This window comes from Balaenoptera physalus, assembly GCF_965194825.1.
Source record: "Balaenoptera physalus genome assembly, chromosome: Y".
In the NCBI taxonomy this organism is placed as follows: Eukaryota; Metazoa; Chordata; class Mammalia; order Artiodactyla; family Balaenopteridae; genus Balaenoptera; species Balaenoptera physalus.
The window spans coordinates 24,478,926-24,623,104 of NC_138904.1; the positions used below are offsets into that span (position 1 = coordinate 24,478,926).

A 144,179-nucleotide genomic window follows, 5' to 3' on the forward strand; every position below is an offset into this window, starting at 1 on the left:
TGGTTGGCACTGATCCTCTGTGTGGGAATCTCTCTGCTTTGTCCTCCACACCCCTGTTGCTGCGTTCTCCTCCGTGGCTCTGAAGTTTCCCCCTACCACCCCCGTCTCCACCCACGAAGGGACTTCCTAGTGTTTGGAAACATCTCCTCCTTCACAGCTCCCTCCAATTTGTGCAGGTCCCTCTAATTTCTTTTGTCTCTGTTTTTTCTTTTTTGTTTTGCCTTACCCAGGTATGTGGGAAGTTTCTTGCCTTTTGGGAGGTCTGAGATCTTCTGCCAGCATTCAGTAAATGTTCTGTAGGAGCTATTCCACATGTAGACGAATTTGTGATGTATTTGTAGGGAGGAAGGTGATCTCTGCATCTTACTCTTCCGCCATCTTGAAGCTCTTTCCTGACTGGCTCCCTGCCGTCCACCTGCCACACCAATATAGACTTTTAAAATGATCCACATCAAAACAAAATATTTTTAAAAAGGTATGCACTTAAGAAAATCTTTTTGTGTTTCCTTTTCAAGCTACAATCATTAAAACATGCACAGCTTAATGAACTTGCCTCTTCCCAACACAAGGGGTCTCCAGAGAGTCCCACACAACTGTACATCTGAAAGTGAGTTCTCTGGAATACAAAGAGGAAGCAGAATCGAGGGAACATAGAAGCTGATGCTTACAAAACCAGAACTCTGAATAGTGTATCTGAGGCCATAGGTTTAGAGAATCCAGTAGCAGCAAAATCAATGGTACACACAGCTCCAGCCTGGCAAAAGCACCAACCCATTCCACCAGTGATAACAGAGAAGCAGCACCAGTGGAGACTAGGATTCCATGCCTTAATCACTGTAGACACTCATGACCCTGCTCTTCTAAACACATTTCAGAGTGGGGAGACCACAAACCTTACAACCCTGGACAGAGTAGACAACCTGCATGATCCACAACTATCCCCCTTACCCTGCCCACAAGGTGGAGACTGTGTCTCAGGGGATCAGAGATACAAGGAAATTTCCCCTATCCCAGAGACAACAGATATTTTGGCAGAGGCAAGGAAGCAACTATCAAAATTCCCAAGAATTGACAAAGAAGCATTTATACTCAATTAAAAATTAACATCAAATAAAATTTTAGAAAAAGAATAAGAGAAACCCTAAAGAATAAATAATGAAAGAGAGATAACCAGTCTACTAGACACTGAGTTCAAAAAGGGGGTAATCAAAATGTTATTTCAATTAAGAAAGCTTATCAGTAAAATCCCAGTAATTGTTTTCATTGCGTTTTTTTTTTTCTTTTTTCATATTGAGCTGCATGAGCTGTTTTTATATTTTGGAGATTAATTACTTGGCAGTTGCTTCATTTGGAAATATTTTCTAACGTTCTGACGGTTGTCTTTTCGTCTTGTTTTTTGTTTTCTCTGCTGTGAAAAAGCATTTATGTTTAATTAGGTCCCATCTGTTTATTTTTATTTTATTTTCATTACTCTAAGAGGTGGGTCAAAAATGACCTTTCTGTGGTTTATGTCAAAGGATTGTTCCTAAGTTTTCCTCTAAGGGTTTTATAGTGTCTGGACTTATATTTAGTTTTTTTAACCCACTTTGAGTTTATTTTTGTGTATGATGTTGGGGAGTGTTATAATTTTATTCTGGTAAATGTACCTGTTCAGTTTTCCAGGCAACATGTATGAAAAAGCCTCTCTTTTCTCCATTGTGTATTCTGTCCTCCTTTGTCATAGATTAGATGGCCATAGGTGCGTGGGTTTATCTCTGGGCTTTCTATCGTGTTCCATTGGTCTATATTTGGTTTTGTGACAATACCATACTGTCTTTATTACTGTAGCTTTGTTATATAGTCTGAAGTCAGGGAGCCTGATTCCTCAAGCTCCGTTTTTCTTTCTCTAGATTGCCCTGGTTAGTTCGGTTCTTTTGTGTTTCCATGAAGATTGTAAAATATTTTGTTCTAGTTCTGTGAAACCTGTCGCTGGTAATTTGATAGGGATTGCATTGAATCTGTAGACTGCTTCCAGTAGTATAGTCATTTTCAAAATATTGACTCTTCCAATCCAAGATCATGGTAAATCTCTCTATCTGTTTGTGTCATATTTGATTACTTTCATCAGTATCTTATCGTTTTCTGCATATAGATCTTTTGCCTTCTTAGGTAGGTTTATCCTAGGCATTTTACTCTTTTTGATGTGATATAAAATGGTACTGTTTCCTTAATATATCCTTTTGGTCTTTTGTTGTTACCGCATAGGAATGCAAGAGCTTTATGTGTATTAATTTTTTATCCTTCATTTTTAACGAATTCATTGAGCTCTTGTAGTTTCCTGGTGGCATCTTTAGGGTTTTCTTTGTATAGTATCATGTTTTCTACAAAAAGTAATACTTTTACATCTTCTTTTCCATTTTGAATTCTTTATTTTCTTTCTCCTCCCTGATTGCCATGGCCAGGACTTCTAAAACTATGTCAAATAATAGTGGTGAGATTGAACCTTTTATTTTGTTCCTGATCTTAGAGGAAATGCTTTCAGTTTTTCACCATTCAGAATGATGTTTCTTGTGGTTTTGTCATATATGGCCTTTATTATGTTGAGGTAGGTTCCCTCTATGCCCACTTTCTGGCTAATTTTTATCATAAATTCTTGTAGAAGATTGTCAAAAATTTTTCTTCATCAATGAGAGGATGATATGATTTTAGTCTTCAATTTTTTTATAAGCTGTATCACACTGATTGATTTGTCTGTATTGAAGAATCCGTGCATCCCTGGAAAAAATCCCATTTGTTCATGGTGTATGATCTTTTTAATGTATTGTTGGATTTGGATTTCTAGTATTTTTTGAGAAGTTTTGCTGGTATGTTCATCAGAGATATTGGTCTTAATTTTCTTTTTCTGTCATATCTTTATCTGGTTTTAGTATCAGGGTGTTGGTGACCTCATAGAATGGGCTTAAGAGTGTTCCTACCTCTGCAATTATTTGGAAGAGTTTGAGAAGGATTGGTGTTAACTTTTCTATAAATGTTTGTTACAATTCACCTGTGAAGCCATCTGGTCCTGGTCTTTAGTTTGTTGGAAGATTTTTAATCACAGTTTAAACTTCATTACTTCTGATTTGTCTCTTCATATTTTCGGTTTATTCCTTGCTCAATTTGGAAGGTTGTACCTTTCTAAGAGTTTGTACATTTGTTCCAGGTTGTCCATTTTATTGGCATATAGATACTTGCAATAGTCTCTTATGATCATTTGTATTTGTGCAGTGTTCATTATAACTTCTCCTTTTTAATTCCCAACTTCATTGATTTGACTCCTTTCCCTTATTTTGTGGATAAATCTGATGAAAGGTTTATTAATTTTCTTTATCTTCTCAAAGAACCAGTTTTTAGTTTTATCGATCTTTGCTATTTCTTTCTTCATTTCTATTTCATTTAATTGTGCTCTGTTTTTTATGTTTTATTTCTTTCTACTAACTTCAGGTTTTGTTTGTTCTTCTTTCTCTAGGTCATTCAGGTGTAATGTTAAGTTGTTTATTTGAGATTTTTCCTGTTTCTTCAGGTAAGATTTTATGGAAATAAACTTTCCTCTTAAAACTGCTTTTGCTGTATAGGCTTTCGGTCTTCGTGGTTTTTTGATTTCCTCTTTGATTTCTTCAGTGATCCATTGGCTGTATAGTAGCATATTGTTTAGCTTCCCACTTTTGTGTTTTTCACATTTTTTTGTTTTCCTGTAATTGACTTCTAATCTCATAGAATTGTGGTCAGAAGATACTTAATACAATTTCAATTTTCTTAAATTTGCCAAGGATTGGTTTGTTACCAAACATGTGATCTATCTTGGAGAATGTACCATGTGCACTTGAAAGGAAAGAGTATTCAGCTGCATTCAAATGTAATGTTCTGTAAATATCAATTATGTCCATTGTGTCAAATGTTTCACTTAAGGTTTTGTGTTTCCTTATTAATATTCTGTCTGGATGATATGTCCATTGATGGAAGTGGGGTGTTAAAGTCTCCTACTATTATTGTGTAACTGTTGATTTGCCTTTTATGACTGTTAGCATTTGCCTTATATATTGAGGTGCTCCTATGTTGGGTGCATAATATTTACAATTTTTATATATTCTTCTTGGATTGATACCTTGATTATTATGTAGTGTGCATCCTTGTCTCTTATGACTGTCTTTATTTTAAAATCTATATTTTTCTGATATGAGTACTGCTACTTCACTTTTCTTTTCATTTCTCTTCGCATGGAATAACTTTTTCCATCTCTTCACTTTCATTCTGTGTGTCTCTATGTCTGACATGGATCTGTTGTAGACAACATATATACAGATCTGTTTTTGTATCCATCAGCCACTGTGTGTTTTTTGGTTGGAGCATTTAATCCATTTACATTTAAAGGAATTATGGATATGTATGCTTCTTTTACCATTTTATTAATAGTTTTGGGTTTGTTTTTGTATGTAATTTTCTCTCACTTCCAGCCTAGAGAAATTGTTTTATCATTTGTTGTACATCTGGTTTGCTGGGGCTGAATTCTATTACCTTTGCTTGTCTGTATAGTTTTCAATTCTCTGTCAAATCTGAAAGAAATTCTTACTGGGTAGAGTAATCTTGGTTGTAGGTTTTTTGCTTTCATCATTTTAAATATATCATGTCACTCCCTTCAGGCTTGCAGAGTCTCTGTTGAAAAATTATCTGATAGACTTATGGATATCCCCTTGTATGTTATTTGTTGCTTTTAATATTTATTCTTTTTATTTAATAGTTGTTAATTTGATTAATATGTGTCTTGCTATGTTTCTCTTTGGGTTTAACCTGTATGGGACTCTCTGTGCTTCCTGGACATGAGTGACTATTTCCTTTCCCATATTAAGGAAATTTTCAACCAAAAATCTCTTCATATATTTTCTCAGATCCTTGTTCTTTCTCTTCTTCTTTGGGGCCCCTATAAGTTGAATGTTGGTATAGTTAATGTTGTTTCAGAAGTCTCTGAGACTGTCTTCATTTCTTTTCATTTTCTTTATTCTGTTCCACAGCAGTTATTTCTACCATGTGTCTTCCAAATCACCTATCCGTTTTTCTTCCTCAGTTTTTCTTTTCTATTGATGACTTCTAATGTATTTTTTATTTCAATTTTTGTGTTTCATCACCCTTTCTTTTTTATTTTTTCTAGGTTTTTGTTAAACATTTCTTGTATCTTCTTGATCTGTGCCTCTATTCATTTTCTGAGTTCTCTGTACATGTTTACTATCATCGTTCTGAATTCTTTTTCAGGTAGATTGCCTATTACCTCTTCATTTATTTGGTCTTATGGGTTTGTACCTTGCTCTTTTGTCTGAAATATATTTCGTTGTCATTTCATTTTGTTTAATTGCTGTGTTTGTACTCTCCTTTTCACAGGCTCCAGGATCATAGTTCTACTTGCTTTTGTCTTCTGCCCCCTCTTGGGTGAAATTTGTCCAGGGGTTTGTGTAGACTTCTTGGTGGGAGTGACTGGTACCTTTGCTCTCTTGGCTAGAGCTGTGTCTTGCCCCTCTGTTGGGCAGGATTGCATTGAGTGGTTGTTTTGGGGTGTCTCTGAGCTTAGTACATCTTGAGACAGCCTGTCTACTGATGCATTTGTCTGCATGCCTGTGTTGCCGGTTTTCTGGCCTGAGTCATCCAGAATTGGAGTCTGCAGGCAATTGGGTGGAACCAGGTATTGATGTTGAGATGGAGACTTCCAGGAGAGCACACAATGGTTAATATTCCCTGGGTCGAGGAATTCTCTGGCTGTCCAGCATCCTGAATTCAGTGCTCCCACACTGGGATCTCAGATCCAACACCTGTTTGGGGAACCAAGACCCCACAAGCCACAGCCACAGGCAAAAAAAAACAAAAACAAAAACAAAAAACAAAAAAAAGAAACAAGCAAACCCCAAGACAAGTAGCAATAACAAAGGGAAACAACATGAATAAAAGAAAGTATTAAAAAAAGAAGAAAACATTATTAAAGAAACAAAAACAAACAAAAAAAGACAAAAAAGAAAACAGTGAAACAACAAAAGTACCCTCAAAAGGAAACAAACAATAAAAACAAACCAACAAAATCTAAAAACAAAAACAACAAGCAAAGTAAAAAATGCAAAGAAAACATAAAAGAAACTCAAAAAAGTTGATAAAAGAAAAAGGATAAAACATACTAAACAATAAAAAAACACAAACAACAAAATAGAAAAATAAACACTGAAAAATAAAAACTATATTTTAAATGTTAGTAAAATAAAATAAAAATAAATGAATAAAATTATTAAAGAAATAAAAAAAAACTACAGAACAAAATGAAACAATGATAATTTTTCTTGGAGCCTCTGCTGTCAGTGTCCTTTCCCTTATACTGAGCCACAGCCAAATTTTGCCTCCCCAGTAGTCCTTCCAATACCTCTAGGTAGATCTCTGGGCCTGCTCTGGGCACTGTGGTCACAGATCAGACTCTGACCTGGCCCCACTGCCACATGTACCTGCCCACAAATTACACAGCTGCTAAAGCTAGACTGGTTTCCATTGCTGGAACATTTATGGTCCATTCAGATATCCCACAGATGTAGGGTTTACCAAGCCAGTGACCAGGATATAATCCATAGATGATTCAGGTGTATAGACAGACTTCTCTTCCTTTTCCTTAGTTGCACAGCCCTTGTAGCTCAGCTTTGGTTTTGGCCCCACCCCTGCATGTGAACCACTCTCAGTCATCTGTTCCCCACCCAGGTGAGAGGGGGCAAAACCAGTGGCTGACTGGGGCACACGTGCTTGATTGGGCTGAGGAGGGTTAAGGTGGCCACAACTCTGGTGCACATGCTCAGTCCATTGGGATCCCCCTTTATTGCCTGATTTTTCATTGGGAGTACTTCCTCTGCCTTTTAAAGTCACTTAAAGATTTATGTGTCTGTAAATTTAAGAGATAGTTATCTACTGTGGTCCTTTTGTAAAATATAAATATAGTTGATGTACAATATTATATGTTACAGTTGTACAACATAGAGATTAACAATTTTTAAAGATTATACTCCATGTATAGTTATTAGAAAATATTGACTATATTCCCTGAGTTGTACAATATATTTTTATAACTTATTTATTTGAAACATAATAGTTTGTACCTCTTAATCCCCTACTCTTATCTTGCCCCTTCTCTCCTTCCTCTCTTCACTGGTAACCATTTATTTGTTTTCTTTCTCTGTGACTCTGTTTCTTTTTTCTCATATTCACTAGTTTGTTTATGTAGTTTGGTCTTAAAAGTGTGTTTTTAATATGAGGGCATGTGTGTGTAGATTGTGTGTGTTCAGGGTCTTTAGTGTAAGTGTTGGTTTTGATATGGATGTCACCATATCTTTCCTTGGGGCATATTGGCTGACATCATCATTCTAGGGAATATGGTTCATGCTGGATTATCTAAATACTGTGCAGGATGTGATGCAGGACCTTTTCTATTTTCCATGGATGTTTTCACCCTGTCAGGGTGTGGTCTGCTGTGCAGCTGTTGGAGTAGAATCCCTGAGAGTGGAGCTCTATCAAATTCTGTTCCCCCTGAGTGTGTGCCCTGCCCCAAAGGAGAGGAATGTTGAAGTAAGGTGAGGGTCATGTGTTCCCAGAGCTGTGATGTGCTGCCTGGGTAGGCATCTGAAGCTTGGCTAAGACACAGCTTATGGTTGCTCCTTTCCCTTTTTGTGGTCATCCCAGATCTAGCACACAGCTGTGGCATGGAATGGTAGAGTTGGAATATTAACTAGGATGGATTTGGAAGTCAAGGCATTGTGGTTTCACGTATTGAGACAGCTGCACTGCCAACAGTGATTTGGGCTGCCTCTGTGGCAGTTTTCTCCCAGGACCTGTCTGCCCCAGAACAATAACAAGTCATGGTGTGGAGTGCAGTTGAGGGTGGATATGGTGTGGGGGGGGGGCGAGCACTCACTGGGCTGGGACACAAGCTACAGCACTTCTGTGACACTGCCCAGGTAAGCACCATCATTGGCCACTATTGTCTCACCTGGACTACACCTCAGACCCTTTGGCCATCTCTGCATCCCAAAATCAAGTCTTCTCCCAGGACTTTCTGCTGCAGATACAACACCCACCTGTGGTGTTGAGAGGGTGGGGCCAGAGCATTATACTTTGGTGGGAGTAGGGAATGAAGCATTTTGGTTCTCCATGCCAGTTGAGTAAGTGCTGACAATGGACACTGCCACCCCACTTGGACAAAAGCCCATGTCCCTAGGTTCTTTCTGTGTATCTAGACTGAACCTTTTACCATGGCCAAGCTGGACAAGATCCTACACCAAGCTCTGATGAAGAATGTGAAAGGCTGTGATATTTACCATTTGAATTGGGGAGTGTAGCTAGGTAGCAGACACCAGGGCAAAGCTCTCTTTTCACTGATTCTTGGCAGGCCAGCATCCACATACCCTACCTGAGTACAGTTTAGGATTTTCCAGCCATTCAAGCTGTCACAGAAGTTCTGCCAGAAGCCAAGGGAGCTTGACTCCTCCATGGTGGACCCCAGGATTGGGACACCCAGTGTGTGTCTCTACCCATTCCACTCCCCAGGGCAAGGCTCCACCCATGTGGACCATCCCTTCCTTTCAGAATCCTCCCAAGAGTGGAGGTCTGGACCCTATGCATTTTTTTCTGTCCTTCCTAGTTACATGGAAATCTTTTTGCAGCTTTGGTTGTATAACAGTTCTTCTGTGAGTTTCTAGTTAGTTTTCCATGATAATTTTTCCATACCTAGTTGTTTTTTCACTTTGTTTGGTGGGTAGGTTAGCTCCACGTCCTCTTACCACACTGTCTATTCTGACCCCATCCATGACATCATTTTATAGAAACCCAGAGAAAATACAAAATTATAAACATAGAGCAGAGACACAAAACATTAAAAAAGAGAAGATTGAGTAACACTTTTTCAAGATATAGTGTTACCATTTCAGTCTTATTAGCTGACCTCAGACACAGGATTGTGATCAGAAGCCTAAGTCCCCCTGGCATGACCAGCAGTGTTTACAGCATTCCAGAGTATTTACACTCTTACAATGCTGCACATTTCAACATAACTCAGTGGAATATGATCAAAGTATTCATGAATATTACATATTTCTAATCTAATACATATTTTCTCATATTTCACATATCACATATTTAGTATTGTACATTGGACAAATTTTTTATTCTATCACCCTCACCTTCTTCAAGTCCCCACATTTAAGTAATTTGGTTACTAAATACAACTGTCTCAAGTGAGGGGTTACTTCCTGGTTATAGGTTGTAAGTGATATAAGTTATGTGGTGTATATAAATCTATTTTGACAATTTAAGATTCACACTGACATTTCTGGACAAAGTTCTGAGTGTAAGTAGAAAGATACTTGGAAAATAATGAAGTTATAAGTTATAGGAGTAAGAATCATTGATTTCATATGGGGGGTAGGTGATGAAGAGACAGTTAACAAGTCCAGCATATGAGAAAAGAATACCTTAGATGTCTGGAAGTATGGGTTAAGGGTAAATAATTAATACTTTGTTTCCTAGACCTAGCACCACTGTCTGAGTCAGGAGAAATTAGCCCATAAGCTATGAAAACAGATTCTGCCTGGTGAAGAGTAAAGACCAGAAAGTAATAGCTTAAAAACCATGGGAGTTTTGTTGTTGTTGTTTTTTTTTCTTTTGGCAAATAGATTTTGCTTAGTTAAGTCAACATTTATTTATTTTTCATTAAATACTGAAAATATGTCATTTAGCAGGCATTCTGTTAAATCTCTGCTGATATCCAAGAAGGACAAGTAAAAGGGGGTAGAGTGAAAATATTTGGAAGAGGTAATATCTGTGCTGGGATTGATAAAGCAGCTGTCTAAGTAAGCAAAGAGAGGACATTCTAATCCTAAGAAAGAGCTGAGTCAAAACTTGTGAGATGGAAGTTGACAGGGCTGAAAATAGGTTTTCTGAATGTAGCTCCAGATACAGTGAAACAGAAAAATATGGTAAGGCAAATATATGCCAGATCTTTAAGGGACTGGTTAAACTATGCTGAGGTTCTACAATTAGAATCTAAAAGGTATTAAATGCCTGCCTAAGAAATTAAGCTTGTCTTTGGCTGGAACAAAAAAACAACATAAAGAAAGCAAACATAAAAGTGTACATTAGAAAATATAAAGGGTAGACTCATGAGGGGAGGCAATAAAGGCACATACTGAAATATTTTGAGGACAAAAGATCAAAAAGACCCCTTAATAAGCCATTTGTAAACTTCTACTGCATGCTTACATGTCATATATGTCTATACCATGTGAACTTTATTAATGTGATGATATAATAGAGACCATTGTTACTGATCAGATCTTTGTATCTCCTGCTGCACCCTGTCCTAATTTAACACATTTGATTTTTCTTAGACTGATTCATAAATCACTGATTACCTTTCCTTATTTCCATTTTTCTCTTTTTCCAATTGCTTCTATTTTCACTTCTTCCTTTTAAAAAAGTACATAAACTTACTCGCGAATGGTTACATAAAATGTTCCTGTCAATCAACTTTATTTTAAAAAAATGTAAGGTAGGCTCCTATTTTACTCTTAAATCAATTTTTGAAAATAAAGACAATAAGGTACACATCTATCTTTATTGTTCAAATTAGAGAATTGCAGGTATTTTGTTATTTGCCAATTTCAGTTTTACTTTGTTATCCTACATAATCTGATTGTCCTTTGGTAGATCAGTTGTAATTAGGGTAATTAGAATAATGTTCATGTTATGCAGATGGCTGATGAGTATACTTAGGAAGAGAGGCAGCAAGTGGATTAGCTATAATGGGCATTGGGAACAATAGGGTGCCTGCTGTTTGCACATTAGAAAAACGAAGCTCACTGGCTGATAAATCAGTGTATCTAGTTGGAAGAGTAGAAGGTTCCACCATCAGTCCAAAATTACTGCTCTGTAAGAGAGATCCAATGCGGTACTGAGAAGTAGAAGTTGTTGTTGTAACAAAATTCACAATGCAGCCATTTGCTTGCATGTAGCTGTTATGTGACTGTGTATGAAAAGTGGTCCACTGATTTAAAATAGCATGTGGATCCGTTAAAATTTGTTCTGGTGGCCTAAGTGACATTGATGATACAGAAGAAAAATCACTTCTAATTGGTATACTCGTATGAAAAATTATCTGACTGGTAGAAAGCTTACTTATTAAAGGCACATTTAAATTTGTGGAGGGTGAAAATACAATTTCTCCACTAGTTTAAGCAACAATACCAGAATTATGATTATCCACATTACCTCTTTCTTTCAAGTGTTTCTTGAAATATTGAACTAATGAAGATACTGGAGAAGCATTTTTAATCCTGGCTTTTCTTTTAATCCTTACTAAAAGTTGAGGACAGCCTCACTTAAAATTTGGATTATGGTAGAACTGTAACTAAAACCAAAGGATATGTTGGTTACAGGAACTGTAACTAAAACCAAACTAAAAGTTATTTAGTAACATTTTAAACCAAGTTATGAGACTACAATAAGGTTAACCTGTAAAATCTCAGATTTCAATTTTGTGCAAAGATAATGTCATAAATGTACGTACATTGCTCACTACTTTTTAATTACTTATTGTAAAATAGACATTTAAATATTATTGTCCTCAAGTTTAAAATTATACATACAACAAGTGAATATTACTTCTAAAGTGGTTTCAGTGCCTTTATTTAGAGTTCTGATAAGATTCAAATTTGCTAGCAAAATTTCTCACAACCTTGAATGTTTAATATCCAAATTGTCCTCATTATTTTGAAAAAAATAAATAATTTTAGCCTTAGTAGTTGCATTTATTTTCAAAATCTAGTTTTACATATATTACTATATATTCCTGATATACAAAATAAAATTATATATATATACATATATAAATAAACATTCATAAGTTGTAATTTTTTAAATACCTTACTTAATATGGAGAATTCTTTTTCTCCTGTAAGAAAGTCAGCCAAAGAAGCAGATCTCTGAAAATTCTTTTGCACTTTACTAAACCCATAAAGGCTAAACTGTCAAAGTAAACTTTTCATACTTCCAGTATCGAATATTCTGAAAGGGGCCTTTCTATACAAAACTTCTTTCTTGAAGTGTTCTTCATTATCACTATAGAAGTTCCATGTTTATCCCACCAAATGGACTTAAATTGATCACTTCCAACTATTTTCCAAAGTTTTCTGGGGAAGGTTAGAGAAAGAAAATCATTATCTTCATTGGGTTAAGACACACAAAATATGTAATGTGGTCTTTTAATCAAGGATCCTTCAGACAGAGCCTGAAAATCATTTTCTTCAATCATAGATCTCAAGACCAAGTCCCCAGTGAATGTATGATGACACAATGGATATCTAATGGAGGTTTCTGAACCAGTTGGTACATCTCTAGGAGACACATCTTGAATTTCTGAAGAAATATGTGCCACCTCAAATAAAATTTTCTTCAGCTACTTTTCTCACCTTCATTGTTTTCAACCCTGCAGGTTTAAATGATGTTTTGCAGGCCTACACAGGAAAACTGTCTAGACCATCACAATCGTTATCAACCTGAGTAGCTGTGACATCACAAGACGACAGGTCTCCTAGCAATTAAAGTGTAGCATTCAGCCAGGGTTTACTTCTCATTTATTCATGTACAATATAAAGACTGCTTATTTTTTATGGTGAAATATGCACAAGATCATTCTACAAAATCTTTTAAATAAAATAATTTCTTGAGTCCAGGAAATAAAAATTATTTCCTCCCTTTTACACAGAGATTTATAACAAATTGGTGAACATAGAATAATACCTGGCAAGTAATGCACAAAATTTTTCAAAAACATGTCATTTTTAAAATTTTGGAACTTGAAACTAAAATTTGTATAAAACCTGTACAAAAAAGGCTTAGGTCTGTCATTATTATTTATGAATAAAATAAAGCATAATTAGATCTTAAAATAAATATGTTTATCTGTGCATTTTATATAAGTAGCTCTGCATTCAAAATATTTTTACAGTCATATTTGAGTGGAATAATATTATTTTATTTAGTATTTTTGTAAATAAATGGTAAATAGTGATAAAGTAAAATTTGATGTTAGAAGAAAGCAGATCTACTTTAAGGAAATCCCAAAGAGTGGGAAATTTTAAAATAACATTTATATTATGTTTTTATAAATAAAATAATGTCTTAATGTCCTACTTTAAATTTACACAAATAGAATATCTTCATTATATATTTATAACTAGATTTTTTGATCTTCCTTTTAATTATAGATACGTCATTCTGAAGGAGGAATAAATTTGTTAGTCATTTTTATAATCCAGATTCTTGAGGTGTTTGTTATGTGTTTCAAGGCTGTGTTGATAAATACTAAATTTTAGGAGGAAAACTCTCTTTCATTCCTAGAAATGAGTGACATTGTAAGTACAGTGTTTTTCTTTTTAACTTTGTAGTTTGTGCATAAACAGCAAATAATAGACATGCTCTGTATTAGTAAACTATAGGAAATAGAATTCTACCTAAAGCATCTTTTTTTATTGAATGAAAGATGCTTTAAATTTTATAGTTGTTTATAATTTTCAAAAGTTTTACACACATGATTTCATTCAATCACATAATAACCAGTTTTCCCACTATGTCTGCATACCCTCCTCCCTCTTCATCTCCTCAGTGGTAATCCCTGGTTTGTTCTCTATATCAGTGAGTCTGGTTTTTGTTTGATACATTCACTTGTTTTTTGTATTGTTTAGATTCTACAAATAAGTGATGTCAATGTTTGTCTTTCTCTGTCTACCTTATATCATTTAGCATAACGCCTTCCAATTCTACCCATGTTGCTGCAAATGGCATTTCATCCTTTTTTATGCATGAGTAATATACAGTTTTATATATACATATATACCACATCTTTTATATCAATTAATGTATTGACGAGCAATTAGTTTGCTTTCATACCTTGGCAATTGTAACAAGTGCTGCTATAAACATTGGGGTGCATGTATCTTTTCAAATTAGTGGTTTTGTTTTTTGTTTTTTAGATATATACCAAAGAATACAATGGCTGGGCCATATGGTAGTTCTATTTTTAGATTTTTATAAACCTCCATACTGTTTTCCATAGTGGTTTCAAAATTTACATTCCCACCAAGAGTGTACTAGGGTTCCCATTTCTCCACATCCTCTCTAATACTTATCTGTATACTTTTGATAATAGCCATTTTGATTGGTATGAAGTGAAATCTCATTTGTAGTTTTGATGTGCATTTCCCTAATTATTAGTGATGTTGATTATCTTTTCATGTGCCTGTTGGCCATCTGCACGTTGTCTTTGGAAAAGTTTCTTCAGTTCTTCTGCCCATTTTTAATTTAGATTATTTGTTTATGCTGAGTTCTATGAGCTATTTATAGACGTTGGATATTAACCATCTGCACATATGGTATCAAAACCACCATATACAGATCTGAAGCAGACCTTGGTCCCAGGGCCAGACTATAGAGCAAGGTCCTGAATTGACCAATGTGCACACATGCCCAAGGCACTGGTAACAGGTCTGCCAGCAAACCTCACTGCAGAGCCAGCAGCAGCCAGCCCTTTTAGACTGCAATCCCAGCAGTAAAACCATTAGCCCAGGGACCCACAGGAGGTCCTTACCTCCAAAGTCAGACAATAAAAACTGAAAGAGGTGTCTGTTCCTTCAAATCCACCAACACCAACACAAGGTTACATGGATCATGAGGAGTCAGGCAGCCATGACACCAACAAAGAAAACTAACAAAACTCCATTAAACAATCCCAAAGGAATGAAGATCTATGAACTAACTGACAATGTAATCAAAAGAAACTTGATGAGGTGGGAAAGAACACAGATAACTAAATGAATCCAGGAAAACAATGCATGAAGAAAAATGAAAATTTAATAAAGAAATGTATACCATACAAAATCAAACTTAAATCATGAAGTCACAACGTCATGGAGGCATAACACACCCCTCCCTAATTATCCTCCTCTTAACAACTAAATTTCAACATCCATTCATGAACAAAAATACTGTTCTGGGAGTTCAAAGATCCAGCACCATACACCAGAGAACCTAGAAGAAGTTTCACACACCTATGCATCTTCAAATAAGGATACAGGCATCAGTAAGAGCTGGGAAACCATCAGGGTCTTGCCAATTAGATTGTGTCCCTCTTGGTCATGATCTGAGAAAACTGACCTCGACAGACACCCAGGAATGAAAGAGCCTTTGTAGAAGTCCTGGTTTCAAAAACAACTTCACCACTCCCATGCAGCAAGGAAAAAAAAGAAAAGCTGACAATGAATTCAATAAAGTGGACTTCACTGGCATCACCCCTACACCCCAGGGTCCAGCTAAGAGGTTGATGCAGCCAACAAAATGTATCATGGGGGAAAGCTAGACTGGTGAGTGAGTGCCCAGCTTCATGGGTCTCTACTAAAGAAAACCATTTCTCTCCTACAGCACCCAAGGTATTAAATCATTACCACCATGGTAGGAGAGGAATGAGATCAGAAAAGAGGCAGATAAGAATACCATAAGGCATTAAAAAGACTTGTTTCACAGCTGACTGCATTGTGGTCTCCCACTGGATGACCATCCACAAGGTGCTAGGAAAACCTTACACACAGAAATAATCCCAAGTGGACTATGGACACCCCCAATGTCCTGAATTCCAAACTTACACATTCCCAGATTCTTCTGCATGCTTCTGAGCACAGAGGTAAAAAAGACTGGGTACAAAGTCAACATGTGGAGACAATAAGCCACTTCTGTGGGAAAGGGGCAAAGAACAATCTTCACCTATATTGACACCTTTGGAAAAATATAAATTGGGTTTCAGGCAGGTGGCTTGGTGCATTGTAAGATGGAGAAAAGATATACGATTTTAAGAAATCTTCCACAAGAAGAGGCAAAAATCATGGGTACGTGTATTTAAAAGGGACAAAAAAAGCATCAGAATATACAGCACAACCACAGAAATGTATCTCTCAACTGAAGGTCACTGGAAAAGATTGGAGGAGGTGACTCTTACTTCAAATGTGGAACTGCAATATAAAACTCCAAAGAGCATGAAGAACCAAGGAAACATGACATCACCAGAGATCAAGATAATCCCTCAGGAACCAAATACAAAGATAGAGAACATCTGTGATGTTTCAGATAAAGACAAAAAACTGATAGAGAAACACAAGGAGCTACAAGAAAACACAAGACAAATTCAACAAAACCAGGAATATAATAAATGATCAAATTGAGAAAATTTTAAACAGGTAAAAATCATTGAAATACACCAGAACTAAAAATTAAATGAATGAAATGAAGACTACAATAGATAACATCAACAACAAAATAGAGCAGACAGAAGATAGAATCAGTGAATTTGAGGGCAAAACCTTTGCCAAAAGCCAGTCCAAGGAAAAAACAAAAGAAAACAAAAAACAGAAGAAAAAAGAACCAATAACAAAAAGAAAAAGAGAGAAAGAGGCCTACTTAATCCATGGCATGCCATAAAAAGAAAAAAATATCAGAACCATGAGAGTACAGAGTGGAAGATATGGCAGAAAAAATTGTTTTAAAAATAATTTCTAAAAAATTCCCAAACCTTGGAAGTGGTAAACAAAAACAATCCTCTAAAAGAAACAGTAGGAGTGACTGTCAAAAATCAATGGCAAAGATAGAATCCCAAAAGCATCAAGAGAAATAAAGATAGAAACTTACACTGGAAACCTTATTAGGCTCTTAGCAGATCTGTCAGGTGAAATCTTACAGGCAAGAGGAGTGTGGAATGATATATTCAAATTTCTGGAGAAACCTGAAACCTTCTGACCAAGTTGCCCTTCACAAAAATGAAGAGAAATTTCCCAAACAAATAAAAGAGAAGGATTTAATCACCATTGAGACTTGCATTACAAGAAATCCTGAAAGAAGTTCTCAAAGCTGAATTTCAATTACTACCATGAAAACATAAAAAATATACAACACACTGGTAAAGGTAAATACACAGGCAGACTGAAAAAGTGCTAAGTTTGTAATATCTTGTTGTCTTAAAATCTTGAACATAGTACAATCATTAAAGGGAAAGAATGTGAAAACTAACTATAGATACTATAATTTGACAATGAATATACAATGAGTAGGTAACTTGTGACAAAAAAATAAAACAGAGTTGGAGGGCAGAGTTTCAGCATGCAATCCACCTTAAGTTACTATCAATGTAAAATGCACTATTACTTCTATAACATGCTATCTGTAAGTCTCACAGGGACCACAAAGCAAAATCCTATACCAGAATTACAAAAGAAAAAGATAAGAGCATCAGAGTATATCAACATGGAAAACCACAAAGCCAAGAAAACAGACAAGAAGAGAGGAAGGTAACAATGGAACTACAGAAGAGTCAGAAGCAAAAAATATATAAACAATAAATGCTGGAGAGGATGTGGAGAAAAGGGAACCCTCTTGTCCTGTTGATGGGAATTTAAACTGATACAGCCATTATGGAGAACAGTATGGAAATTTGTTAAAAAACTAAAAATAGAATTACCATATGACCCAGCAATCCCACCACTTGGCATATACCCTGAGAAAACCATAATACAAAAGGAGTCATGTACCACAATGTTCATTACAGCTTTATTTACAATAACCAGGACATGGAAACAACCTAAGTGTCCATGGACAGATGAGTGGATAAGAAATCGTGGCTCATATATACAATGGAATATTAGCCATAAATGAAAAGAAATTGAGTTATATGTAGTGATGTGGATGGACCTAGAGACTGTCATAGAGAATGAAGTCAGTCAGAAAGGAAAAATAAATACTGTATGCTAACACACATATATGGAATCTAAAAAAAAGGTTATGAAGAACCTAGGCATGTGACAGGAATAAAGACACAGACGTAGAGAATGGACTTGAGGACAAAGGGAGGGGGAAGGGTAAGCTGGCACAAAGTGAGAGAGTGGCATGGACATATATCCACTACCAAATGTAAAATAGATAGCTAGTGGGAAGCTGCCACATAGCACAAGGAGATCAGCTCGGTGCTTTGTGACCACCTAGAGAGGAGGGATAGGGACGATGGGAGGGAGACACAAGATGAAGGGTGTATGGTGATATATGTATACTTATAGCTGATTCACCCTGTTATAAAGCAGAAACTAACACACCATTGTAATGCAATTATACTCCAATAAAGATGTTAAAAAAATTAAAAAGAAATCAATTACAGGAAAAAAACTGCAAAAATCACAAACACATAGAGGCTAAATAATATGCTACTAAGTGCTCAATGGATCACTGAAGGAATAAAGAGGAAATCAAAAAACACCTAGAAACAAATGGCAATGAAAACGAGACGACCCAAATCCTATGGCAAACAGAAAAAGCAGTTCTAATAGGGAAATTTATAGCAATATTCTTCTTAAAGAAACCAGAAATAACTCAAAAAACAACCTAACCTTATACATAAAGCAACTAGAGAATGAAGAACTAACAAAACCCAAATTTAGTGGAAGGAAAGAAATCATGAAGATCAGAACAGAAATAAATAAAATAGAAACAAAAAAACAATAGCACAGATCAATAAAACTAAAAGCTATTTCTTGAGAAGACAGAAAAAATAATTGATAAACCTTTAGCCGGACTCTTCATAAAGAAAGGGAGAGGAGTCATCTCAATAAAATTGGAAATGGAAAAGGAGAAGTTACAAAAAACACTGCAGAAATACAATGAATCATAAGAGTCTACTAAAGTAGCTCTGTGCCAAACAAAAAAAAACAAAAAAACAACAACAAAGGACAACGTGGAAGAAATGGACAAACTCTTTGGAAGGTAAAACTTTCCAAGAATGAACCAGGAAGAAATAGGAAATAAGAACAGACTAATCACAAGTACTGAAAATGAAAATGTGATTAAAACTCTCCCCAAAACAAAAGTCCAGACCAGATAGCTTCACAGGTGAATTCTATAAAACATTTAAAGAAGAGTTTACATCTACCCTTCAGAAATTCTTCCAAAAAATTGGGAGGAAGAATACTCCCAAGCTCATTCTAGGAGGAGCTCATCACCCTGACAAAGACAGGACACCATAAAAAAAGAAAAAAAGAAAAATAAAATTACAGGCCAATATCAATGCTGAACACAGAAGGAAAAATCCTGGACAAAATACTAGCAGAGAGAATCCAACAACACATTGAAATTATCATACATCATGATCAAGTGTCATTTATTCCAGGGATGAACGGATTCTTCAATATCTGCAAATCAATCAGTGTTATACACCATATCAATAAATTGAAAAATCAATACCATATGATCATTTCAACAGATGCAGAAAAAGTTTATGACATAATTTGAAATGGATTTATGATAAAAACTCTCCAGAAAGTAGGCACAGAGAGAACCTACCTCAACATAATGAAGGCCATGTATGACCCACAGTGAACATCATTCTCAATGGTGAAAAAAATGAAAACATTTTCTCTGAGATCAAGAAGAAGACAAGGATGTCCAAACTCACCACTATTATTCAACATAGAATTGGAAGTCCTAGCCAAGGCAATCAGAGAAGAAATAAAAGGAATACAAATTGGAAAAGAAGAAACAAACACTGTAACTGTTTGCAGATGACGTGATACTATGCACAGAAAATCCTAAAGATGCCATGAGAAAATTAGAACTAATCAGTGAATTTGGTAAAGTTGCAGGATACAAAATTGATACACAGAAATCTCTTGCATTCCTATACATTAACAATGGAAGATCAGAAAGAAATTAAGGAAAGAATCCCATTTACCATTACAACAAAAACAATAAAATACCTAGGAATAAACCTACCAAATTGGGCAAAAGTCTGTACTCAGAAAACTGTAAGATACTAATGAAAGAAATCAAAGATGACAAAAACAGATGGAGAGATATACCATGTTCTTGAAATGAAAGAATCAATGCTGTGAAAATGACTATATGACCCAAAACAATCTACAGATTCAATACAATCCCTATCAAATAAACAATGGCATTTTTCAGAAAATTGGAACGAAAAATTTTTCAATTTTTGTGGAAACACAAAAGACCACCAGTAGCCAAAGCAATCTTGAGAAAGAGAAACGGAGCTGGAAGAATCATGCCCTCTAACTTCAGACTATACTACAAAGCTACAGTAAAGAAGACAGTATGGTACTTGCACAAAACCAAAATATAGATCAGTGGACAGGATAGAAAATGCAGAGACAAATCCATGCACCTAAAGCAACTTAGTCTATGACAAATGAGGCAAGAATATATTGATACAATGCAGAAAAGACGGTCTGTTTAAAAAATGGTTTTGGTAAAACTGGACAGCTACATGAAAAAGAATGAAATTAGAACACACCTGAACACCATACCCCAAGATAAACTCAAAATAAATGACCTAAATGTCAGGTCACACACTATAAAACTCTTAGAGGAAAACACAGGCAGAACACACTTTGACATAAATTCCAGCAAGATCATTTTTGACCCACATCCTAGAGTAATGAAAATAGAAACAAAAATAAACAAATGAGACCTAATGAAACTTAAAAGCTTTTTCACAGCCAAGGAAACCATAAACAAAACTAAAAGACAACCCACAAAATGGAAGAAAATATTTGCAAAGGAAGCATTTGACAAAGGATTAATCTCCAAAACATACAAACAGCTCAGGTAGCCCAATATAAACAAAACAAAAACAAAAACAAAAACAAACCTAATAAAAAAATGAGTGTAAGACCTCTATAGACATTTCTCCAAATACATACAGATGGCCAACAAACACATGAAAAGATGCTCAACATCACTAATTATTAGGGAAATGCAAATCAAACCTACAATGAGGTGTCACCTCACACTGATCATAAGGGCCATAATAAAAAAATCTACAAACAGTGCTGAATAGGGTGTGGAGAAATGTGAAAACCCTTACATTATTGGTGGGAATGTAAATTGATACAGCCACTATGGAGAACAGTATGGAGTTTCCTTTAAAAAATAAAAATGCAACTACCATATGACCCAACAATTCCACTCCTGGGCATGTATCCAGAGAAAATTGTAATTCAAAAATACATTTACCCCAAAGTTAATTGTAGCAGTATTTACAATAGCCAGGACATAGGAGCAACCTATACACAATGAATATTACCTAGCCATAAGAAGGAATGAAATTGGATCATTTGCAGAGATGTAGATGGAACCACAGACTGTTACAGAGTGAATTAAGTCAGATAGAGAAAAATATTGTATATTAATGAATATATGTGGAATCTAGAAAAATGGTACAGATGAACTTATTTTCAAAGCAGAAATAAAGACACATAGGTAAAGAACAAATATATGGATACTAAGGGGGATGGGGGGTGGGATGAACTGGGAGATTGGGATTGACATATATACACTGCTATGTATAAAGTAGATAGCTAGTGAGGACCTACTGTATAGCACAGGGAACTCCACTCAATGCTCTGTGGTGACCTAAATGGGAAGGAAATACAAAAGAGAGTGGATATATTTATATGAATAACTGATCCACTTTTCTGTACACCAGAAACTAACACAATATTGTAAACCAACTATACTCTTATAAAAATTAAACAATTAAAAAAATAAACTTTTGTTCTGTTAAAAATACTGTATGTAGATAGATTGACTTCTACTATCAAAAGTCAGAGACCTGAAAAATGGATTGAAAAAGCAGATTAAAGAAAACAAGACCAACTGTATGAAATTTAATTTAACTAATGGACATGGGTGGAAAGTGAAGGAAAGATGAGATAATCTATGTACTAGAAACATAAAGAAAGAGGAGGTAACTATATTTGTATCAGACAAATAAACTAAGCAAAAATGGTAACAAAATTCAAAGGTCATTATAATATAATGACTAGTCAGCCTATCAAGAAGATATGACAATGGTAAGTATATAAGCACACAAGAATTTATCAGATTACCTATGTTTACTAATAGATCAAAGAAAGAAATGGATAACAATGGCATGATAGTAGGGAATTCAATACCACCTCTAGAAATAGAAAAATACATGCAGACAGAAAATTAACAAGGAAATGTTGAACTTGAACCACAGTCAGATTAAATGGACCTAACGCACACACACATACACCAGTATATGTGTGCATATATATGTCACATTATGTAAAATATATATGTTAAATGACATGTTATGTATTTTATGGAAATAAACACATATACATATTAAAACATATTACATATATTACATATATTTAATCCGTAGCAGGATATTACACAGTTCTTTCAAATACATGTAGAATATATTTTTCAACATGATATGATAGACCACAAAACAAGCCTTAGCAAATTTAATATGACTGAAATCACAAGAATCTTTCTGACCACAATGACATAGAACAAGATATCAATAACAGGAGATAAGCTAAAAAATTTAAGAATATGTGGAAATTAACTAAACTCTACTGAAAAACAAATGGGTCAAAGAGGAAATCAAAGGGGAAATTTTAAATATTCCCAAACAAATTAATATGACAACACAATTCACTAAAATTTATGGAGTGCTGTAAAAGTAGTTCCTAGAGTGATGATATTAGTGATAAATGTGTATATTTAGAAAAAGAGAAAGATACCAAATACCAACTGACTATATAGCTAAAGGAACTTTAAAAAAGAATAACATACTAGAATAACCAAAAATTAGCAGAAGGAAGGAGACAAATATCAGAGCAGAAATAAATGAAATATAGACTAAATAAAAATTCGATTAAACTAAGAGCTGGTTTTTGAAAATATTAAAAAATATTGACAAGCTGTTAGCTAAACTAAGAAAAAAAGAATAACATGTAAAACCAGAAATAAAAGTCATGACTTTCCAAAGATACCCAAGAAACAAAGGATCATAAGAGATCATTATATACCAAGAAGTTGGATAACCTTGAAGAAATAGATACATTTCTAGAAACATACAACTAATAAATTAAATCATGGACAAACAAAATATGAACAGAAAATAACTAACAAGATTGAATCAGTAATTGAACCTCAAAAAAAAAAAAAAAAGCCCAGGAACAGATGGCTTTCCTGGCAAATTCTACCCAATATTTAAAGAAGAATTAACACCAGACCTTCTCACACTTTTCCAAAAAACTGAAGAAGAGAGAACATGCCTAAAATCATTCTTGAGGCTATATTACCCTGATACTATCATCTGATAAAGATACTACAAAAAAAAAAGAAAGAAAGAAATTGAGGGTCATATTCTTGATGAATATATGTGCAAAAATGCAAAATACAATACCAGCAAAACAAATTGAGTAGCATTCTGAAAGTGATCATTTACTATGATCAAGTGGGATTGAGCCCTGGGATCAAAGATGTTGCTCAATGCACAAATCAGTAAATATGGTGTTTTACATTAATGGAATGAGATGGGAAAAAATCATATGATCATTTCAGTAAGATGCAGGAAAAGACATTTGACAAAACTAAATATCCATTCATGATAAAAACTCTCAACAAATTACTGAAGAACATACTGTAACATTACAATGCCATATATGACAAGCAAACAACTTTCACAATGATAAAAGTTTGAAAGCTTTTCCCCCAAGATAAATAAAAAAGAAGGGTGCCAATCTCACCACCCTTATTCAACACAGGACTGGAAATCCTAGCTAGAGCAATCAAATAAAATAAAAGCTATCCAAGTTATAAAGAAAGAAGTAAAATCGTCTTTATTTGCAGATGACATTATCTAGTATATAGAAAATCCTAAAGACCCAACAAAAAACTGCTAGAACTAATCAACAAATTAAGTAAAATTGCAGGATATGAAGTCAGTACAGGCATACTTCATTTTATTGTGCTTTACTTTATTTCACTTCAGATACGTGGTGATTTTTTTTTTTTTTTTTTTTTTACAAATGGAAGTTTTGTACATGAAGTCTACTGGAACCAATTTTTTTCCAGTAACCCTTGCTCACTTTCTGTCTCTGCGTCATATTCTGGTAATTCTCACAATATTTCAAACTTTTTTCATCTTATTATACTTGTTATAGTGATCTGTGATTAGTGATCTTTGATGTTACTATTGCAAAAAGATTATGACTCACTGAAGGTTCAGATGACGGTTAGCATTTTTTAACTATAAAGTATTTTTTAAATTAAGGTACATATGTTGGTTTATTTACACATAATGTTATTGTGTACTACACTAGAGTGTAAATATAAACTTTATATGTACTAGGAAACCAAAAAAAATATTGTGGCTTGCTTTATTTCAATATTCACTTTACTATGGTGGTCTGCAATTAAAACTGCAGTATCTCTGAGACATGCCTCTATATAGAGAAGAGTTGTATCATTCTACACTAACAATGACATACCTAAAAATGAATTAAAAGAAACAGTCTCATTTAATATTTGCACCAAAGACAATGAAAATCTTATGAATAAATTTAATCAATTAAGTGAAAGATATAAAAAAACCTATAAGATTTTAGTGAAATAAACTGAAAAAGACACAAATGGAAAGACGATGTTCATGAATCAGAAATATTATATTGTTAAAACGCTTATATCATCCAAGCCATCTACACATTTAATGCAAGCCCTACCAAAATTCTAAAGGCATATTTGAGAGAATTAGGAAGAACAATCCCCAAATTCATATAGAGTACCCAGAGACCCCAAATAACAAAAACAATTCAGAGAATAAAGAAGAAACCTACAGGCATCAGATATCCTGATCTCAGAGAACACTATAAAGCTATGGTAATGAAAGCATTATGGTACTGAGCTAAAAAGACAAAAAGGGGGCAGAATTAAGATTCCAGATAAACATCCACATGTCCAGTCAACCAATATTTGATGACGGATCCAAGAACACTCAATAGGAAAGAACAGTTTCTCATAAGTATTTTAAAGAAAATGGGATAACCATGTAAGATGAATGAAATTAGAACCATTACCTTACAACACTCAGAAAAATGAACTTAAAATGGATGAAAGAATTAAATGTAAGACCTAAATCTGTAAAACTCCTAGACGAAAACATAGGGAAAACACTCTTTTACATTGGACTTGGCAACATTTTTTTATATGAAATCCAAAGAACATGCAACAGCAGGTATGGCCAAGATGGCACAGTAGAAGACCCTGAGCTCACCTCCTGCCAAAGGAACACCAAAATTATTATTTACAAAACAACTATCTCTGAAAATGACCTGATGATTAGCAGAAAAGATCTTTTTCACATAAAGTTGTAAAGAAGAAACCTCAGTGAGACGGGTAGGTGGGGAGGGGACACAGTATAGTCAAGACCCATACTCCCTGGTAGATGACCCACAAACAGGAGAATAATAACAATTTCAGAGATTCTCCCCAATAAGAAAGGTATCTGAGTCATTGATAGGGCTCCCCAATCCAGGGATCTGGAACCAGGTAAATGGCTTCCCCACCCAGAGTGGCTGGCTTTGAAGGCCACCTCTTGCATTTGGAGAGGAGGAAGGCTGAGGAAAATAAAAAGACTCAGCTCTTAAAAGGACAGTACAAATTCACACATGCTCCAAGTCCCAGAACAAAGGCAGTAATTTGAAAGAACTCTGGATCAGACACACTTGTTGATCCTGGAGAAACTCTTGGTGAGGCAAGAGGCAAAAGAAACAGCACCTAAGGACAAAGACAATGGCAGCAACCATTTTTAGAAGCACATTTATGAGTACAGTGGTGTTGACAAACACCATTTTGGAGTCCTCCATGTAGTCTATTAGCACTGGGGTTTACCTACCCTGCAGTGAGATAGTACAAGCCTCAGGATACCCCAGGCAAAGGACTTGTTCACTTACTTGGGAACCAGATTTTTACACCTGCTTCCCAAGGTATACCACTTGATTACTTGGCTCTGCTGTCTACTGAGGCTGACACTGGTGGTCTTAGAGAACTATTTTGCATTCAGTACAAGCTCTTGTCTAAGAGTCTGACTTCCAATCTGCCTGAACCTAGGTGCTGACTGAGATGCTCCCCTGTGAGAAACTGAGAGGTCTGGGCACTCTTTCAATTACTGGAAGCTATTAAAAATTAAAATAAGTCGCTGGGACAACTGAAAAGTGTGAGAGAAACCCAAGAGGTTGGGCAGGACTGAATGATAAGGTTCATAACCTAAAAAAGTACCTAAATGTATACAGGAATATTAACAGATGTAAAATAAGAAATAGAGAGCAATACAATAATAGTGGGGAACTCTAATACTCCACTTTCATCAATGAAATCTCCACAAAAATCAATAAGGTAATGTAAGCCTTCTACGATATGATAATCCAGATGGCCCTAACAAATATATACAGAACATTCTATCCAGAAGCAACAGAATACACATCCTTATTAAGTGCACATGTAATATTCTGCAAGATACATTATATGTTAGGCTACAAAACAAAGTCTTAATACATTTAAAACTCTGAAAACAATCAAGCATCTTTGCTGAGTAAAATGGTATAAAACTAGAAATCAACTGCAGGTAGAAAACTGGAAAATTCATAAATATATGGATATTTTAAATCATGCTATTGAACAGCCAGTAGGTCAAGGAAGAAATCAAAACAACAAAAAAAGTACATTGTGACATATAAAGGTAGAAATACAACATACCAAAACTTATGGGATGAAGTAAAAGAAGTCAGACAAACACAATTATAGAAATAAATGCCTACATCAAAAAATACAAAATTTCTCAAATAAACACTATAACAACACCAAAGGAACTACAAATAGTAGAACAAAAGAAGCCCAAATTTTATAGACAAAAATAGCAAAAATCAGAACTGAATTAAATGAAACAGACAATAATAAGACAACACAAAGAGACAATGAAAATGAGAGCTGGTTCTTTGAAAAAAAAATCTTACAAACGTTTACAAACTTTTTAATAAACTCAACAAAAAAAAGAGAGAAAGGACTAAGAAAAAAATCAGATGAAGTAGGAAGCTTTCACTATATCTTATAAGACAAAAGTTTCACAAGAGACTACTATTAACAATAAAACACCAACAAATTTGGCAACATAGAAGAAGTCAATAACTCCTTAGAAACAAAAAAAAAATAAAATAAAATATAATATAAACAGACCAATAACTAGTAAGAACACTGAAGAAGTAATCAAAAACTTCCCAAGAAATAAAAGTCCAGGACAAGAAGGCTTCAAAAGGGAATTATAGCAAATACCTACAGAAATAATACCAATCCTTCTCAAATTCAACCAAAACACAGAAGAGAAAGGAACATTCCCATATCATTTTGTGAGGCCAGTATTAGCCATATACCAAAATCAGGTGACATTACAAAAAATAAAAAGGTTAGGCCAACATCCCTGATGAATACAGACACAAAATCCTGAAAATAACTAGCAAACTGAATTCAACAGTACATTAAAAAAATCACAAAAAATTGTCAAGTGAGATTTATTCCCGTTAGGCAAGACTGAGTCAACAACTAGTTGTCATCACTGTGGTACACAGGTTAACAAAAATGAAGGATACAAACCATATGATCATCTCACAGATGCAGAAAAAAACTGGACAAGTTTCAAAATCCACAGAAGAAAAGTACCTCAACATAATAAAGGCAATATATATGAGTAACCCACGTCTAACGTCATAACTGTGAAAAGTTCAAAGTTTTTCTTCTAAAATCAGGAACAAGACAAGGGATACCCATGTGCAATACTTTATTCAACATGATATTGGAAGTCCTAGCCAGAACAATTAGACAAGTAACAGAAATAAATGGTATTCAAATTAAAAATGAAGAATTAAAACTGTCAGTCTTTGCAGCTAACAAAATACCCTAGAGATAAAACCCTATTTTACATCTGGTAATGTATATATGAGAGAGTGGCAGGGACATATATACGCTAAAAATCATTAAGTTTTGTGTGAATAAGAAAATCTTTCATTGTTCTAAAATAAGAACTAGAAAAAGGAATGAGATTATCTATAAAGCTATGTGTCTTGTGTACAGATTAAAGAAATTGTTAGGTTTTTTTTTAAACATCTTTATTGGAGTACAATTGCTTTACAATGGTGTGTTAGTTTCTGCTTTATAACAAAGTGAATCAGTTATACATATACATATGTTCCCATTTCTCTTCCCTTTTGCATCTCCCTCCCTCCCAACCTCCCTATCCCACCGCTCTAGGTGGTCACAAAGCACCGAGCTGATCTCGCTGTGCTATGTGGCTGCTTCCCAAAAGCTATCTATTTTACATTAGGTAGTGTATATATGTCTATGCCACTCTCTCACCCTGTCACATCTTACCCCTCCCCATCCCCATATCCTCAAGTCCATTCTCTAGCAGGTCTGTGTCTTTATTCCCGTCTTGCCACTAGGTTCTTCATGACCTTTTTTTCCCCTTAGATTCCATATATATGTGTTAGCATACTGTATTTGCTTTTCTCTTTCTGACTTACTTCACTCTGTATGACAGACTCTACCTCCATCCACCTCACTACAAATACCTCCATTTCATTTCTTTTTATGTCTGAGTAATATTCCATTGTATATATAGGACACATCTTCTTTATCCATTCATCCGATGATGGACACTTAGGTTGCTTCCATGTCCTGGTTATTATAAATAGAGATGCAATGAACATTTTGATACATGACTCTTTTTGGATCATGGTTTTCTCAGGGTATATGCCCAGTAGTGGGATTGCTGGGTCGTATGGTAGTTCTATTTTGAGTTCTTTAAGGAATCTCCATACTGTTCTCTATAGTGGCTGTATCAATTTACATGCCCACCAACAGTGCAAGAGTGTTCCCTTTTCTCCACACCCTCTCCAGCATTTATTGTTTCTAGATTTTTTGATGATGGCCATTCTGACCGGTGTGAGATGATATCTCATTGTAGTTTTGATTTGCATTTCTCTAATGATTAATGATGTTGAACATTCTTTCATGTGTCTGTTGGCAATCTGTATAGCTTCTTTGGAGAAATGTCTATTTAGGTCTTCTGACCATGTTTGGATTGGGTTGTTTGTATTTTTGTTATTGAGCTGCATGGGCTGCTTGTAAATCTTGGAGAGTAATCCTTTGTCAGTTGCTTCATTTGCAAATATTTTCTCCCATTCTGAGGGTTGTCTTTTGGTCTTGTTTATGGTTTCCTTTGCTGTGCAGAAGCTTTTAAGTTTCATTAGGTCCCCTTTGTTTATTTGTGTTTTTATTTCCATTTCTCTAGGAGCTGGGTCAAAAAGGATCTTGCTGTGATTTATGTCATAGAGTGTTCTGCCTATGTTTTCCTCTAAGAGTTTGATAGTGTCTGACCTTACATTTAGGTCTTTAATCCATTTTGAGTTTACTTTTGTGCATGGTGTTAAGGAGTGTTCTAATTTCATACTTTTACATGTACCTGTCCAATTTTCCCAGCACCACTTATTGAAGAGGCTGTCTTTTCTCCACTGTATATGCTTGCCTCCTTTATCAAAGATAAGGTGACTTTATGTACATGGATTTATCTCTGGGCTTTCTATCCTGTTCCATTGATCTATATTTCTTTTATTGTGCCAGTACCTAAACTGTCTTGACTACTGTAGCTTTGTAATATAGTCTGAAGTCAGGGAGCCTGATTCCTCCAGCTCCATTTATTGTTCTCAAGATTGCTTTGGCTATTCGGGGTCTTTTGTGTTTCCATACAAGTTGTGAAATTTTTTGTTCTAGTTCTGTGAAAAATGCCAGTGGTAGTGTGATAGGAATTGCATTGAATCTGTAGATTGTTTTGGGTATTAGAGTAATTTTCTCTATGTTGATTCTTCCAATCCAAGAACATGGTATATCTCTCCATCTATTTGTATCACCTTTAATCTCTTTCATCAGTGTCGTATAATTTTCTGCATACAGGTCTTTTGTCTCCTAAGGTAGGTTTATTCCTAGATATTTTATTCTTTTTGTTGCAATGGTAAAGGGGAGTGTTTTCTTATATTCACTTTCAGATTTTTCATCATTAGTGTATAGGATTGCCAGAGATTTCTGTGCATTAATTTTGTATCCTGCAACTTTACCAAATTCATTGATTAGCTCTAGTAGTTTTCTGGTAACATCTTTAGGATTCTCTATGTATAGTATCATGTCATCTGCAAACAGTGACAGCTTTACTTCTTCTTTTACGATTTGGATTCCTTTTATTTCTTTTTCTTCTCTGATTGCTGTGGCTAACACTTCCAAAACTATGTTGAATAATAGTGGTGAGAGTGGGCAGCCTTGTCCTGTTCCTGATCTTAGTGGAAATGGTTTCAGTTTTTAACCATTGAGGACAATGTTGACTGTGGGTTTGTCATATATGGCCTTTATTATGTTGAGGAAAGTTCCCTCTGTGCCTACTTTCTGCAGGGATTTTATCATAAATGGGTGCTGAATTTTGTCGAAAGCTTTCTCTGCATCTATTGAGATGATCATATGGTTTTTCTCCTTCAATTTGTTAATATGATGTATCACGTTGATTGATTTGCGTATATTGAAGAATCCTTGCATTCCTGGGATAAACCCCACTTGATCATGCTGTATGATCCTTTTAATGTGTTGTTGGATTCTGTTTGCTAGTATTTTGTTGAGGATTTTTGCATCTATGTTCATCAGTGACATTGGCCTGTAGTTTATTTCTTTGTGACATCTTTGTCTGATTTTGCTGTCATGGTGATGGTGGCCTCGTAGAATGAGTTGGGGAGTGTTCCTCCCTCTGCAATATTTTGGAAGAGTTTTAGAAGGATAAGTGTTAGCTCTTCTCTAGTTGTTTCATAGAATTCGCCTGTGAAGCTATCTGGTCCTGGGCTTTTGTTTGTTGGAAGATTTTTAATCACAGTTTCAATTTCAGGGCTTGTGATTGGTCTGTTCATATTTTTTATTTCTTCTTGATTCAGTCTCGGCAGGTTGTGCATTTCTAAGAATCTGCCCATTTCTTCCAGGTTGTCCATTTTATTGGCATAGAGTTGCTTGTAGTAATCTCTCATAATTGTTTGTATTTCTGCAGTGTCAGTGGTTACTTCTCGTTTTTCATTTCTAATTCTATTGATCTGAGTCTTCTCCCTTTTTCTCTTGATGAGTCTGTCTAATGGTTTATCAATTTTGTTTATCTTCTCAAAGAACCAGCTTTTAGTTTCATTGATCTTTGCTATTGTCTCCTTCATTTCTTTTTCATTTATTTCTGATCTGATCTTTATCATTTCTTTCCTTCTGCTAGCTTTGGGAAATTTTTGTTCTTCTTTCTCTAATTGCTTTAGGTGCAAGTTTAGGTTGTTTATTCGAGATGTTTCCTGTTTCTTGAGGTAGGCTTGTATTGCTACAAACTTCCCTCTTAGCACTGCTTTTGCTGCATCCCGTAGTTTTTGGGTTGTCGTGTCTCCATTGTCATTTGTTTCTAGGTATTTTTTGATTTCCCCTTTGATTTCTTCAGTGATCACTTCGTTATTAAATAGTGTATTGTGTAGCCTCCATGTGTTTGTATTTTTTATAGATCTTTTCCTGTAATTGATATCTAGTCTCATAGTGTTGTGGTCAGAAAAGATACGTGATACGATTTCAATTTTCTTAAATTTACCAAGGCTTGATTTGTGTCCCAAGATATGATCTATCCTGGAGAATGTTCCATGAGCACTTGAGAAAAATGTGTGTTTTTGGGTGGAATGTCCTATAAATATCAATTAAGTCCATCTTGTTTAATGTATCATTTAAAGCTTGTGTTTCCTTATTTATTTTCATTTTGGATGATCTGTCCATTGGTGAGAGTGGGGTGTTAAAGTCCCCTACTATGATTGTGTTGCTGTCGATTTCCCCTTTTATGGCTGTTAGTATTTGCCTTATGTATTGAGGTGCTCCTATGTTGGGTGCATAAATATTTACAATTTTTATACCTTCCTCTTGGATTGATCCCTTGATCATTATATAGTGTCCTTCTTTGTCTCTTGTAATAGTCTTTATTTTAAAGTCTATTTTGTCTGATATGAGAATTGCTACTCCAGCTTTCTTTTGATTTCCATTTGCATGGAATATCTTTTTCCATCCCCTCACTTTCAGTCTGTATGTGTCTCTATGTCTGAAGTGGGTCTCTTGTAGACAGCATATATATGTGTCTTGTTTTTGTACCCATTCAGCCAGCCTGTGTCTTTTGGTGGGAGCATTTAATCCATTTACATTCCAGGTAATTATCGATATGTATGTTCCTATTCCCATTTTCTTAAATGTTTTGGGTTTGTTATTGTAGATGTTTTCCTTCTCTTGTGTTTCTTGCCTAGAGAAGTTCCTTTAGCATTTGTTGTAAAGCTGGTCTGGTGGTGCTGAACTCTCTCAGCTTTTGCTTGTCTGTAAAGATTTTAATCTCTCCATCAAATCTGAATGAGATCCTTGCTGGTTAGAGTAATCTTGGTTGTAGGTTTTTCTCCTTCATCACTTTAAGTATATCCTGCCTGTCCCTTCTGGCTTGCAGAGTTTCTGCTGAAAGGTCAGCTGTTAACCTTATGGGGATTTCCTTGTGTGTTATTTGTTGTTTTTCCCTTGCTGCTTTTAATATGTTTTCTTTATATTTAATTTTTGATAGTTTAATTAATATGTGTCTTGGTGTGTTTCTCCTTGGAGTTATCCTGTATGGGACTCTCTGTGTTTCCAGGACTTTATTAACTCTTTCCTTTCCCATATTAGGGTAGTTTTCAACTATAATCTCTTCAAATATTTTCTCAGTCCCTTTGTTTTTCTCTTCTTCTTCTGGGACACCTATAATTCAAATGTTGGTGCATCGAATGTTGTCCCAGAGGCCTCTGAGACTGTTCTCAGTTCTTTTCATTCTTTTTCTTTATTCTGCTCTGCAGTAGTTATTTCCACCATTTTATCTTCCAGGTCACTTATCAGTTCTTCTGCCTCAGTTATTCTGCTATTGATCCCATCTAGAGTATTTTTAAATTTCTTTTATTGTGTTTTTCATCATTGCTTGGTTCCTCTTTAGTTCTTCTACATACTTGTTAAATGTTTCTTGCATTTTGTGTATTCTACTTCAAGATTTTGGATCATCCTTACTATCATTATTCTGAATTCTTTTTCAAGTAGACTACCTATTTCCTCTTCATTTGTTAGGTCTGCTGTGTTTTGACCCTGCACCTTCTTCTGCTATGTGTTTTTCTGTCTTCTCATTGTGCTTATCTTACTGTGTTTGGGGTCTCCTTTTCAAAGGCTGCAGGTTCGTAGTTCCCGTTGTTTTTGGTATCTGTCCCCAGTGGCTAAGGTTCATTCAGTGGGTTGTGTAGGCTTCCTGGTGGAGGGGACTAGTGCCTGTGTTCTGGTGGATGAGGTTGGATTCTTGACTTTCTGGTGGGTCTGTGCACGTCTGGTGGTGTGTTTTGGGATGTCTCTGGCCTTATTATGATTTTAGGCAGCCTCTCTGCTAATGGATGGGGCTGTGCTCCTGTCTTGCTAGTTGTTTGGCATAGGGTGTCCAGCACTGTAGCTTGCTGGTCATTGAGTGAAGCTGGATCTTGATGTTGAGATGGAGGTCTCTGAGAGACTTTTGCCATTTGGTATTATGTGGAGCTGGGCTGTCTCTTGTGGACCAGTGTCCTGAAGTTGGCTCTCCCGCCTCAGAGGCACAGCCCTGATGCCTGGCTGGAGCACCATGAGCCCTTCATCCACATGGCTCAGAGTAAAAGGGAGAAAAAATAGAAAGAAAGAAAGAGGATAAAATATAATAAAATAAAATAAAGCTATTATAAAGCAAAGCTCTAAAGACAAAATGTCACCCAGAAGCATACACATATACACTCACAAAAAAAGGAAAAGGGGACAAATTAATATATCCTCCTCCCAAAGTCCACCTCCTGAATTTGGGATGATTCATTGTCTATTCAGGTATTCAACAGACGCAGGCACATCAAGTTGTTTGTGGAGTTTTAATCCACTGCTTCTGAGTCTGCTGGGAGAGATTTCCCTTTCTCTTCTTTGTTTGCACAGCTACCGGGGTTCAGCTTTGGATGTGTACCCGCCTCTGCATGTAGGTCGCCTGAGGTTGTCTGTTCCTCACCCAGACAGAACGGGGTTAAAGGAGCAGCTGCTTTGGGGGCTCTGGCTCACTCAGGCGTGGGGGAGGGAAGGATAAGGATGCGGGGCTAGCCTGTGGCAGCTGAGGCCAGCGTGATGTTGCACCAGCCCGAGGCGTGCCATGCATTCTCCCGGGGAAGTTGTCCCCAGATCACGGGAGCCTGGCCTCGGTAAGCTTCACCGCCTCCCGGGAGGGGCAGTGTGGATAGTGACCTGTGCTCGCACACAGGCTTTTTGGTGGCAGCAGCAGCAGCCTTAGCGTCTCATGCCCATCTCTGGGGTCTGTACTGATAGCCGCGGCTCACGCCTGTCTCTGGAGTTCATTTAGGCGGCGCTCTGAATCCCCTCTCCTTGCACGCCGCAAAACAAAGAGGCAAGAAAAAGTCTCTTGCCTCTTCAGCAGCTGCAGACTTTTTCCCAGACTCCCTCCCGGCTAGCTGTGGTGTGCTAACCCCTTCAGGCTGTGTTCATGCTGCCAATCCCAGTCCTTTCCCTGCGATCCAACCAAAGTCCGAACCTCAGCTCCCAGCCCCCACCCACCCTGGTGGGTGAGCAGACAAGCCTCTCGGGCTGGTGAGTGCTGCTCGGCACCAATCCTCCATGTGAGAATCTCTCCACTTTTCCCTCCACACCCCTGTGGCTGAACTCTCCTCCGTGGCTCCAAAGCTTCCCCCCTCTGCCACACGCAGTCTCCACCTGTGAAGGGGCTTCCTAGTGTAGGGAAACCTTTCCTCCTTCACGGCTCCCTCCCAATGGTGCAGGTCCCGTCCCTATTCTTTTGTCTCTTTTATTTCTTTTTTCTTTAACCTTAATGCACAGAAGATTCCAAAGTCCTGTGTTACCACTAGTTAAACAACAGGATAATGTCTTGTTAAAAAGCACCCTGAGATAAATAATTCCTTACAATCACTGATAATCAAGCTTCCAATATTATGACGAATTAGGAGGTTGAATCTCATTCTTGTCACATAACTTAAAATGAATCAGAAAATAATTTTAAATACTTGTTTTGCACAAAACTGGAAACTATACCAAGAAGTCCAGCTGCCTTATTAGGTCTTCTGTTAATAAATGTTTCAAAAGCTTCTTTCATAACAACAATAAACAATAAACTTCCCATTATTCAGAAAAGAGTTTTCAATAATAAAGTGAATCTTATCTTTAAATCCAGAAGTGTTTGCACCATTGTCTTCTCCTTCACTGAATTAATAACTATGTTGCTACCAAATTTCTGAAAAATAAAATTTCTTGAGCTTATTATTATCATACAGTAAGTAAAATCACCATAAGTTTAGTAGAGAATTTAACTTCAATTATAAGAAAATGCCAGAATATCAATTATATACTAAGCCTCAAATCAAAAATGTATCATAAGATAAAAATGAAGTACAATGGAATTGAAGCCAATGGAACTAAATGTAAACCAACTGAGTATCTGGGTGGAGAATGATTTAGAAACCAACAACCAAGGTCATCATGATATCCAGTGTAAATATTAGGGATAAATAAGCAAAGAAACCTGTAAGTAGAAAAATGAGTTAATTGCTAACATGAGTAAAAAATTCAAAAGGAAAAATTAATTATGTTTTTACATGGTACTGAAATGACTCTGAATTACATACACATAACAAAATAATACTATTACATTCAAGAATTAAGATGAAAGCAGAAGCAAGAAAAACTACAATCCTGCAGTCTGTGGAACAAAAACCACATTTACAGAAAGATAAACAAGATGAAAAGGCAGAGGGCTATATACCAGATGAAGGAACAAGAAAAAAACCCAGAAAAACAACTAAATGAAGTAGGAATAGGCAACCTTCCAGAAAAATAATTCAGAATAATATAGTGAAGATGATCCAGGACCTCGGAATAAGAATGGAGGTAAAGATTGAGAAGATGCAAGAAATGATTAACAAAGACCTAGAAGAATTAAAGAACAAACGAACAGAGATGGCCAATACAATAACTGAAATGAAAACTACACTAGAAGGAATCAATAGCAGAATAACTGAGGCAGAAGAATGGATAAGTGATGTGGAAGATAAAATAGTGGAAATAACAATTGCAGAGTAGAATAAAGAGAAAAGAATGAAAAGAATTGAGGACAGTCTAAGAGACCTCTGGGACAACATTAAACGCACCAACATTCGAATTATAGGAGTCCCAGAAGAAGAAGAGAAAAAGAAAAGGACTGAGAAAATATTTGAAGAGATTATAGTTGAAAACTTCCCTAATATGGGAAAGGAAAGAGTTAATCAAGTCAAGGAAGCACAGAGAGTCCCATACACGATAAACCCAAGGAGAAACATGCCAAGAAACATATTAATCTAACTATTAAAACTCAAATACATAGAAAACATATTAAAAACAGCAAGGGAAAAGCACCATATACCATTAAATGTAATCCCCTTAAGTTAACAGCTGACCTTTGAGCAGAAATTCTGCAAAAAAGTAAGGAGTGGCAGGACAAATTGAAAAGGATGAAAGGTATAAACTTACAAGAAGTTGTAACTGTACCCAGGAAGAATCTCATTGAGATTGGATGGATAAACTAAAATTTTTACAGACAAACAAGAGATAAGACAATTCAGCACCACCAAACCAGCTTTATAACAAATGGTAAAGGAACTTCTCTAGGCAGGAAACACAAAGGAAGCAAAAGTCCTTCAATAACAAATAAAAACAATTAACAAAATGGTAACAGGAACATACATATCGATAATTACCTTAGAAGTAAATGGATTAAATGCTCCAACCAACACACATAGTCTGGCTGAAGGGATACAAAAACAAGACCTTTTTATATGCTGTCTAGAAGAAACCCACTTTAGACCTAGGGGTACATACACAGTGAAAGTGAGGGGATGGAAAAAGACTTCCCATGCAAATGGAAATCAAAGGAAACCTGGAGTAGCAATTCTCATATCTGACGAAATAGACTTTAAGATAAAGACTATTACAAGAAACAAAGAAAGACACTACATACTGATCAAGGGATCAAACCAAAACGATGATATAGCAAATGCAAATACTTATGAACCCAACATTGGAGCACGTCAATACATAACGTATATCCTAACAACCATAAAATGGGAAATTGACAGTAACACAATAATAGTAGGCGACATTAACACCCCACTTTCACCAATGGACTGATCATCTAAAATGAAAATAAATAAGGAAACATAAGCTTTAACTGACAAATTGAAAAAGAGGGGCTTAATTAATATTTATATGACATTCCTTTGCAAAACAACAGAAAGTACTTTCTTCTCAAGTGCTCAAGGAACATTCTCCAGGATATATCATATATAGGGTCACAAAGAAAGCCTTAGTAAATTTAAGAAAATTGAATTGGTATCAGGTATATTTTGTGACAACAGTGCTAGGAAACTAGATATGAATTTAAAAAACTGTAAAAAGTACAAACACATGGAAGCTAAACAAAATGCTGTTAAATAATCAAGAAATCACTGAAGAAAACAAAGATGAAATCACAAAATAACTGGAAAAAGATGACAATGAAAATACGACCACCAAACGTATGAGAGGCAGCAAAAGCAGTTCTAACGGGGAAGATTATAGCAATAAAATCCTACATCAAGAAACAAGAAATCCCTCAAATAAACAACCTAGTGTTACACCTAAAGCAATTAGAGAAAAAAGAACAAACAACAAACAAAACAAAAAAAAACGATTAGCAGGAGGAAAGAAATTATAAAGATCAGATCAGAAATAAATGAAAAAGAATGGAGAAAACAAGAGCAAAGATCAGTAAACCTAAAAAGAAGATCTTTAAGAAGATGAATATACTTGATAAACCATTAGCCAGACTTATTAAGAAAAAAAAATGGAGAAGATGCAAACCAACAGAATTAGAAATGAAAAAGGGGAAGTAACAACTGACACTGCAGAAATACAAAGGTTCATGAGAGATGACTACAAACAACTTTTGCCAATTAACTGGACAACTCGGAAGAAATGGACAAATTCTATGAAAAGCACAACCTTCCGAGACTGAACCAGGATAAAACAGAAGCTATAAACAGATTAATCATAAGCACTGAAATTGAAATTGTGACTAAAAATTTTCAACAAACAGAAGCCTAAAACCAGATGGTTTCACAGGCGAATTCCATCAAACATTTAGAGAAGAGCTAACACCTATCCTTCTCAGACTCTTCCAAAATATAGCAGAGTGAGGAACACTCCCAAACTCATTCAACAAGGCCACCATCACCCTGATACCAAAAGCAGACAAAGAGTCACAAAAAAAGAAAACTACAGGCCAATATCACTGATGAACTTAGATGTCAAAATCTCAAAAATAAATACTAGCAAATACAATCCAACAGCACATTAAGGGGATGATACACCATGATCAAGTGGGAGTTATCGCAGGAATGCAGGATTTTTCAATATATGCAAATCAATGAAGGTGATAAAACATACTAACAAATTGAAGGAGAAAAACCATATGATCATCTCAATAAATGCAGAAAAATCTTTTGGCAACATTCAAAAATCATTTTTGATTAACACTCTCCAGAAGGTTGGAATAGAGTAAGTCTACCTCAACATAGTAAGGGCCATATATGACAGACCCACAGCCAAATTTGTTCCCAATGGTGAAATACTGAAACCACTTCCCTTAAGATCAGGAAAAAGACAAGTTTGTGCACTGTTACCAAAATTATTCAACATCGTTTTGGAAGTTTTAGCCACAGCAATCAGAGAAGTAAAATGAATCGAAATTGGAAAAGAAGAAGTAAAACTGTCACTGTTTACAGATGACATGATACTATTCATAGAGTATTCTAAAGATGCTACCAGGGCTTCCCTGGTGGCGCAGTGGGCTTCCCTGGTGGCGCAGTGGTTGGGAGACTGCCTGCTAATGCAGGGGACACGGGTTTGGGCCCTGGTCTGGGAGGATCCCACATGCCGCGGAGCAACTAAGCCCGTGAGCCACAACTATTGAGCCTGCGCGTCTGGAGCCTGTGCTCCACAGCAAGAGAGGCCGCGATAGTGAGAGGCCCGTGCACTGCGATGAAGAGTGGCCCCCGCTTGCTGCAACTGGAGAATGCCCTAGCACAGAAACGAAGACCCAACATAGCAATCAATCAATCAATAAAAATAAATAAATCTTTAAAAAAAAAACACACATCCTTATAAAAAAAAAAAAGATGCTACCAGAAAACTACTAGAACTAATCAATGAATTTGGTACACAGTGACAGGATACAAAGTTAATGCACAAAAATCTTTTGCATTACTATGAACTAATGATGGAAAATCTGAAAGAGAAATTAAGGAAACACTCTCATTTACCTTTGTTCCAAAAAGAATCACATACTTGGGAGTAAACTTACCTAAGGAAACAAAATACCTGTGTGAAGAAAACCATGACACACTGACGAAAGGAATTAAAGGTGATACAAAGAGTTGGAGAGATATACCATGATTTTGGACTGGAAGAAATAACATTGCAAAAGTGACTACGCTACACAAAGCAATCTACATGTTCATTGCAATCCCTCTCAAACTACCAATGGTATTTTTCACAGTAGTAGAACAAAATATTTCACCATTTATACGGAAACACAAAAGAACCTACCTGAAGAGCCAAAGGAATCTTGAGAAAGAAAAACAGAGCTGGAGGAATCAGGTTCCCTGACTTCAGACTATCATAAAAATCTATAATAATAAAGATGGTATGCTACTTGCACACAAACAGAAGTGTAGATCAATGAAGCAGGACAGTAAGCCACGGATAAACCCACACTCCTTTATATTTGATAAAGGAGGCAAGAGTATACAATGGAGAAAAGATAGCCTCTTCAATAAGTGGTTCTGGGAAACCTGCACAGCTACATGTAAAAGAATGAAATTACAACATTTCTTAACTCCATACACAAAAATAAACTCCAAATCGATTAACACCTAAATGTAAGACCAGACACGTTAAAACTCTTAGAATAAAATAAAGGCAGAACACTCTGTGACATAAATCACACAAAGACCCTTTGGGACCCACCTCCTAGAGAACTGGAAATAAAAACAAAAAGAAACAAATGGGACCTAGTGAAACTGAAAAGCTTTTGCACAGCAAAGGAAATGAACATCAGGATGAAAAGACAACACTCAGAATGGGAGGAAATATTGGCAAACGAAGCAACTGACAAAGGATTACTCTCCATTGAGCTCATGCAACTCAATATCAGAAAAACAAACAACCCAATCCAAAAATGGACAGAAGACCGAAAAAGATATTCCTCCAAAGCAGATATACAATTTGCCAACAAACACATTAAACAATGTTCCACCTCACTAATCATTAGAGAAATGCAAATCAAAACTACAATGAGGGAAGAGCTTCAAGATGGCCAAAGAGTAAGAGGTGGAGATCACCTTCCTCCCCACAGATATATCAGAAATACAACTGCACGAGGAACTGCTCCTATAAAACAACCACTTAACGCTGGCAGAAGACCTCAGACCTCCCAAAAGGCAAGAAACTCCCCCACGTACTTGGGTAGGGCAAAAGCAAAAAGAAACAACAGAGACTAAAGAATAGGGATGGGACCTGCATCAGTGGGAATGAACTGTGAAGAAGGAAATGTTTCCCCACACTAGGAAGCCCCTTCGCAAGAGGAGACTGTGTGTTACGGAGGGGGGAAGCTTCGGAGCCACGGAGGAGAGCCCAGCAACTGGAGTGCGGAAGGCAAAGTGGAGAGATTCCCGCACAGAGGAGCTGTGCTGATCAGAACTCCGCAGACTGAGAGTCTTGTCTGCTCACCTAACGGGGAAGGCGGGGGCTGGGAGCTGAGGCTGCAGGTTCAGTTGGATACCACGGTGAGGACTGGGGCTGGTGGCATGAACAGAGCCTGAAGGGGAATAGTGTGCCACGGCCAGCTGAGAGGGAGACCGTGAAAAGTCCTGGAACTGCCTAAGAAGCATGAGAATTTTTCTTCCCTCTTTGTTTACTGGTGCGCGAGGAGAGGGGATTAAGAGCGTCACCTAAAGGAGCTCCAGAGATGGGCGTGAGCCACGGCTATCAGTGCAGACATCAGAGACTGGCATGAGATGCTAAGGCTGCTGCTGCCGCCACCAAGAAGCCTGTGAGCAAAGCCAGGTCACTATCCACACCGCCCCTCCTGGGGGCCTCTGCAGCCCGACACTGATAGGGTCCCACGAACCAGGGACAACTCCTCTGGGAGGACGCACCGTGCACCTCAGGCCACTGCAAATTCACGCTGGGCTCTACTGCTGCAGGCTGGCCCCACATCCGCCCCCCTCCCTCCCCCCGGACTGAGTGAAACAGAGCCCCAGAATCAGCTGCTCCTTTAACCCCATCCTGTATGAGAAAAAAACAGAGACCCTCAGGGAACCTACACGCAAAGGAGGGTCCAAAATCAAAGCTGAGCCCCGGGAGCTGTGCGAACAAAAAAGAGAAAGGGAAATCTCTCCCAGCTGCCTCAGGTAAAGCAGATTAAATCTCCACATTCAACGTGAAGTACCCTGCATTGGTGGAAGATCTGAATACACAATGAATCATCCCAAAATTGAGGAGGTGGACTTTGGGAGAAAAATATATTATTTTTTCCAATTTTTCTCTTTTTGTGAGTGTGTATGTGTATGCTTTGTTTGTGATTTTGTCTGTATAGCTTAGCTTTCACCATTTGTGCTAGGGTTCTGTCAGTGTATTTTGGTTTTTTTTTACTTTTAAAAAAATTTTATAAATATTTTCTATTTTAATAACTTTATTTTATTTTCTTTCACTTTATTTTGTTTAGTTATCCTCTTTCTTTGTTTCTTTCTCTTTTTTCTCCCTTTTATTCTGAGCCATGTGGATGAAAGTCTCTTGGTGCTCCAGCCAGGAGTCAGTGCTGTGCCTCTGAAGTGGGAGAGCCAACTTCAGGACACTGGTCCACAGGAGACCTGACAGCTCCACATAATATCAAATGGAGAAAATCTCCCAGAGATTTCCATCTCAACGCCAAGTCCTACCTTCACTCAATGACCAGCAAGCTACAGTGCCGGACACCGTATGCCAAACAATGAGGAAGACATGAACACAGCCACTTCCATTATCAGAGAGGATGCCTTAAATCATAGTAAGGCCACAGACACCTAACAAAACACCACCAGACGTGGAAGTGCCCAGCAGAAAGACAAGATACAGCCTCATCCACCAGAGCACAGGCACACCTCTCCTCCTCCAAGAAGCCTACACAACCCACTGAACAAACTTAGCCACTGGGGGCAGACACCAAAAACAATGATAACTACGAACATGCAGCCTGTGAAAAGGAGACCCCAAGCACAGTAAGTTAAGCAAAATGAGGAGACAGAAAAATGCACAGCAGATGAAGGAGCAAGGTCAAAACACACCAGACCTAACAAATGAAGAGGAAATAGGCAGTCTACCTGAAAAATTATTCAGAATAATGATAGGAAAGACGATCCAAAATCTTGGAAATAAGACAGAGAAAATATAAGAAACGTTTCAAAAGGAACTAGAAGAACTAAAGAGCAAACAAACAATAATGAAGAACACAAGAAATGAAATTAAAAATTCTCTAGAAGGGATCATTAGCTGAAAAACTGAGGCGGAAGAATGGATAAGTGACCTAGAAGATAACATAGCTCAAATAGCTACTGCAGAGCAGAAAAAAGAAAAACGAATGGAAGGAACTGAGGACAGCCTCAGAGACATCAGGAACAACATTAAATGCACCAACATTCGAATTATATGGTTCCCTGAAAAAGAAGAGAAAAAGAAAGGGACTGAGAATATATTCGTAAAGATTATAGTTGAAAACTTCTCTAATATGGGAAAGGAAATAGTTAATCAAGTTCAGGAAGCACAGAGAGTCCCATACAGAATAAGTCCAAGGAGAAACATGCCAAGACACATATTCATCAAACTATCAAAAATTAAATACGAAGAAAAGATATTAAAAGCAGCAAGGGAAAAACAACAAATACCATACAAGGGAATCCCCATAAAGTTAACAGCTGATCATTCAACAGAAATTCTGCAAGACAGTAGGGTGTGGCAGGACATATTTAAAGGAATGAAAGACAAAAACTTACAAGCAATGTTACTGTATTCAGCACGAATCTCATTGAGATTGAATGGAGAAACTAAAAATTTACAGACAAACGAGACGTAGGAGAATTCAGCACCACCAAACCAGCTTTATAACAAATGGCAAAGGAACTTCTCTAGAGAGGAAACACAAAGGAAGGAAAAGACCTTCAATAACAAATAAAAACAATTAACAAAATGGTAACAGGAACATACATATTGATAATTACCTTAAATGTAAATGAATTAAATGTTCCAACCAACACACATAGCCTGGCTAAAGGGATAACAAAAACAAGACCGTTATATATGCTGTCTAGAAGAGACCCACTTTAGACCTAGGGACACCTACAAACTGAAAGTCAGGGGATGGAAAAAGACTTTCCATGCAAATGGAAATCAAAGGAAACCTGGAGTAGCAATTCTCATATCTGACGAAATAGACTTTAAGATAAAGACTATTACAAGAAACAAAGAAGGACACTACATACTGATCAAGGGATCAAACCAAAAAGATGATATAACAAATGCAAATACTTATGAACCCAACATTGGAGCACTTCAATACATAACGTATATCCTAACAACCATAAAACGGGAAATTGACAGTAACACAATAATAGTAAGGGACATTAACACCCCACTTTCACCAATGTACAGATCATCCAAAGTGAAAATAAATAAGGAAACTGAAGCTTTACATGACACCATAGACCAGATAATTTTAATTGATATTTATAGGACATTCCATCCAAAAACAGCACATTACACGTTCTTCTCAAATGCGTAAGGAACATTCTACAGGATAGATCACATCTTGGGTCACAAATCAAGCCTCAGTAAATTTAAGAAAATTGAATTCATATCAAGCATCTTTTCTGACCACAACGTTATCAGATTAGAAATGAATTACAGGGAAGAAAACGTGAAAAGCACAAACACATGGAGGCTAAACAATATGTTACTAAATAACCAAGAGATCACTGAAGAAATCAAAGAGGAAATCAAAACAGGCCTAGAGACAAATGACAATGAAAACACAACGATCCAAAACCTATGGGATGCAGCAAAAGCAGTTCTAAGAGGGGAGTTTATAGCTATACAAGCTTACCTAAAGAAACAAGAAAAATCTCAAGTAAACAATCTAACCTTACTCCTAAAGAACTAGAGAAAGAAGAAAAAACAAAACCCAAAGTTAGCAGAAGGAAAGAAATCATAAACATCAGAGTGGAAATAAATGAAATAGAAACAAAGAAGACAGTAGCAAAGATCAATAAAACAAAAAGCTGGTTCTTTGAGAAGATAAACAAAATTGATCAACCATTAGCCAGACTCATCAAAAAAAGAGGGAGAGGACTCAAATCAATCAAATTAGAAATGAAAAAGGAGAAGTCACAGCAGACACCTCAGAAATACAAAGCATCCTAAGAGACTACTACAAGCAACTTTATGCCAGTAAAATGGACGACCTGGAAGAAATGCACAAATTATTAGAAAGGTATAACCTTCTAAGACTGAACCAGGAAGAAACAGAAAACATGAGCAGACCAATGACAAGTAATGAAATTGAAACTGTGATTTAAAATCTGCCAACAAACAAAATTCCAGGACCAGATGGTTTCACAGGTGAATTCTATCAAATATTTAGAGAAGAGCTAACACCCATCCTTCTTAAACTATTCCAAAAAATTGCAGAAGAAGGAACATTCCCAAACTCATTCTATGAGGTAACCATCACCCTGATACCAAAATCAGACAAAGACACTACAAAAAAAGAAAATTACAGACCAATATCACTGATGAATACAGATGCAAAATTCCTCAACAAAATACTAGCAAACACAATGCAACAACACATTAAAAAGATCATACATCACGATCAAGTGGGATTTATCCCAGGGATGCAAGGATTCTTCAATATACGCAAATCAATCATTGTGATACACCATATTAACAAATTGAAGAATAAAAACTATATGATCATCTCATTAGATGCAGAAAAATCTTTTGATAATATTCAACACCCATTTATGATAAAAACTCTCCAGAAATTGGACATAGAGGGAAACTACCTCAACATAATAAAGGCCATATACAACAAACCCACAACAAACATCATTCTCAAAGGTGAAAAACTGAAAACATTTCCTCTAAGATCAGGAATGAGACAAGGATGTCCACTCTCACCTGTATTATTCAACGTAGTTTTGGAAGGCCTAGCCACAGCAATCAGAGAAGAAAAAGAAATAAAAGTAATACAAATTGGTAAAGAAAAAGTAAAACTGTCACTGTTTGCAGATAACATGATACTATACATAAAGAATCCTAAAGATGCCACCAGAAAACTACTAGAGCTAATCAATGAATTTGGTAAAGTAGCAGGATACAAAATGAATGCACAGAAATCTCTTGCATTCCTATACACTAATGATGAAAAATCTGAAAGCGAGATTATAGAAACACTCCCATTTACCATTGCAACAAAAAGAATAAAATACCTAGGAATAAACCTACCTAGGGAGACAAAAGACCTGTATGCAGAAAACTCTAAGACACTGATAAAAGAAGTTAAAGATGATACCAACATATGGAGAGATATACCATGTTCTTGGATTGGAAAAATCAATATTGTGAAAATGACTATACTACTCAAAGCAATCTACAGATTCAATGCACTCCCTAGCAAATTACCAATGGCATTTTTTTCGAAACTAGAACAAATTATCGTAAAATTTGTATGGAGACACAGAAGACCTGGAATAGCCAAAGCAGTCTTGAGGGAAAAAAACAGAGCTGGAGGAATCAGACTCCCTGACTTCTGACTATATTACAAAGCTACAGTAATCAAGACAATATGGTACTGGCACAAAAACAGAAACATAGATCAATGGAACAAGATAGAAAACCCAGAGATAAACCCACGTACCTATGGTCAACTAATCTATGATAAAGGAGACAAAGGTATACAATGGAGAAAAGACAGTCTTTTCAATAAGTGGTGCTGGGAAAATTTGACAGGTACATGTAAAAGAATGAAATTAGAATACTCCCTAACACCATACACAAAAATAAACTTAAAATGGATTAGAGACCTAAATGTAAGACTGGACACTATAAAACTCTTAGAAGAACACATAGGAAGAACACTCTTTGACATAAATCAAAGCAAGATATTTTTTGATCCACCTCCTAGAGTAATGGAAATAAAAACAAAAATAAACAAATGGGACCTAATGAAACTTCAGAGCTTTTGCACAGCAAAGGAAACCATAAAGAAGACGAAAAGACAACCCTCAGAAGGGGAGAAAATATTTGCAAATGAATCAACGGACAAAAGATTAATCTCCAAAATATATAAACAGCCCATTCAGCTCAATATTAAAGAAACAAACAACCCAATCTAAAAATGAGCAGAAGACCTAAATAGACATTTCTCCAAAGAAGACATACAGATGGACAAGAAGCACATGAAAAGATGCTCAACATCACTAATTATTAGAGAAATGCAAATCAAAACTACAATGAGGTATCACCTCACACCAGTTAGAATGGGCATCATCAGAAAACCTACAAACAACAAATGCTGTAGAGGGTGTGGAGAAAAGGGAACCCTCTTGCACTGTTGGTGGGAATCTAAATTGATAGAGCCACTATGGGGAACAATATGGAAGTTCCTTTAAAAACTAAAAATAGAATTACCATATGACCCAGCAATCCTACTACTGGGCATATACCCAGAGAAAACCGTAATTCAAAATGACACATGCACCCCAATGTTCATTGCAGCACTATTCACTATAGCCAGGTCATGGAAGCAACCTAAATGCCCATCGACAGATGAATAGATAAAGAAGTTGTGGTACATATATACAATGGAATATTACTCAGCCATAAAAAGGAACGAAATTGAGTCATTTGTTGAGATGTGGATGGATCTAGAGACTGTTGTACAGAGTGAAGTAAGTCAGAAAGAGAAAAACAAGTATCGTATATTAACACATACATGTGGAACCTAGAAAAATGGTACAGATGAACCAGTTTTCAGGGCAGAAGTTGAGACACAGATGTAGAGAACAAACATATGGACACCAAGGGGGGGAAACCATGGTGGAGTGGGGATGGTGGTGTGCTGAATTGGGCGATTGCGATTGACATGTATACAGTGATGTGTATAAAATTGATGACTGATTTAAAAAAAAAGAAAAGAAAAGAAAGGAAACAATACCAAAATTAAACCAAAAGAATTTAGATGAGAAAAGTACAACAAAAGAAAGACTAGAGAATCAGAAATGGAAGTCTATGATGCCTAAAGAATAAATCAAAAAAGGACCATAAGCATATTACATTCACAGAGATAAATACTAGAAGAAAGTATCTGAAAAAATACGAAACTTGAAAGGTTTAGCAAAAGTGCAAAAGGGAACCCTATACTCCATTTCATTGCATTAAAGCAATGAGTAAGTTATCAGTATAAATTTTTTGAATTCTAGAATCCAATCAGAAACTTAAAAACACCAGGTTAACGGTGAACGAAACTGAAATTAAAATATGAGAACATCCTGATATTTCTTAATTACCATCTCCCTCTCAACGGGTCAAATAGTATTAAAAGCAGTAAGGGAGAAGGAATTCACATACAATGGATGCTCACTAATGTTAAAAGCCATCAGAAACTATGGAAGTAAAAAAATTTTGGTAGAGAAAACTGTATCTAAAATTCTATATCCAGCAAAACCATTCTTCAAAAGGAAGGAAAATTAAGAAATAACCAGATAAAGAAACTGTGAGAGTGTTCTTTGCTAGTAGATCTGTCCTACAAGAAATACTCCAGGGGTCTTTGGGGTTTAAATAAAAGGAAAAAGACAGTATGTAATTTGAAGCTATATGGAAAAAAACAAACCACTAGTAAATATATTTACATAGGTAAATATAAAGTTGAATATACTTTGCAGTTTATAACTCCTTTTATCATATATGTTTTAAGAAATGATGCATTAAACAATAAATATAAATATAAATCTATATTAGTGGACACATATGTATAAAGATGTTAATGTGTGACTAAAACATAAAAGAAGAAAAATGTTTTAAACAGAAGCAGAACTTTTATATAAGTTGTACCTAACTTGTTATTAATTCATACTGTACTTTTATAAACTGAACACATAAATTGCAATGTGGAAGTTAACCACTAAAAAAAAAATTTAAAATATACAGAAAACAACATGAGGCAGGAACCCAAGGAGTACACTATAAAACAAAGAAAATAAACCACAAAAGACGACAGGAATGAAAAAGAAACAGAGGAACAATAAACATATAAAACATATAAAAAATGAATAGTAAAATAGCAGAAGTCTTTTCAGTAATTACTTTAAGTCTACATGGAATAAACTATCCAACTGAAAGGCAGAGATTGGCAGAATAAATTTAAAAAAAAACAGGATCCACCTCTTTGAACTCACTTTTGATCCAGTGACACAAATAATTATAACCAAAAGAGTATTATAGTGGCTAACCCATCAGACAAAGTAATCTTTGTTACAAGAGAAAAATAAAGCACTAAATATTTAAAAGAGACAATTCACCAAGAAGATATAACAATTATAAACATGGACACCTAAAAATAGAACCTTTAAAAATATGAAGCAAAAAGTAACAAAAATGAGGGTAGAATGAGACCATTCTGTACTAACAGTTGAATATTTCAATAGCCAACTTTAAATTATCAATAGAACAAGTAGACAGTGATAAACAGAAAATGTGAACAGCATTATAAACTATAATATATATAAACTCTCCACTCAACAATATCAGAATACCTATTTTCCTTAAATGTCCTTGAAACGTTGCCAGGATGGATTATATTTTAGGTCACAATACTAAGCTCAATAATCTTCAAAAGTCTGAAATCATTTAAAGTATATTATCTGAGCAAAATGGAAAGAAATGAGAAGTATTTTCAGAAAAAAATCAGCTAGAAAATCACAAATATGTAAAAATCAACACACTCAAACAGGCAATGGGTCAAAGAAAAAAATCACATGGAGAATTTTAAACTGCTTAGATACAAATGAAAATGAAAACAATACACAAAAAGATAAAATGACACGAGTAGGGTCAAAGGGGAATTTACAGTTGTACAAAAGATGATCTCAAATCAAAAATCTAACTTCACAACACAACACATAGATAAGAATAAACCAAAGAAAAGCTAGCCCATAAAGGAAATAGAAAAGATCAGACAGGAAACACAGAAAATGCAGACAACAGAAAAATCCAAAGAATCAATGAAACCAAATGTGTCATAGACCAAGAAAACTGACAAATAAGAGTGACATAAGCACGACTGAAATATGTGGTCCAACGCTGTAGTATCCATACTCAAAAATATGGATTAGCAACCATCCACAGGTAAGACTGCCTTTGTGAAATCCCAAAAACCCCTGACATGGGGCTGAAGATCCCCTCGGGGCAAAACAAATTGAAAAATGACCCATTAGAATGATAAAACCAGCAATCTCACACTGATTGCATCACCTGTTCCCCAGACCCACAAGGCACAAACTGAGAGGGTTACCTGGGACTACAGCTTCTCCAGTGGAAAAAAAAAAAGAGAGACTGAAGACAGACATCTAGCTTTCTCAATGTTCCAAGGTATCCCCAGGAAGACACTTCTTTCTGCCTCCTCACTGTTGTGATGTCAGTGGCACTGCATCCCTGCCAGCAATGTTGTCCAGTCAGAAACCCAGCCAGCACTTCCACCCAAGCACAGAAACTAGCTGGTGGCTCCACAGGAGCAGAAACAAGGATCGGCAGTTCTGCACAGCTCAGGTCACAAACCAGTGGTCTAACCCTGGTGGGGAAGCCCAGCCTGTAGCTCACCTGGGCAAAATTTTGCCACTAGCCCCACACAAACAGGAAGCCTGACCACACAGCACAGCCTCTGCCCTTACACAATCACAAAACCCAGCTGGTAACCCCAGCCTGTCCACCTGATTTGGAAGTCAGGCTAGCAACTTTGCCCAAGCATAGACAGCAGCCCCATCCCAGACTATCCAAGTGCAGGGCAGAACCTGCAGTGGTACCACCAAACCAAGCAACATAGCTTGAGGTCCCATCCAACCAAAAGCAGTTGTAAGTCCCGTCTGACTACAGATCCCAACCAGTGGTCTTCCTATACATGGAGCCCAGTATGCAGTACCATCCAACCAAACAATCTAGCAAGTAGCACTACCTAACAAAGGACCCACACAATGTTCTGCCCAGGAAGCCTACCCAGCAGGCCAGCTGGAACAGACGGTCAGTGGTCCTGCCCTGCTTCACATCCATGCTGCAGCCTCACTTGACTTCAGATTGTGGGAAGTGACCTTATTCAATCAGAGACCCAAGCAGTAAGCCCTGTCCACCCATGGACACTACCAGCCAGCCTGTCCAGAAACGCAGCCTGGACTGACTGGTGATGTTCTCTCTCTGCAAACTTGTAAACTCTGGAAGACATAACCACGTATTCCAATATGCAGGCATCATGCAAGGATAAAAGGATCAGAAGAAATCAGGGACACACAACAGCACAAAATAAAATTAATAAAGCTACAATAGCCACTGTAAAGAAAGGGAGAACTATGAACTGACTGTAGAAGAATTCAGAATAATCTTCCTGGAGTGTTCAGTGAACAAGAAGAAAACATAGTAAACAAATCTAGGAAAAATTACATGAGCAACGTAAGATGTTCAACACAATACAGAAACATTAAAAAAAACGAAGAAACAGAATTCCTGAAACTGAAGAATATAATATCTGATATGAAAAATTCATTAGAGAGCTTCACTACAGAGTCAATCAAGCATAAGAAAGAATCACTGAACTCAAGACCAGTCATTTGAAATCAATTCAAAAGAGTAAAAAATAAGTTTCAGAATACAAATTCAACATACACAAATCAGTTGCATTCTATATACAAACAATGAATTATCTGAAAAGGAAATAAAGAAAACAATCCCATTTACAATAGCATCAAAACAAATACTTAGGAATAAATGCAACTTAGGAGGTAAAAATCTACACACTGGAAATAATGACATTAGTGAAAGAAATTGAAGACACAAATATGGATGTATTGCTCTGAATACATTCATCACTCCCCACTGAAAACACGGTACCCATTGAGTACTCATTCCCTTTATTTCCCCCCTGGAGCCCTTGGCAACTACTAACCTACTTTGTACAATGTGCAAATGTACACAAATAACTGGAAAACTACCTTGTGTTCATAGATTGGAAGAATTAATATTATTAACATGTTCATACTACACAGCCATATGTAGATTTAATTGGCTCCTTATTGAAATTCAAATGGCATTTTTCACAGAAACAGAAAGAACAATATTAATGTTCATATGGAATTACAAAAACCCTGAGACCCCACACAATCCTGATGAAGAACAAAAGTGCAGGTATTACACTTTCTGATTTCAAACCATATTACAAAGAAACAGTAATCAAAACAGTATACTAGTGGCATAAAAAAACACAAGTATGTCAATGGAGCAGAAATAAGACCCCATAAATAAAACCACCCATACACAATCAACTAATAGAAGACATGAAACCATAAAAATCCTAGCTGGGTTTGGGGGTAATGGGAAGATGCTAGTCAAAACAATGAGCAATTATACACTATCACTGAGATAATCCAAATAATAAGGACTCATTTCAAAAAGCATGACATCTACCAAACTAAAAAAAAAAAAAAAGAGATGAAAATACCTGTAACAAGTAAAAAGACTAAATCAGTTATGAAAAACCTCCAAGCAAAGAAAAGCACAGAACCAGATGGCTTTACCAGCAAAATCCATTGAAGATTTAAAGAAAACTTTAAAGAAAATTTAAAGAAAACCAATGTTTCTTAAACTCTTTCAACAAATAGAAGAAAAGGGAACGTAGTGCTGGTAACAATAAAATATGGTGCAGCTCTTTGGAAAAGTTTGATGAATGCACAACTACACTATGATGCAGCAATTCCCCTACTTAGAGTATGATCCCATTCAATTTCTGAGTGTTACTAAAAAGAACTAAAAACAGGAATTCAAAAAAAAAAAAAAGCCTTACATGTAATTTTCGTACCAGAACTCTTAATAATACCCAAAAGAAAAGGTGAAAACCAAAGGTGAGAACAATCCAAGCATGCGTCTTCTGAAAATGGGTAAACAAAATGTGGCAGAGACACAGAATGGAGTATTGTTCAACCACTAAAAAGAATGAAAGATCAGGCTAAGTGAAAGAATTAAGGAACAAAAGACCATGCAGTTTATGACTCTATTTATAGTAAATTTCCACAAGAGACAAACCGATATACAAAGAAAGTAGATTAATAGTTGCCAAGGGCTCCAGGGAGAAAATAAAGGGAATGAGTACTTAATGGGTACCATGTTTTCTGTGGTGAGTGATGAATGTATTGAGAGCAAAATAGTGATTATGTTTGTGCAACTCAGTACCCATTAACTCATTCATTTTGTCTTCTCTTCTCAGCCCTTAGCATCTACTAATCTATTGTCTATCTGTCTGCCTGTTGGTTTGTTTGTATGCATGTATATAATGATTGTCACTGAATTGCACACTTTGAAATAGTTAAAATGATAAATTTTATGCTCTTTGTGTTTACCACTTAGAAATGAATTAATTGGTTTATTATTGATTAAAAAACATTGAGCGGAAAGCTTGTGGGTACCTCCTTTCCTCTTCCTCAGGATATGAAATTCTCCACTCCTCTCTGCTTCTTTGAGACAATTTGTCTTTGACCGCGTCTATCAATGACAAATTGTCACTGTTAATTAAATAATAAAAACGTGAGGGGGGAAATGAAATGTGACGTGGGAAAAAAATAAGATGTTACACAAATAAATAATGTTCTCATACTTCCTACCCCAAAAAGCAAGTATTACTTGGATTCAAAAGCTGCTAGAGGGCTTCCCTGGTGGCGCAGTGGTTGAGAGTCCGCCTGCCAATGCAGGGGACATGGGTTCGAGCCCTGGTCTGGGAAGATCCCACATGCCACGGAGCAACTGGGCCCGTGAGCCACAATTGCTGAGCCTGCATGTCTGGAGCTTGTGCTCCACAACAAGAGAGGCCGCGATAGTGAGAGGCCCTCGCACCGCGACGAAGAGTAGCCCCCACTTGCCACAACTAGAGAAAGCCCTCGCACAAAAACAAAGACCAACACAGCCATAAATTTTTTTTAAAAAAAGCTGCTAGACACAGAGAAGAAAAATGAGTTGAATAAATGTTTGGGATATAGATACCTCACAAATTTCAAGTTAATAAACCGTTCTTAAAGGAAAAAACAAAAACTTTTAAATAGAAAATGTGCTATATATTATTAAAGAAGAAAAATAAAGCATAAGTAATCTAAATTGATTTTAATGACAGCTTGTCTGTATTAATACCTTTATATAATTAATCCAGCATTGGAGAAGAACTTGCACTCTACATTCTACCCTACTAAACAGTTGGTAGAGCAAAGACAAATCCTCAATTCGATTTTCATCAAGAAGAGTGCTTGATCGTGAATACTAGTAACATGAAAGGAAAATTAGCAATACAAATATCTAATTCAAGATATATGTTAAATAATTCACTAAACTGAAATTATTACGTTAAGAAATTTCTTCTGGATAAAAAGTAGTAAAAACTTGACATTTACAAGTGATAGTTATAACAATGCATTATTTTTAAACATCTTTATTGGAGTATAATTGCTTTACAATGGTGTGCTACTTTCTGCTTTATAACAAAGTGAATCAGTTATACATATACATATATCCAAATATATCTTCCCTCTTGCTTCTTCCTCCTCCCCACCGTCCTATCCCACCCATCTAGGTGGTCACAAAGCACCGAGATGATCTCCCTGGTCTATGCGGCTGCTTCCCACTAGCTATCTATTTTATATTTGGTAGTGTATATATGTCCATGACACTCTCTCACTTTGTGCCAGCTTACCCTTCCCCCTCACCTTTTCCTCAAGTCCATTCTCTAGTAGATCTGTGTCTTTACTGCCATCTTGCCCTTAGGTTCTTCATGACCATTTTTTGTTTGCTTTTTAGATTCCATATATATGTGTTAGCATATGGTATTTGTTTTTCTCTTTCTGACTTACTTCACTCTGTATGACAGACTCTAGGTTCATCCACCTCACTACAAATAACTCAATTTTGTTTCATTTTATGGCTGAATAATATTCCATTGTACATATGTGACACATCTTCTTTATCCATTCATCTGTTTATGGACACATAGGTTGCTTCCATGTCCTGGCTATTGTAAATAGAGCTCCCATGAACATTTTGCTACATGACTCTTTTTGAATTATGGTTTTCTCAGGCTATATGCCCAGTAGTGGGATTGCTGGGTCATATGGTAGTTCTATTTTTAGTTTTTTAAGGAACCTCCATACTGTTCTCCATAGTGGCTGTATCACTTTACATTCTCACCAACAGTGCAAGAGTGTTCCCTTTTCTCCACACCCTGTCCATTGTTTGTAGATTGTTTGATGATGGCCATTCTGACTGGTGTGAGATGATATATCATTGTAGTTTTGATTTGCATTTCTCTAATGATTAATGATGTTGAGCATTGTTTCATATGTTTGTTGGCAATCTGTATGTCTTCTTTACAGAAATGTCTATTCAGGTCTTCTGCGCATTTTTGGATTGGGTTTTTTTGTTTTTTTGATATTGAGCTGCATGAGCTGCTTGTAAAGTTTGGAGATTAATCCTTTGTCCATTGAATCGTTTGCAAATATTTTCTCCCATACTGAGGGTTTTCTTTTTGACCTCTTTATGGTTTTCTTTGCTGGGCCAAAGCTTTTAAGTTTCATTTTGTCCTATTTTTTTGTTTTATTTTCATATCCATTTCTCTAGGAGGTTGGTCAAAGGGAACTTGCTGTGATTTATGTCATAAAGTGTTCTGCCTAGTGTTTCCTCAAAGAGTTTTAGATTGTCTAGCCCTCCATTTATGTCTTTAATCCATTATTGTGTACGGTTTTAGGAAGTCTATTTTTGTGCACGGTTTTAGGAAGTGTTCTAATTTAACTCTTTCACATGTAACCGTCCGGTTTTCCCAGCACCACTATTGAAGACACTGTCTTTTCTTCATTGTATATTTTTGCCTCCTTTATCCCAGATAAGTTCACCATATGTGCCTGGGCCCATCTCCCAGCTTTCTCTCCTGTTCCCTGAAGTATATTTCTGTGTTTGAGTAAGTACCATACTGTCTTGGTTACTGTAACATTGGAGTATAGTCTGGAGCCAAGGAGCCTGATTCCTCCAGCTCCATATTTCTTTCTCATTTTGCTCTTAATCTTCGGGCTCTTTTACATTTACATATAAACTGTGAAATTTTTGTTTGTGCTTCTTTGAAAAATGCTATTGGTACTTTGGTAGGGTTTGCATTGAATGTATAGATTGCTTTGTTTTGTATACTCCTTTTTACAATGTTGATTCTTACAATCCAAGAACATTGTGTATCTCTCTCTCTGATTGTATGGTCCTTAATTTCTCTCATCAGTGTCTTATAGTTTTCTACATAGAGGTTTTTGTCTCCATATGTAGGTTTCTACTTAGGTGTTTTATTCTTTATGTTGCAACGGTAATAGGGAATGTTTCCTTAGTTTCTCTGTCAGAGTTTTCATTGTTAGTGTATAGGAATACAAGAGGTTATTATGCATTGATTTTGCATCGTGCTACTTAACAAAATTCATTGATTAGCTCTTGTAGAATTTGGGTAGCCTCTTTTGCATTCCATACGTATAGTATCATGTCGTCTGCAAACTGTGAGAATTTCAATTCTTTCTTTCCAATTTGGATTCTTTTCATTTATTTTTCTTCTCTGATTGCTGGAGCTAAAACTTCCAAAACTATGTTGAATAAGAGTGGTGAGAGTGAGCAACCTTGTCTTGCTCGTGATCTTTTGGGAAATAGTTTCAGTTTTTCACCCTTGAAAATGATGGTGGCTGTGGATTTGTCATACATGAGCTTTATTATGTTGAGTAGGTTCCCTCTCCGCCAAATTTCTGATTTTTTTTTTTTTGGTAATAAAATGGTTTTGAATTGTGTCAAATTTTTCTGCATCTACTGATATTATCATATGGTTATCACCCTTCAATTTGTTAAAAGGGTGTATCACATGGATTGATGTGTGTTCATTGAAGAATCCTTTCATCCTTGTGAAAAATCTCACTTAATCTTGGTGTATGATCCTTTTAAGGATTCTCTCTGCTACTTTAGGTTGAAGATTCTTGAATCTGTGTTAATCAGTGATACCATTCTGTGATTTTCGTTTTTGTGATATGTTTGTCTGGTTTTGTTGTCAGGGTGATGGTTGCCTGTTAGAACGAATTTGGAAGTGTTCCTCTGTCTGAAATTTTTGGGAAGGGTTTAAGAATAATGGGTGTACCCTGTTCCCTGAATGTTGGATTGAATTCTCCTGTGAAGCCATCCACCTGGACTTTTGTTTTTTGGAAGATATTAAGTCACTCTTTCCACTTCATTATTTGTGATTTGTTGGAGTATGTTTTCTATTTCCCTCTGGTTCAGTCTTCGAAGTTTGTATCATCCTAAGAATTTGTCCATCTCTTCCATGTTGTCGATTATATTGGCATCTAGCTGTTTTAGGAAGTCTCTATAATCCTTTGCAATTCTGCATCATCAGTTGTAATATCTCGGGGTTTTTTATTATTAATTTCATTGACTTGAATCCCCTTGTTTTCTTCTTGATGAGGCTGACCCACGATTTATCAATTTTGTTAATTTTCTGAAAGAACCATCTTTTAGTTTAATCGATCTTGCTATATTTCTAGTTTCTATTTCAATCTTTTCTGGTATGATTTTTTACTAACACCTTTATAGAAGTATATTTGCTTCACAATGCTGTGTAAATTTCTGCTTGATAACAAAGGGAATCAGCTATATATATACCTATATCCCCAAATCCCCTCCACCTTTTACTCTCCCTCCCACACTCCTTATCCCATCCCTCTGGATTGTCACGAGGCACTGAGCTGATGTCCCTGTGGTATGCCACTGCCTCCCATCAGCTATCTATTTTATGTTTGGTAGTGTACATATGTCAGTGCTACTCTTGCCCTTCATGTCCTCAAGTCCATCTTTACATCAGCTTCTCTATTGATGTTCTGACCTTAGGTTCATCAAAACCATATTTCTGGTTGTTGTTGTTTTAGATTCCATACATGTGTTAGCATACGGTTTTTGGTTTTCTCGCTCTGACTTTTTCACTGTGTACCACAGATTCTAAGTCCATTCACATCACTACAAATAACTCAATTTCTTTTCCTAATATGGATGAGTAATTTTCCAGTTTATATATGTGCCATATACTCTTTATCTATCCATCCACCAATGGATACTTAGGTTGCTTTCATGTCTTGGCTATTGTAAACCGTGCTGTAAAGTACAGTGTGTTATTTCACTATTTTTGAATTATGGGTTTCTCATTGTATGTGCCCAGTATTGGGACTGCTGGATCATATGGTTCTAATGAGTTTTGGATTTTTAAGGAAACTACATACTCCATAGTGCCTGGCCTCCTGGGCTATGCAGGTTGTATTGGGATGGGGCTGAGGGTTGTGTACAGCTTGATATTTCTTGTGTTTATTGCCCAGATAATTCTGACATGTACTGAGTGACTGCCTTTCTCTCATACTAAGATCTTTCAGGTGGAATGCTCAATGATTGGTCTCACATCACCATGAACTCCAAGGTGTTTAAGCTACACCTCCGCAGTGGGGAGTTGGAGGTACTGGTGGATGGCACTTACTTCATCTATAGTCAGGTAGAAGTGAGTATGGTCTCAGGCCTAACTCTTCTTATATCCAGAATGCAGATCTGGTACAGGCCACAGAGAGGCACTGTGGAGCCAGCCCAGACCAGCCAATGGCTAATGTCCTGCTTTGGGTGGGAGGGGGTGGGGCCGTACTGGGAAGGAGTTGAAAAGAGGGAGGAAAGAGAGAGGGGGCTATCAAGTTTTTTTTTTTCCTAGCCAGATATGATTGAAAAACTGAAAAAAGGCCCATCACCTCTAATTTTGTTAGATTGTATTGTGAGAGCTGTGCCCACACCCTGCCATCTGATTCCCTCCTACAGAGCCCCAGGACCTATTTTCCCCCACTAAGTTGTTTGATTCTACTGCCAAACTTGAACTCTGCCTTAGCATATTCTTTGAAAGTCAGTTCCAGGGCTGCTGAGAACCCCTTCCCCCCACGTTACTGGCTTTATAATGAAGAGTGAGTGTGTGCCTCTGGACCTTCTCTCCACCTCAAAAAGATCTCTGTGTTTCCTTCTTCTTTCTCCCATTTGTTTCTATACCTTTCTGTTTCTCTGTCATTCTTGCCTCCTTCCTGCTGTTGTTCTCCCAGCCCTTTTCTCCCTCTGTTTTTGTCCTCGTCCTGGTCCGGGGCCCACTCCCCAGGTCGACCAGTGCCCATCCACTTCCACCCCTGTTGTTTGTCTCCAATAGGGTGGTTCCTCAGAGCTAGAGGTGGACGAGCCTTGAGGCTGGGGCTTCTGAGGGGCGGGCAGCAAGCAGGTGGATGCACAGAAAGACGATGAAGCCAGAAGAAGGGTCTCCCAGTAGAGTGGTCAGAGAAGGTGGGTTCACGAGCATTTGCTGAGCCTACTGAGCATCTTGGCACAGCTTGGGTCCTGACCCAAGAAACTGTATGGCACCTGAATACACTGCAGCCTCCTGAACAGCCTGTGGTGGGAGCAGCTTTCCATAAAGTGATTTAGGGCAACAGATGAGTGTCCCAGTCCCCAGGGGTATGATCCCAATGTCCTAAGTGCCATTTGGTGGGGGGTGGGGATCAAAGCTTGGGGTGGGGTATGAAGGATACGGCTAGTGAAGAAGAGAAATATTAATTTTCTGGGCCTGGGATAGAACTGGGAGTGGTTTCAGGCCTTGTACCCCACACAAACTGGAAAAATGCCCTGGACATCATGCCACTGAACACAGCTTAACACGTCCTTCTGACCACGAAGTTAGTTTTACCCTTCCACATTCTTTATCTCATTTGTGATGGATAGCTCTCCATCCCTCTGTATCTGTTTCCTCAATCATCAGACGAGAGCACCAAGGGGCACTGAGAGAATCAGTGAGAGAAATTCAGCCGCAGGGAAGCGGTGTGCAAGCAGAGAGAACTGAAGAACTCACAAATTGTTCCTATGCCCTCTCTGGGGAATCACTAACTGCTAAGTTTATCTACAAATGGTCCCTGGGGCTGGAAGTTGATTCGCATTCGTTTGTGTCTGTAGCACTGATCCAGCACCTAATGTGTGCCGAGAACTGTGCTTCACGCCAGGGCCAAGGAGGGCAGGGGGCGGAAAGGGGGCTCTGGGGGAGGTAAAGGGGTGAATGAGGCGTGGTTCTGGCTCTCACAGAGTCTCCCACCCGGGTGCTGTTGAAAGAAAGGTTTGCTTAACCCCCTGAGCCCAATGGAGGCGAGGCAGGACAGCAAATAAGCCCGTTGTCCCTCCTGTCCTGTTGGGTGACTAGCTTGCCTTCAAGAGGTGCAGTGGCAGCTTGCGTGAGCAGGTCGCATCTGCTGGTCACTAGGGAGAGCCCACCCTCTCCTTCTGCTCACCCCCAATCCCTTCTCGTTTCCTCTCCTCCAGGTATACTACATTAACTTCACTGACTTTGCCAGCTATGAGGTGGTGGTGGACGAGAAACCTTTCCTGAAGTGCATCCACTGTATCAAGACAGGCAAAACCAACTACACCACTTGTTACATGGCAGGCATCTGCCTTCTCAAAGCATGGCAGAAGATTGCCGTGAAGATGGTGCACGCTGACATCTCCATCAACATGAGCAAGCACACCACCTTCTTCGGGGCCATCAGGCTGGGTGAGGCCCCTGCATCCTAGATTTCCCCCGCCCCACCCCTGCCCCAATCCCATTTTGTCCCTGCCTATACTCCTACCCCAGGTTAGGGAGCCAGGACTTCCAGAACCTCTAAGTGCTGCTGTGGAGTGAGGTGTGTGGGTGTTGCAGCTGCATAGAAAAATGTCCCAGTGCTATTTATTCCCCGGTGACTCCTGGATGACAAGGCCTGCTTGACTTTCCATAATGACCTTGAGTGAACAGGACAGTTGATGGAGCCCCAGGGTTGACATGAAGCAGAACCTTCCTCCTTGGCTCCGTGTTGACTGCTTCTGGCATGACTCTTCAACCTCGAGGTCCCGTGTGTCATTTTGTTGCACTAAAATGAGGGGCTTAGGCAGCAGGCGAGAATTAGCAAAGGTGCAGCTCAGACTGTGGGGCGAGCCTCTGACCCCAAAGGGTGGGGCGGGGGTGGGGCGGGAGGGGAGCATTGCAATCTAAGGACAGGGGCAGGGAGGGAAAGGCAGAGACAAGGGGAGAAACCTGCCAGATGGCCTTCCCACTCTCACTGAGACGCGTCCCGGCAACTGAAAGGACTTTGAGGACAGGAGGTTTTCTTTTCCTTGGAGCAATTGCAGGGCATGGCCAGAAACCTGCCTGCATAAGAACCAGAGGCCATGCTTGGGGCCACATGTCTTTCACTTTGTTTACAACTGTGCTTCAAGCTCAGAAGACTCCTTGGGTCCCCCCCCCAATTGTACCCTTCCCACCCTGACAAGAACTCCCATTTTCTTCCTCCCCAGAGCCTACCTCTGTCTGAGACAGGTGCCTATCCTGGGGACCTGTGTTTATATGAGTCTGGGCTACTCTTTAGATTACCTGGGCACAAAGGAAAGTTTCCATTTATTAAGCAACACAAATATTCATCTAGTCGAGTCATGTCTGGGGGCAAAGAGGTTGGACTGGATGACCTCCAGAATTTCCTTCAAATTCTAATATTTTGGCAGCTGCCATGTTAGCCTACTAACATTCCTAAACCCTAGACTGACCCTGGGCCTCGGCAAGACAGAGCTTTTCTACCTGACCTAGAAACGGTAAGAGCTGAGGATAGGACAGGGTTTTCTTCAAGTATGTTACAACCCAAGTAGTCATTAGCCCAGGCATTGTCTGAAAGGACAGTGGCTGATTCCCTACTAACCACATCCCCCTTTCTTCTCTCTGGCTCTGCAAAACCACAGCACAGCAGAGTCACCATAGATTCCAGGCCTGCTTCCCTGAATCCAGGCTCAGGGGAAGGCAGCGTCTCGGCACAGGGCAGGGCTCTGCCATCTAGTCAGGCCCAAAGACACCTTCCCCCACAACCCCAAGCTTCCCATCAAATCACATGACAAGATCATTCAAGGGCCTTATTTCTAACTGCCTGGGCCCAGTCTAGGTGCTGGGTCTAACCCAAAGCTGGGAGGGCCAGTCTTGTAGAAACTACTACTCTTACTCCTGAAACAAGTTTCCTTTTGAGGAGAGAGAGAATAAGCTCCTTCCGGCAACTGAAATCCATCAAGAACAACAGTACTCATTTCTCTGCTGTGCCTTCCCTTTCTAAGCAAATACACTGCTTGACCCTTCAGGGGTCAAGGCAAGAAGGGTGAGCTACACCACCATTGTCTGGTTGCTAGTGACAGCCTTGCCACCCCAGCTGAGGCAAACTTGAGGCATGTGTTTGGCTCCAGCTCCTATAAAGTGCCTTAGACAGTCCTCAGTTATAGCAGGAGCTGATGAGAACCTCTCCTTAAAGTTTGTAAAGTGCTTTCTCTCTTATCTCCTCTGATAAAATTATCAATCCCATTGTTTACCAGCTTAAGTCACAAATCTGGGGCTTTTAACTAGGTCTGATTACAAAGCTATTCTGTTCTGCCCCAGCATTGTGTTGAATTTGGAATCTAGAAAGAACCAATAAAAATGGTAATATGGAGCTCAAATTCTTGAAGGACCTAGGGAGAAATCCAAAGAGGCTAGTTTTCATTCTTTGATGGTAACACCTCTTCTCTTGGCTGCCAGGGGTTCTGGGGCAAAAGAGTAGGCAGTTTCTTTGGAAAGCACCCATCAGCCTTAGAGCTCTTGTGTTCAGAATAATCATCTTGGTACCATGTCCAAGCAGCAGGCCTCCATTACCCACAGAATGGATGCCCCATCATGTTCTTTCATCCACTCAATAAACCAACCAAGCATTGTGTATGGAGCCCCAACTGTGGACAAGGACCTCCTCTGGTTACCCTTGGGACAAGTTATAGGAACTAGCCAATTCCTGCCACTACTAAGTGACTCCTTATTTCTTTCTGCCATACCACAAAGACCTCTGTACTACCAAGATCTCTCAAGGATGCAGGGAAGACCCGAGAGAAGTCTGGTTCTAAAGCCAAAAAGGTGTGAGATGAAGGAAAGAAAATGTTTCTTAATTGTTCCCCTAAAGGACATTCTGACATCCACCCTATTCTCCAGATGTGGAGGGGATTAGAGGGGAAATAGGATTCTCACAGGACTCCTTTATTCATTGAGACCCCTCAAAAGGAACCCTGGAGGGAGAGGGGTGATGAGGTAAACAAGAAGTAACCCTGTTTCTGCAAAGTTATTGAAGCAGTTTACTCTTAAGAGAATGTAGGTCTAGGTTCACACCTTGGAATTATGCCGATGTGGCTTTTCCAGAAGGCCAAGGCTAGCATAGAGAATGGGATGAGGACATTTGTGAGCAAGTGGATGACAGAGGTTTGAAGGAGAATTGCATGGTGGGGACTTTACCAGCTTCTTCGGCTTCAACAGCCAAAGCTGGCACAAAAGGCAGCTATTGAGGGCTGATCAGCTACTGGTTCCTTGGAAAATGTTGTCTTTGCCTTATTTCCCCCTTCATCAACCCTGAACCAAATTTCTTTTGATGAGCAGTAAAGGGCTAGGAACCCTGGAGGTGAACAAAGACTTTGAGCCATGTGTGAGTATGAGTGCTTTATGTAACTTGTGGTAGATGCAAATAGATTAAGAGAAACTGAGAGTTTGAGAGGCCCTTAGAGGGAATCTAGCTGAACCTACGTTTCTACACCATGTCACTCATGTGGAAACTGAGGCCCAGAGATGGAAGGCAAGCTGCCCAAGGTAAAGGAGCCCCAACCTCCAGACTCAGCAGGGTGAGGGAGGAACAGTCCATGTCCCACACAGCCCCCTTGTTTCTACCACCCACAGACTTGAGGCTGGAAGTTCTTGGCCCCCATCAGGAGCCTGGCCAGGCAGAGAAAGCATAGTCACAGCCTTGGTCAGAGTGCTTCCTTCCCCAGGACACTCTCCTAGCTTCTGCCTCTGGATTGAAGGCTTCAGATGGGCCCAACATCACGGAGTCCTGAGGCCACCCTGGCGCTGCTTCAGTCTCCGTCCCTGTCTGGAGGCTTCCCTAGGCCATGTAAGCACAAAGAAGGAACTGGCTTTTTTTTTTTTTTTTTTGTAATCCTTTTCAGGGTTCTCTCCAAGTGGAGTTGGGGTATGTCATTTCTTTAGTCTAAAAGCTTCTAGCTGGGGTCGGGGGTGGGCTTTGTGGTGAGAATGGCCTGAAGCAGGCCCAGTGCTTCTTTAGGAGTCAGCATTCAGTGAGAGATACTGTGTATATAAGCTATACATAATGTATATAAACTGGGATGTAAGTTTGTGTAAATTAATGGTTTGTTCTTTGCAAATAAAGCTTTTTCCCCTTGTTCTTAAGATCGGCTTAAGCACTTCCTACACGCTAGGTTCTTCTTCTTTTTTTTTTTTGCTGTTGTTGTTCTGGTGGTGGCTCTGGCGGTTGGCCATGCCTTATGGCTTGGGGAATCGTAGTTCCCCGACCAGGATTGAACCTGTGCCCTCAGCAGGTAAAGCCCAGAATCCTAACCACTGGACCACGAGGGAATTCGTACTAGGTGTTTCTTTGACACCACACATGAACTTGGGGAAGGACCAAGGCACCCATTTCAGAAGGGGCAGCAGGAGGAAGGTGGTCTGAATTTCCTGTCAGAACATCCCACATCCTCTCTGTGCCCCAGCTCACATGCACCCATCCCTATCACCTAGGTCTTTTCCTGTAACTGCATGTCTGATAGGCTAGAGTTCCTGCACAAAGGAACATTGTCCTGAGGCAATGACACAGCAGGGAGTCACCCTCAGCTTGAGACCATAGCATCTATAACATTCTTCAGGCCTCAGCCCAAAACAGCTTTGGTAGATCCAGCCTCCAGTTCCCCATGATGTATCATCCCATTTTGCAGATGAGGAGACCAACATTAAAGAGTTTAAGTAGCTCCCCCAAGGTCACCCAACTAGAAAGGTTACTTAAACTTTCAAAGAACTGTTGACAAGATCCTACACTGTAAACTTTCTTTTTAAAAAAATAGATTAGGGATTTCCTTGGCAGTTCAGTGGTTAATTCTCTATGTTTCCAATGCAGAGGGTGCGGGTTCAATCCCTGGTTGGGGAACTAAGATCCCATGTGCTGTGCAGCCAAAAAATAAAATAAAAAGACAAACTTTAAAAAATAAAAATAGATTAGAATGTTTTTTTAATTGGATAAACTTTCTTTTAAACATTGAGATGCCATGAAATTTAGGGCATTGCTTACTCAGGGACAGGAAGTGGGCAAAATGGTTGGAGGAGAATAATTTTGTGTATCTCTCCAGTTTACAAAGTTCAATCACATTCGATATCATTATCCCACCAGCCTTTGGGGTAAGCAGGGGAGGGACTATTTGTCTTATTTTACAGATGAGGAAACAGGCTCAGAGAAGACTGATGCAAGTCACAGGGCATGAAGGTGGAGGGGACTAAATTCAGAGCCTACTGGATCTCAAGGCTGCCAGTCCTGGAGGAACCTTGATGACAGAAGATGGGGCTGCTTAAGAGCTGGAGAAGAAGAGACAAGTGCAGGGATATTAGGCCCTCAGAACAGGCTACGTGGGGCACAGACAGTATCAGAAGGTGGGCTTTTTGTTCTGTACCTTGTTTTCCTCAGTGTTGATGCTGAGTGGGCATGTGTGAGGGAGCTTTCAGGACCCCTCTCCCTTAGGGCCTTCCCTGACTTTGGGGCCATCTCCTTGTAACCCCGAGGAAAAGGCAGATAAGAGCTAGAAGGAGAGAAATGAAGGAGAAAGAGGGATCCAGAAAACAGCCAAACAGGCACCCACACACACTCTTGTCATGGTGAGGACTGGCCGAATCAGGAGCAGGAGTCTCATGGCTGACTTTGGTCCTCCTGTTCACCTGTTTCACTCCTTCCAACCAGGCTGAGAGAACTTGGGGAGATGTCTGTCAAGTTATCACCAGCTCCTGGGTCTCTGAGAAGCCAAACTTGGTCTTCTGTTTGTCAAACAGTTTGTACAGGGCATAGATATAGACCACGTGGTATTTTGTCACAATCTCCTTGCTCAGGTTCTCAATCTTGGGCAGTGGTAGAGGCTTCCTGACTGCCAGGGGAGACGGAGAAGGGAAAGGGAAAGCATCAGAATGACTCGTTCCTCAGAATAGGTCTCAGTCCTCAAGCCCGGGTTCTCCCCACACTTCCCCCACCCCTGCGCTCATCCTGGCCAGCTTCTCTGCCTCTGGACATGGCCAGAGCCAAGGTCCAGCCTTGGAACTGGATCCTGTGTCCCAGATGAGGCTGCCAGCAGAAGGGCCAACTCACCAATGGTGGTTACACGCCGATCGTAGGGCAGAAGGCCCCAGGAGTTCCCCAAAAGTTCTCTCTTGTGTAGAAAGCACAAGGGTAGATGTGTACCATACTCTGGAATCACTTTTGCAAGTGATTAATGAAGCCCCCGGGTGTGAAAATCTGCTGATTGTAGAGTTCTGTCTCCCTAAAGGCATAGGCAGGGATTAGAGCCACCCTGCAGAGGAAAAGCATGTTCTCTGATGGCCAGAAAGGTAGGGACCCTGCTGAAAGCCAGACACGCTGACCATCAGTGGTCCCTGGTTCTCCCTGTAAGCTCTTCAGCCCCTAACCAAGCTGGGCCCAGGTCCAGGCTAAGTGGGAGGGCCTCATGGTCTACCCCAAGCTGCCTCTGGGGGCAAAGTAGCAGCAAGCTAAGGGAAGCGAGTCCCAGACCCTCCTGTAAACCCACAAGGTCTGAAACACTGGAAGCTAAGACCCAAGGGCCTTTGTTTTTCTCTTTCTGACTTACTTCACTCTGTATGACAGACTCTACATCCATCCATCTCACTACAAATAACTCAACTTCGTTTCTTTTTATGGCTGAGTAATATTCCATTGTATATATGTGTCACATCTTCTTTATCCATTCATCTGTTGATGGACACTTAGGTTGCTTCCATGTCCTGGTTATTATAAATAGAGCTGCAATGAACATTTTGGTACATGACTCTTTTTGAATTATGGTTTTCTCAGGGTATATGTCCAGTAGTGGGATTGCTAGGTTGTATATATATATACGGAATCTAAGAAGAAAAAGAAAAAAAAGGTCATGAAGAACCTAGGGGCAAGATGGGAATAAAGACACAGACCTACTAGAGAATGGACTTGAGGATATGGGGAAGGGGAAGGGTAAGCTGTGACAAAGTGAGAGAGTGGCATGGACATATATAGACTACCAAACGTAAAATAGATAGCTAGTGGGAAGCAGCCGCATAGCACAGGGAGATCAGCTTGGTGGTTTGTGACCACCTAGAGGGGTAGGATAGGGAGGGTGGGAGGGAGGGAAGAGGGAAGAGATATGGGAATATATGTATATGTATAACTGATTCACTTTGTTATAAAGCAGAAACTAACACACCATTGTAATGCAATTATACTCCATTAAAGATGTTAAAAAAAAAAAAAAAGACCCAAGGGCCATTTCTTTTCAGTTTCTTCCCTTTAGTTCACACGGTAATTTTGGTTTTCTCTGAGATAGGGTTGCAGCCAGTCACTTTTCACGAAGGGACTGCCCCAGATGAGATGCTAGTCTGAGGCAGATCAGGTTCCGGGTTGGCCTGCTGGCCTTTCTTCAGAAGCAGAAATGCCTCTAGAACCTGACCCAGGCTCTATTCCACCACAGAAGTGGCTTTCCCCCTCCCTCTTTATATATCATTTCCTCAAAACCTCTTCCTCCTTCCCCACTGGGCTTTTGGAATCCCTCTCTCCAGTCTGGACTAGAAGTGTCCTTACCCATGCTGAAGGGCTGTGTGTACAAAGCCAGTGTGGTTCTTCAAGACCAAGGTGATAGATCCTGGAAGGCTGTATCTGCACTCAGCAAGGCAACTGACCACCACAATCAGCATGTTGTTTGTGCCTGTATGGGTAAACAGGAAGTCCATGGAGGACTGGCTCACAGACCAGGGCCCTGGAGGGCAGAAAAAAAAAAAAAGATAATTGGTGACCTCCCAAACCTCCTAACTTTCTTCCCTACCTCTTCAAAGGAGGGGAGAGTCTCACATAAGGCAGTTGAACCTATGATAGCTTTTCAGACCAGAAGGGATCACAGAATTGGCCTTATTCTCACCCATGGCTCTCGGGGAGCCATTTACTTCTTTGACTTTACATCCTAGGAGCCAACTCACCTGTAGACATGACATATTCTCTGAGGAAAGGCCCCCAGAAAAAGGTCTCCAGTGTGAGGATATAAGGAGTCATGCCAGGAAAGATCTTGGAGAAGCCTGACTTCTCTGTGGCAAAGTGGCCAAAGCATGAGTGGGACATGAGCTGGTGAGGATGGCAGGGGAGGATGTAGTTGAAGCTGGGGGCGAGATCGTGAGTCTTCAAAAGCTTTGGAGAAACATAGAGTCAAGAGGGGTATAGCCAGGGGTATAGCCTCTTCTGGCCAGAGACCTAGAAAGGAAACAGCTGTCGTGTCTGGCTGGCCATGCAGGTAGGGTAACACACAGCTCCAGGGAGCGTCATCCACATGAAGCTCAATGTGAATGATGCCCATGACCCCCACCCTGGCCCAGCCGCTGCCACTGGAGTTGGGACTGGGCCTGGGGCCAAAGTGGAGATCTGCAGCTCTTCACCTTGAGTGAGAAGTAATCACAGTACTGTTTCCACACGCACCAGTGTCTTACGCAGGTAAACCAGCAGCCTCCTGAAAACAGAGCCAGTGTTGCTGAGCTTGGGACACCTCCCTTGTCTTCTTCAGAGCCCTTTAAGGCCTGCCTCAGGGTGCCCTCACCCCCTGTTGTTTCCTGCCCTCTTAAGTAACACCTAGGCTAGGAATGAACATCTGGGCCAATTTAGGACAGGCCTAGCTCTCTGCTGTACTAGCCACCCCTCCCCTAGCCTACTTCAGTTCCTATCTGGGTCTCACTGGCACCTTGAAAAGACCCCGTCCCTTACCTTCTCCAGCCCAAACAAAGTCAGGCTGAAGGGCTGCCCGGAATTGACCACAGTATAAGAAGAAAAAGAAAGATCGTGTGGTGGGTGGCAATACAGCCCTCTCAGGGCCCTCACCTCCCTCAGGGGTTTTCCAGTCAAAAGCCAGCCAGGTGAGCATGAGCACAGTGACAGGCCAGTATGGCATAAACACTACCAGGTAGAGGTTGACAAGGATCACACTGCTTACTGGAGGAAGCCCAGACCACAGTCAATGAACTGTGAACAGTCTCTCACACTTGCCCACCCTCTGGGGCTCTGTCCACCCCAAGGTCACACACACCATCAACCCGGCTCATGCAACACTCTTACCTCCTCACCCAGCTCATGGCCTGAGTGCCTGTGGCACCAGCATCCCCGCTCTGGTCTTGGGAACCTGTTTTAGGTCTAGAAGGCAAGGTGTTTTCCTCCCCCACTTTGCTCCATGCAGTTAGTCCTCTCCTGCCTGGACCTGCTCCAGCACCACTCTGGGCTGCATTCAATGACAGGGAGCCAGTGGTGGGTCACACTGATTTGGCCACCAGAGGTTGGGAGTCCTGGAAAGACAGAGCCAGGAATAGTCTTCCTCCAACTCACATTTCCCTCTCCACATCTCTGCGAGGCATCAGTGGAGGGAATACCAGAGAAAGAGGATACCCAACTTCAGCCAGGTTTGGAGCACACGAGTTGGCAAACAAGAAACAAAGGAGAACCCACGCTGGGCTAGAATAAGGTATGGACTATGTTAAGCTCCAACAAGACAGGAACAATGTAGGTTAGAGTAGTTAGGACAGACTTCATGGAGATGAGTCACAGGGAGCCATGTTCAGGATTCTTACAGGACTCAGTTTTTAAAACAGATGTGAATAAGACTGTGTGAGAGAAATTGGGTCAAAAGAAAGTTTAGAAAAGACAGAAAATACTCCTAATTGAATGTGGCATAATAAACACACATTTTTATCATGACTCCTTGCTGCAGCCTCATGAAAATTACCACAAGGATGTATTAAAAGATAGAGATTCTTCAAGGAAAAAGGGAATCAGAGAGACATCAACAGTCGGTGAGAGCTATCAACAAAATGTTTGCATGCTGGACAGTGGACAGAGAGGGATTAACTGAGAACCAGAAAGTTGAAATGTAGTTACCTGCAAGGGGTATGCCCACAAGAGCAAGACTGTTTCTGCTGGAGAATCTAGGAAATACTCAGAATTGGGAACAACCAGGTGTCACAAAAAGCAGATGTGGGGCACAGGGCTTGATTGAAAGTCTATCAAAGAAGTAGTTAAGGCCACTCACTCACAGGCAAATTTTCCAGGTGGCGCACGATGTCCAGCAGCTCCGTCAAGGCCTCAGGCTCCTCCTCAGAGGTTGCCATCCTGCAGGGCCAGTTCTGCATGGCTTTAGCGGCCATTCTGAACCGACATGATGGGTCTACCACCTAGACTCTCTTGAACCTCGCAGAGCACGCTGGGAGTCAGGTCCCAGTGCCCCACAGCCTTATGGGAGTCATAGTTTTTATCTCCCTCATCAGAAGTATGCCTGTGAGGGCGTCTCCTCCCTCGACTCTCAGCGTTCCTTGACTTTTTGGTCTGGCTCGCTTTTTGTTTTGAGCCAGGTGCACAACAGATAATACAAAACCTTGTAAGATTCCACATATAAGAGAAATCATATGTTATCTGTATTTCCCCGTCTGACATATTTCAGTTGAGCATAATAATAACCTCTAGATTCATCCATATTTGTTGCAAATGCAAGATCTCATTCTTTTTTATAGGAGTTTGTATTGTAGATCACACAAGCCTTGATTCTGCCATTGAGAGCTCTGCATGGCACCTGACTCACACAAAAGACTTAATGTCCTTCCCCAGTGGGTCTGGGCAAGATGGTGGAAGAGTAAGACGCGGAGATCACTTTCCTTCCCACAGATACATTAGAAATACATCTACACGTGGAACTGCTCCTACAGAACACCCACTGAACGCTGGCAGAAGACGTCAGACCTCCCAAAAGGCAAGAAACTCCCCACGTACTTGGGTAGGGCAAAAGAAAAACGAAATAACAGAGACAAAAGAATAGGGATGGGACGCGCACCAGTGGGAGGGAGCTATGAAGGAGGAAAGGTTTCCACACACTAGGAAGCCCCTTCGCGGGCGGAGACTGCGGGTGGCTGAGGGGGTGAAGCTTCGGAGCCACGGAGGAGAGCGCAGCCACAGGGGTGAGGAGGGCAAAGCGGAGAGATTCCCACACAGGGGATGGGTGCCAACCAGCACTCACCAGCCCGAGAGGCTTGTCTGCTCACCTGCCCAGGGTGGGCGGGGCCTGGAGCTGAGGCTCGGGCTTCGGTCGGATTGCAGGAAGAGGACTGGGGTTGGCGGCGTGAACACAGCCTGAAGGGGGCTAGTGTGCCACAGCTAGCCGGGAGGGAGTCCAGGGAAAAAGTCTGGAACTGCATAAGGGGCAAGAGACCATTGTTTTGGGGTGCGCGAGGAGAGGGGATTCAGAGCACCGCCTAAACGAGCTCCAGAGATGGGCGTGAGCTGCGGCTGTCAGTGAGGACACCAGAGACGGCCATGAGATGCTAAGGCTGCTGCTGCAGCCACCAAGGAGCCTGTGAACAGGCACAGGTCACTATCCACACCTCCCCTCCCGGGAGCCTGTGCAGCCCGCCACTGCCAGGGTCCCGTGATCCAGGGACAACTTCCCTGGGAGAACACACGGCACACCTCAGGCTGGTGCAACGTCACGCCGGCTTCTGCAGCTGCAGGCTCGCCCCACATCCCATAGCCCTCCTTCTCCCCGGCCTGAGTGAGCCAGAGCCCCTGAATCAGCTGCTCCTTTAACCCTGTCCTGTCTGATCGAAGAACAGATGCCCTCAGGCGACCTACACGCAGAGGCATGTCCAAATCCAAAGCTGAACCACAGGAGCTGTGTGAACAAAGACGAGAAGGGAAATCTCTCCCAGCAGCCTCAGGAGCAGAGGATTAAATCTCCACAATCAACTTGATGTACCCTGCATCTCTGGAATACCTAAATAGACAACAAATCATCCCAAATTTAAGGTGGTGGACTTTGGGAGAAACTGTAGCCTTGGGGTTTGCTTTCTGCACCTATTTTCTTTCTGGTTTTATGTTTTCTTAGTTTAGTACTTAGAGTTTATTATCATTGGTAGATTTATTTATTTGGTTGCCCTCTTCCTTCTTTTTTTTTAATATATATATATATTTTTTTCTTTTCCTTTTTCTCTTTTTCTGAGTGTGTATGTGTATGCTTCTTGGTGTGATTTTCTCTGTATAGCTTTGCTTTTACCATTTGTCCTGGGGTTCTCTCTGTGCATTTTTTAGTATAGGTTTTAGCACTTGCTATAATCGGTGGATGTGTTATTTGGACTGGTTGTGCTTTTCTTTCTTTCTTTTTATTTTTCTCTGTTTAATTACTTTTTAATTTTTTAAATTTTCAATAAGTTTTTAAATTTTAGTAACTTTATTTTCCCTCCCTCCCTCCTACCTCCTCCCTCCTCCCTCTCCCTCTCCCTCCCTCTCTCTCTCTCTCTCCTTCTTTTCTCCTGAGCTGTGTGGCTGACAGGGTCTTGGTGCTCCGGCCGCGTGTCAGGCCTGTGCCTCAGAGGTGGGAGAGCTGAGTTCACGATATTGGTCCACCACAGACCTCCCGGCTCAAAGTAATATCAAATGGTGAAAGCTCTCCCAGAGACCTCCATCTCAATGCTAAGACCCAGCTCCACTCAGTGAACAGCAAGCTACAGTGCTGGACACCCCATGCCGAACAACTAGCAAGACAGGAACACAACGCCACCCATTAGCAGAGAGGTTGCCTAAAATCATACTAAGTCCACAGACAACCCAAAACACACCAGCAGACATGGCACAGCCCACCATAAAGACAAGATCCAGCCTCATCCACCAGAACACAAGCACCAGTCCCCTCCACCAGGAAGCCTACACAACCCACTGAACCAACCTTACCCACTGGGGGCAGACACGAAAAACAACAGGAACTACGAACCTGCAGCCTGCGAAAAGGAGACCCCAAACACAGTAAGTTAAGCAAAATGAGAAGACAGAGAAACACATAGCAGTTGAAGGAGCAACGTAAAAACCCACCAGACCAAACAAATGAAGAGGAAATAGTCAGTCTACCTGAAAAAAAATTCAGAGTAATGGTAGTAAACATGATCCAAATAGAATGGTGAAAATACAAGAAACGTTTAACAAGGACCTAGAAGAACTAAAGAGCAAACAATGATGAACAACACAATAAATGCAATTTAAAATTCTCTAGAAGGAGTCAATAGCACAATAACTGAGGCAGAAGAACGGATAAGTGACCTGGATGATAAAATAGTGGAAGTAACCACTGCAGAGCAGAATAAAGAAAAAAGAATGAAAAGAATTGAGGACAGTCTCGAGACCTCTGGGCAAAAATTAAACGCACCAACATTCGAATTATAGGGGTCTCAGAAGAAGAAGAGTAAAAGACAGGGTCTGAGAAACTATTTGAAGAGATTATAGTTGAAAACTTCCTTAACATGGGAAAGGAAATAGTCAACCAAGTCCAGGAAGCGCAGAGAGTCCCATACAGGATAAACCCAAGGAGAAACATGCCATGACACATATTAATCAAACTATCAGACATTGAATACAAAGAAAAATTATTAAAAGCAACAAGGGTAAAACAACAAAATACATACAAGGGAATCCCCATAAAGTTAACAGCTGATCTTTCAGCAGAAACTCTGCAAGCCAGAAGGGAGAGGCAAGACATATTTAAAGTGATGAAAGGGAAAAACCTACAACCAAGATTACTCTACCCAGCAAGGATCTCATTCAGATTCGACAGAGAAATTAAAACTTTTACAGACAAGCAAAAGCTAAGAGAATTCAGCACCACCAAACCAGCTTTACAACAAATGCTAAAGGAACTTCTCTAGGCAGAAAACACAAGAAAAGAAAAAGACCTACAATAACAAACCCAAAACAATTAAGAAAATGGGAATAGGAATGAACATACATATTGATAACTACCTTAAATGTAAATGGATTAAATGCTCCAACCAAAGAACACAGACTGCCTGAATGGATACAAAAACAGGACCCGTATATATGCTGTCTACAAGAGACCCACTTCAGACCTAGTGACACATACAGACTGAAAGCGAGGGGATGGAAAAAGATATTCCACGTAAATGGATATCAAAGGAAAGCTGGAGTAGCAATTCTCATAGCAGACAAAATAGACTTTAAAATAAAGACTATTACAAGAGACAAAGAAGGACACTACATAATGATCAAGGGATCAATCCAAGAAGAAGATATAACAATTGTAAATATTTATGCACCCAACATAGGAGCACCTCAATACATAAGGCACATACTACCAGCCATAAAAGGGGAAATTGACAGTAACACAATCATAGTACGGTACTTTAATACCCCAATTTCACCAATGGACAGATCATCCAAAATGAAAATAAATAAGGAAACACAAGCTTTAAATGATACATTAAACAAGATGGATTTCACTGATATTTATAGGACATTCCATCCAAAAACAACCGAATACATTTTCTTCTCTAGTGCTTATGGAACATTCTCCTAGATAGATCATATCTTGGGTCACAAATCAAGCCTTAGTAAATTTAAGAAAATTGAAATCATATGAAGAACCTTTTCTGACCACAACGCTATGAGACTAGATTTCAATTACAGGAAAAAAACATGTAAAAATTACAAATACATGGAGGCTAAACAATACACTACTTAATAAACAAGAGATCACTGAAGAAATCAAAGAAATCAAAAAATACCTAGAAACAAATAACAATGAAAACATGACGACCCAAAACCTATGGGATGCAGCAAAAGCAGTTCTAAGAGGGAAGTTGAGAGCAATTCAATCCTACGTCAAGAAATAAGAAACACCCCAAATAAACAACCTAACCTTACACCTAAAGCAATCAGAGAAAGAAGAACAAAAAAACCCCAAAGTTAGCAGGAGAAAAGAAATCTTAAAGATTGGATCAGAAATAAATGAAAAAGAAATGAATGACACAATAGCAAGGATCAATAAAACTAAAAGCTGGTTCTTTGAGAAAATAAACAAAATTGATAAACCATTAGCCAGACTCATCAAGAAAAACAGGGAGAAGACTCTAATCAATTGAATTAGAAATGAAAAAGAAGTAACAACTGACACTGCAGAAATACAAAGGATCATGAGAGATTAATAAAAGCAACTATATGCCAATAAAATGGACAACCTGGAAGAAATGGACAAATTCTTAGAAAAGCACAACCTTCCTAGACTGAACCAGGAAGAAATAGAAAATATAAACAGACCACTCACAAGCACTGAAATTGAGAGTGTGATTAAAAATCTTACAACAAACAAAAGCCCAGGACCAGATGGCTTCACAGGCGAATTCTACCAAACATTTAGACAAGAACTAACACCTATCCTTCTCAAACTCTTCCAAAATACAGCAGAGGGAGGAACACTCCCAAACTCATTCTACGAGGCCATCATCCTGATACCAAAACCAGACAAAGATGTCACAAAGAAAGAAAACTACAGACCAATATCACTGATGAACATAGATGCAAAAATCCTCAACAAAATACTAGCAAACAGCATCCAACAGCACATTAAAAAGATCATACACCATGAACAAGTGGGATTTATCCCAATATACACAAATCAATGTGATAAACCATATTAACAAATTGAAGGAGAAAAGCCATATGATCATCTCAATAGGTGCAGAAAAAGCTTTTCACAAAATTCAACACCCATTTATGATAAAAACCCTCCAGAATTAGGCATAGAGGGAACTTACCTCAACATAATAAAGGCCATATATGACAAACCCACAGCCAACATCATTCTCAATGGTGAAAAAATGAAACCATTTCCTCTAAGATCAGGAACAAGAGAAGATTGTCCACTCTCACGACTATTATTCCTCATACTTTCGGAAGTTTTAGCCACAGCAATCAGAGAAGAAAAAGAAAGAAACGGAATCCAAATCGGAAAAGAAGAAGTTAAGCTGTTACTGTTTGCAGATGACATGATACTATACATAGAGAATCCTACAGCTGCTACAAGAAAACTACTGGAGCTAATCAATGAATTTGGTAAAGTAGCAGGAAACAAAATTAATGCACAGAAATCTCGTGCAGTCCGATACACTAATGATGAAAAATCTGAAACAGAATTTAAGGAAACACTCCCACGTACCACTGCAACAGAAAGAATAAAATACCTTGGAATAAACCTACCTAAGGAGACGAAAGACCTGTATGCAGAAAACTGTTAAGACACTGATGAAAGAAATTAAAGATGATACAAACACATGGAGAGATATACCATATTCTTGGAATGGAAGAATCAACATTGCGAAAATGACTCTACTACCAAAAGCAAGCTACAGATTCAATGCAATCCCTATCGAACTACCAAGGGCATTTTTCACAGAACAAGCACAAAAAATTGCACAGTCTGTATGGAGCCACCAAAGATGCCGAATAGCCAAAGCAATCTTGAAAACGAAAAATGGATCTGGAGGAATCATCAGGCTCCCTGACTTCAGGCTACACTACAAAGTTACAGTAATCAAGACAGTATGGTACTGGCACAAAAACAGAAATACAGATCAATGGAACAAGATAGCCCAGAGACAAACCCACGCACATATGATCACCTTATTTTTGATAAAGGAGGCGAGAATATACAATGGAGAAAAGACAGCCTCTTCAATAAGTGGTGGTGCGAAAACTGGACAGCTACATGTAAAAGAATGAAATTAGAACACTGCCGAACACCATACGCAAAAATAAACTCAAAATGGATTAAAGACCTAAATGTAAGGCCAGACACTATAAACTCTTAGAGGAAAATATAGGGAGAACACTCTATGACATAAATCACAGCAAGATGCTTTTTGGCCCACCTCCTAGAGACGCGGAAATAAAAACAAAAATAAACAAATGGGACCTAATGAAACTTAAAAGCTTTTGCACAGCAAAGGAAACCATAAACAGGATGAAAAGACAACCCTCAGAATTGGAGAAAAAATTTGCAAATGAAGCAGCTGACAAATGATTAATCTCCCAAATTTACAAGCAGCTCAATATCAAAAAAACAAACAACCCAATCCCAAAAATGGGTAGAAGACCTAAATAGACATTTCTCCAAGAAGATATACGGATTGCCAACAAACACATGAAAGGATGCTCAACGTCACTAATCATTAGAGAAATGCAAATCAAAACTACAATGAGGGGTTTCCCTGGTAGCGCAGTGGTTGAGAGTCTGCCTGCCAATGCAGAGGACGTGGGTTCGAGCCCTCGTCTGGGAAGATCCCACATGCCGCAGAGCAGCTGGGCCCGTGAGCCACAATTACTGAGCCTGCACGTCTGGAGCCGGTGCTCTGCAACAAGAGAGGCTGCGATAGTGAGAGGCCCACGCACCGTGATGAAGAGTGGCCCCCACTTGCCGCAACTGGAGAAAGCCCTCGCACAGAAACGAAGACCCAACACAGCCAAAAATAAATAAAGAAATAAAATTAAAAACAAAAAACAACAAAAAACTACAATGAGGTGTCACCTCACACCAGTCAGATGGCCATCATCAAAAAATCTACAAACAATAAATGCTGGAGAGGGCGTGGAGAAAAGGGAACCCTCTTGCACTGTTGTTAGGAATGTAAATTGATACAGTCACTGTGGAGAACAGTACGGAGATTCCTTAAAAAACTAAAAATAGAACTACCATACGACCCAGCAATCCCACTACTGGGCATATACCCTGAGAAAACCATAATTCAAACAGAGTCATGTACCACAATGTTCACTGCAGCTGTATTTACAATAGCCAGGACATGGAAGCAACCTAAGTGTCCATCAACAGATGAATGGATAAAGAAGATATGGCACATATATACAATGGAATATTACTCAGCCATAAAAATAAATGAAACTTGAGTTATTTGTAGTGAGGTGGATGGACCTAGACTCTGTCATACAGAGTGAAGTAAGTCAGAAAGAGAAAAACAAATACCATATGCTAACACATATATATGGAATCTAAAAAAAAAAAACAAAACTGGTTCTGATGAACATAGGGGCAGGACCGGAATAAAGACGCAGACGTAGAGAATGGACTTGAGGACACGGGGAGGGGGAAGGGTAAGCTGGGACAACGTGAGAGAGTGGTATGGACATATATGCACTACCAAATGTAAAAGAGATAGCTAGTGGGAAGCAGCCGCATAGCACAGGGAGATCAGCTCGGTGCTTTGTGACCACCTACAGGGGTGGGATAGGGAGGGTGGGAGGTAGACGCAAGAGGGAGGAGATATGGGGATATATGTATATGTACAGCTGATTCACTTTGTTATACAGCAGAAACTAACACACCATTGTAAAGCAATTATACTCCAATAAAGATTTTAAAAATAATAATAAAAATAATTTTAAAAAGTGGACTTACGTGATCCAGCGTTTCCTCGTAAGTCAATTTTCATACAATATGTAGACGATTTGCTGTTGTGTTCAAACCCTTGATACATAATCAGCAAGACACCCTGTACTTGCTTCAGAAGTTAGCCTCAAAGGGATATAAAGCACCCAAAGAGTAATTACAATTTTGTGAGGCTAATGTAAAATACTTAGGATGTTCGGTATCTAAAGAAGGGGTTTCAATTGCTCTAGAGGCAATTTGGCTTTCCCTGCTCCTAAAACAAGACGGCGACTAAGGGGATTTCTAGGCCTTGCAGGCTACCACAGGAGCTGGATTCCAAATTTTTCTTTAGTGTCTTGACCATAAATAATTTGCCTAAACAATACCAACCTGAACATCTTGGTTGGGGAATAGACCTTTGCGAAGCCTCTAGTTTCTCTAAAGGGCTTCCTGGCAAAGGCCCCAGCCTCGGGGCACCCAAATTATGATTCTCCCTTTTTTCTCTTTGTGCATAAAAACAAGGGCGCCACACTAGGAGTATTAACTTTACGGCAGTCACTAATGACCAATAGGATTTTACTGCCAGCAGCTAGATCCAGTAGCTAAGGGCCTCCCCCTTGCCTCCGAGCTGTCACAGCAACAGCTGTGCTTTGTCAGACCACAGAGGAGACAGTCACGAGTCACCCTCTCACCGTCTTTGTTCCCCACTCCATGAAATCTCTACTAAACTCTCTTCACACACAACCTTATTCAGCGAGCCATTTAACGTCTCATGAGATTGTATTCCTCTCACCAAATGTAACTCTCCACAGGTGTAATGAACTTAGTCCAGTGACCTTGCTCCCAGAAGAATCAAATGGCAATAATGAAAAGTATGATTGCATTGTTTTAACTGACAATTGTTAGTCTTCTAAGATTGACCGTCAAGAAAGCCCAATGGATAATCCTGACTTTATATTATTCACTGATGGTTCATATTTAAGAGGACCTCATGGAATGTACCAGGCTAGTAACGCTGTCATTTCTCCACTGTGTATCCTTGAAAATGTGCCCTATCTAATGTCTTTTCTGCCCAACAGGCTGAACTAACAGCACGAACAAGAGCCTGTCTGTCATTTGGCAAAAAGAAAATCTGCTAACATTTACACAGACAGCCACTATACTTTTGGGGTGGCACATGATTTTGGTATGCTTTTGGAAAAAAAGAGGGGGGATTTTTAACATCCTCAGGATAGCCTACCAAAACTGGGGAACAAGTAGCAGAATTATTAGATGCAATTCTGTTGCCATGTGCACTTGCTGTTACTAAGGCATGGGGCCGTTCAAAGGCTGACGTTGCAGAAGCGAAAGGAAACTCTCTAGTCGATCATGCTGCCAAGACAGCAGCTCTGAAAAACAGCAACAGCCAACTAACCACTGTCTTTCCCTTTCAGCCTCCCAGTAACCTTACTGATATACTGCTGAAGTTTCAGAAAATGGTGTTTTCTGAAAATGGAAGGCTTTCAGAAAAAAGAAAAAGACACCTAAACACAGAATGGAGGAAGAGTCAACTAACAAACAGCTGTGGACAGGTCCAAGGGAAAGCCTATCTTTCTGTTTGGAGCTCAATATCTTATTTCACAATATATTTATGAGTTAACTCACTGGAACCCAGATAAGGTGGTATTACGAGGTAAACAATATTTTTCGAAGCCTATTTTACAGTAGCCCAGAAGGTTTACTCAAGATGTGCAACTTGTCCAAAGTATAACTCAGGGAAGCATTTACACAGTTCTCAAAGACATTTCCCATTACCTGCAGGTCTTCTTGAAATTTGGCATGTTGATTTTATACAAATGCCTCACTCACAAGGTTGTCAATACATTCTTGTTATAATTTGAATGTTTTCACATTGGGTTAAAGCATTCCCATGCAGAAAGACCACAGTGCAGTAAGTAGAGAAATCAATTTTAGAAAGAGTGATACCTCTTTGAAGAATCCCCTCAGAAATACATAGTGATAAAGGAACTCATTTTACTGGACAAATTATTAAGAAAATTTGCAAGATTTTTCCAACTATGCAGCACTTCTATTGTGTTTATAATCCCTGGTCTTCTGGTTAGTAGAAAGAACAAATGGAACAATTAAAAAACAACTGGCTAGGGGCTTCCCTGGTGGCGCAGTGGTTGAGAGTCTTCCTGCCAGTGCAGGGGACAAAGGTTCGAGCCCTGGTATGGGAAGATCCCACATGCCGTGGAGCAGCTGGGCCCGTGAGCCACAGTTACTGAGCCTGTGCATCTGGAGCCTGTGGTCCGCAACAAGTGAAGTTGCGGTGGTGAGAGGCCCGCGCACCGCGATGAAGAGTGGCCCCCGCTTGACACAACTAGACAAAGCCCTCACACAGAAACGAGGATCCAACACAACCATAAATAAATAAATAAAATAAATTTAAAAAAAACAACTGGCTAAAATTATGGAGGCTTATTCCTCACCTGGCCTAAGGCCCTTCCATTGGTTCTCCTCAACCTCAGATCCACCCCTCTTGGTAAACATCACTTCTCTCTCTTTGCGATGATCACAGGGAGAACAATGAGATTGAAGGATGGATTACATTAATTTATATTATTAAATGGGGACATATTAGCTCATGGCAGAGGCTTAACTGCATTTTTCAAAGGACATTCTAAGCTTGTGTCTGAAGCATATCATAGTAATCTATCCTCAAGCGAAGATCAGATGCCCCATGACTTACAACCAGGAGATTATGTACATTGGAACAGGCAGTATTTAAAAGACTACCTCCAGCCTAGATGCAAGGTCCCTTATCAGGTTCTTTTAACTAACTCATGTGCAGCAAAACTGAAGGGAATTGACTCTAGGATTCATGTTTCCCACCTAAAAAGGGCTCCTGCACCAGATTGGTCTATAGAGAGGACTGATGACCTCAAACTCACCTTAAAGTGATGCTCCAATAGGAAAGAAACACCAACACCAGGATGAGAAGGTGATATCAGAAATAGACAGCTATGCCAAAAGGCTGGACCTGACCCATACAGTTATTTACAACATTTTATTCTTGGTTTCTTGGACTTCTGTACACAAACCAAATGTTTTCCTATAATGGGCACAATTCTGTGCAAATTTTAGAAATCACTCCAATTGTTGGGATTATGGTCAATTACCTGCATCCGGTACTTCTGGGTTATCTTGGCGGGTTTCTCCACTCCAGGGGTCTGATTGGACAGCCCTTAGGAAATTTATTTTAGAAGAAAGAAATTATAGTTCTGTCAGGCCACTACTGATATTACTAGAGGGGACTCCCTCACTTGGCCAATAAAACATACTTATTGTGACCCTAGCCATAAATATGAGTTTTCCATTGAGGTCATTCATGCTCAGTCAGAACAATGAACTCAATTTCAATCAAAAGGCGTAAGTTTTTAATTATTAGGAGGGACTCTCCCTCAGTTATGGGATGGATTTTTATGGCTGACACAACGCTATGGTCGTCTAAGTTTAAAGACCTCCCTGCATTGGGAACAGTTAAATCACACTAAAAATCATCAGCCTGATGACACTAGGAAATCAAGTTGTGTACATTATGAAAAATGCCAATATATCATTTCCCTTAAAGACAGTGATATGTATGGAACAGGCTGAGTCAGGCGACGAGAATACAGTGGATCGCACCTAATGGAACTCAATGGCTTTGTGGGTCCAATATACGGCCCTGGCTTCCAGCCGGATGGCTAGGAAGGTGTACTTTAGGATTCCCCTGGGCTCAAGGCCACTTATGTACAAATTTAGGTATAAGTCCAGCAAGTTTACCATCAGTATGAGCCCAATGGACCAAGAGACCTGTATCTCACTGGTATGATTCCTTAGCAGTTATTTTTGTGCCTTCAGTAGGTCTGGAAGATACAGTTTCCCACATCGAAGGCTTAACAGAATTCAGTCAAAAGACCTTAAATGATAGCAACCATGCTATTAGCCTACTGAATTCTGAAGTCTCTATGATGAGAAAAGTGGTGCTATAAATTCGTTAACTTGAGGTGCCTGGTTTCCTTTCATTAACCATAATCTTTCAACGTTCCAACTACATGGTTTTTGTTGCAAAACCCCTATATATCCTGTCTCCTCCCTTATTTCTTTGGGGCAGTCTCTCAGAGCTACCTGAGAGGGTGTCTCCCAGGCTATAGTCCTCAGAAAGTCTGCCAAATAGAACAGAATTCTCAGCTTTTAGATTGTGCTTTTTTTTTTTTTTTCAGTCAACAAAGCACAATGGAACAATGGAGGAATTTTGTACGTGGACTTTATACTCGATGTCGTTGTTATATTTTCTGAGTATTACTCTACTGTTAAGTAAGAAAATGTGTTTGTTCTTAGATTTGTACTGAACTGTTTAGGAGGAATGTGTCATGATCTTGAATTAGTTTTCAAATGATTCAGAAGGAAAAAGAAGCCGGGTGCACACACACATATATACAAACAAAGAATGGAAATGTGAAGTATTAACAAAAGTGATTAGGGTATAAGTTAAACGTTGGGGAAAGGGGAAATACCAAAACTGCATCCCATGGCTGCTTACACTGATTTGGGTCAATGACTGTAAAAGTGTTACAAAGTAGAACAATCACAATTATTGGCAGCCTAATCCAAAATAATTATTCCTGATGTAATGCACTTTAATCCATTTTAGAAAGATGCCAAGGGAGGGACTGTATGTCCGCATTTGTTATGTGCTGAATAGTTTCGGAACAAAGATTTCCTCACTGGAGATACGGTGATGGGCACAACTAGGATCGGGTGAACAGAAGGGCCAAAAGGATGCTTCGCTGCTCTTAATGTCACAAACGGAGAACAACGACAAGCGTCCAAAACCTTGGGGACCCATGAAACACCCTGAGCCACACGCGGCCCTGAAGAGGGCACATGAAGCAGTAAAAATCCACCCCTTTTAGTTGTCCTTTCCTTTTAATTTAAAGTAAACAGACGTTTCCATGGTACCTGCTGTTTACAGATCTGAGGCCACTCACTTCAATTCCCTAGCGTAGGGCACACAGCCCCTCCTTCCAGGGCAGCGCCTGGTGCTGTGCAGCAAAACATCAGGGGCTCTGCGAAATCCTTTGTCCTTTTCTGCTTACCTTCAGAGGTGGGGGCTGAAGTTCCTCGGGGCCATAAGGGTCTGCCTGGCCAGCAAACGTGTGTCCGTGGATGGAGCTGACAGCAACGCAGCAGGGCTCTGGGTGCGGGGGGCTGGTCTGGGCGCAGCTGCTACAGCCACTGTCCACCGAGTCGGCTGCCAACTCCTGAAGGCGGGCATGGCAAAAGCCCCCAAGACGTTCATCAGGGCACTGACTTTACTGCTGCACCCAGGGCACAGCAGCAGAGATGCCCCATATTTGCTTCCAATGACCGAAGACGGTTGCTTTTCTCATAAAATGAAAGGCAGTTCTGTTTCGTGGGGAAGACAGAGCTACAAGGCCTTTCATTAAGAGGGTCCGTCTGTCTGTATCGCCCAATTGCAGCCGCTGAAGATGCCAGCAGCCCGGAACCCTCTCTCCCCGAGCCCTCCCAGCCTCCTGCCCATCCCTGAACACACACCCTTCTCCCCCTCTGCCATGCACTTTCCCTTCCGAAAATAAATTCCTCTCGAAAATAAATCCAGAAAAAGCTATTAGGAAGAAGTAGCAAGCTTTGGAAACATGATGCTCTTTATGGAAAACCGTGGAAGTAAAGCAAGATGAAAGTTCTGCCAGAAGGGACCCACCGGGAAGCGATTCACTCGCGGTGCCTGCCCATCTGAGCTACTCCTCTATTGCAGACACGTCTGCCCCACCCCGAGTCAAGCGTTCACCCACGGGCTGCTCCGGGGAAGAGGTAAAGGGGCATCGTATGATTCCATTTACAAGAAAGGCCCAGCACAGGCAAATCCCTGGAGATGGCACGCAGACGGGCAGTCGCCAGGGGCTGGGAGGACCAGGCGGACTGTTAATGGGTATGGGGTTTCCTTTCAGCATGACGAAAACGCCCTCAACTTGAGTGTGATGTTGGCGGTACAGCTCTGTGCCTGCGCTACAAACCAGCCAATTGTCCACTTAATGGGTGAACCATACAGTAAGGAGATTATATCCCAATAAAGCAGTTAATAAAGAAAAAGGCAAAACTTAAAGGGCCCTATTGTATTCAATCCGGGCAGAGGGAGTCCCTCAACAGTCCCCCTCTTTGAGAGAAATTCGGGGAACAGAAGGAAAGGTGAAAAGCCTGTGCGTAGAGCTGGGGTCAATGTACTGCCCTCGTGCAGACTGGCGTACAATCCCCCGTGAGAATCCCGACTTCTGGGCAAAGGTACCGAAGAGTCGCTGCACACACTCTACATCGCGTTGTGTCTGATGAACATCCCGGCTGCCTCTCCCCTGAGGGGCTGCTGGCCGCGCGCACCTCTCGGACACGGCCTCGGCCTGCTCCTCCTTGCGCTCCATCTCCAGGATCTCCTCCTCCATGTACTCCAGCTTCACCCGCTCCTCGGCCAGCTCTCTCTCCACCGCCTGCAGCTGGGCCGTGGTTCTCACCAGCAGCACCGTCACCGCGTCCTACAGGACGAAAGGGACGCTGCCAAGAAGCAGCCGAGGCCAGCGGCGTGCGGGTGGCAAAGTGGAAAGTGGGCACGTGCACGGCCCATGGGGAGCATCCCTGCTGCCGGGCTGGTGGCCGTCCCTGGCTGCTCTCCAGCAGGAAGCAGCTCACCCCCGGTTGACAGCAAGACGGTAACTTGGCCTTACCATGTAGCTCTGAGGACTCAAATTTTAAAGCAACCAAAGCATCACTCACGATCATGAACGTGTTGTGTTAAAGAATATTACCATGAATGGCCACATACATCACTACAGTCCGTTTTTATTACTTCCCTGGAAACCCTGCTTCTTCATCGCCACTGTGTTCTAAGACTAAGTCTACACACGTTTCTTAGAAACAATGTCCCCAGGAAAAGTCCGTCTCAAAGCCAGGCCACCTACTGTCTTTCCAGACGTGGTGGGTGCAGGGTCCTGGAAGTCGCTGTGTCCCAGCTGCTCGTCCTCCCGCCCGGGCAGCTCGGGGCCGGTGAACACCTGCACCGAGTACCAGCGCAGCTGCATCTCGCTCGAACCATCGTAATCAGCCAAGTTAATCTGAGCAATGCCCTGCGCGGTGTTAAAAAAAAAAAAAAGGCAGAACAGACCCTGAATGACTGCACCTTAACAACCAATGGGCATCAAGGTCACCCTTTAATCTTTTTTTTTTAATTAATTAATTTTTTTTTTGGCTGTGTTGGGTCTTCATTTCTGCACGAGGGCGCTCTCCAGTTGCGGCGAGCGGGGGCCACTCTTCATCGCGGTGCGCGGGCCTCTCACTGTCGCGGCCTCTCTCGTTGTGGAGCACAGGCTCCAGATGCACAGGCTCAGTAGTTGTGGCTCACGGGCCCAGTTGCTCCGCGGCACGTGGGATCCTCCCAGACCAGGGCTCGAACCCGTGTCCCCTGCATTGGCAGGCAGACTCTCAACCACTGCACCACCAGGGAAGCCCACCCTTTAATCTTAAGCAGAAAGAATGGAAAGTATTTCATTCTTACTAACAGGACTAAGGTAAAATGAAAGTGGTGTTAAAGTGGTGTTGGAGGATGCTAGGGAGGATGACTCTCATGTTGCTTATTCAGCTCTATTAGAAACTGCTAGGAAGGGGAGAAGGACAGAGAACAAAAGGTAACTCACAGTGAAGAAAGTGGAAACTTCAGGATTGGATCTCACCCAGACTCTGGCCTATATGTTTCCTCCCTTGCTGATTTTAATCTGTATGTTACTCTGAAACAAACTGTAACCAAACAGAAAAACAGACAGAAACTGAGGAAGAGAGACAGGAAGGAAAGCAGGATTGAGGCAGAAGACAGGAGGATAGAAAGACTGATGTCAGAGACTGACAAAAAGAGACGGGGAAAGAGGGGTGGAAGGTAGGAAGGAGAGGGTGAGGAGGGCACCATACCAGCAGTTCTTCCTGCAGCTGCGGATTCACTGAGCACATGTATAACTGAAGGGACTTCAACATCACCATGTTTGACTGCACAGGGATTTTGAAAACTTCATTAAACACCAAGGGGGCTTTCAATTCCAGAGCCTTAGAGCAGAATGTGTTTGGTGTGCCGGGGTCAAGCGGAGGCAAACCGACGCGGATGTGTCTGGAATCGAGACAGGGAGAAAAAAGCATGGACCACGTACACGAACACCCCTGTATGTTACCCTTTGGATGTGAAGAGGTAAAACTGCAAAGTCCTTTGGAAAAAGTCCTTTTCTCAACCAAAAGAGAGGCCGAAGAACTGACCTACCTTTGGAGAGAAAAAAAAAAAAAAGGAAAAGAAAAGAAAAGAAAAGAAATCAGCAAAAAGAAAACATAAAAATCAGGAATTATAACTTCAGGGGGAGTCAAACAGACTTTCTGCTTTCAGCACCTCTGTGGCAAAACATCTGCACTGATCTTTTCACGGCCCCCTGGCTCCCTCTCCAAGCTCTGCCTGCCTTGCCTCTCAGACTGCTTGCCCACCGAGGCACCCGCCGGGCTGGGCTCCCGGCCCTATCCACCCACAGCACGGAAGCCAGCACCCAGGAGAAGCTCCAGCATCAGTGGAGTGAAGTACACCATCAGGGTGAACCCTCAGCCGCTGAACACCAGGCTGCTTCCTAGGCCTTCGGGAGGCCAGTTTACAAAGACGACTCACGGAAGGGGAGGGCACCGTCGGGCCTGAACACCCATCACAGGTGGGTTCACCCACCAGGGTAAGTGGGACCTCACACCCCCATCGGGCACCCATCTCCCCACCGGAGACAACACAGATTTCCTTCTCCCTGCTCGGACAAGGATGCCTGATCCCAGCCTGAGGCCTCTTCAGGCACCTCATCAGATCTCAAGAGCCGAGTGTGGCTGTGTCGCCACCAGCCTTGTGAGCAGAATGGACGTTTTAAGCCCCAACGCTGCCGATGACGGGCACCCGGCACTTTGTCAGCATGGCCACGGCACATAACCAGCCTGGCTCCAGTAACTCCACCTGCCGCAAATAATAAACCAGCCTCTTCTTAAAACTTACAGTCCTTTAGATTTCAGACAGACATCCCCTGGCGTTTTATTCTAAATTCAGGTTCCAAGACAGTCTTTTCCCTCCCCAAACTGCCACGTGCAGCAGGTCAGCCAGTGGTGCCGTGTGGAGGAGGGCCCGGGGGGAGGACACGGCCCCCACTGGCGCGGGAGCTTACATTTTGCAGTCTTCCTTCACCACCAGCCCGGCAAAGTTCTTCAGTTGGAGCACGTTCACGAGGAGACACTCGCTGGCACTGTCATGCCTAGAAAATAAAATACACGTTCACAGGCTGCAAATGCCCCACGGTGGAGAAATCCTGCTTGAACTACCGCAGTGGTCCTCACCCCACCCCCAGGGGACCTGTGCAAAGTCGAGAGACATTTCTTACTGTCACATGGAGTGGAGTGGGGGGGCTACTGGATCTAGTGGGTGGAGGCCAGGGCTGCTGCTCAACACCCCAGAGGGCACAGGGCGGCCCCCAACCAAGAATGACCCAGCCCGAATGTCTCGAGTGCCGAGCAACACTAGGATGACAAGAGTGAGCAAAAGAAAGCTGCTGGGATGTGAACATCCTGCCTCGTTCGCCTGAACACTGCTGGTTGCTGCCTTCATAGACACTGCGGCTAGAAACCAAAATGCTTAGTGTTGCACAGCACCTGGCTACCCCAGCTCCGGCGGGAACTTCCCCGAGGGCCTGACCGTGCCCATGGGGTGACAGTCCCCAGCTGTGACTCGGTGTTGGAGGATGGCAGTGGAACCGCTCGTGCCCATCTCTCCTTCCCGCCACCTCTGTCCCTTCACCTGAGACCGCTGAGATGGGCCCGGGGGTCCCCAGGCCAGGGACAAGCAGCCGGATCACGCGGGTCCCCCCACGCCTCCTGGCCTGTGTGTGGAGGTGTGAGTCGCCGGGCGGGCCCCAATCTACCCGTTGTCTTTACGAGCAACAGGGAAGGAGCCTTCTGTACTCACAAGAATCCAACATGGATCTGGGGCCCCTCGTTACCGCAAGCGTCTCCAGGCACAGGCTCGTTGGCGTCCTCACTCCTGAGCACAACCGGAAAGGCACCGTGTTATTCCGAGGGGACCTGCTTACCTCGGGCTCCGCAAAAGCTCTCTCACACTAGGGGCGCTTCTAACTGAGAAGGGCTTTATTAAGTTGCGACATAAATAAATGCTTTAAGTGACTGACAGGGCACGGCAGGTCCCCAGGATCCATGACGTCACCTCCCAGGGTACCTGCTGACGAAGTGGCCTTTTTGAGAAAATACCTCTCAAAACCACACGTGATATTCACAACAACGTTCAAAAACATATACTTATAAAGCTTTGCAGGGGGGACTTCCCTGGTGCTCCAGTGGTTTAAGACTCTGCGCTTCCACTGCAGGGGGCGCGGGTGCGATCCCTGGTCAGGGAACTAAGATCCCGCAAGCTAAGCAGCGCAGCCAAAAAAAAAAAAAAAAAAATTTGGCGACAAGTGAAATGCATACAGATATCTGAGCTGAAAAAATGACATCAAAGGTCTCAAACAAAATAAAGCCCACAAGGGGTTTTGTCCTTGCAAAGTGATTCCTCCAGCTAAGGAAGGGGAACGGGGGGGAACATCCATTTCTAGTGAACGTCCTTTCTAGAAAAGCAGGTCTCTCTCGCACACTGGTTCTCCTTTTCCGGCTCTACTGGGCTCATGCCTTCCAACACCCAGGGCCGGAGAGAAAGCAGTCGTCCTAGATGCCCGAAGCCAGGCCAGTCCCCAGACGCCACCTGGGAGGAGATGGGGTCCATGGGGATGCTAAGGGCCCCTCCTGCATGGAGAGAAGCCAGAAGAGCTGCACCCCAGACACACACAGAGTGTCAAGCCAGACAGGTCTCGGCAGGGGTGCCTTTTGGGAAGTCAGCCCAGGGAAGCAAGAAGGTCAGCTTCTAACATTTTGGTGGCAGGTTCAAACATGCCACTGTCGCTGGCCTGTGAGTAATCGGACAGGCAGGCAGACACGCAGCACGCTCTCCGCTCCAGCCTCTGGGCGCTGTCTTCTCGGGGGGGTCACCACTGCAAGTGAGAGACACGGCCGGGCTCAGGAGGTGACAGCACGGGAGCCCAGCGCAGAGCAGAGACAAAGGCACAAAGTGGTAGAGACAGGCCAGCACGTGTGCAGATGTGTGTTTACATGCGCTCTGCTCCAGTCTTTTCTTATATTGGAAAATGGAAGAAACAGGCTTCTGGCTACTTCTTTAAAAGCTCTTTAAATGATCATCAATCTCCTTTCACCTCCTTAATGAGCGCACAGGTCAGAAGGTGGCGGGAAGGCCCTTGGCGTGGCCCTTTGAGAGAGCGTCACACAGGAAGCCTGGGAGAGAGACTTCGCCTGCACGCGGATGGCAGCGCGCTCTCCGAGAAGTGGGAGGGGGGTGTTTCCTTGACGCTGCTTGGTATTCTCCATACTTTATACAAGGAACATAGGCTACACTGCTTTATACTCAGAAGACAGAGTTTTTAAAAAGCATCAACTAACCCCCAACAAAATGGAGTGACTTTCAAGTCAGAGTACACAGAGGCACCCAGACTCGGCCTCTGCCGACGTCTCCGTGACCCCTCTGCCGCTCTAACTGCAGGGTCCTCCTCAGCAGCCCTGGGGCCAGGCTGGCTTCCAGAACTGTCTCCTGGGATTAAAAAGGACCATCACTGGGCAGCTTATTTTTGTCTCGTATCTATTTTAACCAAGAGCCCAAGACAACCACTGACATTTTCCCTTTTATCATTTCATCAACTCTTTCTACTCCTTCCCTCACAGCAACAAGTTTCTTTTAACAAAAGCAACAGAAACAGGCATGCCGTCTCCCGCTGCTAAATGTGGCGATGGACACAGGAACCTCAACACTTTCGAGAGAGGCACACACGGTTAGAACACAGGCTTAAAGCATGACGCCCCAAAGTGAGCCTCACTCCAGCATCATGATGCCTCTTGTTAATAATGCAGGCCCCTCTGGTCTCTCTATGTTCTCCGGCCATCTAAGCTCTAGAAATTGAAAATCTAGACATCTGTGCACCCTTGACACCAATGACCACCTCTTTTCTTTTTTTTTTCTTTTGGCTGCGCTGGGCCTTCTCTAGTTGTGGTGAGCGGGGGCTACTCTTCATTCCGGTGCACGGGCTTCTCAGGGCGGTGGCTTCTCTTGCTGCGGAGCATGGGCTCTAGGCATGCGGGCTTCAACAGTTGCAGCGCATGGGCTCAGTAGTTGTGGCACACAGGCCCTAGAGCGCGCGGGCTTCAGTAGTTGCAGCTCTGGGCTCAGTAGTTGTGGCTCGCGGGCTCTAGAGTGCAAGCTCAGTAGTTGTGGCGCACAGGCTGAGCTGCTCCGTGGCACGTGGGATCTTCCTGGACCAGGGCTCGAATGCGTGTCCCCTGCATTGGCAGGCGGATTCTTAACCACTGCGCCACCAGGGAAGTCCCCAACCATCTCTCTTTTCAGCCAAATTATTATTCACAGCAACAATTAAACCAAATATATTCATCAGGATACAAAACAGGGCTGTGGCCTTTGGTCTCACGATGTTAACGGCAGACAAAAGCCGACATTTCAAAGGTCTGCAGCGCCCAGTGTGGGGGCCACTGGCTCTGCCTCAGTCAGGGGCAGAAGCTGGCTCCGTCCTGGGGTGGCCAGAGGCACCGACTCTCAGATCGTAGATGACGACTCCCAAGTCCAGCTCTGCTCGTCACCCCCGCCCCATGGAAGGACCCAGAGCCCCCAGCTCTGAATTGCAGAGAGAACCCCTCAGTTCTGGGAGGCAGCTGTGAAGGAGGAAAGGTTTCCACACACTAGGAAGCCCCTTCGTGGGCGGAGAGTGAGGGTAGCAGAGTGGGGAAGCTTCGGAGCCACGGAGGAGAGCACAGCCACAGGAGTGTGGAGGGCAAAGCGGAGAGATTCCCGCACAGAGGCTCGGTGCCGAGCAGCACTCATCAGCCTGAGAGGCTTGTCTGCTCACCCGCCGGGGTGGGCGGGGGCTGGGAACTGAGGCTCGGGCTTTGGTCTGATCGCAGGGAGAGGACTGGGGTTGGCGGCGTGAACACAGCCTGAAGGGGTTAGCGTACCACAGCTAGCCGGGAGAGAGTCCGGGAAAAAGTTTGAAGCTGCCGAAGAGGCAAGAGACTTTTTCTTGACTCTTTGTTTCACGGTGCGCAAGGAGAGGGGATTCAGATCGCCGCCTAAACGAGCTCCAGAGACAGGCACGAGCCGCGGCTGTCAGCGCGGACCCCAGAGACGGGCATGAGATGCTAAGGCTGCTGCTGCTGTCACCAAGAAGCCTGTGTGCTAGCACAGGTCACTATCCACATCGCCCCTCCCGGGAGCCTGTGCGGCCCGCCACTGCCAGGGTCCCGTGATCCAGGGACAGTTTCCCCGGGAGAACACACGGTGCACCTCAGGCTACTGCAATGTCATGCTGGCCTCTGCGGCCGCAGGCTCAACCTGCATCCATACCCCTCCCTCCCCCTCGCCTGAGTGAGCCAGAGCTCCCAAAGCAGCTGCTCCTTTAACCCTGTTCTGTGTGAGCCAAGAACAGACGCCCTCAGATGACCTACATGCAGAGACGGGTCCAAATCCAAAGCTGAACCCCGGGAGCTGTGAGAACAAAGAAGAGAAAGGGAAATGTCTCCCAGCAGCCTCGGAAGCAGCAGATTAAAGCTCTACAAACAACTTGATGTCCCTGCATCTGTTGAATACCTGAATAGACAATGAATCATCCCAAATTCAGGAGGTGAACTTTGGGAGCAGGATATATTAATTTTTCCCCTTTTCCTTTATTTGTGAGTGTATATGTATATGCTTCTGGGTGAGATCTTGTCTGTATAGCTTTGCTTTCACCATTTGTCCTAGGGTTCAGTCGTCCCTTTTTTATTATTTTTTATTTTTTTATTTTTTATTTTACTTAATAAATGTTTTCTTAATAATTTTTTCCTTATTTTCTATTTTTAAAAATTAAAAAAAAAATTCCTTAATAAGCTTTTTCATATTTTTTATTTTAAAAAATTTAAAAAAAATTTTCTTAATAAATTTCTTTCTTAATAATTTTTTATTATTTTTACTATAAAAAAATTAATAAATTTATTATAAAAAATTTTTTTCTTAATAAATATTTTCTTCATAATTTTTTCTTAATTTTTATTATAATAGCTTTATTTTATTTTATTTTATTTTATTTTATCCTCTTTCTTTATTTCTATTTTTTCTCCCTTTTATTCTGAGCCGTGAGGATGAAAGGCTCTTGGTGCTCCAGCCAGACCTCAGGGCTGTGTCTCTGAGGTGGGAGAGCCAACTTCAGGGCACTGGGCCACAAGAGACCTCCCAGCTCCACATAATACCAAACGGCGAGAATCTCTCAGAGATCTCAGTCTCAACATCAAGACCCAGCTTCACTCAACGACCAGCAAGCTACAGTGCTGGATACCCTATGCCAAACAACTAGCAAGACAGGAACACAGCCCCATCCATTAGCAGAGAGGCTGTCTAAAATCATAATAAGGCCACAGACACCCCAAAACACACCACCAGAGGTGGACGTGCCCACCAGAAAGACAAGATCCAGCCTCATCCACCAGAACACAGGCACTAGTCCCCTCCACCAGGAAGCCTACACAATTCACTGAACCAACCTTAGCCACTGGGGACAGATACCAAAAACAACAGGAACTATGAACCAGCAGTCTGCGAAAAGGAGACCCCAAACAAAGTAAGATAAGCAAAATGAGAAGACAGAAAAACACACAGCAGATGAAGGAGCAGGGTCAAAACACACCACACCTAACAAATGAAGAGGAAATAGGCAGTATACCTGAAAAAGAATTCAGAATAATGATAGTAAAGATGATTCAAAATCTTGGAAATAGTATAGACAAAACGCAAGATACATTTAACAAGGACGTAGAAGAACTAAACAAGAACCAAGCAATGATGAAAAACACAATAAATGAAATTAAAAATACTCGAGATGGGGTCAATAGCAGAATAACTGACAAAGAAGAACAGATAAGCGACCTGGAAGATAAAATAGTGGAAATAACTACTGCAGAGCACAATAAAGAAACAAGAATGGAAAGAACTGAGGACAGTCTCAGAAACCACTGGGACAACATTAAACACACAAACATTCGAATTATAGGGGTCCCAGAAGAAGAAGAGAAAAAGAAAGGGACTGAGAAAATATTTGAAGAGATTATCCTTGAAAACTTCCTTAATATGGGAAAGGAAATAGCTAATCAAGTCCAGGAAGCACAGAGACTCCAATACAAGATAAATCCAAGGAGAAACATGCCACGACACATATTAATCAAACTATCAAAAATTAAATATAAAGAAAACATATTAAAAGCAGTAAGGGAAAAACAACCAATAACACACAAGGGAATCCCCATAAGGTTAACAGCTGATCTTTCAGCAGAAACTCTGCAAGCCAGAAGGGAGTGGCAGGATATACTTAAAGTGATGAAGGAGAAAAACCTAACACCAAGATTACTCTAACCAGCAAGGATCTAATTCAGATTTGATGGAGAAATGAAAACGTTTACACACAAACAAAAGCTGAGAAACTTCAGCACCACCAAACCAGCCTTACAACAAATGCTAAATGAACTTCTCTAGGGAAGAAACACAAGAGAAGGAAAACACCTGCAATAACAAACCCAAAACATTTAAGAAAATGGGAATAGGAATACATACATAATGATAATTACCTTAAATGTAAATGGATTAAATGCTCCCACCAAAAGACACAGACTGGCTGAATGGATACAAAAACAAGACCCATATATATGCTGTCTACAAGAGACCCACTTCAGACCTAGAGACACATACAGACTGAAAGTGAGGGGATGGAAAAAGATATCCCATGCAAATGGAAATCAAAAGAAAGCTGGAGTAGCAATTCATATATCAGACAAAATAGACTTTAAAATAAAGACTATTACAAGAGACAAAGAAGGACACTATATAATGATCAAGGGATCGATCCAAGAGGAAGGTATAACAATTGTAAATATTTATGTACCCAACATAGGAGCACCTCAATACATAAGGCAAATACTAACAGCCATAAAAGGGGAAATCGACAGTAACACAATCATAGTAGGGGACTTTAACACCCCACTTTCACCAATGGACAGATCATCCAAAATGAAAATAAATAAGGAAACACAAGCTCTAAATGATACATTAAACAAGACGGACTTAATTGATATTTATAGGACAGTCCACCCGAAAACAACAGAATAAACATTTTTCTCAAGTTCTCATGGAACATTCTCCAGGATAGATCATATCTTGGGTCACAAATCAAGCCTTGGTAAATTTAAGAAAATTGAAATCATATCAAGTATCTTTTCCGACCACAACGCTATGAGACAAGATATCAATTACAGGAAAAGATCTGTAAAAAATACAAACACATGGAGACTACACAATACACTATTAATAACGAAGTGATCACTGAAGAAATCAAAGGGGAAATAAAAAAATACCTAGAAACAAATGACAATGGAGACACGATGACCCAAAATCTATGGGATGCAGCAAAAGCAGTTCTAAGAGGGAAGTTTATAGCAACACAAGCCTACATCATGAAACAGGAAACATCTCGAAAAAACAACCTAACCTTGCACCTAAAGCAATTAGAGAAAGAAGAACAAAAAAACCCCAAAGCTAGCAGAAGGAAAGAAATCATAAAGATCAGATCAGAAATAAATGAAAAAGACATGAAGGAGACAATAGCAAAGATCAATAAAATTAAAGCTTGTTCTTTGAGAAAATAAACACAATTGATAAACCATTAGCCAGACTCATCAAGAGAAAAAGAGAGAAGACTCAAATCAATAGAATTAGAAATGAAAAAGGAGAAGTTATTACTGACACTGCAGAAATACAAATGATCATGAGAGATTACTACAAGCAACCCTTTGCCAATAAAATGGACAACCTGGAAGAAATGGACAGATTCTTAGAAATGCACAAACTGCTGAGACTAAACCAGGAAGAAATAGAAAATATGAACGGACCAATCACAAGCACTGAAATTGAAATTGTGATTAAAAATCTTCCAACAAACAAAAGCCCAGGACCACATGGCTTCACAGGCGAATTCTATCAAACAACTAGAGAAGAGCTAACACCTATCCTTCTCAAACTCTTCCAAAATATTGCAGACGAAGGAACACTCTCCAACTCATTCTACGAGGCCACCATCACCCTGATACCAAAACCAGAAAAAGATGTCACAAAGAAAGAAAACTACAGGCCAATATCACTGATGAACATAGATGCAAAATTCCTCAACAAAATACTTGCAAACATAATCCAACAACACATTAAAAGGATCATACACCATGATCAAATGGGGGTTTTTCCAGGAATGCAAGGATTCTTTATTATATGCAAATCAATCAACGTGATACATCATATTAACAAATTAAAGGGGAAAAACCATATGATCATCTCAATAGATTCTGAGAAAGCTTTTGACAAAATTCAACACTGATTTATGATAAAATCCCTGCAGAAAGTAGGCATAGAGGGAACTTTCCTCAACATAATAAAGGCCATATATGACAAACCCACAGCCAACATTGTCCTCAATGGTGAAAAACTGAAACCATTTCCACTAAGATCAGGAAGAAGACAAGGTTGCTCACTCTCACCACTATTATTCAACATAGTTTTGGAAGTGTTAGCCACAGCAATCAGAGAAGAAAAAGAAATAAAAGGAATCCAAATCGGAAAAGAAGAAGTAAAGCTGTCACTGTTTGCAGATGACATGATGCTATACATAGAGAATCTAAAGATGCTACCAGAAAACTACTAGAGCTAATCAATGAATTTGGTAAGGTAGCAGGATACAAAATTAATGCACAGAAATCTCTGGCATTCCTATACACTAATGATGAAATATCTGAAAGTGAAATTAAGAAAACACTCCCATTTACCATTGCAACAAAAAGAATAAAATATCTAGGAATAAACCTACCTTAGGAGACAAAAGACCTGTATGCAGAAAATTATAAGACACTGATGAAAGAAATTAAAGATGATACAAAAAGATGGAGAGATATACCATGTTCTTGGATTGGGAGAATCGACATAGTGAAAATGACTCTACTACCCAAAGCAATCTACAGATTCAATGCAATCCCTATCAAACTACCACTGGCATTTTTCACAGAAGTAGAACAAAAAATTTCACAATTTGTATGGAAACACAAAAGACCCCGAATAGCCAAAGCAATCTTGAGAAGGTTAAATGGAGCTGGAGGAATCAGGCTCCCTGATTTCAGACTATATAACATAGCTACAGTAATCCAGACAGTTTGGTACTGGCACAAAAACAGAAACATAGATCAATGGTACAGGATAGAAAGCCCAGAGATGAACCCATACACATATGGTCACCTTATCTTTGATAAAGGAGGCAAGCATATACAGTGGAGAAAAGACAGTCTCTTCAATAAGTGGTGCTGGGAAAACTGGACAGGTACATGTAAAAGTATGAAATTAGAACACTCCCTGATACCATGCACAAAAATAAAGTCAAAATGGATTAAAGACCTAAGTGCAAGGCCAGACACTATCAAACTCTTAGAGGAAAACATAGGCAGAACACTCTGTGACATAAATCACAGCAAGATCCTTTTGAACCCAGCTCCTAGAGAAATGGAAATAAAAACACAAATAAACAAATGGGACCTAATGAAACTTAAAAGCTTTTGCACAGCAAAGGATACCTAAACAAGACCAAAAGACAACCCTCAGAATGGGAGAAAATATTTACAAATGAAGCAACTGACAAAGGATTAATCTCCAAGATTTACAAGCAGCTCATGCAGCTCAGTAACAAAAAAACAAAAAACCCAAACCAAAAATAAGCAGAAGACCTAAATAGGCATTTCTCCGAAGAAGATATACAGATTGGCAATAGACACATGAAAGAATGCTCAACATCATTAATCATTAGAGAAATGCAAATCAAAACTACAATGAGATATCATCTCACACCGGTCAGAATGGCCATCATCAAAAAATCTAGAAACAATAAATGCTGGAGAGGGTGTGGAAAAAAGGGAACACTCTTGCATTGTTGGTGGGAATGTAAATTGATACAGCCACTATGGAGAACAGTATGAACGTTCCTTAAAAAACTAAAAATAGAACTACCATATGACCCAGCAATCCCACTACTGGACATATACCCTGAGAAACCATAATTCAAAAAGAGTCATGTACCAAAATGTTCATGGCAGCTCTATTTACAACAGCCAGGACATGGAAGCAACCTAAATGTCCATCGACAGATGAATGGATAAAGAAGATGTGGCACATATATACAATGGAATATTACTCAGCCATAAAAGGAAATGAAATGGAGGTATTTGTAGTGAGGTGGATGGAATTAGAGTGTGTCATACAGAGTGAAGTAACTCAGAAAGAGAAAAACACATACAGTATGCTAACACATATATATGGAATCTAAGGGGAAAAAAAAGGTCATGAAGAACCTAATGGCAAAATGGGAATAAAGACAAAGACCTAGTAGAGAATGGACTTGAGGATATGAGTAGGGGGAAGAGTAAGATATGACAGGGTGAAAGAGTGGCATGGACATATATACACTACCAAATGTAAAATAGATAGCTAGTGGGAAGCAGCTGCATAGCACAGCGAGATCAGCTCGGTGCTTTGTGACCACCTAGAGGGGTGGGATAGGGAGGGTGGGAGGGAGGGAGACGCAAGAAGGAAGAGATATGGGAACATATGTATATGTATAACTGATTCACTTTGTTATAAAGCAGAAACTAACACACCATTGTAAAGCAATTATACTCTAATGAAGATGTTTAGAAAAAAATAAATAAATAAATAAAATAAATAAAAGAAGTAATTAAAACCCCAGACCCCTTTCCCTCCGCTACACAGCTGGGCGATGGGAGGATAATTCTCTGAAAAACTGAACCAAAGAGACACTAGACTCAGATACTTACACTGCACATAGCTAAGATATTCTATATGCATCCAAATTTTTAACTCAAGTATGAATAGAGAATAAAGACAATCTCGGATATATAGTCCCAGAGGGTTTGTCTCCCACGTTCCTTTCTCAGGAAACGACTGGAGGATGTGATCACCAAAATGAGGGAGTAAAGCAAGGCAGGATGGCATGGGATTCAGGTAAAGAAATCCAATAAAGGAAAGAAGTGAGCAGGGCCAGGACTAAGGTGAAGAGAGCAAGGTGCCTAGGGCACAAAATTCAAGGAGACATTCACTCTCAGGGTCAGACAATTACTGATCCAACCCTTGTACAACCCTGAAAATGAATACCTTCTTAAGTTGTGCACCCAAGGTGTCTCACGGGCCCTGGAGGTGACAGTGGTGCATGAGACCAAACTGTAACAGGAGGATACTGGGCTCCAGCACCTGAACCCTCAGTCTCGCCTCCCTTCTTTCTCTCTCCCACATCTTCTGATCATCAAGTCCTTCTAATTCTACTCCAATTTCTTGAATCTCTGCTCTTCTCCCCTTCACAATTACTTCTGAGCTGGCTGAAATCACCACAATCTCTGACCTGAACTAGAGCAAAAGCTTCGTCCTATAATCAGTTGGCTACCCAGAATTAACTGTAGTGATCTCTCAAAAACACCAATCTGATGCCATTGCCCTTTGCCCAACCCAGTCATGGCTCCACATGGAAAAAGTCCAAACACTTTTCCATGGTTGACAATGCCCTACACAATCTGTCCCCTGCCTTTTTTGCCAGTCTCCTCTGTCTTCTTTCTCCCGTTCATTCATTCATTCATTCATTCATTCACTATGTATTAAGTGTCAGTTCTGTGCCTCTTACCCCCTCACCCCACTTAACCACTGGTTACTTCTTGAATGCTTTATGCTCTCCCCTCATCCCAGCCTTCTCAGCTGTTGCCCAGTCTCTACCTTGAACATTCTTCCTTCTTCATTTATTTCTTATTTGTCCTCTAAGAGTCAACTCAAATTTAATAGAAAAATGGACAAAAGTCATGAATGGGCCCTTAACAGAAAAAGAAATACTAATTGCTGATAAATACATGAAAAGATCTCAACCTCATAATTAACGAAGTTCACAATAAGGTTCATTGTTGTTTACACCTGCCATTCTGGTGGTGGCAGAAAGGAGTGTGCATGAGACCTCTGTTCTCTTTCCTGCCAACTTGGTGGTCATCTCTGAAGCCACATTTTGCAGCATCACAGTTTGGTGGGGCCTCCATCAGCCTGAACGTTTGTGTCCACGGAAAGCAGAGATTCCTACCATCCTGTGTTGGTTGTTTAACGTGAACAGGAAATAAGCATTTGTTGAGTTAAGCCACTGAGTTCTCCACGTTACTTGGTTACCACAGCGTACAATGGCCAGGCCAATTAATACACTCTCACACGCTCTTCTTACAAATGAAGAAAACAAGACTCAGAGAAAATCAATAACCTGCTAAAGGAACACAGATAGTAAGGAGTAGAGCTGGGATTTGAACACTGGCAGTCTGGCTCAAAGACTGTGTTTTTAACATCCATATTTTTCTGCCCCTCAGCTATATGTGTATGTTCATGCACATGCATGCATGTGGTGAAATATATATATTTTTATATCCATAATCTCTGGCTACATACACACAAACTGTTAACAGTGGTTACCTCTGAGGAGCAACATTCTGGACAAGACTGAGGAAGGGGAACTACCAGTGTAAAAGCTCCATCCCCCGAGGTGGGCCTGGCCTGGGGTGGCCGTTCATAATGGTCATACTTCTCCCTCAACGCAGTGTCAGCTCCTAGGCCTTAGGGACTCTGCTCTCTCATGGTAACATGGTGGCAGTGAGGGGAGGCGGTGGTAATGAGGCAAGTCTGTGAAGATAGGACAAGAACTCAAGAAAGGGGACACAGCTCTCACTGAGGAGAGGGCCCCAAGGCCTGGGCTGCATGGAGAGAAAGAGCAGAGGACCAGCTGGGGCCCTGGTCCTCAGCAAGAGGCCATTCGGAGCTGATCTTTTTCCCCGTTCAGTTGAGAATGTTTATATACGCAGAAGGCCTGGCTTCCTCCTTCCTCTCTGGCCTAACATGCACTCTAGGGCCACGTCCACACCCAGCCTCCCAAACAGCAGTAAGTAAGGAGATGCAGGAGCTAGGGACAGGAGCTCATAGGTCAGAATCAAGCCCTTGTGGATTCAGCTCCCAGGCCAGCTCCTCCACTTGTTAGCTGTGAGATCTTGGATGGCCCACTTATACTGCATGTACTTCAACTTCCTCATCTGTACGATGGAGATGATTAGGCATGTCAGGTGCTTAGAACAGTGGCATGAAAAAAAAGTGCAATAGGTGTTAGCTAATACTATATGAGTGCAAGTTATCATTATGTATGTGTGTAGTTATCAGTGTGTATTATTATGCATAATAATAGCTTCTACCTCATAAGGTTGGCAGGAGGCTAAAATGAAACCATAGGTATGAAAATGCCTGGCACAAGGTAAGTAGCTGGTACATATGGATTCCTTTCTCCTGGTTTCTTTCAGCTCTGATTGCCCATAATTCCTAGGTTAACACTGCTCTTTTTAGCATTCAGACATCCTGATACCCAACCTAGGCAGGTATCTGGGCCCCCAATCCCTGTTCTCCAGCCCACTCTCCCTATTGACTGGCAAGTCCCAGGCTCCCAGGGCCCACCTGCATTCTTCCTTCCCAGATATCTTCCAGATTCATTTAGTTCATGACCCTGTCTCCAGACAAGTACTCACCTAAGCCACTTAAAAAATGAGAATTTTGTTCCAGGCCCCCCCCCATAGGGATGGTTTGCTTCAGCACCTACAGTACCATAGCCAGCATCTAAGGAACTTCCGCAAAGCATTTGTGGTGTGGATAGAGGGGAAAATGTATGGGTAAATGGATGAATTCTTTTGGACAAGAGGTTTTCAGAGCTCCCTCTGCCACCAGGACAACTGTCTCACACTGATGGTCTGCTCAGGTCCCCAGGGTTGCAGCTAAACCCATTTCCTTGGCAGGCCTCAGTGGAACTGCTCCTCATCTTCCCCAGACATGCCCTCCAGGCCCCACTGACGACCCAGGAGGGCTCACTACACACATTGGCCACAGGGCTGGCTCATGCACACGTGCACACACATTCCTGCACAAGCAGGCACCCATACCCACATGCACACTCACAGATTCCACGCAGACCATGCCCAAGCATGTCAGGCTAGAGGCCCGGGTGGCCAACTGTCCTGCTTTGCCTGAGATAACCCAGATTTCAGCATCGAGAGTCCCGCTAAACCCTATAAGCCCTCAGTTCCAGGCAAACCAGGAGTTTTGGTCATCCTGCCAAAGGCCAAAGACTCACCAATAACCAAGGCGCTGAGGGCCCACTGGAAAAGAGCAAAGAACTCCAGGGCAGTCTTGAGGTCCTTCTTGGAGGGCAAGGGCATTATGCCCAGGATCCTGGTGGTTACCAGTAAGTGCAATTGGGCTGGCCAGCCCCAACTGCTCAGGGGCTGGTGGGGTTTCCTCCCTTTGTGCTTTCTTCTTCAGCCCCTGCCTAGTCTCCACCCCCTAACCTGCCTTCCCCCCACCACAGGACCACAGGACTACATGCTGCGTCTGCTTGTCCAGTTCCTTCCAGCCATCTACCTACCTGCACTTAACCCACTTGGGAATGGCGGAATGGCCTAGGCTGTGATTGTGACACCCTCTTGCGCACTTGTGCAGAGAAGGGTAGATGGAGCTCTGGTGTGGGAAGTGAGTGGAGGTGAGGGTGGGGTTGCTGAGAGGTCTCCAGAGCCAGTGTGGATGGGGTGAGAGGGGACAGGGAGGAGCCCAGGGCACACATGGCACCCCGAGCCTACATTTTGGTTTATGAGCCCCAGCTGTCTATGGTCTTTCGGTGACAACGTGATTGGAGAAGAGGAGGTCACAGGTGGGGCGCGGAGGAGCAGAAGCCTGGAGCGGAGTGAGTGAGAGGAGCTGAGGAGGTGAAGTCAGAGAGCTTGGCAGGGCCAGAGGGTGTAAGGCCTTGGCCTTCTCCTCTGACTGAAATGGGGAGTCAGTGTGTGGTTTTGAGCAGAAAAAGGAAAGGATTGCCTTCTGGTTTTAAAGGGCCAGGGAAGAAGAAGGAGCCTTTTGAGGAAGTTTGGCAATAATCCATGCAGACATGACGGTGGCTCAGGGCAGACTGGCGGGAGTCAGGATGGTGGGAAACGGTTGGATTCTGGGTGTCTCCTCTGACACAGAGGCCCCACGTAAGCATTGTCCTCTCTGAGGCTCAGAGGCCTCTACAGGGGAGCCTCGCTGGTAAGCAGCCACCATGCACTCCGCCTTGGCCTGCAAACCTTCCTTGCTTTCAGTTTCGTCCCATCCAGTCCTTCAGGAAATGTGTGGAGAGTGTTGGGTGCTGCTCACTTGCTTGGGTGGAATGGTGGTGAAGGGGTTGCTGGGAAGGGAGGCTGAAAAGGGCAACAGAGACAATCTCCGAGTCAGGACATGGGAATGAGGAGTTTGGGCTTAATCCTGGGGGCCCGGACGAGGTGCCATCAGCTTCTGACCAGGGATGGCGACTTGTGCCAAATGCCACAGAAGGACGACTGTCAGATCCAGGGTGACTGTCAGGTCCCAAGGACCTAGTTGACCCCGTGATTGACACACAGGCTTATCCCCCTCCTCCTGTCTAATACCTACTTGCAGGCCCCGTTCTGCAGCCACATAATGTAAGTGGATGGGCTCACGGGGACTTTCCCCAGCACTGCAAGGCCTGCTGGCCCAGATCTCTTGCCCTGCTAGACTGACTTCTTTGTTTGGGGTAAGGGCAGCCCACTCCTTATCCAGATTCCTGTTGAGTAAACTTTCTGAGACTATCCCCCATCGGGGAACAAAGCTCCATAAACATTGAACACAGGTGAGAAACAAGGGACAGAAACAGCTCTGGCAGGTAAGAAATAGTCCCCCTTAGGAGTTTAGGATTAACAGATACACACGACTATGTATAAAACAGATAATCAACAAGGACCTACTGGACAGCACAGGGAACACTACTCAATATCTTGTAACAACCTACAATGGAAAAGAATCTGAAAAAGAATGTGTATATATATACATATGTATATATATGTAATATATGTGTGTGTATATATATATATATATATATATATATATATATACACACACACACATATATATGTATCTATATATACCCATATATAACCAAATCACTTTGCTGTACACCTGAAACTAACACAACATTGTAAATCAGCTATACTTCAATAAAAATTTTTTAAATTAAAATTTAAAAAAAAAGAAAAGAAACAGTCCTGCCTGGCCCTCTGGTGTGCAAGGGGTTGGGGACAGGAGCCACTGGTAATGGCCAAGGTTCTGACTCGGTCTCTGGGTGGATAGCAGGGAAGGAAATGCAAGAGGACGAGACTTCTTGCAAGGCTGACAGAGCAAATTAGAAGCTTAGCTCGGGCCACCATTTGTGAGAGGTGCCTGTGGAGCAAGCAGGCCCTGTGATGTCACATGAAGCTAGCTGCCGGTTTCTAAAGTGTGTTCTGCTGACCCCGAGCTTCCAGAAACCTGCTACAGGGGCAACTGCAGCGGGGGCTGAGCAAAGGGGTATGGAGTTGCCAGCTCCCACTTGAAAGAGAGCACCAGCTCTCTTTTACTCTGCTTCCAATTGGAATTCCAGGAAAGATTCTACTGGACAAAAGGATGGGAGTTGGGGCGGGGAAGGAGAAGGCTCCGAGAGGCCCTGGGGAGCCTAGCAGGGAAAAGATCTGCACTTCCCTGTCAAGGAGAAGCTGCCTCCATCTGGCCCAGGTGGGCTGTGGGCCAAATACACGGGGCCCAGGCACACGTCCGGGGGCAGAGGCAAGGCAGCAAGTGGAGACTGAAGCCAGCCCGAAAAGAGAGGACCCTCTGCCCGCCACAGAGGAAGAATGCCTGGCCACTGAGTAGTCTCTGTCTCCACAGAGCTGGCCCTGAGGGCGATTCTCATTCATACTCAGCCCAGTCCTGAGGACTTGGGTTTTGTTATTCTTCCTTCTTCATGCATCTGTCCATCCACAGACCTTGACTTCTCCAGCTCCTGCCCTGGTCTGGGAGCTCTCAAGGGCAGAAACTGGGTGGCACTGGGTCTTACTTTTCTCACGTGCTCAGACCCTAACACAGGCTACATGGCAGGCACGCACTGGTGTTCATTATAAAAATGCCTGAGCAGGTGGAGGCCTGACCCATTTGCCTGGCACTGGGCAAATCTCTGGGGTTTGTCTTCCTCAAATGTAAATAGGAGATGAATACTCCCTCTCGGACTTGTGAGAATCCAGACAAGGAACAGATGGTCAGTCACTTTGTGAGCTGTGAAATGGTGTTCACATGTAGGTTGCTGCTGTCACTGTCATTAAGAGGAGGGGATGGGCACTGAAGAAAGAAAGCCCAGAGTTCAACTGGGCCTGCCCTGGGATGGGTTTCCCACCAAGCAGTGTTACCTTGGAAAATGGGTGTCAAAAACATAAGAGCAGAATCAATGACAGCAGGAATATTTGGAATATTATAGAAACTCTGACTTCCCATCTGCACAGAGAAAGTCATGTGCCCAGCTGGTGCATCTGCATGGATCCCACCATCCTAACACCAAAGAGAAAAATGGTGAAGGCTCTTTGGCAGCTTCTAATTCTTAGTCTTATCCTCCTCCATCATCCCCCCACCCCAACCTATAAAAATCCTTAGAGAGTCTGAGGCTCAGAGACTGTCAGAGATGGAAGGAATCTCCAAAATTTCTAATTCCAAGTTACTCACAGAGGGCTCCTCATGGCTGTCATCGAGTGCCCTGCCAGTGAAATCCTTCTTCCTGCTCTCAGACCGAGGCCCAGCTCTCCACTGGTCCTACTGTACTCCCCTGGAAGCGGACAAAAAACAAAGCTAGTTTTTCCCTAAGATAGCAGTTTTTACCCCACCCCCATAGGGTTCCCAAATAGAATACAGGATGCCTGTTAAATCTGAATTTCACATAAACAACGAATAATGTTTTAGTATAAGTATGTCCCAAATATTGCATGGGACATACTTATACTAAAACATTGTTCATTGTTCATCTGAAATTCAAATTTAATGGAGTCTTGTGTCTTTATTTGCTAATCTTGGCAACCCTCAGTCCCAGGGTCACCTGGTCAGCAGTTGACTTTTTCTGTCACATCCAGAGAACAGAACCCACTCAGTGACTTACGAAGGCCCATGGGTCACCTCCAATTACTCAGCTGACCCAGAGATCATGGTAGTTCCCATCTTCTGCACTTAACAGTTTAGTTAAATTCTTTCAAATGTGTCTTCACTATGCTAGGGTTTTTTTCCTGCACACTTCACATGCACACCCATCCCATCCAACTCTTCTGCTGTTGGGCAGGGCTTTCTGGTTCAAGTACCAGTCTCCCTTTCTCACAGCTGGCAAACTAAGAATGATCAGGAGATGGAGGCTGACCAAGAGACCAAAACAGACGTTAGGGATGGGGGCAGGAAAGGCCAAGACTGACTCAGCTGGAAGGTGCCAGAGGACTGGAGATGGCCGCTCTCCTCTGCCCTGGTGGGCAACAGAGACCTTGTCTATTTCCAAAGGGATACCAGGATTTGAGGGGCTCACATGGCCATTTCTCCAAGAAGACTCACCCTTACATCTAACCTCATGCTACTGGTGACAGTAACGAGTCTCACACTCTCCTACGTGAACGCATGTGATCCCTTAGCAGAGGAGGAAGGAGAAGCTACACTGAGTATATACACCATTGACTAGGAGTGAAAAAGGGAGAAACAGGGTTGGAACCCTAGTCAAGAGCAAGATTGTTCCAAAGCTCAGCTTTAATTTTGCATGCTATTTTGAAGTTCCTTGTTTTTTTGTTTTTTTTAATTTTAGGTACAGTTCTTATTTTATTGCAAGGCACACAATCATATATACAAGGCATAATTATCACCTTCTAAGTACAAGATATAAAGAATATACATTAGAGTAAAGACTATATGGATATGCTTCTGTTTCAGAGAAGAAAACTGCCTTAGGGCAAGCAGGTTCACCCCCTATTGGGAAGAGATTTTCATATTTATTCTGAATCTTCAAACAGCTCTTGCTTAGAAAATAAATCTCATTGAGTGGGCATACAATCTTGTCACAGTTTTCTCCTTAAAAAGCTCTAATTTAAAGCCAGCTACTGTATTCCTTTTATTCCAGTTATTCTTCTTATGTCCCAGTACTAGACGAAACACCTGTAAGTTGCCTGATAACAGTTATACAGATTTAAGAACTTTATTTCTCAGTAATGTATCATAGAATGAAACCACTTTCTTAAGACTTATGTGAATTTTCCTTGATTTTTTTCAAAACTATCTTTCCAAACTATGCTTCCTTTTTTAGTATTAAGCCTGGGGTTTTGACTTAAACTCTGCATAGGGGAGGCATCCAGATTCATAAGAGTAATACAAGACGCCAACAGTGGTTCTACTCTTCTTCCAGTCGGAATTACGGTTTTTCATCCTCATTGCCGCCTCCTGCACAGTTTTATTTCTCTGCATTTTTCTAACCCCTCACTAGGTCCTGTCTTCCAGTTCTTGCCAGGGAGGGGAGAAGGGGCTCAAGGAGGAAGTTGAATTCAAGGTTAGATACATGCAGTTCTGGTCCCAAAGAGACACAGTGGGACAGTACACACCTTGCCATGTTTGGAGAACAGGAACATGATGAGATAGGACACAGACACACACTCTCACACACTGTGCATGCACACAGTATTGACACATGCACACACACACATACACTCAACTCTCACAGACACACATACACACCTTTGACAAATAAATATATTTGTGTAAGAGATATTTTTCCTAACATACAGGATTCACTTTAACATCCTTTAAAGTACTGCCCTAAAATGACCCTAAAATGACATAGACGTCCTCTCCTCTTCTGCTTTGGGGACTCTGGTGCTTCCAACAAGGGAGAAGCTTGGAATACCATGACCTCACAGGCACTGAGAGCTGTTTCTGTCTCTCCTGGGGCTGAAAACTTAGACACGAAGAGATGCAGGACGCTCAGGCTAACCTTTAGACTGCAATAATGGCAAGATGGTATGAGGGCGTGTGGAGTGTGAATTTAAAGAGATTGTCATGTATCTCACATCAGCAGGGTTTGTTCCTGGAACCCTCCATTTAAATATCCCTCCCGTAGGATGGCCAAAATTTTTAACCATGGGGTGAATGTCAAGAAGTATTTAAGCCATGCCTATGTACTTTTAGTTGTAAGAATACAAGGACACCTCAGAAAATCAATGAAATGTAAGAAATGCTCAAAAGAGCACTTCATTTTCACCGGGGAAAACCTTGCCCCACTGCCTTCACTCAGCTGTGCTAAGTGCCATGAAATCTGCAAATTAGACAAACATCATCACAATAAAATTCTGAAACCATGTACAAACTCTTCCATGCAAGGTATGTTTCCAAAAGCAGAGAGTATACACACAAGAGAGAAAGTACTCGGTGAACAGAACTTATCGATGTAGTGAGGTTGGTAGTTATATAGTCTATACATTTGATTTTCCATAATTCCAGGGAATGCTGCCCTAATAACGTACGGGCTTAAAGAGGAGATAGGTGTTATTTCTAAATTAGACTTTTCCTATGCCCAGGCAAATTGCAGAAAAAGCCATTACCTTGAAACCATACATTTCTGCAGTTCTTTGTTCTTTGACTGTCTTGCCCTACTTGGCTGTAACCTCCTTGAGGTTAGGGATCTTTGTCTACTGTGTTCATGGTTATACCCACAGTGCCTAGCACAGTGCCTGGCATCTCATAGGACTGATAAATGGTGGCTGACCAAATGAGCAAAGCAGTTCAAGCATAGGAGTACAGTCAAGGACAAGGTTGGGGTCAGTATAGAAACCCAGCATGAACAGAGGAGCAAACTCTTATGACCTTAGAGGCTGAAGGGACAGGTGGGAGGATGAGGAAAGAACAAATCCTCAGAAAGATACCCAGAATACCTTCAGTGAGGTTGGCTCCCTGTTGCTCAGTCTCCCGGCCTCCTTACTCACACTCCAACACCTACACCCCAGCGATGTAATCCTGAATCTGCGAGGGCTGGGGAGTGATTCTCCAGATGCCTAAGAGCTGTGAGGATCTGGAACATCCAGGATGAGAGGATTTCCTCACAACTCCTCTCTTTACACCAAAATATCATTGTATGCTGTTGTTTCTAATTAGGAAAACTTGAATATAATGGCTTGTATTTGACAATTTCTCAACAGCCCTTAAGCTCACTGGAAAGCTCCCTCTGATGTGAGCTAGGACCCCAGTCCAGACAGACACTTAAGGATCAATAAACTCTGAACTAATGAGTATGCTGATTACCATGGAAACTGCTGTCTCTGTTGGCCTATGAAGGGGAGGAGGACCGGCTGTGGTGAAATGGAAAGGGGAGGATGTGTGAGAATGGAGTAGGGGCAGGAGCTGGGAGGTAGGGACTGGGGTAAGGTAGAGGAAAGGAACTTCCTTTTATTACTGTCTTCTTCAGTGCCAGACACTGAACTGGGTGCCTGACATACATTTGATCATCACAGCCCCCTACGAGATAGGCATTAATTCCTTCCCCTCTCACCTCACCAACTGGCAAAGCATATGTTGTTAATCAACAAGATGAACTATCACCATTCCCAGTGCTTCTTATTGGAAAAGATAACCTTGAACTCTCTTCTATCTAATCCTTATCAAAAACTCAGCTGTGGATGTTACTGAGCTCTGCCCACCAGAGCAACAGCCGCCTCTACCCACCATCAGTTCCTCCTATCAGGAAACTTACACAAGCCTCTTAAATAGCCTCATCCACCAGAGGGCAGACAGCAGAAACAAGAAGAACTACAATCCTGCAGCCTGTGGAACAAAAAACACATTCATAGAAAGATAGAAAAGATGAAAAGGCAGAGAGCTATGTACCAGATGAAGGAACAAGAGAAAATCCCAGAAAAACAACTAAATGAAGTGGAGATAGGCAACCTTCCAGAAAAAGAATTCAGAATAACGATAGTGAAGATGATCCAGGACCACGGAAAAAGAATGGAGGCAAAGATCGAGAAGATGCAAGAAATGTTTAACAAAGACCTAGAAGAATTAAAGAACAAATAAACAGAGATGAACACTGCAATAATTGAAATGAAAAATACTCTAGAAGGAATCAATAGCAGAATAACTGAGGCAGAAGAACAGATAAGTGACCTGGAAGACAGAATGGTGGAATTCACTGCCATGGAACAGAATAAAGAAAAAAGAAGAAAAGAAATGAAGACAGCCTAAGAGACCTCTGGGACAACAATTAAACACAACAATATTCACATTATGTTGTGAATAGGGGTCCCAGAAGGAGAAGAGAGAGAGAAAGGACCGAAGAAAATATTTGAAGAGAGTATAGTTGAAAACTTCCTTAACATGGGAAAGGAAATATCTACCCAAATCCAGGAAGTGCAGAGAGTCCCAGACAGGATAAACCCAAGGAGAAACACGGCGAGACACATAGTAATCAACTTGGCAAAAATTAAAGACAAAGAAAAATTATTGAAAGCAACAGGGGAAAAATGACAAATAATGTACAAGGGAACTCCCATAAGGTTAACAGCTGATTTCTCAGCAGAAACTCTAAAAGCCAGAAGGGAGTGGCATGACATATTTAAAGTGATGAAAGGGAAGAACCAACAAACAAGATTATTCTACCCAGGAAGGATCTCATTCAGGTTCAATGGAGAAATCAAAAGCTTTAAAGACAAGCAAAAGCTAAGAGAATTCAGCACCACCAAACAAGTTCTACAACAAATGCTAAGGAAATTCACTAAGTGGGAAATACAAGACAACAAAAGGACCTATAAAAACAAACCCATAAAAATTAACAAAATGGTAATAGGTACTTACATACTGATAATTACCTAAAACGTGAATGGATTAAATGCTCCAACCAAAAGACACAGGCTCACTGAATGGATACAAAACCAAGAACCATATATATGCTGTCTACAAGAGACCCACTTCAGACCTAGGGACACATACAGACTGAAAGTGAGGGGATGGAAAAAGACATTCCATGCAAATGGAAATCAAAAGGAACCTGGAGTAGCAATACTCATTTCACATAAAATAGACTTTAAAATAAAGAATGTTACAAGAAACAAGAAAGGACACTACATAATGATCAAGGTATCAATCCAAGAAGAAGACATAACAATTATAAATAGATATGCACCCAACATAGGAGAACCACAACACATAAGGCAACTGCTAACAACTATAAAAGAGGAAATCGACTGTAACACAATAATAGTGGGGGACTTTAACACCTCACTTACACTGTCATCGAAACAGAAAATTAATAAGGAAACACAAGCTTTAAATGACACAATAGACCAGATAGATTTAATTGATATTTATAGGGCAGTCCATTCAAAAACAGCAGATTACACTTTGTTCTCAAGTGCACATGGAACATTCTCCAGGATAGATCATATCTTGGATCACATATCAAGCCTCAGTAAATTTAAGAAAATTGAAATCATATCAAGCATCTTCTCTGACCACAATGCCATGAGATTAGAAATGAATTACAGGGAAAAAAATCTTAAAAAAACAAACACATGGAGGCTAAACAATACGTTATTAAATAACCAAGAGATCACTGAAGAAGTGAAAGAGGACATCAAAAAATACCTAGAGACAAGTGACAATGAAAACACAATGACCCAAATCCTATGGGATGCAGCAAAAGCACTTCTAAGAGGGAAGTTCATAGCAATACAAGCTTACCTAAAGAAACAAGAAAAATCTCAAATAAACAATCTAACCTTACACCTAAAGGAACTAGAGAAAGAAGAACAAACAAAACCCAAAATTAGCAGAAGGAAAGAAATCATAAAGATCAGAGCAGAAATGAGTAAAATAGGAACAAAGAAAACAGTAGCAAAGATCAATAAAACTAAAAGCTGGTTCTTTGAGAAGATAAATAAAATTGATAAACCATTAGCCAGACTCATCAAGAAAAAGAGGGAGAGGACTCAAATAAATAAAATTAAAATGAAAAGGAGAAGTTACAACAGACACCACAGAAATGCAAAACATCCTAAGAGACTACTACAAGCAACACTATGCCAAGAAAATGGGCAACCTGGAAGAAATGGACAAATTCTTAGAAAGGTATAACCTTCCAAGACTGAACCAGGAAGAACTGGAAAATATGAACAGACAAATCCCAAGTAATGAAATTGAAACTGTGATTAAGAATCTTTCAACAAACAAAAGTCCAGGACCAGATGGCTTCACAGGTGAATTCTATCAAACATTTAGAGAAGAGCAAACACCTATCCTTCTCAAACTTTTCCAAAAAATTACAGAAGACAGAACAGTCCCAAACTCATTCTATGAGGCCACCATCTCCCTGATACCAAAACCAGACAAAGATACTACAAAAAAAGAAAATTTCAGACTAATATCACCGATGAATATAGATGCAAAAATCCTCAACAAAATACTAGCAAACAGAATTCAACAACACATTAAAAGGATCATACACCATGATCAAGTGGGATTTATCTCAGAGATTCAAGGATTCTTCAATATACGCAAATCAATCAATGTGATACACCATATTAACAAATTGAATAATAAAAACCATATGATCATCTCAAATAGATGCAGAAAAAGCTTTTGACAAAATTCAACACTCATTTATGATAAAAATTCTCCAGAAAGTGGGCATAGAAGGAACCTACCTCAACATAATAAAAGCCATATACGACAAACCCACAACAAACATCATTCTCAATGATGAAAAACTGAAACCATTTCCTCTAAGATCAGGAACGAGACAAGGATGTCCACTCTCACCACTCTTACACAACATAGTTTTGGAAGTCCTAGCTACGACAATCAGAGAAGAAAAGGAAATAAAAGGACTACAAACTGGAAAAGAAGAAGTAAAACTTTCACTGTTTGCAGATGACATGATACTATACACAGAGAATCCTAAAGATGCCACCAGAAATCTACTAGAGCTAATCAATGAATTTGGTAAAGTTGTGGGATACAAAATTAATGCACAGAAACCTCTTGCATTCCTATACACTAATGATGGAAAATCTGAAAGTGAAATTAAGGAAACACTCTCATTTACAATTGCAACAAAAAGAATAAAACACCTAAGAATGAACCTACCTAGGGAGACAAAAGACCTGTATGCAGAAAACTATAAGGCACTGATGAAAGAGATTAAACATGATACAAACAGATGGAGAGATATACCATGTTCTTGGATTGGAAGAATCAACATTGTGAAAATGACTATATTACCCAAGCAATCTACAAATTCAATGCAATCCCTATCAAATTACCAATGGCATTTTTAACAGAATTAGAACAAAAAATCTTAAAATTTGTATGGTGACAAAAAAGACTCTGAATAGCCACAGCAGTCTTGAGGGAAAAACAAAAATGGAGCTGGAGGAATCAGACTCCCTGACTTCAGACTATACTACAAAGCTACAGAAATCAAGACAATATGGTACTGGCACAAAAACAGAAATATAGATCAATGGAACAGGATAGAAAGCCCAGAGATATACGCACGCACCTATGGTCAACTAATCCATGACAAAGGAGGCAAGGATATACAATGGAGAAAAGACAGTCTCTTCAATAAGTGGTGCTGGGAAAACTGGACAGCTACATGTAAAAGAATGAAATTAGAACAGTCCCTAACACCATACACAAAAATAAACTCAAAATGGATTAGAGACCTAAATGTAAGACCAGACACTCTAAAACTCTTAGAGGAAAACATAGGAAGAACACTCTTTGACATAAATCACAGCAAGATATTTTTTGACCCACTTCCTAGAGAGATGGAAATAAAAACAAAAATTAGCAAATGGACCTAATGAAACTTAAAACCTTTTGCAATGCAAATGAAACTACAAACAAGATAAAAAGACAACCCTCAGAATGGGAGAAATTATTTTCAACTGAATCAACAGACAAAGGATTAATTTCCAAAATATATAAACAGCCCTTGCAGCTCAATATTAAAAAAAAAAACAACCCAATCCAAAAATGAGCAGAAGACCTAAATAGACATTTCTCCAAAGAAGACGTACACATGGCCAAGAATCACATGAAAAGCTGCTCAACATCACTAATCATTAGAGAAATGCAAATCAAAACTACAATGAGGTATCACCTCACATCAGTTAGAGTGGGCATCATCAGAAAATCTACAAACAGCAAATGCTGGAGAGGGTGTGGAGAAAAGGGAATCCTCTTGCACTCTTGGTGGGAATGTAAATTGATATAGCTACTAAGGAGAACATTAGGTAGGTTCCTTAAAAAAACTAAAAATAGAATTACCATATGACCCAGCAATCGACTCCTGGGCATATACCCAGAGAAAACCGTAATTCAAAAAGACACATGCACCCCAATGTTCATTGCAGCACTATTTACAATAGCCGAGTCATTGAAGCAACCTAAATCCCCATCGACAGAGGAATGGATAAAGAAGATGTGGTACATATATACAATGGAATATTACTCAGCCATTAAAACGGAACGAAATTGGGTCATTTGTAGAGACGTGGATGAATCTAGAGACTGTCATACGGAATGAAGTAAGTCAGAAAGAGAAAAACAAATGTCATATATTAATGCATATATGTGGAACCTAGAAAAATGGTACAAATGAACCGGTTTTCAGGGCAGGAATTGAGACACAGTTGTAGAGAACAAATGTATGGACACCAAGGGTGGAAAGTGGTGTGGGGGGCGGGGGTGCTGGTGTGATGAACTGGGATATTGCGATTGACATGTATACACGAATATGTATAAAATGGATAACTAATAAGAACCTGCTGTATAAAAAAATAAATTAAATTCAGTTCAAAAATTCAAAAAATGCAGGTTCATGTGCCCCACCCAATCTAAACAACAACAACAACAACTCAGCCGTGAGAAATGATAGTCATACAGAGCTGCCTGAAAAACAGGCAGCCCATCGACTGCTGAAGTTGCGTGGCTCTACAAGGCAGGGCATGTGCCAGGGAATTTGGATCGTAATCTCTAGATGGGAGAGTGTGTGCTGGGAAAGGTAGAGGAGGGGTGGAGTGGGTGGAGGTAGAGAGAGTGGTAGGCTTCAATGCAGAGCTGGAAAAGGCACATTGGATGTTATAATAACTATGGTTTCTTCAACACAAACTACAGGCAGTAAAGCTCAACATTTGCAAAGCTGGTTTTTCTGCACTTCGGGCCATAAAAGCAATGCCACGTAATGGGGCTTGACATACAAAGTGACCTGTCATCCCTTCTGCAGCATCTAAAAAAGCAATTTTGATTGCTGCAAACGAGCAGACTCTATGAGACCATTTCTATCATGTTATCAAAGTCCAAATGATGTCTCTTTCACGATCAGCATAGTGGTTTTCTAAAATTATCATCTCTTTGATTCATTTTAAGTCACGGTATTTAACTTCTTTGAAACATGAAAATGACAGTAAGGTAGAGTGTGAAGTATTTCTGTTTATTTAATATAAGATGGGGGAAGATAGAATAACTGTACTTTGCCCTATTCCTCTTGCTATTACAACTAAGATCCCTGGACATTGTGTATAAAACAAACATAAGAAGACTCTGACAGGTGGAGAGAAGAAGGCAGGCGCCCTAGTCCTCAGGATGGGAGGAAAGACATGAATTTTCTTTTTGTCTCATATTTCCCATACTTGGAGTCGAAGAAACCAGCAACCCAGACATGCCAACAGGCACAGACAAAAAGAGCCCCAGCCAAAACCTTGTCTCTCTAGCCAAAGGACTAGGGAAAGATCAACCTAGCAAGACAGGAAATTTTTCGCACTAACCACTCTGCTCCAACCCAAACCAGAGAACAAACTGTGGCCCTGCTGCCACCCATGCTAGTAAAGGCTACGCGGGCAGCTTGGACTTCCACCCCTCCTGAGGCTGTAATGATATGTCCCAATACCTCCAACCCCCTGCCTGCTGGTGTGGTGTCAGAGAAGGCCAATTACAGAGAAGAGACTTTCATCCCCACAGGCCACCCACACACTATGTCAGTAGAGACAATGTGGGGAGTCTACAATTCCACCCCACCAGGCAGTAATGAGGTGCCCCCTATTTCCAGCCCTGACATAATGTCAGAGAAGACCTAATGGAGTGTCAGGAATTTCACCACTGTCCAATGGTAAAGAGGTCAACCTCCCACCCAAGTGTCAGAGGAGGTAGTAACAAAGGAAGCAATAACCTGACACTCTGACCCCTCCCAGGCAGGAAGCTATCAGTGGAAGCCCACTGTGGAGCAGAAACTGTCAACCCTGCCCAGTAGTAATGAGGAGTCCTCCTTTGGATCAGTTGAGGCCAAGTGGGAAACCTAGACTTCTACTTCCACCTGGTAGTAATGATGTGACAGCCCTCTTCTCTATTGGTGGCAGTGTCAGAGGAGGCCAGCTAAAATAGATGGTTTAAGTGAGGTTCAGAGTCTCATTTATCTCCATGACATAATGACATAATACCCAAATGCCCAGATTTCAGACAAATATCACTCAAGAACCAGAAGATCGGGCTTTCCTCGTGGTGCAGTGGTTAAGAATCCACCTGCCAATGCAGGGGACACGGGTTCAAGCCCTGGTCCGGGAAGATCCCATATGCTGCGGAGCAGCTAAGCCCGTGTGCCACAGCTACTGAGCTGTGCTCTAGAGCCCGCGAGCCACAACTACTGAGTCCACTTTCTGCAACAACTGAGCCTGCGTGCTGAGAGCCCATGCTCTGCAACAAGAGAAGCCACCACAACGAGAAGCCCGTGCACCACAATGAAAAGTAGCCCCTGCTCACTGCAACTAGAGAAAGTCCAAGCACAGCAATGAAGACCCAATGCAGCCATAAATAAATAAATAAATAAATAAAATCAATAAAAAGAGGAAAAAAAACAAAAAGAATTCTCACTTTCAAAAACTTGTCAGTCCAGGGCTAGTTGTAGGAGGGAAAGAAGTGTCACTGTTTTTTTTTTTTTTTTTTTGAAGGCAGGGTTTGGGGTGGGGAATCTGTTTCCAAAATACAAATATAGAAATCCTGCCAGATAGGTCACTGTGTAAATGTGTGCATCAGATACATTTTCAGATAGCCAGCTGGCTGAGAAGAGGAAGTCCCTGAGAATACTAGGTATTTGGACGCATTGTGAGAGGAGAGCCTTTTATAGGGATGAGAATGCTGGCTGGGGAAGGAAGAATAGGCCAGAAAGGGAGGCATAATCTGTAGAAGGGGGCCTGGCTGGGAAAAAGGGTGAAAATTGGGGAAGGGGTCCGTCTAGGAGGATGAATGGGATGTGGCAGGGGAAAGGGGAACAGGCAGAAGAAGGGGAGACGTCTAGGTAAGGGAACCTGTGTGGACTGGGGCACAGGGTGAAGAAGGAGGCCAGGCTAGGAAGGGGATAATGGAGTGGGGGCTGCTTAGGGAAGGAAGACTTGGCTGGTCAAGGGAAAGAGGCTTAGTTGAGTTAGGGGCAAAGGATGAGAAAGGAATCCTTGACTGTTAAAGGGGGAAAAGCCTGGGGAATGGCACTTGACCAGGGAAAGAGATCTGGCTGGGAAAGTAGGCTTAAGCTGGGGAGAAAGGCCTAAGCTGGGGAAGAGGGTCAGGCTGGGGAAGGGGTCTGGATGTGGGAAGGGGCCTGTCTTGGAAAATGAGCACAGACTTGATAGGGTGGCACAAGCTGAGGATGGGAGACTAGCTGGGCTGGGGGAGATTGGGGGGTGAAAATATCCTGGCAGGGAAAGGTGGCCTGCCTGGGGAGGGGCTCTGGCAAGGGAATGGGGCCTGGGAGGGAGGCACAGGCTAGGAAAGGAACCTGGTGGCAGGAGAGGTTCGAATGCTGAGATGGACATAGTCTGGGCATGGGATAATAGGCGGGTTGATGGACCTGGCTGGAAGAGGGGGCTTAGCAGGTGGAGAGGGCCTGCTAGGGCAGGGATCCTGCCTGGGAACGAAGGTGTGTTTCCTGGCTGAGGGAGGGCACATGGTTGAGGAAAGGGACCTAGCTGCGGGCACAGGCAAGGGATGTGGGGAAGATCTGGCTGAGGAGGGGGAATAAGCTAGGGAAGGGGTTTGGTTGAGGAAGAGGTATACCGGTTGAGGAAAGGGACCTTACTGGGAAGGAGGCCCACCTGGGAAAATGAGCTTAGACAAGGGGAAAGGCTGTAGGTCCCTGGGTGAAGAGAGCCTGGCTGTGGGGAGGAGTCTGGCTGGGAAAGAGTTCCCAGCTGGGGGCATGTGTGTGTGAAGGGGTCCTGGCAGGGAAACGTCACATGGTTGGGGAGGGTACTTTACTGGTGATGGAGAGCTGAGAGAGGAGGATGCTTGGCCAGGGAAGGAGGCACTGGCTACGAAAGGCCAGTGAAGGGGGAACTCCTTGGAAAAGTGGTCCAGCTGAAAAGGGAAAAGGCTGGGCACAAGCACCTGGCTGTCAGAAGGAGGCCCTTTCTGGAGAAGGGGTCCCGTGAGGGCAAGGGGACAAAGGGTTGAAAAGGAGCCTTGCCTGGGGAAGGGTAGTCTGGCTAAGGAGGCTGTCAACAGGGTCTCAGGTTGGGGAAAAGGCCCTGGCTGTGTGAGGGGCCTGCGAGCAGAAGGGTCCTGCATGGGGAGTACGACAGGCTTGGGTTGAGGCCTGCCTGGGGAGGGGAGCCTGGCATCATAGGATGGTAAAGAGGCTGGGCTGTGGCCCAGGGTGGGAAAACTTCCAGGTAAGTGGCTAGAGGCTGGAGAGTTGAACACAGGCTGGTAAGATGGCTGGTTTAGAAAGGGGGCTAATCCAAAGAAGGAGGCATAGGCTGAGGAAGAGGCTCTGGCTGGGGAAAGGGGCCTGGCCAGGCAAGGGGACATAGGCTGGGAAAGGAAAACCAAGTTAGGTCAGGGAGCCTGGGCACGGGCTGGCGGGGGTGGGTGGGTAACAAGCTGGGGCAGGGGCCTGGGTAGGGTTGCTGCAAAAGAGGATACTGGCTGGGAATGTGACTCTGCTGGGGTGAGGGTCTAGATGGGTATAGGGGAAGCCTGCCTAGGAGGGGAAGGGAACCAGGCTGGGGAGCTAGCCTTGGCCAGGGAAAGGGTCATAGGTAGCTGGGGAGGAAGGTATAAACGGACAAAGAGACGCCGGCTGAGAAGAGGGCCTGGCTGGCTTAGAAGCACAGGCAGGTTAAGGGCTTCTGATGGGGGATGGCTTATCTGCTGGGGCAAGGTGCATAATGTGGGGAAATGGGACTACCTGGGGAAGGGGGCCTGGCTCCAAGGGTGTATAGACTGAGGGGCAGGGTTAGGGAAGTGAGGAAGAGGGAATAGGCTGGTGACAAGGACCAGGGGCCTTGTTGGTATAGGGTATGAATTGGTATAAGGGGAAAAAGGGATTCCTGGCTTTTGAATGGGGAAGGGCTAGGGAGTGGCATCTGGCTAGGGGAGGAGGCACTCGCTAGGGAAGTTATCTGCACATAAAGTTGGGAGGGGCTGGATGCAAATGGGGCACTCTTGTGAGGGCAGGGTGCACTGGCCAAGGAAGGGGGCATGTACCGGGCAGAGGCCCTGAATGGGGAAGAGGGCATAGGTTGGTGAAGAGGGCACTGCCTGGTAATGTGGGCCTTGTTGGGAGTGGGGAGAAGGCCTGGTGCTGCCCACGGAATTCTTTGGCAGAAGGCAGCAAACAAACCAGCAGAGCCCCATTTTACAGGCTTCTCCCTAAATACAAGAGAAATAACTATTTCTGTCTAGGGAACCCTTAAGATCTCACTGGACCTGTTCCAGCTTCCTCCACTGGGTTTGCCTTCAGCTGGAAAGACAGGAAAGAGTAAACCCAGGCCAGATTCCAACCAGGCCCAGAGCACAAGCCAAGAAGGGGCCTTCGCTGTGGGATCTGGCAGGACACGAGGGATTTGCAGTCTGTTCCATTTTGTAACAGTGACCACAGTCACTGAGGACAGTGACTGTTCTGGGCAATTTTGTGTGCAAAAGCCATGGGGTACTGTTCCCAAAGGGATTCAATTCCAGACGCAACCTTCATTCATTTACTTACTATTCTTCATTTACTCATTATCATGCCCTTTTGCCTTAGCAGCCAAAGACAAGGATATCTATCTGGATTTGAAGCCCAGCTCATATACCCACTTCCTGGCTTTGTGACTTGGATTAAGTCATCTAATCTTTCTGGGCTTCAGTTTCCTCATCAGTAACATGGGACAGTTAATACCTGTCTTAGAGGTATTTCTTGGGATGTTAGGTACATTAAATGGAAATATGTATAAAATGTGCAATAAATGTATCATTACCTAGGAGCCTAAGACTATAACACTATCAGCTGTGGCAGCAACCACCCCTTCCTTCTGTCTACAGTAACTTTTGGAGCCACTTGGCCTCTTCCCACAGGTCCTACAGTGGAAACCAGAACTTCTTGGGCTGCAGCGTGAAAGCAAAAGCCACTGGAGCTTACCAAAGTGCCCTCTTGAGGACAGGGTGGCCTGTGTGCAGGGACTCCTCAGGACAGTCAGTATCTTCCTTCCTTCCATCCTTTTTCTACACAAACACACAGACATGCATATTTTTAAAAACCAGACTGGTATCATTCTATTTGAACTACTTTTTTTTTTTTTTTTTAACTTAACAATACATTATAAGCATTTCCCTCTGTCCTTAGTCTTCAATACGATGATTTTAATGCCTGCATTCTAGCCTGTGTGCCATAATTTATTTGTCCTATTGCTGGACATTTAGATTGCTTTCAATTTCTTACTGCTATAAATATGCCACTGTAATATCCTTGTAGCTGAGTCTTTGTCTATATTTCTGATTAGTTCCCTTTGATAAGATTTCTAGAAGTGATCTCGGTCAAAAGGAGAGGCTTTTAATGCATACTGGTAAATTGCCCTCCAGAAAGAGTGAGCCAATTTACACTCTCAGGGTATGAGAGTGTTATTTCCCCATATAGTTGCAAACACTGAAAATTATCATCTTTGCTAATTTGTTAGGTGAAAAATGCTGTATTAGTTGACCCTTTGTTGATTACTAGTATGGTGGAATATTCCTCTAAGTATTTATTAGCATGTCTATTTCATTCATGGTGGAACAAATAATTCTTAATTTATTGCCTGTTCCTGACATTTGCTTAATTTTCTCTGGGTAAGTTTGTCTTCTTCTCATGGATTTTTAATAGGTCCTTCCACTTTTCATTCGGATATTTTTTAAAAATAGATTTTCCTGTACATTATTAGCCTTTCAGTGTTGTTTCTGACTTTTTGCATATGCTAAAGTTTAAAATTGTAATGGAGTCTATCTAGCAATCTTTTTCTTTATGGTTTCTGTCTTGGTGTCTTGCTTAGAAAGGGCTTCCCCATCCCAAGGTTGGATCAATACTCGTATATACTTTCAAGATTTTTATGCTTTCTCTTTATATTTAACACTATTTAACATATCCACCTGGAAATTACTTGGGTGTAAGATAAGGACATAAACTGATTTTCTCCAGTTATGGTAATTAACCAGTTAGCCCAACACCACTTACTGAATAATCCACCATTTCACCACTGAATTGAAGTGCCACCTTCCACGTATATTACATTCTTATGAGAGGGTAAATCTCATTTCAGTCAGTCACACAGAATAACTGCATTCCAGTGACCTCCATGTGAAACTGCCAGCTATCCATTCATCCATTCACTCCATATTTACTGAAGAGAATGGTGATAAACAATAGACGTACAGAGATAAAGATCCAGTCCCAGCGCTCACCGTCTAGTAGAGGTGGCAGATAGGAAAATAGACAGAAATAAACAGAAAGCAGCATGACCAGTGCTGTGATGAAAGGAAGCACAGAGGAAGGACACTTCATCAGACCTGGGGTGGCAGGGAGGCTTAGGAGGAGCTCGCCGAGGACACAGCCAGAGCAAAGGCAGGAGTGAAAGAACAGGGTGTCTCCGTGTTCGGTGGAGCTGGAGGATAGAGGTGAGAGGTGAGGGAGCTGTGGGAAAGAGGCTGCAGAGGGAGGCTGGCATGGTCTCCCAGCTTTAGTAACCATTGGTTCTATTCATAATATTACAAATTAAATAAATACACATTAAATGAGATACCATTTTTCATCAGTCAGATTAGCAAAGAACTCAAGTTTGATAATATGCTGTGTTGATGGGAGAATGCAGAAACAGGCATTCTCAAACATACTGTTTCTCTTGTACATGACTAAAGAATATATTGTAAATGATACTATTGGTTGCTTTTGAGGAGGGGAACCAAGTTGCTGGGAAAAAAGGATGGGATGGAGCTTTGCACTGTGTAATCTCTTAAACAGCTGATATTTTGAACTATATGAGTTAATAAATAAATCTAAACCTAGCTCACTAAATAAAATGCACATAGCTTTTGAACTGGCAGTCTATATCCAGGGATCTATACTACAGATATATGTATTATACAGCAGTATATTTCAAGGTTATTCATTAGAGTGTTGTTTGTCCAAGTAAAACTCTAGATACAACCTAAATATCCTCAGTAAGGACTAGCTGAGTAAATTTTGGATCATCCATATGAATTGTTTCCTCTAGGGAGAGGGAAAGAAATGGGTGGGTGGAAGGAGGAAGGTGTTGAGCTTTTACTTTTAAACTATGTACTTCGATATAGTTGAATTTTTTTATTGTAAGGCTATATATCTCCTCATTCTCTCTCCTGCCAGCCCCTGGCAACCAACATTCTACTTTCTGTCTCTCACTTTGACTACTCTATGTACCTCATATAAGTGGAATCATACAATATTTGTCCTTTTGTGACTGGCTTATTTCACATAGCATAATGTCTTCAAGGTTCATCCACATTGCAGCAGGTGTCAGAATTTCCTTTTTAAAGCTGAATAATATTCCATTGTGTGTATATACCACATTTTGTTTATCCATTATATCATTGAATTTTTAAGTAGAAATTTTTATCTATATATCATCTAAAAACTAGAAAAAATGATTTCAAAACACTATTTCCTTTCTTCTGCTTCCTCTGGGATAATTTAAATAGCATAGGAATTATCTGCTCCTTTAAAGTTTGAAATAGTCCATTCACTTGTGAAACTGGGCCTGGGCCCTTTTTTGAAGTGAGACTCTTTGACAGACAGGTACAGTCCTTGGAAGAAAAGCTATGCTGTGTAAAACCACCATAATTTATCTAAAATAGATAGGGACAAAAATTAGACAAAAAAATCAGGAGGTAAAGAGTAAATGTGAAATTTTTCTTATCTCTCAGAGGGTGAGTCAAAGGTACCATTTCACTTTTGAAGTTGAAAAATTGAGAATTATAGGCTTAAGCAGGGTGCTTACCGTCATAAAAATAACCACCAGTAGAACTAAAAGTGAATTGCCTATGCTCCCATTTAGAAGATTAAAAAAAAAAAAAAAAGACTAAAGGAAAGAGAATACCTAGCCCTTGGAGCAACAGATAGAAAACAAAGGAAACAGAAATAGTGAACTGGCCTTTTGTCATGGGGTCGGGGAGGGCATGGGGGGAGCCAGGTAGCTTGTGCCTTTTTTTCCTGGCGTCTTCATTTTTACTTTGGTTTAAATTATTTTGCATATGGAGATACCAAGGTTGTGCTATGCATCTGTGGCCTGTTCCTAGTTTGAAAAAGACATCTTCTTATTCATTTTGATTATTTTTTATTTCGGTGGGTATCCCCTAGGGGGATTATACATATGCACATTTACTCAACCATCAAGTCCCAACTTGACTTTGAATGGGAAAAATATGCCCCCTAAATATGTTTATTGCTCCTGAATTAATCTTGCCAAAACACTTTGTTAACCACTAACCTAGATGATTTTTGTAGGCCCTTCAGCTCCCTCTGTGTCTGTTTTGGTTTCTCTGTCTCTCTATCTCTCTGTCTCTCTCCTTCACACACACACACACACACACACACATACACACAAATCTAAGACCTGTTTCTGAACATTGCGTATGACCCCATAACACTACACGGCAGAAAGAATAGGGAAGCAGTCTTGGTTTGGAGTAAGAAAGAATGTGTTGATAATCAGAGCTATTCAAAGATATGAAAAACCATCTCACAAGGTGGTGAGTTCTCTGTTATTGGATATGTGTAAGCCCAGGCTGGATAATCACCACCTCAGAGGTTTTCAGGCCATTCAAGCATCTCAAGGGGATTTAGAAGAAATCTGAAAACAAAAGTGGTTTCTTGCATTTAGAGGTGGGGAGTGAGCCAGAAGAGAACCACAGAAGCCCCTGGGCATGGGGAAACCTGGGCTGGGAGCTGGGGGAGCACTAAAGGAGATTTGCTAGGACTCTTTTACTCAGTTGAGTCTTCTTTCTAGAACCACAGAAATGTTCGTCTCTCCCCCAGGCCCTGATCAGTTTTGAGTTTGGGAACACAACAGTATTGTGGAGCTTCAGGAATAGCCTAAGGTAGAGACACCACAACTGCAATGTTGACTCCAGCCCTTGTTCCTAAGTGCAAAACTACTGGTTCAGCAGGCTTGGATAGTTGCCCAAGGGACCTGTTCTAATGAATAGCCTAGAAACACTGGAATACATTCTCAAGAGTGTAAATAGTGCTTCTGACATATTTGAGGGGACTTGAAAACAGTTTAAGTTTTAAACTGTTTAAGTTTTAAAACAGTTTAACTGATCCTAATCAGTTCAACCAAATACACTGAGTGTCTCTAATAGCAGGCACTGCTGGCTGGGTAGGGGCCCAGGAAGGCCAGGGTAGGGGCCACAAGATAATTAAGACTGAGTTTGTGCTCTCCACAGCAGCCTCACAGCCTCGGAGAAGAGAACCACACAAATCCAAGTGACTGCCAACCCAAGGCCCACCCTTAAGTGCTGTGGTCCAGTAAGAAGATGAGGAAAGGAAGTGGGAATGCTCTGGGCCAGCTTGGAGTAGGGAGGAAGAGGGAACGGGAAGCTTGGAAAGTTCATCTCAGATTTAGGGGGGAAGCCCTAAAGGGAAGAGCGTCCCAGGCTGTGAGGACCCCAGTAGGCAAACACCAGAGGTGGCAGTGGGCGAGACACGAGTAAAGAAGGGTTGTTCGCATCTCCAGCGTCTGTTTCCCTCCATTACCACAAAAGCCTCCAATTTCCTTTTGGGGGTGCCAACCCCTGTCACCCTCTTGGGGTGACAGCGGTTCACCTCCAAGACCCTCTCCTTTCAGGTCTGCCAATCAAAACACCGATTCTTCTGGGCCACAGTGATTGGCTCAAGCTGACTCTATGGCTTGGGCCCACCCAATCAGAGTGAAGCCCATGAGCACATGCGCTTTGTTCCTCCTTTGAACCTGTGAGAAACAAAATCCAGAGCCCCCGCCATCTTGCGTCTGTGGGAGCTGGAGGGGGAGGGACTGCAGTGAGCAGGGTGGCTGAGGTGAAGCCACCAAGGTTCATCACCGAATTGAATCACCTCCTAGGAAGAGGCTAATAAGGCCTTCCTGGAATTGGAGGTGAGTTCAGCGTTCTTGGAAAATCACTGCAGAATTTTGTTTGAAACAAAAGAGGAAGGAAATGGGTCGCGACAAAAGTGTTTTCCCATGTCCACGAAACCGCTTTATCTGGGTTTCTCAGCTACCTTGAAACCAAGAACAGGCTACTCGGGGTATTCTAGACCCTGGGGAGTGGGCTCTCTAAGAAGTAAGTGAGAAGTCGGGGGCCTGTGGCAGTCTGATGTGAATTAGTGTTTGTCCATTCCCAGGAATGCAAGCATCACTGAGGGGTCCTGGGTGTAACCGGTTTCTGATCCCGGTCATGAGTTTCTGATCATGAGCTGCCTTCCCGTAGGGCCCAGATTCAGTGACCAGCCACACCCGAGAAGAGAGAATATTTCTGCCACTTGGTCCATCCTTTGTGGAAAAAATCTTCTGTACTGAGGAGTTTGAAAATTACCCTAGAGGGAGTAGAATCTGTTAAAAGTTTGTTTTTCAGAAGGAACGAGACATCAGAGCTATGCTTTAGAGATAAGGAATCCTAGGGGAAAGAATGGATTGCAAGGAGAGAGATTAGAGGCAAGAAGATGATTTGAGAGGTTGTCTTTTAATCCATGATAGACAACGCTGACCTGGCCTGGGGCTGTGGCAGCAGGGAGAGAACAGGGGACCAAAGTGATGGACACTGGCAGTAGAATTAACATTTGTTTTATGTGGAGGGTAAAGACAAAGACAGGATCAGAGGTGATTCCCTGGTTTCTGGCTGGAGTAACTCAGGAAATGGTCCACTGAGATAGACTCTTAAAAATCCCTTCAATTACCAGTCAAGTAGAGTGTCCCCAGTTTCACGTATACAACCTTTGTACACTAAAGCTTTTTGTACATCTGAGCCAAACTGAAAAGAGCGTGTGAGTGAGCACAGACTATCTTAGAAAGGATACACAAGAAACTCCAAGGAGACAAACTCAGCAGCTGACAATAGAGTGTGAATGCACTGATTATTCAAAATATAAATATAGTTTAAAAATTTAACTATATAATCAAAATTTAAGAATAAAAGCAGTACGGGATTTCCTGGGTGGTCCAGTGGTTAGGACTCCTCACTTTCACTGCCAAGGGCCCGAGTTCATTCCCTGCTCAGGGAACTAAGATCCTACAAGCCGCATGGCACAGCCAAATAAATAAATAAATAAATAAATAAATAAAAGCAGTAGCAAGACAAGCGTGCGTCACCCATCAGTACTGTCACCAAGCTCAGAATTTTTCAGTTGATAATAATAAGACAGGAGCTTCATCAGGACAATACAGGGAGGGCTCTACATCCTTCCTCCTGTAGTTCTCTAGTAGGTAACTATTTGACCACAGTTCACAGCCTCTCTCTTTGTCATATACACATCCCACTGCTTTCAAGGAAAGCAAATAATCCTCAGAGATAATAAAGTCTAAATTCCACATTTTTTCGTTAAAATGGTAAATTGTATTTATTTTACTATAATAAGAATCATATAATATATACATATGTATACATATACATTTATACAGTACATATACATACAGATACATGCATATATAAAAGAAACACTAAAAAGCTATAAGCCAAATGTCAACAATGAATTGTGAAGTCTGAATCGTGAGATTATGAGATTTTTACTTTCTTTGCATTTTTCTTCATTTTAAAATTTTTCTGTCATGAACACATTACTTTTTTTTTTTTTTTTTTTTGGCTGCATTTGGTCTTTGTTGCTGCACGCGGCTTTCTCTAATTGCCCTGAGCGGGGTCTACTCTTGGTTGCAGTATGCGGGCTTCTCATTGCGGTGGCTTCTCTTGTTGTGGAGCACGGGCCCTAGGCGCGCAAGCTTCAGTAGTTGTGGCACACGGGCTTAGTTGCTCCGTGGCATGTGGGATCTTCCTGGACCAGAGCTTGAACCTGTGTCCACTGCATTGGCAGGCGGCTTCTTAACCACCGCACCACCAGGGAAGCCCGAACACATTACTTTTCCAGGGAAAAATAAGTGTGTTTCTTTAAATCCATTTGAGTTTGCTTGAACAGGCTCTTTGCTTTGGCCAAGGAGGAGGCAGGCCCTAGAGGCAGATGCACGTGTGTTCCACAGCAGGAATTTCTCCTCTCCAGCCCTGCCCTCCACCTTTACAAGGTGATTTCAGGCTTGCAGAGCTCATAAAGAGTCTCTTGCTCACACATGGGCATTGTCAGAGGGCATGTACAAGGTCTCTTTGAATCTCATAGATGAATTTATGGCTGTTTCATAAGGGATTCCTCCCGATGGCCCCAGAAGCTATGTTGGGACTGTTCTGCCTGACTTACAGACAAGAGTCATGTCAAGGCTGCTTGTGGTAGCAGCACAGTGCAGTGGGAAAAGTGACACAGATGAGTCAGCCGTGGAATTCTGCAGTGTGACCATCAGCCCAAGACTCCCCCTCTCTGACACTTCCTTCCTTCATTGATAAGATGAGGGGATCATTAATTCCACATTTTAAAAGCAGTATAATTTTTTCCTGAAATCAGACCCACAATGGATTTTGAGTTTTGCATCATTTGCAAAGCAGTTCCTGTTTCTTTCTTCTGCTTCTACTTATGCAGAGACCTGAGGCCCACTACAATGCCTTGTCTAAAAGCAGAACCACTAAACCTTGGTGACACAAAGAAATTGCCACAGAAACTTTGAAATTTAAGAATTTTTGTTTTGCTTTGTTGTTTGTTTTTTTGATTTTTTACTTTGAGCCGGGTCAAATTTTTAGCCTTGATGTATTCCCTCACTGATCTTTGAAGATAGAAGAGAAGTCCCCAGAGGCCAAGGTGGGGACAGTGATAGACAGACAGGATGGCGGGGAGCACCACTTAAAGTTCTGTTAAAAAGCAAAATTCACCTGAGTAAATTTGAAGATCAGTTGGCTTTATGCAGCAATTCATAAATCGAACAGCATCCCATCTAGCAAGTAGAGAGGAGCTCCAAGGAACTGTACAAAATGGAAGGTTTTGAAAGGCAGCGAAGGGGTGGGACAAAGAAGTCATAAACAAAAGAAGGGGTTATTTCAGACAAGGTCACCTTCCTTTTCGGGAAGGCAGGGGTCTATGTGGCAGACTACCTCACTAGTGCTGGCCAGGAAATTCCAGACTGACTGGTTAAAGTCACTTTCATGGGATGGGCTAAAACTGCAATTTGGTTACATGTTACGTCTTGGTTTACTGATGTGGGGCATAGCACAAGCGACTTCATTTTGGGCCTGTTGTTTCTTTGTTTAACAGTTCTATTTGAGTAGAATAGGCATGGTAAGAAAAAACATAAAATGTTAACAGAGGTTTTCTCCCAGTGGAATTATGGGATTTAATTTCTCCAGATTATTGACAGTGCGCATATATTACAGTTTTGTTTTATATTGTATTTCAATAAAAACAAATCAGTATAAAGATTCCTAGATACTGTAAGAGACTCATTAAAATCATTTTGTAGTATTTTTTTCTGCAAACAAAAGACCTTTTTTTTAATTAAGAAAAAAATCATTTAAAATTGCAAATGCTTTTCTTTTTTTAACGAAAAAACAATTAGCAATGATTTTTTTCCAGTGAATAAAAACTTCCCTAACAGGCTTGCTCTAAATGTTAAATTTTAAAAGTTTCAGTATTGTAGTGCTACCTCCATACACAATAGCTAGCATGATTCAAAGTTAAAATCTTTCTTGAAACACAGAAAGTCATTATAATGAATAATTGAAAATTAAAAAAAATTTTAATTCAGTGTTTTCCTAAAAGTAGCTTCATATCTTAAGTACTCATTAGAAAAATGAAGCTGCAAAGTAATTTGTAAAATGAGACCATACAAATAAATAGGTAATTTACAAGAAAATTAATTATCCTTCTAAATTTTTAGGTGTCATATACAAACCAAAAATGTTAAAAATAAATTTTTACAATGGGAGAAGTGTCTAAGAGAGTGGGGGGAGGCTTCTGAGGGTAATGATACTACTACTGTATTTCTTAATCTGAGCACTAGCAATACAGGTATATTCACTTGAGAAAACTCATGGAGTTGTACGCTTATGAAATGGGCACTTTTCTGTATGTGTGTTATTCTTCAGTAAATAATATTAAAAACAAAAATAGGGGGCTTCCCTGGTGGCACAGTGGTTGAGAATCTGCCTGCCAATGCAGGGGACACGGGTTCGAGCCCTGGTCTGGGAAGATCCCACATGCCGCGGAGCAACTGGGCCCGTGAGCCACAATTACTGAGCCTGCGCGTCTGGAGCCTGTGCTCCGCAACAAGATAGGCCGCGATAGTGAGAGGCCTGCGCACCGCGATGAGGAGTGGCCCCCGCTTGCCACAACTAGAGAAAGCCCTCGCACAGAAACGAAGACCCAACACAGCCATAAATAAATAAATAAATAAATATTAAAAAAAAAAAAAAATAGGGAAGTCAAACAGAATTGAAGGTCACAGAATTTCAGGATGAGGACTGAGACTAGATTGTTGGCTATTGTGAATAATCATAATAGCTACCATGTACATGGCTGATTATTATTATATTGAACACTTACCACGTGCCAGGAATTACTCAAAGCACTTTGCATATATTCATAAATTTAATCTTTCCTTATCCTATGAGGTATGTACTATCATAATCCTCATTTTACAGATGAGGAAACTAATGTAAAGAGTGGTTAACTTGTCCAAGGAGGTTATAAAGTACTCTTTCTAGAAGTGTATAGTGAATGAGAAGAGAGAACAGTAATTCATGTAGAAAGCAGAAAGGTTTGTTTTTTGTTTTTCTGTTGTTTTAGGCAGGGTTGAGTGCATTTATGGTTTGAGGAGAGAAGACAGAGAGAGTGGGGGAAAGAGAGCAAAAGTGCTTGGTCCTCCCCCAGGAGGCCAGAAGGGGATGGATCAAGAACCCATATTTGTACAGTTTTGCCCTGAAGAGCTGAAGAAAGGCGAGGTCTGTGCAGTGGAGAGCCGAGAGAGCCTCACATCAGGAGACAGTGAGAGCCTTTGCTGAGCCAGAAGGAGGCCCGGAGTGGGTAAAGAAAGCTGGAGAAAACCTGCAGTGAGGATTACTCAGTGTTTATGACAGTTAAAATGATGGCAATTGCTCATTTCTGGATCCCACCTCAGGCCTGCTGAATCAGACTCTCTGGAGGTGGAGCCCCAGTGCCTGTGTTTTCAACAAGCTCTGAAGGGGGTTCTGATAAACCCTGAGTTTGAGAGACATACTGGCTTATGAGGTCCACAGGCCTCAGAAGATGAAGGAAAGATGGTCCATCCACCCTGTGAGACAGCATGAAGGCATAGTTTTCCCTGGGATTGGAACTTTTTAAGGCTCTCCGAGTGATTCTGATATAGGTGGTCTGTGGATACACTGGGGAAATTTGGCCTCTATAGTGACAGTACTAAGCATGTGGGCTTTGGAGCTAGATTCTACATACTACTATATATCTCCCATTGCACATTTGGCAAGTTAGTTAACCTCTCCATGCCTCAATTTACTCATCTGGAAAAATGGGGCTAATAATAGATAGTACCCACTTCGTAGGGTTGTTGTGAGGATTAAATAAGTTAATGTATGTAAAGTGCTTGAAACATAATAAACACTTAATGCTCAATAAATATTAGCTATTAATGTTGCTATTTTTATTATTCACCATAGTTGGGGGTGGCCCAAGGCCACTGAAAGTATGATCTATGAAAAGTAGCTTAGGCAATGGGATGTTCAAGCAGATTCATGAAAAGCACCCAAAGAGTAGAAAAGACAGTCTTGTGACCAGAGAAGAGCTCACGAGGAGACAGGAAAACAGTGGCAAAATGAGGGCTGTACCCTCTCCTGGCGGGTCTTACTAGGGTTCCTGGCTGGCAAAGACAGTCAGTGACCAGGTGTACTGGAGCTACATCCTACAGAGGTAGTGAAGGAAGGCGCTGGGGGCAGTGGGAGTGGCAGAGAGATAAAAGTGCTGGTATACCCTCTCCAGGTGGATAGGAACCAGTACTGCATCAAGGACTAACTACTTAAAACCTGCCTTGTTTTGCCTCTGGTGGGAAGTACCAGGTTCTAAAAATGTTCTCAAAAGAACAAAAGTCCTTTATTATTCAACTGACTAAAGGCCTGCCATTAGATTCTAAGCCGAGCCTCTTTGACGTGCACTTGGATTCCAATCTTCAGCCATGGGTTCAGGCTGCTGCTTAGCCTCTTGATCCCTCTTTCTGCACCTTTGCACTTAATCCTGCTAGGGTTCCAGTTAAGGGAAGCCCAGATGGCTGGGGAGAGAACTGGAACCCAGGTCTCATGAGAAGCAGTTGAAGGAGCTGGAGCTGTTTAGCTTGGAGAAGAGAAGACCAAAGGCAGTGTGGTTTCCATACCTCTGAAGGACTATTACAGGACAGCAAGAGCAGATGGGGTACAGGCCTCAAGAGACAGAGCCAGGACCCATAAATGGACAGAAACTGTGGGAAAGCATATTTCAGCTCAACACAAGGAATTGACTTTCTAACAGAACTGGTCACCCATGAATCAGAATAGATACCTTGTGCGGTAATGAGCTCCTTGTCACTGGAGTGCAAGCTGAGGTTGGATGACAACTTGATAGCAGAGAACACTGAAATGTCTGGTTAAACTTTACAGCTAAAACACTTGTTCTGTGCTTGTGTTCAACAGCCTGGTTTCATTCCATAACCATTTGGTGTTCTTAACCCTGCTTTAGTATCCGGTAACCAGGTCACATCTAAATATACTAAGGAATGGTTATTGGGGAGCACTGTGAGTTTGTCGTAGGCCCCATGTGGGTCCATTCGTGTCTCTCCCTTCTAGCTACCATCACCTCTCCCCGCCCAGACTGCCTACAAAGTCAGATACACTGCTCTAGTTCCCAGCTTTTTTGCTGTCCCTGAAACAGACTCATAGGCACTTTAGGATTTAGGGTATAGAGTCAATGATAGAAGGTGACAAAACAGGAAATATGGCAGGTAATCCAGAGGCCCAAGAACTTTGACCAAGTTCCCATGGCAGTTGTCCATGGTCTACTAAACAAGTGCTTCTCAAACTTTAGTGTGAATCGAGTCGCCTGGGATCTTGTTAAAATGCAGATTCTGGGACTTCCCTGGTGGCACAGTGGTTAAGAATCCGCCTGCCAATGCAGGGGACATGGGTTCAATCCCTGGTCTGGGAAGATCCCACATGCTGCGGAGCAAGCCCGTGCACCACAACTACTGAACCTGCGCTCTAGAGCCTGAGAGACACAACTACTGAAGCCTGTGCACCTAGGGCCTGGGATCCACAACAAGAGAAGCCACCACAATGAGAAGCCCATGCACCACAACGAAGAGTAGCCCCTGCTCACCACAACTAGAGAAAGCCCGTGCACAGCAACAGAGACCTAACACAGCCAAAATTAAATAAATAAAATGCAGATTCTGGTTCAGGGAGCCTGAGATTCTGCATTTCTAACAAGCTTCCAGGTGCTGCTGATGCTGCCAGTCCATGGATCTAAATCATTATACAAATAGAAGGGTTGTTGCTGTGGTTATAGTTATCATTGTGATTATCATTCATTGTTCTGTGGCAGAGGTGTAATAAGAGTTGCAAACTCAGGGCTTCCCTGGTGGCGCAGTGGTTGGGAATCTGCCTGCTAATGCAGGGGACACGGGTTCGAGCCCTGGTCTGGGAAGGTCCCACATGCCGCGGAGCGACTGGGCCCGTGAGCCACAGCTGCTGAGCCTGCGCGTCTGGAGCCTGTGCTCCGCAACCAGAGAGGCGGCGATAGTGAGAGGCCCGCGCACCGCGATGAAGAGTGGCCCCCGCTCGCCGCAGCTAGAGAAAGCCCTCGCACAGAAACGAAGACCCAACACAGCCAAAAATAAATAAATTAATTTTTTTAAAAAAGTAACAAATGTTCAAGTACAATTGGTGTACAATTGGTGTCTTAAAAAAGAAAAGAAAAGAAAAGAAAAAGCCAGGAAGGCAATGGCTCCTCCTTGGAAGAAAAAAAAAAAAAGAGTTGCAAACTCAAATGCCCATCAGCATTAATAAAAATGGGTGAGAGAAGGAAGATGTAAGACAATGAATTCTAAAGTATTTCGATTGAGACCCAGCATAGTACCAATTACAAAGGGTAAACACCTAGCAGCCACCAGTCCAGGAGCTCTGTGAGTCTACATCCACTCCACATGTGTGTGTAATTCTTTGTGAGAATCTTCTCATCTTGATGTCAGCTTGGTAGAGGTCCCAGGGGTTCTGAGAGGGGAACAAAAAGTGAATTCAGTTGCTCTTCAGGTGCCTCTGGACTCCCTGGGGCCTAGAGCACCCCCTTTTTTGCCCAAGTGAAGGCCTCCTTGGTACTTTGCTCAAATTTCTCCCTTCAAAACAGAGGGCTCATTTTTCTACATTCAACACAATTCACAATGGGTGTCTCTATTTCAAGCCCCGCCCCCCCCCACATGTACATTAAACAGAAGGTTTGCTGCAGTCATTTTTGGCCAGTAGACCACAGAATAGAGTCCAGGTCAGAGAGCTAAGAGGTGAACTGGGCAAAGGCCAGAGTCAGGCTCTGGGCCGCAGGAGAGTCCCAGACCAGTACTCTGTCCATAGGTTTGGGGAGAGAAACTCCTTTGGAAAGGGACATGATGATTTCTCAAGCTGTCAGTCAAGCCAGATCAAAGGATCCCTGTGAACATTTGCCTTTGCTCTGAATCTCCCAGATGGAGGAGATCTTAGAGAGTACCAGTTAGTCCAGCTCACCACTGCCACCTCACACCCAGCAACACCTTAATGTCTTCTCTATTCCCCAAACATATTTTTGAGTTGGTCTTTATTTTCCTGAGTGAGCTTTCTTCCCCAAACAGAATTTTATCTGCCAGGAAAACACTGTTCTTGGGCTCAGTTCCTGGGTATAAGGTAGTCTTAAGGGAATGTGAGCTCTTTAAGATTTCAAGGCCTAATGCCTCTGTCAGGGTCAGGTGCTAGAATTCACAGTTCTCAGTGAAAGTATTGTTCTTCCACAAGAGGCCCATCCAGTAAGAAAAATGGCATCAGACTTTAGCCCAGGTCTATAATCAGGGATAGGAAACCCCACCTCAACCCCCTTGGTACCCTTGGGAAGTGGCACTGGAGAGTAAAACCCAGTTTATTCTACAGAAGAGACAGGATGTTGTGCTTCATTTTCTCACACGGCCCCCAGCGCTCTTTCATGATGCAAGCACCAATACCTCCCCGAAAGGGATTGTGCTAACTTTCAAGAGTGGGCAGCCCATCATTGCACACGACTGGGGCACAGAACCAAATGAGCCAAGAGTGGGAAACATGGAGTATGGCAAGAAGGGAGAAGCACTCGGAGAATTAGCTGCCTCCCCTGGGGAGAAGGAGAAACTGCTTCCAAGGCTCTAGGATGTATGCCTGTCACGCTTTGCTCTGGACACATAGGGGGAGTCTGTCCCCCCAGGGGCATCAAGTGAGACCTCTACCAGCCTGTCTCTCCACACCCTCCCCCTTAATTGCACCTCTGTGCTGGATCAAGGCTGATTAGAACTTAGAGAAGCCGAGATGTCTGCCAGCTGGCCCTGCACAGGTGTGATGAGAATAGTGATGGCAGCCCCAGCCGGGCATGAAGGTAGGCCCCAGTATGGAGAACCAGAACGACCCAGTTGGGTCTACTCCCAGGTGGACTGCTGCTTGGTAGGAACGTCCAGCTGTTGCAGAGAAACTGTGTTGAACTGCGGGAAAAGCTTGCTTTGGGAATCAGTCCCATTAGGTTGCAGTTCAGCTCCCCCACTTTCTAGCTCTGTGAACTTGACCAAGTTACTTCACTGCTCTGTGCCTCAGTTTCCCTATCTGTGAAAACAGAGAGGTACCTGCCTCTTAAGTGTACCGTGAGGATTTAATGAGGTATTTGTAAAAGCACCTGACACAGAGCATGTGCTCAATAAGTGTTGCTTCCCTTTCCTTGGCTTGGCAGAATATATTTACTGAGGACAGGTGCGATCCACAGAGGCCAGCCCTATCCCTTGGACTGGTGTCAAATTGGAGGCCTCTATATACCATGCCCAATAAACAAAAATAAGACCAGAAGAAGGTTAAACAAAGCTGCTGTCTGCCTGCCTGCCAGCATAACAGTGTCCTGTCCATCAAATCCATAGTTGATCCTCTTGGATCCATCCATGGGCATGTTTGAGGGAGTAATACCTCTATGCCAGGCTTGTCATAGTCTGGTCTTCTTGTGACCAAAAGCAGCCATTTGCAAGACAGCTGGCCTGAGGAGCGGCTTTCCTATGTGAAGTTAATTAGCCCATGAAGTAGTTGGAACTTTGCTCCCTCCTGCATGGAGCCCCCACAAACCGCCCCCCCCCACCCTTCTCCTAGCTAACCTCTCCTCCTGCTGGCCTTGACCTGAAACATTAATTCTGCAGGGAAGCCTTCCAGACTACTAAACTAGGCAGAGTAGCTGTACTTTCCCTGAGCACTTTGCACACCGACAAGTAATGAAACAATTGCACATTTCTGTATAAAGACTGTTTTCGCCTCTAGACTGGAAGCTCCTGAGGGAGGGACAAGGCCTGTTTTGTTCAGCTCTATAACCCCAACATCATGGTATGTGCTCAAAATATTTGTTGACTGACTAGATGATGCCTGCAGTCCCTCTCAGTCTTAGGATTCTAGGGTCACACAGGTAGGCTGTTCCTCTGTAACTCGCAATGGCAAGGCCATGGTTAATTAGCCAGAGTCAGATCTGAGCAGGGTTTGGGATACCCTGAAATATGACATCTTTTTTTCCCCTCTATTTCTCTCCTTTCTCATCACCATCTCTATTGAGGTGGTAACAGAATCTTGAGCAGCCATTCAGCCTCTGCCATAGTGGAGAGGGAGAATTAGCCAGCAATCCTAACAGCTCTGTTGAGTTCTGACAAAGGAGAGCAAGCCAGGATACACATAGCACCAGCTCTGGGTGTTTCAGATCCCAGATCAAGGTCCTAAGTCCTGGGTGACAAAGATGAAGTCCCTAATTGCCCAACCTGGCATACAGTCTGAGGCTGGCAGATGTGTAGGAGAGGCCTGGATCAGAGAGTCACGAAAGCTCAGACTCTGACTGCCAGGAGAAATATGGTTTCTGGAGTCAGAGGTGAAGAAGCTTCCCTCCTGCTGAGAGCTGGAGGAGAGTTCCAGAATGAACAGGAAGTTCAGCACAGAGAGAGACAGCCGAGAGGGAGCCCTGAAGGAGCCATCCATCAGAGGCTCAGATTGCAACTGCTCTTCTGTGTGTTGGCTTAAAAAATCAAATTCCATTCTCAACAAATTTCCTTATTGCATGCAAGCTGCTCTAACTTCAAGAATGTCAGATATGAGGCCAAACACAATTACACTTTAAGCACAGCACTCACTTGAAATATAGCATAAATTTCTAAACCAATTTTAATCACATTACAGAGAGGGCAGACATGCTCAGAAATCTGAAATTCCACCTTATCCAGAGAGCCTCTCCTGATTAGTTAGAAGAGCGGCCAATTTGCTGGCTCTGCCCTGCCTATTCTCTTGTTCTCTCTCTGCTGTCAGGTATGGATTTATCCTTATTCTTGTACATAATGTAGATGTGTTTGTCGATTATTCATTCTGCCCTGGTTACCTGTTCGCTTGGTTAATCACATGCAGCCTTTCAGCTGTTTGTTTCTGGTTCCCCTCTGTAAGCCTAGGCCTGGCTTTGGATTCCTTTCATGCAGGGCTTGCCCCAGCCCCAGCCCTGCCAAAGTGTTTAATAAGGGTTCTTTGAGAATGAAAGATCTAGGAGCCACAGACCAGACCAGTCCAGGTGGTGTATGGGCCAATATGTGGCAGTGAGTCCAAGCTCCCCAGAATGTAGGCGTAGGTGACTTCTGTCTGGCAGTGGGTCCAAGCACCTTAGCATCACTCTGGTCTGGGACACTGGCACACTCCTTGTGGGCCACCATCACTAGAGATGCCTGTATATATTTTTCTGCCATGGGGTGGCTGGAGAAAGGACCATCTGGGCGCTCCCTATGATTACCAACCCACTGACCAAGACTTGAAGGAATCACACTTGGGGTGGGGGTGTGGGTGACTGATAGTAGAGAGACCAGAAACTAGCCAGTTACAGGGTCTGCAACTGACCTTTGGAGTCCTTCCAGGTGGAAAAATCTAGGTTGCTGATCTCTGGGTTGCCCCAAAGGCTTCAGGACCATCATTCAGGTGGGAAAGGACTCCAGGCTCCACAGACAGCTTGAATCTCATGCTCACTTGTTCTTACTGGCTTGTGTGTGTGTGTGTGTGTGTGTGTGTGTGTCTGTCTGTCTGTCTGTCTCTCACTTGCACTGTTTCTGTCTCCAACTGTGTGTGTGTGTGTGTGTGAGTGTGTGTATACTTATATACCATCTCTTTCTCCTTTCTCTCTCTCTTTTCTTTCTGTCTTTCTCTGTGTCTCAGTCTCTCTCTCCTCTCTTGCTTCATTTCTATGTATGTACACATGTCTCTTTAGTTTCTCTGCATCACTATCTCTCAGTCTCTCTTCTCTCCCCCTTTCTCTTCCACCACTATTCATTCCTCTCTCTGTCTCCTCTCTCTCTATTTTCATCTCTGTCTCTCTCGCTCTGTCTCTGTCTGTCTGTGTGTCCTCTCTCCTCTCTCTCACTCTTTCTTCACTGCTTACTTCACATGCCCAGATACAGAAACACCCATTTTTTCCCTTTGACAAACCCACACATTTAAAAAGGTAATTTCACTTAGAAATGAAGGGAAAGGAATCTGGCCCAGAGCACAGATGCTGCCTCAGTCAGGATGCTAAACCAAACCCCTTAACTCTTCTTCTTTTGTCTTTTTCTTTTTTTTTAAATTTATTTATTTATTTTTGGCTGGGTTGGGTCTTCGTTGCCGTGCACGGGCTTTCTCTAGTTGAGGCGAGTGGGGGCTACTTTTCACTGCGGTGCATGGGCTTCTCATTGTGGTGGCTTCTCTTGCTGTGGAGCATGGGCTCTAGGCGCATGGGCTTCAGTAGTTGTGGCATGAGGACTCAGTAGTTGTGGCTCATGGGCTCTAGAGCACAGGCTCAGTAGTTGTGGCACACGGGCTTAGTTGCTCCGCGGCATATGGGATCTTCTCGGACCAGGGCTCAAACCCGTGTTGCCTGCATTGGCAGGCAGATTCCTAACCACTGCACCACCAGGGAAGTCCCCAACACCTCTTCTGGTGTGTGTTGAGATCACAGGGCTTGAGTTCCCACAGAAACTGCTGTCCTCCCAGAACCTGGCTCACTGCGTTATTCACGCATTTGATGACAATTTCCTGGGGCAGGTAGAATCAGATGGAGGAGTTGGGAGATGAAGACAGACTCGATGGAATAGATAACAGACTTTTAAAGTCCATCCCTGTTGTGAGATTCTGGGATTCTGGGATTTTATGCCTGTAACTTACTTGAACCTGAAATAATCCGACAGTATTCAGTTCTGGGCTTCATACATTAAGAGGAACAAACCAGAATATATCCAGAAGAGAGTGAGTAGCCTGGAACAGGGACTCGAGACCATGTCACCATCTCACAGATGACATGAATTAAGTGTCGACTGTGTGCAAGACACTGGACTAAGCACTGGCCATGCCGAGATTAATAAGGCACAGCCTTTTGACTTCACAGAGTGATCCAATCTAGCAATATGAGTTTAATAATTATAGCCCACACTCACCAACTGCTTCCAATATGCCAGACACTGTTACAAGATTTTTGCTTGTATTATCTGGTTTAGTCCCCATTTTACAGGTGAGGAAACTGAGACACAGAGAAGTTACATTTGGTGACAGTTTAGTACCTGAAGATTTATTGTAAGAGTTAGGACTGTTTAACCTGAAGAAGAGAGGATTCATGGGTCTCTTGTCTTCAGACTTCTGTCAGAGTCCAAGAGAACAGATGAATTTGGATGTGGCCCCAGAGGGCAGAGCTGGAACCCAGGAATGGAAGCAGACTTGGACTCAATACAAGGAAGAAAATCTGTCTTAGGACTCAGAGTAGTCCATGGCTAGAACAGGCTTCCCGGGAAGGGAGAGGGATGTCTAAGCAGAGGCTGCATGACCATTCAGGAAGGGGGGAGGGGAGGATGTGTCTAAAGTTCTCTTGTAGTGCCAGCGGGCTGGCACATCTCCATTTTCTGGCTGCACAAATATGGGGACTTCCGTGGTGGTGCAGTGGTTAAGAATCCGCCTGCCAACGCAGGGGACACGGGTTTGATCCCTGGTCTGGGAAGATCGCACATGCCGTGGAGCAATTAACCCATGCACGACAACTACTGATCCTGTGCTGTAGAGCCCGTGAGACACAACTACTGAGCCTGCGTGCCACAACTACTGTACCCTGTGCGCCTACAGCCCGTGCTCCACAACAAGAGAAGCCACCGCAATGAGAAGCCCATGCACCACAATGAAGACCCAATGCAGATAAAAATAAATTAAAAAAAAAAAAAGACCCAAATGTGATACCTTTAAAGTCCTCTGTGAATCCACACTTCAGCTGCTAGAGAGAAACATGTCTCCCTCTGTACACAGGAAACCCCCTGTGGCCTGCTTATGGTTATTTTCTTTCACATGTTTTTCATTTCTCTTACCCCTCTACAAGAGGTTTGGGCCGTGCCTTGCAAAAGAATCCCACCCACAGTCTTTCCTCATAGTTTCCTATTCAGGCCTTGGGCTGATACTGTTGCTGTGGAACTGCAGACCAAAAGCCAAGCAATGACTCTTTCTCAATAAGGTGGTCAGACCACACCGGATGACCAACAGGCCAGTCACCACCAGCCAGGTCCACATAGTCCAAAGGCTCCCATGCCTCATACACGGTAAACTGTGGTCACCCATTAGTCAAGCCCAGCAGCTGTTCTGCTACCAAGATAGATAGATACTCTGGCCTTCCTCTAGGTCTGGCCCTAAGCAGAGCATCCAGCAGTGGAGAAGATTGCTAGAAGTGGTCAAGCTTGTGAGGTGGTCAGGCACGACCCTCAGGGTCACTCTTTCACAGCTTGCAGGCTCTGGTAATGAAGGTCCAGACTGGCCAAGGGATAACAGCCAAGGCCCTTGGTTGAGAAAGCTGCTCAGCTTGTAGCCAGAGAAGTCAAGGCACTGAGCTCCTAGAGGCAGGGAGGCTGTGCCTGGGAGTCCGTCATGCTATTGCCGTACCGTACAAAGAGAGCTTCCATGAACAGAAATGCAGGCCTCGGAATGTCCCTGCAGTTAAAGTCAGCCCCGTATTACCTGAGAGATCCAGGGAGCAAAAGGTGGCAGGGGCAGATTCCTGAATGTAAGACCCTGGGCTTCTTCCATGAAGGCCCAGATGCTTCACTAGGAAGACTGCCCTGAAAAGACTTTGGGCAGGGGGTGGGGTGGGGCTTTTGAGGGGCTCTTCCCCCGTGGCCCCATGCCTCCAACACAGGTGAACCCCTTGTTCCTCAAGTCCATGGCTTCCAGCCTGGGCATAATTTCAAAGAACCAGGTGGGCAATGACTAAATAATATTCCCCCAGAGATCCAGAGATGTCAAGGGCAGAAGGACAGTGGAAAAGTAGGGACCGGCCTCAGAACTGGTGATGCCATGGGGCAGAGGGTTGTCACATTCTGGAAACAGTTCCAGGCCATTATGAGGTGCTGAAGGGCAAGAAGCCTACCAAGGAAGTCTCATGGGATTGCTGCCTACTTAGGTCAAGTGGGATATGCCAAGATAATGCGTTCAGGTTGGATGTTATATCATGGTACCAACTGCAACCCCCAAAGCTGGGGATAGGGGATTTGATTCTAGGAAGGCCAGGGAGTCATCAAAGAGGTTAAAATAGAGGAGATGGTATTGGGTGGGTAGAAGTGGGAAGGTACTCAGTCAGTAATGACTCGGGTCTAATACCTGAAACTAGTATGCCCTCAGCTATGGATAACTGCAGGCCACTGGGGCTCAAGTGGAGCTGCCACAGGTTGGGAGGCTGAAGGTGGATATTCAATGAAGAGAATTCCTGGCCGAAATGAGCTCCTACAGCATGGACAAGCCAGCAAATTTCCAGAATGTAGCTGTTGCTCGGATTGATGCCCAACAGAAAAGGGGATCCAAGAAGGCAGCCCAAGCCAGGTGAGTCATGTGATTGTCTGAGAGATTAGGCTCTCCAGTGAGCTGAGTTTGGTCACCTGGTAAGCAGTCATGTCACTGATGAGGCAATTGGCTGAGAGGTCCAGAACCTGAGGGTGACACAAGAACTGGCATTAGCCAGGCAGTTATGGTCCAGGAGACTGGAGGCCAGGGTGAGGGAGCTGAACCAACAAAGCTGGTTGAGGGCCTCTGAGGCCAGAGCCTCCAGCTAGCTACACCTAAAGTCCAGTCTTTGGTCGGGTCTCAGTTGCACCATCCCCTTTAGGGCTTTTACAAGGTTGTGAGAGAGGTCGAGTTGTTACACACTTCCTGATAGCCCTGCCAGAAAAATTTGGAAGCCGAGGCCCTGGCAGGAAACACTCAGCCTGGCTGTCAAGGAGGAGGAGAGAGAAGAATATCCTGTGAGCTAGACAGAGTGGGGTGGAGTTGGGGAGGAAGAGCCAAACCCCATTTACACACACACACACACACAAAAGGTCTTGAGTACCTCCCTTGGCACTGTCATATACATTACCTCACTCCAAGAAACAGGAGTAGTTTTTCCTGCTTTATAGATGATGAAAGAAGTGCAGAGAAGCAAAGTGACCTGCCCAATGCACAGGATTTTAACCCAAGTCTGGCTGACTCAAAGCCTATGCCCTTTCCACTATTTATCTTGCCTCCTTGAGCATATCTTTTTCTAGTTCAAAAAGCCCTTGTTCTCTATGGCAACAGGAAATTTGTTTCTATACATGAATGAATCAGGCGATCCTACAGTACAATACAATCAATACAATCCTTGAATGTTAGAGCTGGAAGAGACCTTAGAGACCATTTCTCTCTGACAATACTCTCATTTTATAGCTGGAACAACAAAAGGCTCAGAGAGGGGAAGAGACTTGTCCGAGGGGACAGCAAACCTGCGTCTGAGTCTGCCCGCTCACCCTGTTCCCCAGGAGCTCACCAAGTGGGGGTGAAGAAAGGAGGGAGAGGCAACAATGAATCCATGTATAGATTCCTTAGGTAGACACTGCCTACCCCTGGTTACTCTTTTTTAATTTTTAAAATATTTTTATTTTGGGAGATGTGGCACCCACTCAGGGCAGGAGAAACCTATTTCTAGCCTTTTCTCTTAGAAACAAGGTCAACCAGGGGGGTTCTCCTCCCACCCCCAACCCCACCCCACTCTCCCCGCAAAATAACTTACTGGGTACAAATGCATTTTGAGGTTAAAAACACATGGGTTTAATTCCTGACTTACCACTAACTAACCTAATAATCTTGGGCAAATTCTACCATTTCCCTGAGCCTCAGTTTCATCCATAAAATAATGACACCAATACCTCCCTCATCGGGTTGCTGTGGAGATGCAATGCAATGACATCTACAAAACACTTAACACAAAGTACCTGTATATAAGTATTCATTTGTCCCTTTCTTATCCACCACAAACTCCTGTATTTTCACCCCAGATGGGCCAGGAAGGCAAAAGTCCCCAGCATGGAGAAGATAGCAGCCTTGGGGCAGAGGGGCAGAATTTCTACTACTACCCATGAGGTGCACAGACAGCAAGGCCAAAAGCAGGCTGAGTTCTGAATGGCCTTTGCTGTTGGACTCCTTTAGTTTTCTTCCAAACTGTGGGCCTGGGCTGGACCTTGGGTAGTTTTAAATAGTCCCATGCTGAGTAGGAAGTGTTGATAAAAGATGGGAAAATCAAGAACCAACAATTCTCCCTGGGGAAAGATAATGCAGAGAAGGGGGTGAAGGTCTTTGAAAGTGAAAAAGAAACAGAGGAGAATTGCTGGGCTTTCCTAACATATTGACGTGCCAAGAAATGAGCAAAGTGGGATACCTTCTCTGGCTGGCTTATAAGTTTCCCATAGTCCTTGGGGACCATTATAGGGAAGTCCCTTAAGTGGAAGGGAAATCCAGGCTCTGAGTAAATTCACCAGCCTCTCAGCACTTGTGTCATGGGACTCCGGCTTAGAGATGAGAGGGAAGTCAGAGGATGGGGTCCCCACTGAATCTGGGATAGGCCCCTACCGCTTGGCAGGTATTGGGCTATGTGCCCCTCCCTCCAGTCATTCAATTAATTGGTGTCAGGTGCTACGGGGAATAGAAGAGCCTCAAGTCTCACCTGTATTAAAAAAAAAAAAAAAAAAACTGTACCATAATTTCCTTCTCTGGACCTAGCACTCCTTCTTTTTTCAGGCAAGCTTTTAGAAAAACCTGGTTGCTGATTTCTTCCTCTGAAATAAAGCCATGGTCTTCATCCATTGTTCTCTATCCCCACTACATCTTCTCCAATCTAAGCCCAGCTAATCTCTCACCTGCCTCCAGTCTCTGCCCTCCTTCAAGGCAGCTGAATCTCCAAGCCAGCAAGTGTAACCATCATTTCCTTGCTTTAAATTCTTTGATGACTCCCCACTGCATGCCAGATCAAGTCCCAATCTTCTTCTCCATGAGGCCCTTTGTGATCTGGGCCCTGTCTTTATTTCTTGTCACTTCCCCACAGGAAACATGCATTTCAGCCATACTTAACTACTTACAGTTAGTCAGGGATATGCACATACTGTTTTGTGCCTTTCTTTATATGCACATACCACTCTTTCTTCCTGGGATTCTCCTTCCAGCTTGACTGTCTGGCAGATTTTGACCTGACCTATGAGCTACAGATGAAACATGGTCTCTTATGCAAAGATTTCCTGGATCTCTCACCTTTTCTTGGCTTCAACCTGCTAGTCACCTAAGCGGCACCCTCCTCATACTCCCTGGTCAGTTTTCGTCATGTTTGGTCTTATTTATCCCCACCGCTGCCCCTGATTTCTCTTCAATTGAGCCTTCTTCCATACCAGGCACTCTGCTAATGTTGTATACACACATTATCGCATTGAATCTTCTTACCACCCAGTGAATTTGGAACCATTATTATCCTCATTTTACAGCTGAAAAAACCAAGGCTTGAAGAATCTGGGTCAGTTACCCAACATCACCCAAGATACAGGGTTAATAAGCAGCACAGTAGAGATTGAAACCCAGGCTGACTCAAAAGGCTTAACCCTGGCACTAAAGTACCTAGCCTTTACCCCTTTAAGGAGTGTAGTAACACCACTTAAGGGAGAGGCTTGCTGGGCTGGGCAGAAGTGGAGATATAATCTCTTTAGGTCCATGTTCCCTGATGTCCTAGAGGCTGCAGACAGTGACCTTGGAGCAGCCCAGTGGCTACTATCTATGGTTTCTTCCATTTGAGACAGAAAGCAGAAGGGGATAGGAAAGAAACTAGTACCTTTCTAAGGAGAAAAAGATGCAAAGCTTCAGGTACTAATGCTGCCTACTTCAACAGCTCACACAAAATCCCCTGGCCAAGCCTTGGCAGAGAAGGTCAAACAGTCCTGGGCAAGACTGACAGGCAGCAGGGAGAAAGCCAGAGGTGGGGGGCGGGGGTGGGGGTGGTGCTGCAAGCAAATGTAGCCAGAGTTCAGACTCCAACTGCCACCTGGTGGTCAGCCTTAGAAAGGCAAGTGGATGGGGCTGGCTGGAG

At 41.7% G+C, this 144,179-nt stretch overlaps 1 protein-coding gene and 2 pseudogenes across 3 annotated transcripts; all 3 read right to left on the bottom strand.

Annotated features, from left to right (window-relative positions):
• Positions 1-10,768: 10,768 nt before the first annotated feature.
• On the bottom strand, positions 10,769-50,547 carry LOC309653408 (heat shock transcription factor, Y-linked pseudogene; annotated as a pseudogene). The gene is made up of 3 exons: positions 50,494-50,547; positions 11,946-12,457; positions 10,769-11,431 (listed from the first exon to the last, which is right to left on the bottom strand). The product of its transcript is annotated as a heat shock transcription factor, Y-linked pseudogene (transcript).
• Positions 50,548-65,428: 14,881 nt separating this feature from the next.
• Positions 65,429-101,481, bottom strand: LOC309653409 (acyl-CoA wax alcohol acyltransferase 2-like; annotated as a pseudogene). Its single transcript has 7 exons — positions 101,397-101,481; positions 68,559-68,669; positions 68,123-68,193; positions 67,673-67,877; positions 67,281-67,455; positions 65,802-66,003; positions 65,429-65,583 (listed from the first exon to the last, which is right to left on the bottom strand). The product of its transcript is annotated as an acyl-CoA wax alcohol acyltransferase 2-like (transcript).
• Positions 84,011-88,795, bottom strand: LOC309653383 (protein WWC3-like; the record flags this gene model as incomplete). The annotated part of the gene is made up of 6 exons (XM_082448007.1): positions 84,011-84,506; positions 84,930-85,094; positions 85,930-86,122; positions 87,192-87,278; positions 87,986-88,060; positions 88,668-88,795. The coding sequence occupies 6 exons, from the start codon at positions 88,793-88,795 to the stop codon at positions 84,123-84,125; spliced, it is 1,032 nt and encodes a 343-aa protein (XP_082304133.1). The 3' UTR covers positions 84,011-84,122.
• Positions 101,482-144,179: the final 42,698 nt, after the last annotated feature.